At 40.0% G+C, this 134,337-nt stretch overlaps 7 protein-coding genes and 1 long non-coding RNA gene across 13 annotated transcripts; 3 read left to right on the top strand and 5 right to left on the bottom strand.

The window, feature by feature from the left end:
- Positions 1-24,731: 24,731 nt before the first annotated feature.
- LOC121977323 (syntaxin-71-like) lies at positions 24,732-33,804 on the bottom strand. Its single transcript, XM_042529910.1, has 9 exons — positions 33,541-33,804; positions 33,324-33,449; positions 31,146-31,308; positions 28,568-28,653; positions 27,419-27,487; positions 27,306-27,350; positions 27,147-27,209; positions 26,956-27,032; positions 24,732-24,976 (listed from the first exon to the last, which is right to left on the bottom strand). The coding sequence occupies exons 1-9, from the start codon at positions 33,694-33,696 to the stop codon at positions 24,961-24,963; spliced, it is 801 nt and encodes a 266-aa protein (XP_042385844.1). The 5' UTR covers positions 33,697-33,804; the 3' UTR covers positions 24,732-24,960.
- Positions 33,805-34,070: 266 nt separating this feature from the next.
- Positions 34,071-35,201, top strand: LOC121996158 (transcription factor RAX3-like). Its single transcript, XM_042550040.1, has 3 exons — positions 34,071-34,310; positions 34,403-34,532; positions 34,613-35,201. Exons 1-3 carry the CDS (start codon positions 34,175-34,177, stop codon positions 35,037-35,039), a joined length of 693 nt encoding a protein of 230 aa, XP_042405974.1. The 5' UTR covers positions 34,071-34,174; the 3' UTR covers positions 35,040-35,201.
- A 1,422-nt stretch (positions 35,202-36,623) lies between these two features.
- LOC121996078 (probable LRR receptor-like serine/threonine-protein kinase At1g05700) lies at positions 36,624-40,810 on the bottom strand. The gene is made up of 13 exons (XM_042549925.1): positions 40,604-40,810; positions 39,954-40,518; positions 39,411-39,883; positions 39,138-39,279; positions 38,994-39,065; positions 38,841-38,912; positions 38,676-38,756; positions 38,440-38,591; positions 38,107-38,333; positions 37,877-38,003; positions 37,556-37,621; positions 37,271-37,463; positions 36,624-37,173 (listed from the first exon to the last, which is right to left on the bottom strand). Exons 1-13 carry the CDS (start codon positions 40,755-40,757, stop codon positions 36,837-36,839), a joined length of 2,661 nt encoding a protein of 886 aa, XP_042405859.1. The 5' UTR covers positions 40,758-40,810; the 3' UTR covers positions 36,624-36,836.
- A 1,694-nt stretch (positions 40,811-42,504) lies between these two features.
- On the top strand, positions 42,505-47,176 carry LOC121977279 (dehydrogenase/reductase SDR family member on chromosome X-like). 5 transcript variants are annotated; one of them, XR_006110772.1, is made up of 10 exons: positions 42,506-42,754; positions 42,833-42,899; positions 43,486-43,514; positions 43,602-43,810; positions 44,932-45,050; positions 45,215-45,316; positions 45,394-45,469; positions 45,924-46,077; positions 46,169-46,377; positions 46,978-47,176. XR_006110772.1 is itself a non-coding variant. In XM_042529893.1 (9 exons), the coding sequence occupies exons 1-9, from the start codon at positions 42,530-42,532 to the stop codon at positions 46,981-46,983; spliced, it is 987 nt and encodes a 328-aa protein (XP_042385827.1). In that variant the 5' UTR covers positions 42,505-42,529; the 3' UTR covers positions 46,984-47,176. The 5 variants fall into 5 exon arrangements, 4 of the variants coding, with proteins under 4 accessions (XP_042385827.1, XP_042385814.1, XP_042385821.1 ...); XM_042529893.1 differs by lacking the exon at positions 46,169-46,377 and having other exon boundaries at positions 42,505-42,754; XM_042529880.1 differs by lacking the exon at positions 46,978-47,176 and having other exon boundaries at positions 42,505-42,754; positions 45,215-45,281; positions 45,374-45,469; positions 46,169-46,587.
- On the bottom strand, positions 47,176-48,060 carry LOC121977313 (proline-rich protein 3-like). Its single transcript, XM_042529903.1, has 2 exons — positions 47,808-48,060; positions 47,176-47,726 (listed from the first exon to the last, which is right to left on the bottom strand). Exons 1-2 carry the CDS (start codon positions 48,037-48,039, stop codon positions 47,401-47,403), a joined length of 558 nt encoding a protein of 185 aa, XP_042385837.1. The 5' UTR covers positions 48,040-48,060; the 3' UTR covers positions 47,176-47,400.
- A 3,426-nt stretch (positions 48,061-51,486) lies between these two features.
- On the top strand, positions 51,487-52,356 carry LOC122041856 (transcription repressor OFP7-like). Its single transcript, XM_042601710.1, has one exon. It carries the CDS (start codon positions 51,487-51,489, stop codon positions 52,354-52,356), a length of 870 nt encoding a protein of 289 aa, XP_042457644.1.
- Positions 52,357-52,771: 415 nt separating this feature from the next.
- On the bottom strand, positions 52,772-56,313 carry LOC121977263 (epoxide hydrolase 4-like). Of its 2 annotated transcripts, XM_042529858.1 has the most exons (7): positions 56,188-56,313; positions 55,303-56,053; positions 55,139-55,228; positions 54,989-55,056; positions 54,313-54,889; positions 54,117-54,238; positions 52,772-53,161 (listed from the first exon to the last, which is right to left on the bottom strand). In XM_042529858.1, exons 2-5 carry the CDS (start codon positions 55,996-55,998, stop codon positions 54,754-54,756), a joined length of 990 nt encoding a protein of 329 aa, XP_042385792.1. In that variant the 5' UTR covers positions 55,999-56,053; positions 56,188-56,313; the 3' UTR covers positions 52,772-53,161; positions 54,117-54,238; positions 54,313-54,753. The 2 variants fall into 2 exon arrangements, with proteins under 2 accessions (XP_042385792.1, XP_042385787.1); XM_042529853.1 differs by lacking the exon at positions 56,188-56,313 and having other exon boundaries at positions 55,303-56,159.
- Positions 56,314-68,942: 12,629 nt separating this feature from the next.
- On the bottom strand, positions 68,943-90,339 carry LOC121996016. Its single transcript, XR_006115957.1, has 3 exons — positions 90,277-90,339; positions 69,063-69,135; positions 68,943-68,986 (listed from the first exon to the last, which is right to left on the bottom strand). It is a non-coding gene; the product is annotated as an uncharacterized LOC121996016 (long non-coding RNA).
- Between the last annotated feature and the right edge of the window lie 43,998 nt (positions 90,340-134,337).

Here is a 134,337-nt window from a genome sequence, read left to right as displayed (position 1 = left end):
CTATGAAAGGAAGTCACATCCTCCTTGGCTTTAGGTTTGTATCCCAAACCCCTATCGCCATTGGATGGCTCTTGTCTAGCTTTTCCTAGGTTATGCTCATTTTGACCCCTAAGCATGTTTTTCATTCTTGCTAAGGTCTTTTCTAAATGATCAAGTCTTGTCCTCAAGACTTGATTTTCACTCCATAAATTCCTAGATTTTGGTTTTTCATTTAATCTTTGAGCATTTCTATTTTTAGGCTTATATCTAAAATCCTTGGTGTTATTGCCTAAGTTGTTATTTACCTTCCTAACCTTAGGTGTGGTAAATCTAGCATGAGGAGGAATATATTTATCCTTAAGGTTATCATGCCTCCTATTCTCATGATAAATAACATTAAGATGATAAGAGTTATTTCTAGCATGCTTTTTATCATGTGTCAACGGAATGGATTCATTAAATGATACATTGGTTTTTACCTTGGAAGCTCCCTTCTTCTCCCACTTCTTCAAGTGCGCCAATTTCTTGAGCTCTCATCTCCTTGGGAACTTTGTGTGGTAGTGACCCCACTCACCACATGTAAAGCACCTAATGTGCTTCTTCTCCTTCTTCTTCTTCCTACAACTCACATTAGTTTCTAAATTAACTTTAGTGAGTTTAGGGTTTACCTCCTTTACCTTCTTGAGCGAAGGACACCTACTCTTGTAGTGCCCCATCTTACCACACTCAAAACATTTGATGTGGTCCTTTATGCTCTTCTTGGTAGTTGAGGTAGAGGGTTGAGCTTCCAAGATCTCCTCTTCCTCGGATTTCTCTTCTTCCTCTTCACTTGAAGATGTGGACTCTTCCACTTCTTCATCTCTTGAGGATGTGGAAGTTCTCTCCTCTTCCACCTCTTCCTTCTCTTTCTCTTCCTCCTCTTCCTTTTCCTCCTCGAATGTTGACCTCTTGTCAACATCGGATTGGTCCTTTTCTTCTTGGACCAATGAGTCATTCTCCTTGGATTCTTCCACTCCTTGGATTTTTATAGTGTTTTCATGATAGGCAATGATCTTTTTCCAAAGATCACTTGCATTTGTTGTTTCACCTACACTCAACAAAATATTAGAAGGTAGTAAATTATGCAAAATTCTCGTTATCTCCTTGTCCGCCTCCGATTGCTCTCGTTGCTCTTCGGTCCAATGTCGAGGTCGGGGGCGTTTACCCTTCTTGTCCATAGGAGCTTTAAATGGGTCACTCAAGACAACCCATTGGTTCCAATCCATTTGGAACCATGTCTCCAATCGCTTCCTCCAATAATTGAAGTCTTCTTTGTCGTACGGAGGTGGAATTCGGATATCCCATCCGAGCGGTCGTTCGGACTCCATCTTCTTCTTCCTCTAGCTTCTTGCTCTCTTGGCGGTTAGTCCGTAGAAGAGCGACCTCGCTCTGATACCACTTGTTGGGATCGATGTGCCCGCTAGAGGGGGGGGTGAATAGCGTCTCACCCAAATCGATGGCTTCCTACGTATTCGTTAGTTGCACAGCGGAATAATACGAAACTAAATACGAATATGAAAGCTAAAGACAAAGAAAGGAAATGCAAACCAATGCACGTCAATGTAACGTGGTTCGGAGATAACTTGCTCCTACTCCACGGCTGTCCGTAAGTTGGACGATCCCGATCCTTCGGTGGATTAACCCCCGACAAACTCCGGCTACTCAAGCAATTCCTTGTGGGTGGAGAAACCTCACCACAATACCAACCAAGAACACTTGGATACAAGAGAACCTTGAGCACGTTTGGTGACTACTAATTAAGCTTTAACCAAGTCTAATTTCGTCACCTTGGCCGGCCATCCCAAACTCCTTTTTATAGAGCTTGGAGCAAATCAGTAAGCTGATTTGCCCGTTACCAGTCGACTGGTCTTTGCACCAGTCGACTGGTGCCAGCCCAACGACTCTCTACAGTGCACCAGTCGACTGCTAAGTATTGCTACAGTAACGCTACATTACTGCTACAGTAACGCTACAATACTGCTACAGTAACGCTAATTTTAGGATTTTGCCTCGAGTACATTCACTCAGCACTCGTTCTCTCCCGACCAACCTAGACCTAGCCTTCTAGCCTCCTTCATCGGCCTTGCTTCCCTCGGATGCCTCCCCATCCTTCACGTCTTGCCTTCTGGAACTTCCATCGGCCTTGTCATTATTGTTGGGTCTTCCTTTGCCAAGAGGTCGCGCCTCCGGGACTTCATCCATTGTCAAGTCACACTTGGACTTACGTTGCCAAGACTACATACTTGGACTTACACCGCCAAGACTACATACTTGGACTTTCCTCCTTTGCCAAGATCACACTTGGACTTTCCTTATTGTACATGTATATTGCACACTCACAATGCATATCAAATACAATAATAAACCTAACTTAAACCTTTGTCCAAACATCAAAACCTAGAGCACCTAGATTGCTCCAACAATCTCTTGGTGGTCGGCCCCTCTCTCCCTCTCTTCTCCCTTTGCTCTCTTTTCTATTGTGGTGGTGGTGGTCGAATATTACAACGAGGAGAAGCTCTTTTGGGTGGTGTTCATCTTGGAGGATCGTCACCCACACGACGTCCAAGGCGAGGCGAGGAATACGGCAGAAGATCTCAAGGTCATTAGCTTACAAAAAGAAGGTATAACTAGTAATTTTCTTCCGCATCATACTAGTTATTTTCTTTGTAAGAATTCTAAATACAAGAGGCAATTAGATCTAGTTTTTTGAATTTATTTTTCGAGTTTGTGTTTTCTACTTTTTCGAATTTGTGATTCGATTATTCTTTTTGGTTAACCTATAGTTAATTAAGGAAATAAATATTAGCTTTCCTTAAAAGGCGCCTAGGCGGTGGTGGTTGCTCCCATATCCAAGAAGGCTATGTGCCTCGCCATGCAGTCCTAGAAGTCGATTTTAGAAATTAATATTTATGGAATTAATAACTTAGGTAGATTTGAATCAGTAGTGTTAAGTTCCGCTTGTGATTCAAATCTAAACCATTAAGAACGGATAAGTTAAATTTGGAATCAATGATGTTAAGTTCCGTCTACGATTCCAAATTTGACTTCTAAAGAACACAATAGGTTATTTAAGGAAATGTTTGACACTTACACAATTGGTATCAGAGCGAGGCCGCTCTCCGTCGGACTAACCGCCGAGGAAGCAAAGATGACCGGCTTGATAGATCCGCCAAAGTTCGAAGGAGGAAGCTTATGGGACATCACCTTTTGGATGGTGAAGATGAAGAACTTCTTCGAGACAGATTGGGACACAATGATGGTGGTGGAAGAGCCATTTGAAGTCCCTAAAGACAAGAAAGGGAAGAAGCCCCCGACATTGGACGGAGGAGCAAACCACACGATCGGAGGCAAATTCAAAGGTAATATCAATATTAATTGAAATTTTGCCTTCTAACGTGATAAGTCGTGTAGGTGAATACAAGAACACCCACGAGTTGTGGAGCAAGATAAAGAAAATTCTAGGAGAAGAACTTTTGCCTACACATGATGAGATAGAGCCCAAGGAGATGGGCTTAGTAGCTCAAGAAGAGGAGGAGGAGCAACTGGAAGGTGACGAGCACTCAACTTCCGAGGAGAAGGAGGAGAAGGATGAAGAAATGACATCCATTAGTGTGGATGAGGAGACATCCTCAAAGGTTGAGGAAGAATCCAAGACAAGTGAAGAAGAAGTCTTGGAAGTCAACCTAGTGAGTACCTTCACCGAAGCAAAGTCAAAAGATCACATTGTGCGCTTCGGGTGTAATGAAAAGGGGCATTACAAGAGTAGATGTCCAATGGGTAAGAAGAAGGTAAATCCTAAACCTGTTCAAGTTAATTTAAACACTAACAAGGGTTGTAGGAATGAAGAAATCCAAAAAAGGAGAATGCGCATCGTATGCTTCACATGTGGGGAGAAGGGACACTACCACACAAAATGCCCAAAGAAGAGGGAGATCAAGAAGTTTGCGCATTTAAAGAAGTGGGAGAAGAAGAAGAGGAGCTTAAATCAAAGGAGAGCTTCAAGGGTAAGGGAGGTATATCCTAACTTGAAGTTTAATTCAAATTTAAACTCCTCCATGCATGTTAGAAATAATTCTTATTATTTACCCATGCATAACTTTGGATTTAAATATTATGATAGGAATAGGGTAATTGTAGATCAAACCCCTAAGGTACTTTTTCATGAAAAATCTAGAAATAATGGACCTAAGGAGAACCAAGGCATTAATCCCAAGAAGGGGAGACACATGCCTAGAAAAATGGGTAGGTCTAGAAATGTCCATGGTGGACATGTTGACTCTAGGTTTAGGAACCTAGAAAGGGAAAATCAAACTTTGAAGGCAAAGCTTGATAAGTTGGAGAAAATCCTAGAAAGATTCAATGTTGGATCTAAGGGTTTAGGTATGGTGTTGGGTAGTCAAAGACCCAACAATAATAGATCGGGTTTGAGATACCGATCTAGTGTCTCTAATGCTAAGGGAAAGTCTTATGCTAGGGTTGCATATGACTATAGCAAGGAGAAGTCAATAAATGGCAAGGGAAATCCATTTAATGGTAAGAAGAAATTAACCAAGGACAAGGTGTCCAAGGTTAAGAAGGTTAGGTTTGTAGGCCAAGTGTCACCGGAGGTGCACCGATGTGGCCTAGCGATTGTGGATGAGTTACCTAGGGAGGTGACTAAGGTTAAGAGCTCTAGGGGGAGCTCAAAGAGTCAATTTGGGACCCATGACAAATGGATCTCAGGTGGGTACTACTTGGGAGTCTAGAGGAGCCATGGAGTGTGCCAAATGGTTTGAAGACGAACTTGAGTCTCAAACCTAGGGATTTGGCACACATGGTTTGTGTTTCATGCAAGAAATATGATATTTTGGGTCATATAGCATGATAATTGGTTTTGGATGTATAGATGCCATATAAACCAATGCTAGGGATGCATTATGGGTTAGTATGGGCAAATACATCAAGAGGAAGCCAAAATTAGGACTTTAGGTCAAGGTTCAATTGAACCATTTAGCTAGTTTTGGATTTTGTGTCAATCTTGGGATTGGTGATAGATACATTTTGTAATGTATTTTTCCCAAGTAGACAAGGGTACAATAGACCTCCACAAAATTTGGAGATTTTTGGAGGTCTAGGGAATTTCTGGTGCATTTCTGAAGTTGGCCTGAAAAGGCTGATCTTTTTAGAAATAGGGTACCAGTCGATTGGTAACAGTGTTTTTGAGCACAGAATGTCTCTGTAAGCTCATTTTTATGAAGACAATCGACTGGTAATAGTAAATTTTGACCACAGAATGCTTCTGTAAGGTTCTGTCGAAGGGGGCAGTCGACTGGCACTCAGGGGCAGTCGACTGATACCAGCCTGATATTATTTTTCAGTGTTGTTCATGATCGTGTCAACTCGTTTAAATGTATGGGATCCATGGGAGATAAATACATGAGTTTGGGTCAATTTGGATGATAAGTTTTCAACAATTGGGATATTGTTGGAGAACTTTTTGGATGTTAGGCAAAGGGGGAGAAGTAAGGTTTAGTTGGGAAAACTTTAAATGCCTTTGCATAGGGGGAGCCTTGGCATCGTAAGTCCAAGTGTGTAGCTAAGTGTGTAAGTCCAAGTGTGTAGCCTTGGCATCGTAAGTCTATTGTTTTTAGCATGTTTATTTGCTATTTGTTTTCCCTAACTTAAACGTATTGCCAAACACCAAAAAGAGGGAGATTGTTGGAGCAATCCCAATGGTCCGCGGGACCATGTGTTTTGGTGTTTGGGCAAAAGGTTTAAGTTAGGATTACCCTCGTTATTTGATATGTGTATGTGAGTGTGCATGTTTGCAGGATACACATGTGATTTAGCTTGATGGCTTCGGGTCCGGTGAAGGATGGAGCATCCGAAGGACCGTAGACAAGGCAGCAAGGACAAGGGCCGATGGAAGCGACTTCGAGGCATACGCGAAGGATGACATTGTGGACGAGCCGTGAGCTTGGATGCATTCGAGGGACGAGAGCCAAAAGAAGTAGGCTTGAAGGCAAGAGGTCAAAGCTGCAAAGAGGAGTCAAGTGAGTCGTGAGAGTCCGAGTACTGAGAGAAATGTACTCGGGATGGGAACCCTAGGTATAGGGTTGTACCAGTCGACTCGTACTGGGATTAGTCGACTGGTGGTGAGCATAGAAGCTCTCTGTGCCCGAAATGGCTGGGATCAGTCGACTGGTCCTGGGACCAGTCGACTGGTAGATAGCCGTTGGCATGTCATTGGGCTGGCACCAGTCGACTGGTGCAAGGACCAGTCGACTGGTAACGGGCAAATCAACTTACTGATTTCTTCCAAGCTCTATAAGAAGGAGCTTGGGATGACCGGCCAAGGTGACGAAATTAGACTTGGTTAAAGCCTAATTAGTAGTCATTAAGTGCTCAAAGGTTCCCTTGTGTCCAAGTGTTTTTGGTGAGTGTTGTGGTGAGGTTTCTCCACCCACAAGGAGGTTGAGCTAGCTGGAGTTTGCCGGGGACTAATCCACCGAAGGATTGAGGGATCATCCACCTTACGGACACGCCGTGGAGTAGGAGCAAGTTATCTCTGAACCACGTAAATGAACATGTTAGCGGTTTGCATTTCCATTCTTGTATTTGGTGTTTAGCTTTCTATTTGTGTTCATTTGTATTCCGCTGCGCTACCATCGTAGGAAGCAAGGATTTGGAGGCGCCGTCTATTCTGTAAGAGATCGGTGGCCGGCTAGAAGGGGGGTTGGATAGCTAGGTCACCCCCAACTTCTTTTCTTCTCTACAAAAGATTAGTGCACACACGGAAATACAACTAACTAATGAAAACAATAAAGAAAGAATACCAAATCGCTAACAAGCTCGATGTAACGTGGTTCGGAGATTGCTTGCTCCTACTCCACGGCGTGTCCTTGAGGTGGACGAGCCCTTGATCCTTCGGTGGATCAATCCCTGGCAATCTCCGGCTAGAGCTTTCTCCTTCTCGGTGGAGCAAACCTCTCACAAAGGATCTCTTCCTCTTTACAATGATGAACTTAGGTTTAGGAGGAAGAGAGTAGGCTTCGAAGCTTTGGGCAATGACAAGGAGTTATTCAACAAGCATGAGTCACCTCCTTAAAGCCCCAAAGCTTCCTATAAATAAGAGGAGAGAGTTGATCATCATATCAACTCATCTCGGCACCAGTCGACTGTTAAAACATGCAGTCGACTGGTGTTACCGTTGGAGGTAGCCAACGGCTACTTTCCAGCACCAACGGTCATTTACCAGTCGACTGCTAAAACTAGCAGTCGACTGCTAAAACTTGCAGTCGACTGATCTACACCGACCGAACGAACATAACCATTCTGTTCGCGCCCAGTCGACTACGCAGTCGACTGCACCAGTCGACTACGCAGTCGACTGCACCAGTCGACTGCTAAAACATGCAGTCGACTGCTACAGTACTGCTACAGTGACGCTACAGTACTGTTACAGTAAACCCTAAAATTTATGCTTTTACTCTGAGTACAATCTCTCGTGCACTCGTACCCTCACCCTTACGACTCTTTTGACGCTTCCTTTGCAGCTTTAACAGAACCTTCAAGCATACTTTCTTTGGCTCTCGTCCCTCGGATGCATTCAAGCCTGCGGCTCGTCCCCAACGCCATCCTTCGCGTATGCCTCGAAATTACTTCCCTCGGCCCTTGTCCTCGCTGCCTTGTCCACGGTCCCTCGGATGCTTCATCCTTCACCGGACCCGAAGCCATCAACCTGAGTCGCATGTGTATCCTGCGAACCTGCATAACTCAAATACACATATCAGATACAAGGGTGAACCTAACTTAAACTCTTTGACACACACATCAAAACTATGATCGTACCGATCAAAACCTAGGTCGATTGCACCAACAATCTCCCCCTTTTTGATGTGTGGCAATATGTTTAAGTTAGGCATAAATATCAACATGAAAATTAGAAGCAATATGTAAACATGAAGCATAATACCCAAGCTCCCCCTTAACATATGCTCTCAACCAAAATTTTCAAGTTTTTCACATAGTTAGGTTTTTAACTTAAACTTTTGCATTTCTCCCCCTTTGACACCATCAAAAATTGTACCAAACATGTAGACATACTATGGTATCAATGTGGACTTAAAAATACCCAAAACTAGCTCTTGAATGTGCTGGGAAACAGCTACCAGTCGACTGATAACTGTCGCAGTCGACTGACACATACCAAAACCAAATTTCAGCATTCTGAAGCCAACTTCAGAAATGCATAAAAAATTCTAGAAAATTCAAAAAATCATGAAATTTTGAACACATATTTCTTATAATGTTCTTTAACAAGAAAAAATATGTTTCCATGAAAATTCATCATATTTTTAAAGTTTTGATAAAAACTCAAACACTTTAAGAATCAATCAAGTTTGTATCAAATTAAACCTTAGTTTTGAATTCATATGTTTCAAAATAACTACGCACTGTAAATGAAACATAGAATTATTTTCAAAATATTTGAAATGTCCAACTATGATCTATGGGCAAGATGTCCATTAATTAAATATTTGCTTTCCCCATAGTTGGCCTATGATCACTAAAAATTGATACATCACATAACTCATCAAAATGCCATAAGCATAAGTGAATTATTTGTATCATCCTAATATCTCACATTTATGGTTAGAAAATAATGCAAATCATTGTGAGATAGAGGTAACCTCTACTTAGCCCTTTTGATCATGATTTTCTATCAAGGCTAAGTGCTCTCTCTTAAGGTCTCAAGTCAACCATTTTTCAAGGATTTCAATTATAATTATCATAGTTGACTTGATCCAAAATCCTCTAACCCTTGAGGATTGATTTTGGTACCCAATAGAGGTTCTTCTTAATTGGGTTTACCAAATATTCCTTGGGGATCCATTTTCTATCTATGGTCTTGGTTTTTGATTGCCCCCTAGCAAGTAGACAATGGTAGGTCTTTTCATTATTGGGTTCATTGTATCCTAACCCATTTTTCTTAAAACTTGCCCTTTGGCTCCCAATGATCATGTTTAGGGTTTTAGAGCCAATTTTAAATTTTCTAAGGGCATTTGTAAGGTATTCTACCTTTTCCCTTAATTTCTTATTTTCTTCTTCTAAACATGAATCATTTGAATTTGTAGAAGAAACATGTATATCATTATCCTTAATAGTCATGAATTCTAATTTTTCCTTAAGCATGTAAATATCATTTTTCAAGGATTTGTTCTTTCTTTTTGCCTTAAACAAATCATCATTTGTGCTTGAAATAATTTTAATTAAGACATGAGGAGGAAGATTATGTACCTCACTTACCGAGATGTCCGAATCTGATGTTTGACCTCCCCCTTCACTTGAGCTCCCCTCTTCATCTTCACTTGAGCTCTTTCCCTCTTCATTTTCGGATGAGGTGGAGGCTATATCATCAATTCCCATTAGCGCAAAATTGACTACATGGTGCTCTTCTTCCTCCGATGATGATGAAGGATCATCCCATGTTGCTTTTAGGTTTTGAGCCTTCTTCCCTTTTTCTTTTGTCTTCTTCTCCTCCCTCTTCTTCCCTTCCTTCCTCTTCAAGAGAGGACAATCATCTCTTATGTGTCCTTCTCCTTGACAATTATAGCAAATGATCTTCCTTGTCCTACTTTTGCTTCTAGTACTTTTCCTAGCACGAGATTTGTTAGAAGAAAAAGATTTAAATGCCTTTGTCATCTTTCTTACCATATATGTCTCTTGATCGCTATCCATTGAGGCACTTGATTCTTCGGAGTCGGAAGATGGTGTTGATGAAGATTTCTTCTTCTTTCCCTTTCCCTTGTTTGCCACAACGGCTACTCCTCTTGATCTATGAGCTTCTCCATCTAATCCTTCAACTCTTGTTTCATGAAGCTCCATTGTTGAGAAGAGTTCATCTAGAGAGGATTTCTCTAGGTCCTTTGATATGTAGTATGAATCTACAATGGAGCTCCAAGTTGTGGTTCTTGGGAAAGCATTTAGGGCTTTCATCATCATGTCTCGATTTGAAAGTGTCTCACCTACACTTGTTAGCCCATTAATAATTTCCTTAATTCTAGAATGTAAAATTGATACCTTTTCTCCTTTCTCAAGCTTGATATTGTTGAGTTGAGTTCGAAGGAGGTCTCTTTTTGCCAATTTTGCTTCCGATGTCCCTTCATGAAGCTCCACTAGCTTTTCCCACAAGTCTTTGGCACTTGTATAGTTTCCAATTCTTGTTACTTCTTGTTGTGGAAGAACATGTAGTAGGTGATGCATTGCCTTGGAATTTGCTAGATGCTCTTCTTTTTGCCTTTTGATCCATCTTGTTATGTCGATTGTCTCATTGCGTTCATCCTTGGGTTCTTCAAAACCACTTCTCATGATTAACATAATGTCAAAATCGGTATTGAAAAATACCTCTATTTTCTTCTTCCACCATGAGAAGTCCCCTTCGAATTTGGGTGGATGAATATTTGAGCCGGCCATTTTGATGAAATGCTCTTCTCGGCGATTAGTCTGTTGAAGGGCGTCCTCGCTCTGATACCACTTGTAAGAGATCGGTGGCCGGCTAGAAGGGGGGTTGGATAGCTACGTCACCCCCAACTTCTTTTCTTCTCTACAAAAGATTAGTGCACACGCGGAAATACAACTAACTAATGAAAACAATAAAGAAAGAATACCAAATCGCTAACAAGCTCGATGTAACGTGGTTCGGAGATTGCTTGATCCTACTCCACGGCGTGTCCTTGAGGTGGACGAGCCCTTGATCCTTCGGTGGATCAATCCCTGGCAATCTCCGGCTAGAGCTTTCTCCTTCTCGGTGGAGCAAACCTCTCACAAAGGATCTCTTCCTCTTTACAATGATGAACTTAGGTTTAGGAGGAAGAGAGTAGGCTTCGAAGCTTTGGGCAATGACAAGGAGTTATTCAACAAGCATGAGTCACCTCCTTAAAGCCCCAAAGCTTCCTATAAATAAGAGGAGAGAGTTGATCATCATATCAACTCATCTCGGCACCAGTCGACTGCTAAAACATGCAGTCGACTGCTAAAACTTGCAGTCGACTGATCTACACCGACCGAACGAACATAACCATTCTGTTCGCGCCCAATCGACTGCGCAGTCGACTGCACCAGTCGACTGCTAAAACATGCAGTCGACTGCTACAGTACTGCTACAGTGACACTACAGTACTGCTACAGTAAACCCTAAAATTTATGCTTTTACTCTGGGTACAATCTCTCGTGCACTCGTACCCTCACCCTTACGACTCTTTTGACGCTTCCTTTGCAGCTTTAACAGAACCTTCAAGCATACTTTCTTTGGCTCTCGTCCCTCGGATGCATTCAAGCCTGCGGCTCGTCCCCAATGTCATCCTTCGCGTATGCCTCGAAATTACTTCCCTCGGCCCTTGTCCTCGCTGCCTTGTCCACGGTCCCTCGGATGCTTCATCCTTCACCGGACTCGAAGCCATCAACCTGATTCGCATGTGTATCCTGCGAACCTGCACAACTCAAATACAAATATCAGATACAAGGGTGAACCTAACTTAAACTCTTTGACACACACATCAAAACTATGATCGTACCGATCAAAACCTAGGTCGATTGCACCAACATATTCAACCCCCCTTCTAGCCGGCCACAAGATCGTCCTCCAACATAATCTGCCTCAGAAGTATATAATACCCTCCTCGTCTCGTGTGAACTCGGTCTGTTGTCCGGAAACTATCTGGCTGCCAATGAACTACAAATGTTGATCACCAGCCTGGGCCTCTCGGATCCTCGTCCTGATCGACGACTGAGCAACCATGGTAACAAGAATACCCTGCTCTGTATGTCCTTGCTCCTCAAGGTCTAACTCGGAGAAACCCTGAATCAAGTCTGTAACTGAAACTCGGTGGCAAGCCAAAGTCCCTCTGGACTTCCTGCTGAGTGCATCGGCAACCACATTAGCTTTCCCCGGGTGATAGCTAATGATACAATCGTAATCCTTCAGGAACTCCATCCATCTCCTCTGTCGGAGATTAAGCTCCTTCTGAGTAAAAATATATTTGAGACTCTTATGATTAGTGAGAATCTCAAATGTAATGTCGTACAAATGATGCCGCCAAAGCTTCAGAGCAAAGATGATGGCAGCTAACTCCAGATCATGAACTGGGTAGTTCTTCTCATGCTCCTTCAACTGTCGAGAAGCATAGGAGACTACCCTGTCGTGCTGCATCAGAACAGCGCCCAAACCCTGAAGAGACGTGTCGGTGTAGAGCACAAATCTGTCCTCTCCAGAAGGTAAAACCAAAACTGGAGCTGACACTAATCTCCGCTTCAGCTCCTGAAAGCTGGTCTCGCAATCCTCGGACCACGTGAACTTCACGCCTTTCCTGGTAAGGCGGGTCAGCGGCATAACAATACGCGAGAAACCCTTGACGAACCGTCTGTAATATCCTGTTAGTCCCAGAAAACTGCGGATCTCTACAGATTTTGGCTGCTCCTAACTGGTGACAGCCTCGATCTTCTGAGGGTCTACTGAAATACCTCTGCTCGAGACCACATGTCCCAGAAAACCGACTGAGGATAACCAGAATGCACACTTGCTGAACTTCGCGTACAGCTGATGTCGTCGAAGAGTCTCCAAGACTGTGCGAAGATGCTGTGACAACCATGCGACAGCAGCTTCTGAGCCTGAATCGCCGAAATGATCGATATGTCGTCGTCTCTGATGCCAGTGAAATCCCACGAGGGTTGGTTCGGAGGCCGGAATGTGACCACCCTCGTCTGGCAATCAACAGTGGCATGATATGCTGACAAACAGTCCATGCCAAGAATAATATCAAAATCGACCATTTCGAATACTAAGAGATCTACCGTAAGTATCAGGTTGCCAAAATCTAATGGGCAACCTCTGACCTCCTGAGTGACGTCCAAGGTATCACCGGACGGTAGAAAGACAGTCAGTCGCTGCGGTCTGAAAGTGGGTAATCTACCAATCTCTCACATAAAAGTACGAGATATAAAAGAATACGAGCTACCAGTATCTATCAGCATATCAGCAGATAATGCATAAATAGAAATTGTACCACGGAAAACGGATCCATCGGCTCGCTGCGCATCCTCTCTAGTGACCGCATGAATACGCCCAGTCTCTGGTGGAGGAAGAGGTGGTAACGCTACCTGCGACTGCTGCGTCTGGGCAGGAGCCTGCCACTGAGGTGGTGCTGGATACTAGGCCAGAGAAGTTTGAGAGGGTGGCGACTGATACTGTATCGATGGTTGGGACTGCGTCTGATACTGAGCCTGAGGCTGGGGCTGCAGCTGATACTGAGCCTGAGGCTGGGGCTGCAGCTGATACTGCCCCTGGGTCAGATAATGAGGTCCTGGAACGGAGCTCTGGGGTACTATGGGAGTACTGGGGTACTCCTGTCCGAGCATGCCAAATGCAGCTACTGAAGGGGAAGTTGTTCCCTGCTGGTGGTGTGAGGGTGAAAATCTCCGCCCTCCTCGTCGAGCCCCTGACTAACTGTGCTGCCCTCCCTGAGCAGTAATTCCAGGAGCAGTATGCTGAGCCTTCAGCTGGCAATCTCGACTCTGGTGCCCAGGCAGTTTGCAATAAAAGCAAACTGACTGTTCCAGAGAGCAGGCGGTGGTGATGTGATCTCTGGACCCACATCTGAAACAGCGAATGCTGCTGGCGGGTTGTTTCCGGTTCTGCTGTGGAGACCGAAAACGTCCTGAAGAAGACTGCCCTGACTTCTGAGGCCTATGTAATACCCCAGAAGTACCCTGATCTGGCCGACTGCGCCCGTTCTGTTGTTGTGTAGCCTGTGACTGCTAGATCTGTCCAGATGTCTGACCCGGCTGTTTCCTTTTTCTGTCCGGAAACGCTCTCTGCTGAGCTGACTCAATCATGAGGGCTCTGCCCAAAGTTTCCAAATAAGATGCGCAACCAAGACTGGCAAGCCTTACTTGCAAATGTCCATCCAGCCCCTGAATGAACTGCTGTATACGTGAACTGTCCTCAGCAACTAGCTCTGGACAAAATCTGGCCAATCTGTCAAACTCTGCATTATACTCTGTCACTGACCGATTGTTCTGTCGCAAACTCAGGAAATCCTGCCGGCGAGCCATCTGATAAGCTCGTGGAAAGAAGCGGCTCTCAAAAGCCTCTCTGAATCTGACCCAAGTGATGTTCTACTCGTCGATGATGGAACGCTGAGTAAGCCACCAAGTGTCAGCCTCGTCCTGTAAGTGAAAAGCAGCCAGCTCTGCTTTCTCCCACTCGGAGCAAGCCATATAGAAGAAGGTTCGCTCCAGAGTCTCTATCCACGACAGGACCACACTCGGATCAAGGTCTCCTCAGAAGAGTGTAAATCGACTCTTCATCGACTCTGCCAATGCTGGAATCCTGGCTCGTGCCGCGACAATGTCAGTGAGGTGTGTCAGAACGGTTGTAGGAATTGACGGAAACACTGGAGCTGATACTACAGGTGGTACCGCTGGATAGACCGGGGGAGGTACTCCCGGTGCTACTGTATAAACTGGAGCATATGCCGCTGGTGGCACTGCAGGGTCAGCATAGGTGGTCGCAGCTGGATGTACGATAGGTAGTGGTATCGGATGTGGAGCAACCGGTACCGCTGGTGCAGGTGCTACTGGGTATACAGTAGGTACTGGGGGCACAGGTGCCACTGGTGTAGGGTACACAGTAGGTCCAGGTGGCGGTGGTGCCGAGTACGTTGTAAGCTTGGTCGGAGCAGGTGCGGGGTATGCCGGTAGTACCCCTGGTGGTACCGTAAATACGGTAGGAGTGGGTACAGTCGGTACAGCCGAGGTAGGTACATCTAAAGGAGCCATCGGGATCTGAGAGCCCGACACGCCCACAGTATCCTGAGTCTGTCCCTGACTGACAGACTCAACACTAGTAGGCATCTCTGGCAAGTCCAAAGATCCCAAGGCCCTCGTACGTGGCCGTCCAGCACCACGTCTCGCAGCAATACGTGTAGATCTCCTCATATCTGTTAAGTTATATAACAGACATTACTACAAGTATAACAATAATAAAATAAACATCATATCTATTTGTCGTCTGGAGATGTTTCGTCGCTGTCTAGTCCCCTTTTTCCTCGAAATTCCATACAAGAAAATCATCGAAAATCTATATAAATCCGAAACGGAAGTCCGAAACATAAACATAATGGAAATCCGTGCTAATCCGAAATAAATACTCAGTTTAACCCGCAAACTTGGGCTAACCCAAATATCCAGAACACCAAAAGCAGGTATCATAACTTGGCTCTGATACCAAATAAATTATCACGCCCCGGAGGAGTCCCTGTCCGAAGAAATTTCGGCAGCATCTCCCCTGTTTGATGGACAATCTGAAACTTTCTACATCGCCCCCAGGGCCACACATACATCGGCCAACACGGCCGGAACAATAAATAAGCAACAATCACACATCCAACACCCACGCAGTTTAATAGTGAACAACTAAGAAGCAATGATAAGAAGACTCAAAAACAACCCTACTCAACTACACTCATAAAGCACAAAACTGATGTCCTACTCCACTACACTCATAAAGCTCAAATCTGACGATAAAATCAACTTACGTCTTCTGCCGTCTAGGCAGGCGTGTAGTAAAACAAATCCAAATAAGCTCATCGACAGTATCCATAAGGTAAACTAATACAAGTCCAAATAGTGCAATAAGAGACATAACAAAAAGATCAAATAACTCTGGGTCTTCAGGGGACTAGCGACTGGAACTCTCCGGACAGCATCAACCTGAAAATAGCAACGGAGGAGGGTGTGAGTCTAACACTCAATGGGTAACAACTGATATGCATAATAAATAAAATAACAACTAGCACAAATCATGCGTACAATCTCCTGATACAAGAAGGATAAATGCAACAGAACCAAGCAGGAGAAAACTGTACTAACTAGGACCAGGGTATAAGTATAACAGGGTCGTCAGACCGAGAAGTATCAAAATCCTATATGCATGTCAATCATATGCATCCATATAAATGCAGCAAGTAAATGCAGCAAACACAAGCAATAAATGCATCATGCATATGATGCAAATGACATGATCACTCTGACGCCAGTCAGTCATCTCACACACAATGGTGAGACTGAGTGGGTAGAGCTGTGACAACCGTGCACTCTGCCATCACTGCTCCTGATGAGTGACCGAGTGGATGGGATGCTGTCGGAGTACACCTATCCTCCCACCTCAAATCATAAATGGGGGAGCTCAATGCTCTCATCTCCCGGTACACAATGACGGGGAGGGATCTCTGACGTGCTACCACGCTGCGTCACACTACCCATGAGTGGACCAACGGAGCACCGACATAGCCAAACTGACGTGCTACCACGCTGTGTCACGCTACCCATGAGCGGACCAACGGAGCACCGACAGAGATGAAACTGGCGATGTGCTCAACAATAATGGAGCAGACTATCGCACAGCATGTAATCATGCGAATGATGCATGACACTAAGCATGACAAAAATCCTGAATAGCATAGCAATATCCATACATATATAAAATGTGTACCATAGGAAAATGAACCAAATTAAAGGTACACAGATTAGATAAGTTATCAAAAACCCTAGGTCATGAACATAATAAATAACATGGTTGTGTCACTACCTCTATAAGTATGTATAATCAGGTAAATACTAACATGATGTGCATAAAAGTAAACAAACAAGCATGTAACAGATCGGGTAGTGATCAACCGAAGCAAATGAAAAACACAATCATTGCTATTTGTTAAAAACATTACTATGCATATCAAATGACATAAAGTCAAAAGTACCTGCCTCCAATAAGAAAGGATCGTATCCGGTCCAAATCCGACGTCGAGATACTCGTCTCGCGTCAAAGTCCTGTATCAAATATATAGATATATTTTATTTAGCTACAATTCTTATAAATAGATAAATAAAATCTCTAACCCTAAATTAGGGTAAAACTCTAATCATACCGATAGATAAATTCCAAACCTAATCCATATATATAACCAACTTAAACTTAACTAAATTTCTGTACTATTCATTTCTTATCTTTTCCTAGCTCCAATTATGTGTATGCTGTAACAAAAGGAATGACTTCCTCTACACCTTACCTCAATTCACCTCACTGTCGTTTCTTGATCCAAAGTAAGTTTATGCCCAGAGTTGTGGATCACCCACGCACAAAGATGACCGGAGCTGTAATCACTGACCAAGCCTTAAATCTCAACAATTTAACATAAAGAACAGAAATTAGGTCTTCTCTAATCGGATATGTGGCATGCCTTACCTAAATCCAAATACAGGAGGAAAACCTACCTCCAATTCGACCACCGGAAACCCTAAATCAGCACTATCACAGAGGACTTACGTGACTGAATCGGGCAAAGAGGAGAGATGTGCAGGTGAACTTGAGCCCTAGGTCAAATCTACACTGCTCGGAAGGAAGGAGGCGTCGGAAAGGGGCGCTAACGGCCGGCTGTCGTCGCTAGGGCATAGGGAAACAGTAGCGCTAGGGCACAGGGGAGGTCGGCGGCGCCATTGGGACCTCCACAGCGAGGGGCGACGAGTGTCGGTGGTTAGCTAGGGCACAAGCGACTGGTACCGGACCTGGTGGCCTGCGCTCGCCTACGCCGTAGGGCAAAGACGAGAGAAAAGCGAAGGGTGCTCATGTGCCGATGATCAGCGTCGTTGCTTGGCGGAGTGGAAGAGGAAAGGTAGGTGTACGGCAGTAGAGCAGAGATTAGGGCACGAGGGAGGGGAAAAGCTCGGAAGAGGAGAGGATAAGATGGGATGCGTCGGGGGAACGGTGGTTTTGGTAGCACGCTTGTTGGGAGAGAGCAGTTAGGGCACGAGGTGGTTTCGGTGGGGGAAAGAAGAGAGACGCGGGGGGGGGGGGGGGGGGTGGGGGGGAAAGGGAAGAAGGAAATAAAAGAAAAGAAAAAGAAATTAAGAAAATAAACATTTCCTCGCTTAAATGGGTAGCCTAAACAGGCTTTCCCGGACCCCGTTTTTATTCCCGTTAACTCGTCCATACGAGATCCAAAAAATTCCCGAAAGATTTCTAAAAATTCTGGAAAATTCCCTTATTATTATTCATCATTTTTTGGTATTTTACATTCGTTGCTGCAGATCACTTTAGGGTCCACGTCAACAGTGATCCGAGCATCCAAACCAGTCTGAACGCCTAGGAGTGGATAAATGACTTATCGCTTAGCCGTTACAAAGCGGATTGAGGTGACCAGCCGGGGGACCCAGACAGGGTCTGGGTGCCCAGGATCTGCCAAGTTAGAAAACGGTCACTTTGACCAGTGAAACTATAAAAGGAGGCTTGGGGCTTGAGATTCAATTCAACACTTGAATTTAAACTTCCAAATTCTGTTTACTGCTTTTATAGTCTTTTTTTTATACTTAATTGTTGTAAGAGGCTACTCCGCTGAAGGAGATTTTCATTGGAGTCTTCAAAGTCTTAGACTAGTAATCTTCTTTTTATACCAAGTAAATCGGTCTTGTATCTTACTATTCTTTTTATGTTTATTTTGATTAACTTTTGATCAACTAACCTGTGTTTTATTTGCTAAAATGAGAAAGTAAAAGAAAGTTTTAAATTTATTAATAGGGTAATTCAGCCCCACTTGCTAACTAACTAGGACCTATAAGTAGTGTTAGAGCAAGAACTCTTTAGAAGGACTAATCGTCGTCTACAACATAAGAAATGGCCGGAGCTAGTATTCATCCACCGAAGTTTGAGAGAGACTTTGTGATATGGAAGAAAAAGATGGAGGTATTTTTAAAATAGATTTTGAAATATTGTTAATTATTAAATATGATTTTGTAGAACCCAGAGATCAGTATGGAGAGATGAAGAAAGAATAACTCTGGAACAAGAAAGAATAGAGTGACTCTGTGGCAAACGGAAAGACATAATTCTATCTGCTTAGTGTTCTGCCATCTCAAGAGGTCAACTGCATCGAATGCTACACCTCAGCCAAAGAACTTTAGGAGAAATTCTTGGAGCTCCATGAAGTCACCTCAGAAGCAAAGCTAGTGAGAAAGAGCATCCTCAGAAATCAACTAACAAACCTTCGGATGAACAAGGAAGAGAAGGTGACCCAACTCCATACGAAGATCAAGGAACTAATCATCCAACTCAAAAACCTCGGAGAAGCAGTAACAAATTGAGATGCAATCCAATATGTGCTCAACGCTTCCCGAGGACAATGGAGTGGTCAACCTTAGTATATGCATATTACATCTCTAAAGACTTGGAGGTAAGTACTTTAGAAGAACTTTTTTTAACGTTTGAATTACATGAATCTAGATGTGCAGAAGTGACAAAAGAAATGGAGGTAAATCATAACTTGACACTGAGAGCCAATAAGAAGGATGAACTAGAGTCAGACTCATCCCTTAACAAAAATTAAGAAACATATATGGTAAGAAAGTTTCAAAAGTTTTTTAAATCTAACAAATTTAGTGAGATGCAGGCCAAGAAAAATCGAAGGAGCAAAAGAAAGGTTTAATACTACAATTGTCAGAAAGAAAGACACATCAAGGATGACTACCTAAAGCTCAAGAAGGAAAAAGACAAAGAGCCAAGGTGACCCAAGCATAAGAATCTCAAGACTACCTGGGATGAAAGCTCTTCATTAGAATCCAAGATAGAAACTTACTCTGGACTGACACTGATGGCATGCAAGTCACGAAGAATCAAGTATCTTAGAAGTAAGCATCGATGAAAGGGGAGCTAATCAGAAGACAACAACAATGAAGGGGGAGAATCGAGCTTCAGATTTTATATGATAAGTGAGGTATATCTTCTACCTCCTGATCAATTGTATTCAGGCATAAAACCAATGTCTAAGTCTCTATGTAAGCTTAAAACAAAAAATGAACAAATGAAAAAAAAAAAAACTAGAACTAAGAGTAGTTTTAGCTAAAACATGCCCTTTAGAAGAATTCGATAAATTGGAAATTAAAAATGTTAAGTTAAAAGAAAAATTAGAACAATTACAAAAAGGTGATGCATATTCACATGTTTAAAATTATCAAGGATTAAATTGGTATTTCAGATATCAGTCAAATTATAAAAGTATCATAAAAATATATTTTCAAAAAATATCTTGTTAATCCAGTTGGTAGGAACTTTTTTGGGAATCCTCAATTATACTTAGTTTAAATATTTATGCATATTTTAATTTTAACTTGCCTTAATTTTTTGCATGCTAAAATTTCCTGATAGTAAATTTTATCAAATAAATTTCATAAACCTTTTGTTAGAAATTAATTATATTTTAATTTTTCTATAAAAAATAAATAGGTTATTTATCAAAAGAAAAAAATTTTCAGAATTTTTTGACCATTAAATAATTTTTAATAAATTTTTAACAAAAATCATATTTTAAAAATTAAAATATTTCATGAGTTTTTTTTTGTACAAATTTAATATTTTATGATAAAATATTATATTCTCTATTACGGAAATTTTTTTGACCAATTTATTTTGAATTATTTATCAAAAATAATGTTATAGTAATTAAAAATGATCTAGATATTATTTTTGAAAACTTTAATTTTTCCGTGGATAAAAATTAAATTTTACATATTTTGAAAAATTATCGTAACTTTTAGATATCAGATTCTATTTGTATAGCATTTAACTTTGAAAATTTTTATTTTTGATTAAATAATTCATACTGGTCAAAATAACTATTTGTTTGTCATAAAATTATTTTAACTAAACTATTGGTTTTTGTTTGACCACCATGAAACTTTGTAGTATTTTTTTTTTGAAATTTAAAATTTATTTTTAAATTATTTTTTTCCATAAAATCTAGTTGTTCAAATTTTAAAAATTTGGATATTCAAAAAATTATTCTTCAAAAAATTTCCTCAAACTAGTAATTGGTTTAGAAATCCTTAAAAAAAAATTTAAAGATTTTTTTTACATATATACCCATAATTTTTTTATGTGATAAAAAAAAAGAGAATTATGTTTAGGGGGAGATCTATTAAAATTTTCAAATTTGCTTACTTATAATTGCAAAAATTTTGTAATACATTGTACAATCAAAATTTACTTATGTTAGCTTGTTTTTATTACTATAACTTAATTTGAGGTTGATGCAAATTAAAAATGGGGAGATTATAAGTACCTCGGGTAAATTTTGATATGATCAACTGAGTTAAGTTAGGTCATGTTGCATTTGCTTCTTGTGTCTAAGTGTGTATAAACTTAGGAACACAAAAATTCGAGCGGAAGATGCAGCTAACTAAAAGGATGGCACGAGAAGTGAGTCGATGGGCTCGGTGCATCTGAAGGACGAGGTGTTACAGAAGAGTACACCGATGGACGAGAAGGACGTGCGCGGTGCTTCCGATGGACGAGAAGTCAGAGCGGAAAACTACTCGAGGAGAGAAGGTCAGAGTTGGATTCGGGTGCACTCAACTCTAGATGACCGAAGAATCACCCAAGCGATCGGAGACGAAGTCGGACAAAGTCAACTTTGAGTTGACCTTGTCCAAACGCCTGGAGAGGGTCCGAGTGCCCAGACCACCTTGGTGCCAAACAGGCACCTCGTCGCAGAGTCGTTGAAGTGGATCACTTTCGGGTGCACATCAACAGCAATCCGGGCGCCCGAGAGTGGATAAATGACTTATCACTTAGCTGTTGCAAAGCAGATTGAGGCGACCAGCTAGGGACGCTCGGAGGGTCCAGGCGCATGGGATCTGCCACATCTGCAAACGATCAATTTGATATGTGAAACTATAAAAGGAGGCTTGGGGTTCGAGATTCAATACAACATTTCAATTTAAACTTCCAAATTTAGTTTATTGCCTTTATAGTCTTTTTATGTGCTTAATTGTTGTAAGAAGCTACTCCGCAGAAGGAGATTTTCAGTGAAGCTTTCAAAGTCTTGGATCAGTAATTTTTTGATCACAAACCAAATAAATCGATCTTGTCGCTGACTATTCTTTTTTATGTTTATTTTGATTAACATGTTGTCTTTGCTAAAACGAGAAAGCAAAAGAAAGTATTAAATTTCTTAATAGGACAATTCACTTCTCTCTTGTCGGCCAACCGAGACCTACAGAAATTACTAATAAAATTTAAAATTATTTTCAGTGTAAAAGAAAAAAGAATTTAATTTTAGGCTTCACCAAATTAATTGAAAGTTAGTTAGTAAAGGATCTAGATTTTTAATAAAATAGTAAGATAACAAATAATAAAATAATGATATAATCAACAATAAATTATCAAGCAAACCTTGACCCTTACCTAATTTAAGAAGGCCCCCAACTATGATATAACAATAAGGGCGTGTTTGGTTCGGGGTTATCGTTGATAACTAGTTGGTTATCAACGATAATCTTGTTTGGTTTAAGTAATTGGTGATTCCTGGTGATGCAACATCTCGCCACATCAGTAATTAGGGAATAGAACCAGGAATCACAAAACCTTGGAAATCTTAGGTTTTCTACGATTCCAGGGTTATCAATATTTTTTTCCAAAATTACCCTTCGAATCACAAAACCTTGCTCGTCTCGACGCCGCCACAGCTGCGATCGGGAGCGCCATTTCCTTCTTGATCTTCTTTTCCTTCTTCGTCTCCGATTCATATCTTAGACGGATTGTACGCTTAGCTGATTGGTTTCTGTCCTTGCATTGGTTCCTGGAAAGGATTCTTGTTTATTCAATCGGGCGAGTGCGGAGTTGATTTTGATTTGGGGTGTTTTGTTCTTTAGGAAAGATGATGTCGAGATCGTATGCGAACCTTCTGGATTTGGCGTCGGGGAACTTCGCAGCGTTGGGGATGGGCGGGGAGTGGGCGGCGCAGCGGATGCCGCGGGTGATGACGGTTCCGAGGACGCTGGCAGACCTGCAGGAGGAGGAGGAGCGGGCCAGCAGCGTGGCGTTGGACGTGCAGTCGTCGCCCGCATAGGAGCAAATCATCATCATGGCGAACCAGTTGCCGGTGCGCGCCCGGCGGCGGCCGGATGGACGCGGGTGGTCCTTCGGGTGGGATGATGACTCGCTGCTGCTCCAGCTCAAGGACGGGCTATCGGAGGACATGGAGGTTCTCTATGTCGGCTCGCTGAGGGTCGATGTGAAGGCACACGAGCAGGAAGACGTCGCGCAGACGCTGCTTGAGCAATTCAAGTGCGTGCCTGTGTTCGAGCCGCCGGATCTCCATGACCAGTTCTACCAAGGCTTCTGTAAGGCCAACATCTGGCCGCTTTTCCACTACATGCTCCCCTTCTCCGCCGACCACAGCGGCGCCGGTGGCCGCCGGTACCTAATTTTTTTTTAATATATTTTCGGATTTTATTTTGAGTGATATAATATCATAGTGAGAGTTAATATTTTTCCTTATTATCTTAGATTTTATATAAATGCTTAATATTAAGAAAATAAAAGATTTTGAACGAAATCTAATCGATCTAAATGTATAACATTGATAATAAATGCATACAGACGGTAAAACAAAATAATAATAATAATCATATAATTAAATCTGGGGTAATATAGTAAATATCAAGTTAGATTATACCATTACCTAGTTGAACCAAATAAGGTTAAGATTATATTTTATTCTCCCATAAGTTATGTGATTACCTGATAATCACATAACCAAAATTATACATGATAATTTGAACCAAACGCACCCTTATTATTTGTCTCCCAAGTACCCACAGTTCAATTCTTAAGTACTGTATATTTATTAAAAATTTCCCTTCAAATAAGACATACAATTATATGATGCTAGGCTTTTGGATCATCAGCCATATGTACTTTTCGATTTATCTAAAATTATCCAACCTGATTAATTATTTAAAAAAAATAATTTAAGAAGACATTTAAAGAATTTGGATATATATATATATATATATATATATATATATATATATATATATATATATATAGTCTTGATCTCCTGCGTGACGCGCACAGTGCGTGACTGTGTACATCGCACAGGAGATCAAGCTTTGTTTTTTTTTTAATTTTTTATTTTAAATTAAAAAAATTAACATTTCCTTATATAAATTTCTAATACATTAATATATCCCCTCAACATATTACAATACTCAATAAATACTTAAATTAATTTTATTTTATTTTTTTTTAAAAACCAAACACTATAATCTAATTGAGAAACCTGAACCCCAGAGGTAAAATCTAAACAACAAAATAATTTTGATACTATAACCCAAAGTCTGAATCCTAGAGATAAAATCTAAAAAAAAAACTTTGATACTATAACTCAAAGCCTGAACCCTAAATAGTTTTGATACTATAACTCAAAGCCTAAACCCTATAGGTAAAATCTAAAAAAAATAACTTTAATACTATAACCCAAAGTCTGAACCTTAAAAATAAAATTTTTAAAAAATATTTTAATTACTTTTTTTAATTCAAAAATTAAAAACAAATAAAAAAAATTAAAACCAGTTGAATTCTGCGCGTGCACAGTCACACACTGTACGAACGCGCAAGATATCAACTATATATATATAAAAGGTGTGCAATTATTATTTTTTTAAACTGTGTTTAGTATTTAGGATATAAGATTTAATGTCTAGGATATAATATTTATGGTACCTAATTATTTTTAGGTTTGAAATTTAAAATTTGAAATATAATATTTAAAGTTAATATTTAAAAAAATAAAAAAATATATACTAAAAAAAGCAAGGGTTGAGATGCCTGGACACATGTCACATACAGAAGCGTACTATAAATATAATAATTACACACTCAGTCAGCAGGAAATGCAATGTAGCTCAGTTTTTTTGTAGCAATACAACAAAAGTGCAATAAATTCGAGATAAAAAATATTAGAAAGAAGAAGCAACGCAACCAAGCAACGCAATACGCGAACACAAACATTTTCCTCCATGAAGAAATACAAATGCGCAATCAGATGGGAGATTGATAGTCTCATATGCATCTCATTTCTTTAGAACGCTGCATAGGAAAAGAACAAATTAGTTAGGCTTCCAAGCAGGAGCTAAATCACATGATTCTTAAGAAAGCTCATGATTATCATGAGATGAGAAAGGGCAAACCAAGCAGGAGCTAAATCATTTATCCTGTTTCCTATTCCTGGATTGCATGTAACTGTGATTCTTAAGGCATCTATAGCAATTAATAGCAATAAAACTTTGATTCCTCCCAACTCCAATCATATCCCTAACCTACACTTCTAGCAGATACCAGCAACATACAATGGCAGTGTTGATGCTTGTACTCTACTGCGCAATAACAAATTCCATAGGAGCATTTCGATGTCTGAATATTACAATTGCAAATGGACTGAAAAAAAAGTTCGAAAAACCACAATGTAATAAGTTATTAGTAAATAGAGAAACAGACCATTAACACAAGCTACTTTTTAACTTGATCCCAAGTTTGGGGAATCAGAGAGCTAATCTTTAGAGACAAATAAACCAACATAAGGTTTATTGTTTCAACCAATTCACATGGCCGAATAGTCTACCAGTATTGCATATCACTTAAGGTTGGCACCAATACAGACCCTTTGATTTAATTACAGTATTCACGTCCAATTGTCTAATTACTTAGTTTTATCTTCTTGTGAGCCATGCTAAAAAATGTTGAGTGAATAAGGATTGATATGGTGCAGTGAGTAAGGTAGGGCTTCTGAAATTAGGATCGGAGTCCAGAAAGCTAGTTAATATGGTAGTCAAAATCAAGGAGACAACATTCAGATGCACACGGTCGCATGACTCAATCGAGCGATCTAGCCAATCAGACCTTTCGACCGATCGGACCGGACTCCGAGTCCTCAATGAAGTCAAGTCGAGTCCCCAAAGAGGTTGAGCCGAGTCTTAAAAGAGGCCGAACCGAGTCCTCAAAGAGGCTGAGTTCTCAAGGTGATCTACATCCCTAAGCCAAGCCAAGCAGATCCCCTCCAAGTGCAAGGTCCGATCGGACGATGGAGGAGACATAGCCGGCCTATCATCCCAGTACATTAATGGCTCGCCAGCTCAATATTCCTTTTTGACGTTTTACGTAACCATCGTCGGGGAATCAGGGGAATATTCCCTGTGCAAGTTGTACACCAGAAGCTTTTATCTTGCAAGGCGCAAGAATTGTAGGCCTATTTCAAGAAAGGTGTCAGAATGTCATAATGGCTGGCCATATTTTAGTAATGCATCGAGATTCGTACGAGGAAAAGTAACACTTATCCATCTACAAGCATAGGTACGCGAGGCATCGTGATAGGTACGCGAGGCATCACTATCACAGTTCATTGTTTGTAGTTAATGTTCTTCGTCTTCTCCACCATCGTTTGCCTTTGCCTGACTTGAGCATCTAAGTGTTTACGCTCTGACCCCTTCCTGACCCTTTGTTTTTTGCTACTAGTTCTTTCCCTTGGTACGCAAATTCGCTCGCAACACCATGCCACACCTATCTAAAGTCTTTTTTGGTCACCAGCGAAGACACCTATCCAACGCACCATCCTCCCCGATTCCAGACAGGATCAAGGATCTAGGATCATTTATCAAAATGACAACTCTTCTTTTCCAAGGGATCATTTTATCAAATTTCTTCAAGCCAAACTAAATTTAATGAGAAAAATAGATTATAAGGATGAAAATTTTCTATACAGCATACAAGAAAGTTCATAAGTTCAAATTATCCAAATGATCAAATTTTAAATTCTAGTTTTTATACTTCGAGATATTACACTTTCTATGTAAAATTGTACCTTTTCATCTTCTATTTTGATTGGAAAAGTTTGTGTCACTTTGGTTTGGCATAATTCCATTTCTGATATTAAAAAAACCCCACAATATGCACAACCATAGTATTGCTTACATCAATTAATTTATTTTTGAAACCAGATTCAAGATGGAAACTAAATTAGACAACCGACCATAAATATGACTGTCAAACTGCAGATTAGAAGTGGAACTTACTTGTACAGATACGCAGCAATACCAAGAATAATACACAGCAAGATTATATCAATGCAAAAGTTGCGACTGGATCTAAGCTGAAAAATGAAAAAACCACAATTATTTGTTAGAAATTCTTAGCTACAGGTTGTGGAATAAAAATCTCTTGTGAAGTATAGATAATGTTTATTCAAACTAGAATTAGAAGGAACCTGATTAACAGTCTGCTTAAGCCTGACATTGGTATTCTTCAAGTCAGAAGTAGCCTTGTCCACCTAGGGTCCAATCTCACCAGTAAATCAACCAAAACCCAAATATCTCATTTTTTTTTAATGAAAAGGAAAAAATGCATTTGAAGAAAAAAAAACAACCTTCGCGTCAATTTCATCCATCAAAGGTACTTGCCTGTCCAATTCCTGTTAATACAATACAATCAGTATAAAGCTTTTTTTTTTCTTTTTGAATAGTCAGAATAAAAACTCACTTCATTCATGTCGTGTGCCATGTTTTTAAGTGTATCCAGTCCTTCAGATATAACATCCAAACCTTGATCCTGAAAAATAGATCTCCTGTCATCCCATGAATCTGAAGCAATAATTATTATAATAAAACCACCACTGACTAAGAGAAAACTAGTAGTATAGTTTGTAATCTCACCAAAATCATCGCGGCACCTGATAGATAATTAATTAGCAAATACAACATAACTGAGGACCAAAATTTAAAAAAATCAAGATGCTCATACAAGGGATTACAATAGAAATTTGTACAATATCCTGAACTAGTTCAATATCGTACCAGTTGCTATTGAAAGTGCATGAAATTAATTTGGAAACAAAAGAAATTTATTTTTCTTGAAAAACACAGTTCATTTTACACAGATTCAAGGAAGTGACACAAAAAACGTATGACAAACAGAGTAGAGTGTAATTCTCAATCTATAAGCATTGCAATAAAATGAAATGTACTAATGAGATAAAATACTAATACTACACAGGTAAGAAGACTCAGCAAACAACAAAAGAAGGAATGAAATGCCAAATAAAATAGCAAACCACATACATTTCAGGACACCACGGCTTGTGTCCAATTTTTTATACTAAATGTTCAGTCGCTGAGAAGATATTTGGCTCATCAACAAGAACTAATTGACCATGTCTGAACAAAAACACACATCTACCTTGTGTTCCTGACGGCACACACCGATACCCATATTCTTTATTGAGGAATAATTCTCTGAACATCTTAAAACGATCCAAAATATCCAGGATGGATAAAACATCTAAAGATGAAAGTTTGCAGTTTGAAGGAGAAGATGATGGCAGTTTAAAGAACAAGCAATCTAAGTTGCATATGATATCTATAGCCTGTTTTCCAGGTGAGAACACATGTTCGCCTAAGAAAACTTCTATATGGGTGACACAAACTAACCTATTTAATAAACTAAAGAAATTATTCATGGAAGAAAATAGTAGCACCAATAATCATGAGAATAAGCCATCACTGGCAAAGCTTAGCAATTTGAACCACACAAAAAAGGACTAGATGTCAGCTGCCACCCTTATCATTCACTTCCACATGCACACAAATATTTCCAAATATAAAGGAAGAAGAGAAATGAAAGATGAATCACTTGTTTCATTTTGCGCATCTCATACTCTTGCCTATATTGGTTTGACTCTTCAGTCTGCTGAAAGTACTCACTGTCGAATCTTCCATCTGGATCAAATTAAATACATGATATGGTCATGATTAATTTTACAAGAAAAGCAGCAATGATAAATCTTGATGCGAGAACTATTCAAATAACATGCATTTCATTGTAAAAAATGAAAGTAGTTGAAAGGATTTCCATCTCCAGAGGCATACAATCAAAGCAAGTAGAAAATAGAAATAATTAACTCAATGACTGTGCTTATCTACTTCTCGGTTTGTCCCTTTTTGGTTAAATTCATTTGAACAGGTTATAGCAAACATATTGAACAATAAATTTCTTTCGCACTGGTGAATGAGAATACTACTTTGGAGGACAATCATGCATGTGTGGATATATCAGTATACTTGGCAGTACGTTAAGCTACAGGTTATTAATTTAACTTGAGCTCAACAATACATCAAAATTTGATAGGAATATAATGTAAAACACTCTTTTTGTAATTTTTTGAATCTCTGAAACCTTATTAGAAGTAGCATATAGACCATGTAGGTGCAGCCATCAATCAAAAGTGCATTTTACAGAAATGGAGTAGTTGTGAATTCCTAGAACCATGAAGATGCCCAGTAGAAAATGAAACATCTTGGAACATTGATAAACTAGCATGCACTACAGCAAACCTTCATGTTCTACCAAGTGGCATAAAACACCAAACTAGCAAATTTTATGAGATTTTTAATAAGTAGCCTAGTTCTCATACAATAAATACAAGTCAAACTGGAGAATATACCAAACACATCCTTATGAAATCCAATTACAGAACTATGTCAAAGTCATGGTAAACAATGTCTGCAAAACTATCCAATTGAATGGAATGAAACCAAAGAAAATTACATTTCCCATTTCATAGGTTGAATTGAACAAGGTTTCATATACTAAATGCAGAGAAGGCAATTTCATGTTAATCCCTTTAGTTGAATCAAAACCAAACGGATAAGGTATGCTAGTTGAATTTTCATCAAGAAATCAATCAATCAACTTGTCTATTATGAATGAGAAAGGTTGGTTCCAATGAAAAATTCATAGCTAATTAGAAAAGATCTCCAACCAGAATTCCTGCCATGGGCATGACAATTTGGAAATTCTACTTTCTTTCTTCAACGACCTCTACTAGAATCCAAAGAAAAAGGGTGTGCTTTCAAACCCACAAATTAATATGAATTGGAAATGCATTATTGAGGTCACTTAGCAGTCAGCAGTAAAGTAATACTTGTTATTTGGCTAACTTCAATGGCGGAGCCGGCCCAAGTGATCCACTCGGACTGTGGGCCATGTGCACCGTGCAGACGTTGTCACCCCAGGCTAGCCTCCTCTTTCCGACGCTTTTTTTCCTTCCTCTCACATAAATCTCCTTCTCATCCCCATTGGACCCCTGGGCTATAGCTCGGGTAGCCATAAACATGGCTCTGCCCTTGGCTAACTTGAACACAATGTTCTAAATGGCGGTTGAGGCAACCGCCTAGGCGCCGCCTAGTCGGGAGGCAAACCTCAACCGCACCGCCTTCAACGACATCGCCTTGTGTTTAGACTGCGGTAAAGTGTTTCTGATTTGGACTCGGGTGACTCGTCCGGACGCGTCACCGGACTCGGGCGACGTGACACGTATGGAAGCGTCACCAGGCTCGGCCGACGGGTCTGGACTCCTCATCAGGCTCTGGCGACAAGTCTAGACTCATCGCTAGGCTTGGGCGACGGGTCCAGACTAGTCGCCGGGCTTAGGCAATGTGTCTAGACCCGACGACGCATCCAATGCCAAAACATTGAAGTCATTCGCCGAATAGAATAGTTTTTTTTTGAACTTAAGATTTAATCGAAACATTATATTAATAATTTTAATCATGATTGAGATAATTTAAATAGGCTTAATTAAAACTCAATAAAATTATCCTAGCAATTTAATATATATATTTAAAAAAATATTAGTATTTATTTTTTAAAAAAAATATTTAGATTAATTTTTTTTATTTGTAGTCAATATATTTTATAGTATTTTTTTTTATTTTTGATCTTTTAAATAATTTTTTATCAACTAGTTAATATATTATTGAATTATGTATAAAAATAGTAAACAAAATTCAAACTATCTAGGTAGCCGCGGCGATAGCCGACCACTAACTGCACGGCCACTGCCTACTGCCATTTCCAACATTGCTTGAAAGTCATGGCAATCTCAGTATTGAACAGTGATTTCTACCGGCTTGAATTGGTTAAGACTAGAACCAAAAAACAAAGTAGAACACTTTCCGTGATTACATGAAGGAGCTCATAAATTGTAAACTACCTCATTCTAGAAAATGCTTCTCTGAGTTGTATGGCCTAGAAAAAAAGAAGCATAAATGCAAACACAAACAAATTTGAACTCTCCACTGATAATTTAGTATTAGAATGGTTAAATGCACATCCACAGTTTAGATCAGATCAACAATCTCTAATTTAACACCTTTCATAGATTATTCTTATAACAATCTAATAAATGCACACAATGTGATCTTGATACCTGAAGTAGAGTCAAATCTAATATCTGTGCGAGAACCAGAAGCTGTCCAGCCACCAGCTTTTGCACCATTCGTGCTCCCATCTGGAATTGACTGAATCCTGTCCGGTAGAGCTGATACCAAGTCGCTCCGTGTAGCAATTTCTTCCTTTGAGAGCCCTTTTACCTAGACCAGAAAATAGTCAAAACACCAAATTCAACAACAATAAAAAAATAATCATCTATTTCATGATTATGTCCATACAGATTAATGGTTGTGCATAACAGTTACAATCATGAAAGACAAAAATTTTGCCAAACTTTAAGAAAGCCAACACCAATGTGCAAATAATGCATTGGTATTGTATGGAAAGACAAGTTGTGATTAAAACATTGGGCCATGTAGTTTAATCATTATTAACTGTAAAAATATGGTGATTTACCTTCTTGAAAGGAAAAATAAAAAAAGAAATAAGAATTTCAATTATGGCCTCATCAAAAATTTTATACAGGACATATGTCCATATCAAAATTTGGCATCTAATATTTACCACTTATGAGCCACATGCTTCTTCATATCATTGGAATTTCTGAAAATAAATAACTCAAATTAAATTACCCATCTCAACCTACAAAAATAGTTTCTCGCTAATTATTTAAACATGCCTTTTTTTTACAGTTTATGAATAGTTTCCAATAGAAATATCATGAAAATATATAGTTTATAGTCTACTAGGATATATGATTTAGATAACATTCGGATGTGTGTGTGTCTCCAACACAATATGTATAAATTACATGTCTTGTTTATCAGTTTCAACACTAATATTTCATAGAACACAAAACACAATGATTCTATATAAGTTTATATCAACAAGTAATATTTCATAAAATAAGCCATAGAACATAGAACACACATTGATTCTATATAAGTTTAGATCAACACATAATATCTCATAAAGGCATAGAACATAAATCACATCATCATTCATCAAACTGTCTTTGCCCCAACTATTTAAGTTTGGCTACATGAATCTTATCCCTACATTGAATTCTATGCAAGGTAATATCACTAACAGTATTAAAATCTATCAAATCATATTTTATTACATTGATTAATATTTTCTTTAGTCTCCCTCTATTTTTTTGTATCTTATACTGAAATAGATATAATTTATAATTATATATTCTATTGGTTGTCATTGAACATGTTCATACCACTTTAACCTATTTTCTCTCATTTTACATTTTATAGAAAATACACCAAATTGCTCTTGAATAATAGAAATACATGGATTGGATGCAAGCAATGATCCTATTATATATAAATTTCTGTAATTTTAAAGAATGCTATTTGGATATATTCATGATAATAAGTATTTTCAAAAAAATATCAGTGAGACAAATTGTGAGACATTCATATAGTTAAATGTCTAAATTCTCTTATAGTGTCCCCATCGGCATAATTACACCCACTGGTTAAGGAAAATTGAGTCCCTAATTCAAGCACTTTCAAGTTTCAACTAAAGATACAACCATTTTATGCATAATACATATCATCACAGCAATTAACCCAAAATACAATTTGAACATCTAGAATCTTCCGGAAAAAGTAAAAAATAAAAATATACATTCATACGTTTAGACAACCATTTAGATCCTTGTCACTCCATTTCAAATTTTTGGCAAATTGTTTATGAAACTATTACATGTGATCGATTAAGTTGATGTCAGACTCAAAGTATAAGTGGTAGGTGTCCAAAACGAGCATGAAATGATAGATGAAGAATACGAAAATATTTAGTTCATCCAAACACATCTTGGAAAAAATAATTGGAAACATAATCCTGCAGTGAGACAACCTTTTCCTGTGTAGCTTAACAGGTCCATTTTCTACTGCATTTATCTTGTAATGTGCTATTGCCCAGTGACAAAGAATTTATTTTTTTAACATAATTTCCACCTATGAACATCTTGAATAACTATATCTTTTGAACAACAACAGCAAAAACAGAGTTCCAATGACTATTTGTAATCTGGTGGCGAAATCTACAAAGGGCTATACGGAGCTTTACTAACTGATTCTTATATATGAACAGTCAAACATGTCAATCATGCCAGACTGTCGATTACCTCAAATGATACGACATAAACCACAAGATATGCCAAAGACAAAAAACAGAGAAATTGAATGTTTCAGACCTTCTTCACGGCCAACCTCTGCAGTTTCGGGACCTCCTCCAACAACCGCGCCTTTGTTCGGCGGATCTCGGCATTCAACGCCACAACTGCCGCCCGATTCTTCTCGTTGGAGGCTGCTTCCGCTTTCTGCGCCGTGCGACCGCCAGATCAACCTCTACGGAACAAACCCTAGAAAAATGCCAGAGAAGAAGAAAAAGGAGGAAGGAACGGAAGATACCTGGAGGGCGGACTCGATGTCCGACTCGACGGACGCGTAAAGGCGGGCGAAGGCGTCGTCGCCGGAAACATTATCGGCGTTGAGCTTGTCGACGTCGTACTTCTCGTACTTCTTGCAGATTACGTCGACTCGCGTAAGGATATCGATGACGCTCATCCTTGATCCCTGGTCGTCCTACCCCTCTCCCCCTTCCCCGCCACCAAATCTAGCTGTTCTCCGACCCCGATGCCTAGAAATCGAGATGCGACCGGGGTGGAGAACAAACAAAATCACCGAGTAAATAAAATTAAAAACAGTAGTAATAATAATAATAATAATAATAATAATAATAATAATAATAATATACACTTGTAGAATTTTACGTAGAAAGTCCCCCACTTTCGAAAATTAATAAGAAAGTGTTTCCAACCCCCTCAATCTCCTGAATTGTACTCTGTAGTCCTCTTCAACGCGTGTTGTGTCGGTCGCCGATTCAATCGGACGGTCCATAATTTCTCACGGGAAGAGCAAGCTCCCTATCATAAGAACAACTTTTTCTTCCTTTTTAAAGACGACGCAGAGAAAGGCATCCTCCATTGCTCCTCTGCTCGCTCTGCTATTCTTCCTTCATCCATTTGCAGCTCTTCACTGTTCAATGGGGAGAGCTCCGTGCTGCGATAAAGCCAACGTGAAGCGGGGGCCCTGGTCGCCGGAGGAAGACGCCGCCCTCAGGAGCTACATCGAGAAGAACGGCACCGGCGGCAACTGGATCGCTTTGCCCCCGAAAGCAGGTCATCACTGTTCCATCTCAGTCAATATCACATGTACCACTTTCTGTCCTCCGTCGATCTTTTCACTATTTCGGTCCCTGCCAATAATGCAGGCCTCAAGCGGTGCGGTAAGAGCTGCCGATTAAGGTGGCTCAATTACCTCCGCCCTGACATCAAGCATGGCGGCTTCACGGAGGAGGAGGACAACATCATTTGCACTCTCTATGATCGTCTCGGAAGCAGGTTCGATCGATTCATTTGCGGTTGATTCAGCTAAGAATTTGATCTCGAGGTTGGCGATCCCTGATTCGCAAAACCATTAGGTGGTCCGTGATCGCTTCCCAGCTGGTTGGAAGAACGGACAACGATGTGAAGAACTACTGGAACACCAAGCTCAAGAAGAAGCTGCTCGTGGCGAGGGCAAACTCCAGCTCCACCCCTCCTCCGGTCCTCTCCCCGCCCATCAAAACAGGGGCTCTTGGCGGCGCCGAGTTCAGCTTCGCCAATGTCAAACCTCTTCAACCCAGCTACGGGTTGCTCCCTCAGCAGTATCCCCAGACGCCACTCCCCGAGAGGAGTTTCATCGAGCAAATGGTCTCCCCGCCTGTGAACGAGCTGTTCCTATCAGTGCTTGGACTGGGAGACGCCGGCGCCTTATTCCTCGGCGGCTATGGCTTCGGCTATCAGGAGAGCGATCCAATTCCCGGCGACACGACAACACTGTATCAGGGCCTCACTTTCTCGTCATGATGGGCGCAACTGTAACAAGTTCCATTACCCATGAACGTGAAAGAACTGACAACAAAGTAGAGGACCAGAAATCCTTGTAATTAGCAATGTAGTTTCTGTTCTAATTCCCTTTTGTCTTTCCATCCTCGCGTAGCAAAATGGATTGGTTGGTGCGCAGTGGAATGAATCACCAAAAAAAAAAAAAAACTTATCAACTAATGCTTTGATCAGTCATTTTTTGTCTTGTGCATTGGAATGGTGTGGAGACTTCTTAGTACAGACATGGTCAGTAAGGGCATGTCTCTTTTAGTTTGCCTGCAGCTGACATAGCGCTCAGAGGCCATGAGAAATGCATGGATGGTGGAATGGCAGTTTCAAAGCTGAAGCACAGGAAGGTAGCTAGCCATCAGCCCTTTCTCACTGCATCAAGATTCCCCATCACAAGGTTTTGACTCTTTAGCCAATTCCAGACTGACATTTCAGCCCTCCTAATCCACTTGCTACTTTATATATTTAGTGCCCCACGGGGTTATCTCGGCTGGTAAAGGCGTGAAAGTTTGCCACTAAGAACATGGGTTCGAGTCCGTAGGGCAACGGGGATTTATTCCCTATCCCTGTGCAAAAAAGTCTCGGCCCACTGCGTACTTGCCATCGAGCTACCGTGATTTACCTCCCTCGTGATGACCCTAGGCAGGGTGCGACGGAGGCCCTGAGGGCGAGGATTTCGCCTTTTGCCACTTTATATATTTAGCCATTAATTGTTCAGATAGGCCTATTGCGAAGCTTTTGTTTATTATGCTTCTCTCTCTCTGCCTGTCTCATAAGGTTGTTGCCTCTGTGATTGGGACAGACGAGCGTATCTGCTTCCAGGGAAGGGGCTCTTCTCTTTGCAGTTCTAAGGCTGCAGACTTTCTTGTCCTTAATAATTAAAGTGTTGGCGACGGCCAGTACAGGAATCATGTATCGGGGAAGACGATTAAATAAACGTCTCTTTTCTTTAAATCATCAAAGAAGGATTAAATATTTTCTATTAATTTGAAAGCATTTAAAAAAATGAAACATAGATAAAATATATGACAATTTTAGTTAAAATTAATCATATAAAGTTTAAAAAATATATATCAGGACCATTTTATTAAATTGAATCTAAAGAAACTACACTGTTCGCCTATATTTGAAAATGACTAAATAATTAAAAAATAAGCTTATAATAATTTTGATTAAAATGGTTACGTGAACATAATCTTTTAAAGTAACTAAACTACTTAAAATAATTTTGTAGTATTGTTAGTCAAAATTATTATATTATTTTTTCTGATCACTTCCAACAATATCTACCTAACTATGATTCTATGCATCTGTTTGATGAAAATTATTATATAAATTTTCTTGAGTACACGTATTAGGCTGGTTGAACGATTAAGCAAGTATGTAAATGTATTATGACTAGATAAGCCTAACAACCTTTTAATATTAGTTTAATGTTAATTATTGGACTATGAGTACTCTTTTCTTAGAAAATTATAGATGCTTACATTTCCATATGAACTGGTTGAACTATGATTTCCAAAAACATGCTATAATCTCTTCTTCTTCTTCTTCTTGTTATATTTTTGTAATTGAATCTAATGGAGAAAAGTCAAAAGTCTTAACTTTTGCTAAAATCAGTGACGAAACATGAGGCAATTCATCCACTACTGATCAAAAGGTTTCCTACCATAGCAAATTGGATAACTTTATCATTCAGATGAACACAAACTTCTTGACAACTCCCTCTACGAGTCCCAAATATTTAGTTTGAGAATCTTGGTTGCACCATCAATCTCTCTCTCCCCTCTCCAATTCAATGCTTTCTTGCAGCTGATCCACTATTTCAGCCATTTCAGGCCTCCTGCTGCCTGGTGATGATGCTGTGCACCTCATTGCAAGGTCAACGACCTTCCACACTGAGTTGGGCTCATAATCTCCATTTTGCAGCTTTTCATCAATGAAATCATCAATCTTTCCTGTGAGAATCCTCTCCGACAGCCATTTAGATATGTGACCCCTTCCTGGATCTGGAATCACTGGAGGTTGGCCAGTGACCAATTCCTGGAGAACCACTCCAAAACTATAAACATCGATCTTCTCATCGAGCCGTAGACTACTTTGGTACCTGCAAAATATTAAGACGGCAGTCGACATGAGTTGTTGGATTTAGTTTCTAGTCTCAGGATTTATAACAATTCCATGAATTGGAGAAAATGGCATACAGTGGATCAATGTATCCGGGTGTGCCGACCACCTTCGATGCGAAACCATCTGTGTCATACTCATTGCAGAAGGTCTTTGAAAGCCCAAAGTCAGCTATTTTAGTCTCTAAACTTTCACCCAAGAGAATGTTGCTGCTCTTCACATCCCCGTGAATTATCGGTTTCTCGCATCCCCTGTGTAGATAGTCCAGTCCTGTATGATGACGATCAAGGTTTGTAGCTGGTGTCGATACCATGAAGTAGAATGATATACATAAAACTGATTCTTGATGTTTAGGTTGAAACCTTGTGCAGCTTGGTGTGCAATGTGGAGCCTCTCTGCCCATGTTAACCCAGGGGAATGTGCTTTACCTTCAATTTGACAGAAGATAGAAATCTTTATCGATATAGACAATGATACAAAGATCTAGCTGAATTGAGTTCATATATATGCTGAAGTTTCAACCTTCTGTGCAAGGTGCTAATTGTTCTGATATCATGTCAAAAGTTTGATAGGATGATCCTTCATTCTAAATGATCAATATAGATGTATAATACTAACTAAAAGTCTGTTTTATTTGAATTAGGCATCTGTGTTTTCAAATTGCATGGCTTAGAATTGCAAACCTCTCAAATTTTCCTGAAGGCTTCCAAGAGGCATGTATTCATAGACAAGAGCAAGGTAACTGCCATCCTTGCAGTATCCAACCAAAGAAACCAGATTCTTGTGGTGAATTCTTGTTAAATTTCTGGCCTGCCATAAAGTGCAAAAAACCATTATTCTTAAGAACTTGGGTCGAACTTGATTCTGAAAATAGTTAGTTGTCGACTGGACTGATAGAATTTTAGCTGCATACCTCAGCCAGGAACTCCCTGTCACTTTGCGGGGACAACTGCGACTGCAGCTTGATCGCGACTTGAGTGCCATCTTCGAGTTCTCCATGGTAGATGATTCCAAACCCGCCTTTACCAATCGACCTTACAAAATTGTTTGTTATCTTTACTATCTGTGCATAGGTGAACAAGTGAACATCCACTTGCATTTGAATGACTGCACTTTCTTCAGCACTAACTGCAGCCAAATCTTCAATTCGCCGACAACATTGATGCTTTAGTGTTAACTCGATCAAGAATATCGCAAACCCTTGTTCTACAGAAGGAAAAAAGAAAGAAAGAAAGAAAAGAAATACCTCTTTCATTCCTTCTCATTCTCCATGCAATTAGGACCACCAGTAGAAGTAGGATAACTACTGCTGGACTAACTGTAGAAATTAGAATTACATTGGTGTTCTTGTTCTTGTCACTGGCTTCTACAGGCTCAGAGTTTGTATAACTGTCAAACCTTTATTAGGAAATGGAGATAATGATATTGCTTTCAAGAAACATAACTAAATCAAAAAAATGGAGGAGGAAAAGAGAAGTTTACAGAAGTGTCAATGTCCCATTATTCATCTTTTGTAAGATGGAAACTGGGACAGCTCCAGTAATATTGTTCCCTCTCAAATCACTGGCACCAAAGACAGAAATGAGGTTGAATTATAGTCATCTTTATAGTTCACATTCTGAAATATAAGGTTATCATAGAACTTACAGGAATGTTAGCAAAGTTAAATTTCCCAAACTGTCAGGTATAACTCCTGTCAAATTGTTGAATGACAAATCCCTGCAGCAAGTAAAAGAGACACCATCAATTCCAAGTTCCTATTGCTTGTACTATGACTATATATGTTAAATTAGAACTTACAAGCTCCTGATTTCAGATAATGATGCAAATGAGGTCGATATTCCTCCTGCCAATCTACTTGAACTCAAGTTTCTGCAAAATGCTTGATCTCGTAAGATCTTTTTGATGGAAACCGATACACACAGACACCTTCAGATAACTTACATAGAAGTGATTCTTGGAGGATCAAGTGTGTGATGGCTACAAGTCAAGCCGTCCCAAGCATATCTCCTTGGAACACAGGGATCACCAGTCCAGCTCCCCCTTTTAACTTGGTACTCTACTTTGATTGCAGTAATGGCATCAACTACAATGGTTAAATCGTTCCCCAAACATTATTTCAATATTTCTAGTGATGAAACCAGATTTAAAAACTTTATCATATGCAAGAATCTGCTATTTTTTCCTCTAAAAGATGAAAAAAAATGATTGAATTACCATCATTAGCATTGGTTGTATCTTCAATCTGCATGGGAGAGTAGACCTCCACCGCGTTGATCAACGGGGGGAGGCTGGAATTCCCCGTCGCAGTGAGACGGAAGTTGTAGCTGGCTTGGTCCTCCATGGGGAAGACGCTATAGACGGCGTCGGACATGAGGTACGGCGGCTCGTAGGGGCCGTACCAAAGTTCGCCGTTCATGAAGATGTTGAACTGCCTCGATCGGTTGATCGCGAGCTCCGCGAAGTGGAGGTTGGCGAAGAACTTGTTAGTGCCTTCCAAGTAGTCCCAAGAGAACCGCATCTCCCTGTCGAAGAACCTCGCCGGCGTGAACGCCGTCTGCATTACCGCCGTCGGCGCCTCGAATTCGTCCTGTTCGAAGTTTTCGACCGTGAAGTTGGTGGATATATTCCTCCACCGAGGATCCGGAGGAGTTGGTTGCCAGATGCGATCGTACTTGTCCTTTGGATATCTGCCGAACCAAATTCTGTTGGATTTTGCAGCAAAATTGATATCTGAAAGAGTGATTATCTACTAGTCACCTCACTGCCTCGTTGTCGAGCGATCCGTAGTTGCTGCGGAAGCAGAGGACTAGAGATTGGCTGACATTCGCGAAGCTGTAAATGCTGCTCTTCAACGGCCGCAGCTCGATCGCCGACACGAAGGGCGTTCCTTGGCCGGTGTTTATCAAACATGCGGAGACTACGCTCGCCGCGGCGACTGTGATGACCTCGTGACTGTACACTTCCGAGGCATTGGTGACGTTCACCGTCCGCCAGTGGTTGACCTCCAACTGCAGATCGAACGACAGAGGACTAGCGACGCTGGCGCTGTTCCGGCCGTCGTAGTTCCCGTAGTAGAAGATCGCCCTGACGAGGTACTTGGCGTGCTGCGAAGCAGGCAAGGAGTAGCAGTTCCGTTCGTCGTCGGGGAAGCTTCTCAGGTTGAGTAGCTGCGCGCTGAGACGGAGGGAGTTTACGTGGGTGGCGGAGACATTGTAGTCGGTTCCCCTGTCGATGAATCGGTCATCGGAGACGTATAGGATTTGGGTGGTAGGATCGGAGTAGCTGTGGTTGCTGGAGATGCCGCAGTCGATGCTAATGAATCCTGAGATCGATCGAATGACCAAGAATTGAGAGGAGAAGACAGATAAAAAATTAAGATAAAATAATTAAAACATCATTTGTAGCACCGTCAGTGCTCGGAGGCTGTCCATGAACGCAGAGCATGAGAACAGAAGCGAACAGAAGCACAAAGCAACACGATCTGCTTGTCATCTTCCTCCCCTGAATTTGCCTTCCTTCCATGAATCCTAGTTCTTGATATGTTAATTGAGAAATTGACATTCGAATAAGGATGTCAGGAAGAGAATTTCATCAACAAAAAACTAGCATGGTTGACCTGAACTCAGTCGTACTTTCCGTGTTCATTTTTAATAGAGAAGACGTAGGCTTTGAATGACTAAAAAATGAATGTTCATCGGCTGACTTGCGGAATGAGAATTGGTTGTTGAAACGTAAGTATAGGTTTTGAAATATTACCAAAATCAGCAGATGTAATTCTGAATTTTTTTTAGATCTTTACGGTTAAAATAAGCAGATGTATCTAATCATGTCCGAAGATGGAAAATTGGGATGTGAATGTCTGGTAGACTCTCCTCCACCTTGTAAGATTGATGGCGTTAATGTCGAGTCAAGGAAGGGGTCTTCAATGTTGATCCTCCGATGTTCAAGTTAATCGTCGGCGATGATATAAAAGGCGGGGCAATAATAATGAATACTGTAGTGCAAAATAGTGTATATCGTGTATCTCTGTCGATGTTTGCACCCCCTTTATATAGAACTCCCATAGTGCGCGCACACGCTTCCCTATGTGAGCATGCTTCTCGAATTTTTCCCTGAAAAAATTTATCACTAAAGTGTCTCTGACACAGTATCTTAACAAGCCGAACATATCTCTAATGTGATAGTGGAAACTTCTATCATACGATCTTTCTGTCAACCATGCGTGGTGTCAGCGATGCTAACTCTCAAAACGATATCGAGAAATAATACAGTGGGTTCGTTGCTGGGCCGAGCGGGTTAACCGCTCGGGTGGAACTCCGTTGCGCCTGTGCCGTGTCTACTCGGCCAGAACTCCGTTAAGCCTATGTCGCGTCCGCTCAGCCAGAAAACACTTCATTGAGCGTCGGTCGTTTGACACTTTCCTGAGTCAAAGGTGGGGTCGGATCGGAGCCTTCGCCTCCTGGTCGAGGGGCCTGATCGTTCGACCGGCCAATGCAATTATCCTCTGTTTGATCATATGATATCTAAACGTTGATCGTCTTGATTCTGATCATCCTCATGACAACCGACCCCTATCGGATGAACCGCTCTTTATCATCTCATCAGTATCTATAGAACTTGCCCCACGAGGTTATCTGGAGCGGTTAGTGCGTAGAAGCTTGCCACTTGAGAACGTGGGTTCGAACCGCGGAGTAGTCAGGGCGTAATTCCTTGGTCCCTGTACACCTCTTCCCACTGCGCACTAACTTCTCCAGTTACCGTGATTTACCTTCCTCATGAAGACCTTAGGCGTGGTGCGACGGAAGTACTAGGACGAACGATATCACCTTTTACCACATCAGAATCTATAGAACTTAACATGAAATATATATATACATCAATTTATTTAAAGGGAGCCACCACTTTCCGATTATCAATTTATTTAAAGGAGCGACCACTTTCCTTAATCGGTTTGTGCGCCAAGGCTTCGTTGATCGTCGAACAAAGCTTCACAGAAGTTGCTAGGAAGCATCCTTTTCCAACTGCACGAACAGAACTGTAAAACCAAAGGGTCGTCTTCTTCTTCTTCACGCGTACGCGTCAGCGTTTCAATTTGAGCGAGTCATCTGTTTGGACTTGGCCCATTGCAAGAAAATAACAATAAAAAAATTATGTTGTTTTTTTAGCTATCTATAAATTTATTTAGAATTTATCCGTTTATTATTATTATTTTTAACAGATAAACAGAAGAAAATGTCGATTATTTATTTATTTATTTTTTGCTTAATCAAAACGGTCCCTTCTGTTATCGGCGAAAGCCATTGATCGATTCAGAGAGGGAGGGAGGGAGGGAGATGGATTGGGAGGCGGCGAAGATGATGTGCTCGTTGCAGTTCTGGAGGATGGCCGTGTATTGGACGCTTGCCCTTGTCTATTCCCGCTTGTATCTGCTCTTGCTCCCTTACCTCTCCAACCGCTTCCCTTCCTTGTTCCGCCCGCCGCCGCCGCCCTTTTCTCGCCGCCGCTTCAGTCCAGGACATCAGTGCCCCGTTCGGAGGCCCATCTGCGTGGTCACCGGGGTAAGCCCTAGCCGCTCGCTTTTGCCTCTTGACCCCTTCTGTAACTCTGAGGGTTTGTTCACCGCTTGTTGTTGGCAGGCCACTTCTGGATTGGGCAAGGCTGCTGCCAGAGCTCTGGCAGCTGAAGGCTACCATGTTCTTCTCGGTAAGAAGATGCGATGATCGATATTTTTTTAACAGTTATTTGACATCAACTCTTGCTCTCAAATTTTCATTTTTATTTATGAACAAAATTCAAATGTTCATTTGATGCGTTGCATTTAGTTCTTAGTACAACGCCGTCTAGGGGAACTTGTTCTTTAGTTGCATTTGATATATATTTTTCTTTCCGTGAGGTGAACCATTAAGGAAATGTGATAGTTATCTTCTTTGAGATATTTGATTAAAGTTATGTTTTTTTTGTGATGTCTTGATGAGTTGTTGGTCCATATCAAATTTTGCTTACAAATGTATTTGAATAAAATTTAGATGTTCAAGACACGTTGAATTAGTTCCCAGTACGACACCCACTCTGCCAGTCGGCCAAGTAAACTGGTTGTTTATTTTATGTCCTTCCTTGAAGAACTGACAAACTTTCATGCGACACTTTAGGGAATTTGTTCTTAGCTGCATCTGATGTTGTCTCCATTAAGTAAACCACTGCAGAATCTTTTCACATGCACTACATTTATGCTTCATCATAGAATATTAATGAACTAACAATCTGTTCATTTTATTTACACGATCAAAAGCTTCACGTTCTCCTCAGGCACTAAATAAGGTATATCTTACAGTTCGAGCATCAATGGTATATATCTCCTTTTATACTTTGCAAAATTATGTTGTGTTTTTGCTGCATCTTGTACAGGCTGTTTGGGAGATTAAGAAACATGATCCTAATGCCTATGTAGAAGCATTTCAACTCGACATTTCATCTATGCATTCGATTATGAAGTTTGAGTGTAATTTAAAACAGTGGCTGCAAGATGCTAATCTTCATCCTTCAGTACAACTTCTCATAAACAATGCTGGAATATTAGCAAAATCTTCCCGTGTTACTGCAGATGGATTTGATGAGTAATCTCTTTGTTCTTTCTTACAAATTTCTTTTATATTAGCTTTTGCAGGACTGCAGTTTATCATTTCAAACATTTCCCGATCCCTTCACTTACTTTAAGAATTCTTGCCCTTTTTATTGCATGGCAAATTATGTCTGTTTCTCTATGAAATCTTGTGTATATCTTACAATTTTTGTTTTGGATAAGAAAATAAAACGGCATGACTGTTATATTAATCAGATTGTGTGAGTAGTGATAGAGGATTTTTGAGTTCAAGTCAGTCTGAATATGGTCTGATCCAGAAATTCTAACAGAAGTAGCTGCTCTTCAATAAAACTTCATTAGTCACCTTTGAGATTAGTAGTTGTGCCCTTGACTGCTTGCGCCAATTCTTTGTTCGTAGGAAAGATTTATTTCACAAGGAATGCTGTACTTGATGTCCATTCATTTTGAATCATAAATGTTTCTGAAATAATCTGAAAAATGTGCTGCTCTGCTGGTGATCAGAAAAAGAGATGTGACTAAACTTCCAGTGTCAGAAAGAATAGTAGTGAACCCTCCCATTTTGGTTTCTAGTAAATTCTTGAGTTCAATTTAAACACCCTTAGTTCTGATTTAGTCGTGTTCTATGAAAACTCATGTCATGCAAACTTGATTTGCCTTCCATAGAGAGCCTTTCCAATAAGATAAGGTTTCTTCTTGGAGTTTCATGCAACAGTACAGGGTAAACAAGTGTAAAATGATGCATGTTTCTTTATTTTTGCATTCAGATTGCTGAGTGAATTCAAACGATGGATCTGTATTAACAGAAAGATCTGAATCATCAAGCAGTGCAATACTAGAATTTGGGTACAATATTTCAATTTAGAAGAGAGCTTTCTGATCCTACTTGAGATAATTCTCTGCCTACTTTTTATGTGATAGTAGGATGGATCTCTGATCCACATAGTGTCTTGACATATTAGCTAATTTGTGTTCACCTGTGTCTTATATCTGGGCATTCTTACTTCTTAAAAAAGTTAACATACAGTCATGATTCAACTGTTGAAATTGCTCGAACCGATTATCTCTGAAAGGCATTTTTTTTTGTTCCTGTTCTGATAGTAGGATTTATGTTTTGATTTTTGATTTTTATTGCAGGATGATAGAAACAAACTACCTCGGTGCATTCTTTCTGACCAATATTCTGTTACCACTGCTGAAAAATAGCCCAGTACCTTCAAGGATAGTCAATGTGACATCATTTACTCATAGATGTGGTGAGCTTAAAACAAGAACTCACCATAATCATTGTTATTAAAGAAGACACCATGTTTCTAGGTTTTTTTTATTGATTAAGTAAATTTCTTTGTTCCATTTATGCGAACATTACATATTAATGTGTTATATTCTAATAATCTGTGCTGCTTATCTCTGACCATAGTTTCTCATGTTGATCAAAACAAGGGAATCCTAGCAAGAGAAAACTTCCATGTCTTTTCTTCAAAGAAGTATTGTTTTGCCCAAATCTATGAATATTCTAAATGTAAGTTCACCATTGTGAAATATGAATAATTACTCCAATTTCTTTTCTGATACACAGTTTGTATGCCTTCATAACAGTTTGTACACTGCTATTCTCATACGAGCTCCATCGCCAACTATATGCAATGGATTCAGCTTCAGTTGTCTCCGTCATGTATGTAACCATTCTCTAAGGATAAGATGAAATATTGCTTGATTTTTGTTGCTAATTAAAGCTATCTTCTTTTTTTCTTTAAATAAATTCAAAACCCTTTTTACTTATCTACTATAAGTGACCAAATTAAATAACAAGATGTATCCATTCTTTGTATTGACACCACAACAATCATATTATGTCATTCTTCTGAACTTATGGCATCCTATTTTCTGTTTAAGCTATTTAATTATCATATTCCAAGATTAAACTACACTTATTTTGCCCTTGTGAAAGTTAATAGTTTGAGTGTGAAAGGAGGAAACCATTTACATACCTTTGTATATTGTGCAATGCTTTAGCTTGTCATGGTGCTCCATGGTTTGAACAGTTCATTTGTAAGATCATATCATAGATATTGATTGTATAACTTGAAAAATGAAGAATTTATCTCTCTTTCCTTCTCATTTATTAGGGCTGCTGATCCTGGATTCGTTGAGACAAACATAATGCGAGAACTTCCCCCATCCTTACGAAAGCTGGCTTTTATGGTTCTGGGATTCCTTCATCTGCTACAATCACCTGAAATTGGAGTTGGTTCTATCATTGATGCAGCTTTGGCATCACCGGTAAGTCTCATTGATGTAGTAACAGTTAATCCGTTGGTTCCTACCCAGCCAATAAACTAGAATTTATTATTTTCATCATGCTTTTTTTTAGGAAGCATCAGGGAAATATTTCTATGGGGCAAAAGGCAGGACAATTAAGTCCTCTCCCGTTTCCTATGATGCAAAACTTTCAAAGGAACTATGGTTATGCTCATATGAGCTGTTGCAAGAATGCAAGTCAAGAATAGTGAACCTATCAAAGCTTGATTAGCTCCCTAGTCATCCGATTGGGGACGAGTGAAGACTTTTTTTGGTGCCAAAGTTTTTCATGCTGAGCTTTAGCCTACTCTGGTGGAATTTATATGTAACTCATTTTGGTCACTTCATAAAAAATCTATTTTACAAAAAACTTTGTCTCTTGTTGCTAACTTCCTGCCTCTTCTCCGCCAGCCAGCTGGATGGTGGCAGTAAACTTCATATTGATTCTTATTTGTGCAACCAAGACTAAAATGCATGTTATATTTTTTTTTCCGAGGTAAATGTCTCTCTTATGTGCTAGTCACTATTCCAAAGGTTAGTAGTCGTCCGTGATTTACTTCTTCCGTGTTAACCTTAGGACGGATTGACAGGGGCGCTGGGGGCGAGCGTATTCATCTTTTGTCACAATGTTATATTTTTTTCTCTTATTTGGATTGTGATCAGATTGAACATATTTTTTTTGCTTTGGTAGTTCTCCTAGTCGCGATGCTATATCTTATCTTTTTGTCTTTATGTTGCCCTGTCTCTGGTCTTGCTATAAATCCTTTTGGTGTTTATTCAACTCTAATTTCTGTTTGAAGTAGCTTAAGTTACACGTGAAGTTCTATTGGAGTGATAGCTTGTTTGTCTCCTCATTTACGTTATGTAAATCTCTTTTTTCAGATATGATAGCTGGTGCAATTTCAGTTCCCACTTAGTTCATTTATCTGTGTATTCTGGAGGAGACATCTGCATCAAAATATATTCAACAAGACAGTACAAATGTTCAAGTAAATATCAGCCTGGCTTGTTTCTAAGTTGACTCAAAAGAGAAAGTGCTCCCGAATACTTCCATTATTTATTATAATTCAATGATTCATCACTTTTGTTTCCTTCATTAAATCAATAAGAGCCTCTTCAATCTTGTAGAATTCTACCCATGCAACTAAATCTTCAGCATGCCACTAAAAGTTCGGTTTAATCTCATGAAACTAACAACTGAAACCACAGTTATCTCTACCCATGCAACAACCCCCTTAATCTAACCAAGTCATTAACTAGCTGCTGATCTTCAGAACCAACTCTACTGCTTACGAGCTCCATTGTTCAATAGCGACAGGCAGTGGATTTGGAAGGGCCGAGCTCGATAAAGCCGCCACTGTAGAGGACGATTCCATCACTCAACTTCTTCTCGAAGATGAGTGGGATCCCTCGACTGCTATCTCTCGTCCCTCTCCTTGGCTCTTTGTATTGCTGCGGAACCGTGCACGTCCTCACCGGCGACGACACCACGAATACCCGGCAGTAGCGAGCCAGGTACTTGGATCTCAGCTGCGTCTGCAGGTAGAAGTAGCCTTGCCGGTCGGTGACTCCCCTGACATTGACCACGCTGCTCGTCACACCACCATTGCACCTCAGAAGAACCACCACACCTGTGCAAGATTCGATATAAATTCGACAGTTAACGAGTGAAATTTGTTAAAATTAAGAAATTAGATGTAAAAAAAATTCACCTCGAAGAGGAGCAGCGTCCAGTGACGGCACATAGCCAGGGAGATAGCATCTGCAGTAGACGACCCCCTCGGCTGCCATGGTGAAGTTCGATGACACTGGCAGCTGTGCTGGAGGACGAGCCGGCGCTGCTGTGGCATTCGCATTCGTAGGGCAGAGAGCAATGCTGAGGATCAAGAACTCCAGTACAAGGCAAAGTTGACGACCAAGTATGGATGAAATAACACTAGCCATGGTATACTACCAAGTATAATCTCTCTTTCTAACTCTCAGTTCTTATATAATTCAATTGCACCTGAACTACCACCCTATTTATAGCAGCTGCTTGCTGGATTTCTTGAGAGAGGAAGAAGAGTGAAATATAGAGATTAAAAATTATAGCTAGCCAGCGAGAAGCTGGCCATGCACGCAAATCCTGATTGGATCAAGCATCGTAAAACGATGGGGCGCAGATTTAATTGCTGCATCTTGAATTGAACCACGCACATGAACAAGTTGATGGTTTGCATTTGAGTCAACCCTCGATCGCTGTAATATTAGTTTTATTATGAAGGCAGGCTATTTATCTTTATGTTTAGCGTCGACTTCCAAGTGTGACGGGAGAAGTCGCCGTTTCCCTCCATGGCTGCAGTTGGGGTCCTGCAAAAGGAACTCTGCTTGAGCATCGTAAACAATAACATGGAGAGTTGACGAATTACTTCATAGTAGTGTGTGATTCAGTGGAGATCGGATGATGAACCGATTTTTTTTATGGCTCTGGACAAGTCATTGTAGGTAGATCGGATAAAGAGTTGCCTCTAGTCGGATGCTTCCTTATCGGGTCGGTAATTAACTGGGTCGGCAAGTGATCAAACTGCTTTTGGATCCAGCAAACTAGGAGTTGTCCGTTGTTGGTTTGGGATGAAGAAGGAGGACCACCTAAGAATGTCAATTCAGATAGATTAGATCGGATTAGGTCAGGTTAAGTTTTTTTTTAAACCTAATCTAAACCTTATCCGAACTCAAGTTCAACCCAAAACTCCTAAATCTAAACTCGATCAACCCGAATCCGACCCAGATATCCGAAAATCCGATTCAAAACGATTTTTTTTACTATTTTCCCTATAATTCTTCACTTTTATCTTAATATTTCATCATTATCATATGATGCGGTAGTAAGGAGGGGTCCTACCCCGCAGAGGGTAGTTGCCACGGTGAAGGTCAAAGTCAAGGCGGTTAACGCTCAATTATCATCGGCTGGTCGGGCGGAGATGCCCCGACCGGGAGAAAAGGATGCCCGATCCAATCCCGCCTCTGACTCGGACGTGCGCCGAACACCCGACGCTCAATGAAGTAAGGGATGTCGGACGGAGAAGAAAACGATGTGCAGAAGCTGGTCCGAGCGGAGTAGGACTTGGCATTGGCGTAGCAGAACTTCGGCCGAGTGGCTATCTAGTTCGGTGAGGTGGTAGGACTCGACATTGGCAGAGCAGAACTTCGGTCGAGCGGCTACCCAGTTCGACCAAGCGGCAGGACTCGACATTGGCACATTGGATCTCCGGCTGAGCGGATGAGACATAAGGAACAGCGAGGGGACCTGCCGAGCGGCCAACTCACTCGGCCTAGCAGCATACTCTCTATGGTATCCAGTGATATCCTTTTAGGAGTTAGTGCCGCTAACACCGGGCATGGACAATTAGAAGATCGTACGGCGGAAGCTTCCATTGTCACTTCAGAGATATACTCTGCCTGTTAAGGTACTGTGTCAGGGACACTTTACCGACAAGTCTTTTAAGGAAAAACTTGAGGCAGCGTGCCCGCCTTGGGGAGCGTGCACGCGCACTACAGGAGCTCTATATAAAGGGGGTCCAAGCCTCGGCAGAGGTACGCAATACATGCGATATTCACTGTTTGCGCTACAGTCTTCTTATTGCTCCATCTTATACTTCATCGCCGGTGATTGACTTGAGCATCGGAGGACCAATACCGGGGACCCCTTCCCTGACTCGACACTGACGTCATCTTTGTTGCAGATCGGAGCGGAGTCCACAGAAGGTCAGCATGAGCGCCACATCCCTGACTTTTTATCTTTTCGACTTTCGGACAGGATCATCATACAAATATGATATTAATATACATAAAAACATCTTAATTTTCAAAATAAAATTCAATTTAACCCAAAAAAAACTCTCTAACCCTTATATTTATTTAGGTCAACCCGGGTTAATCCTAACCTGACCCAACCTAATCCGAAAAGTTTTAACCCTCCAACCCGAACTCGACCCGAATCCGAAAATGTCCAATCTGAATCTGATTTTTTTTCGAGTTGACTCGGGTTGGGTCATCGAGTCGGGTTTATTTTTGACACCCCTAGGACCACCGAAGGTACATCTAGCCCATACGAAGATCAATGGAAAGATGACTATTAAATAGGGCTGTAAATGAACCAAGCGTTCGTGAATAAGCTTAGTGTTCGGCTTGGTAAAAGCTTGTTTATGTTCGTTCAATATACACAAGATTAATTAAATAAACAAGCCTGAACAGCTCGTTAAACTAAACAAACAAGCTTGAACACATATGTGTTCAGCTCTTTAACGTTCGTGAACAATATTCACGAACCATATTCATTAATAAAACTCTTTTCAATATGCTAAATAAATAATAAAATAAAATAAACAAATAAGTTTAAATTATCAAGTTCAATAACCAATCAAACAATCAAACAATCAAAAAAGCTTGAATTGAGAGCTCGATAACATCTAAACAAATCAAGCTTGAATCAAGCGTATGCCAAGCTCAAGTCAAGTTTCAAACAAACTCAAGCTTATAAAAAATAAACCAAGCTAAACTTGAACAATCATTTCGAAAGTTTAGTTCATTTTAAGTTCGGCTCGGCTCGACTCGATTACCCTATCAAATAAGTTTGAAAACCCTAAAACTCGACTTGGCTCAACTAGTTTACAATCCTACTATCAAAATCCAATTTGGATCTTTCTCACTGTTGACTGATAGGACTAGCAAGAAGCCTACAGGTACAAATAAGTGTATAATTGATTCTCTGAAAACTTTTAAAACTGGAATAGATTAGCTATCAAAGCAATGCAAATATTCTCTGCTCGGATCTAGCCGATCATGACTCTGATCAGACTTGATACTTAGAAGCGATAAATATATTGGACCACCATGGCCATGCCTATGGGCTATAGCTGTTCACAAAGAGATGAACAGTTGTTGACTCCCAATTTAGATTTTGTTTGTCTGCTAACAGAAATGGGCCATCGTGCAAGACAAAGGCGTAGCAACAGGGTTCTTGGCCAAACGAGAAGGCATCTGCCTGCTTCTCCATTAGCAGCCACCACCTACAAGAAGAACACATCAAAATCCAAATTAAAAACAATTAATGCTTAGTTTGCAAAGAGAGCCGTTGTTACATTGCTCGGTCCGATTTCAAATATGTTTCAGCTCACCAAACTGAACTTGTAATTGTTCAAATGGGACTCTAGTGGTTGGACTACTTGCTCCCATCGCATGTCGACTTTTGTAAGAGCCTTAAACAATTGCAGGTCACGGGCGGTACAATCCCCATGAGCATGCAGTTCCAGGCACCAATTCCGTTAGATTCTGCTATAAATACCGCATTCTTTCGCTTCTCGTCGTTCATCTTGTTCCAGTCGATAGCAGACGTGATCTCTTACTCTTATGATGGAAAAATCTGTCGATAGAAGTGGCAGCAGCAAGCTAAAACAGCGGTTCGCGCGGATGCTGCTCGGTTCCTCCTGCTCCACCGCTGGCGTCGCCGCCAAATCTCTGACGCCGCAGCTGCCGGAGACCGAGGTCGACGCCGGATGGAACCAACGGTGCAAGCTCGACCAGCAGTACTGGTCCTTTCCAGCTAATGGACGGCGGTGCCGCCGCCGCATAGCTCCGGTCGTGCAGGTCTCCAAAAACTGTGGCGGGCTCCGGTCCGTCGAAGCTTCCGAGCCGTTGCTCCCCTTGATCGGTACGGAGGAGGAGGAGGAGAGGAAGTGGAAGCCGGATGGAGGTATGAAGCAGAGGAGCAAGGTAGATTTGGATCCGAGAATGAAAAGAAGAAGCTTCCCCTGTCTTTCTTCGTCGGACTACGAGCTCGATCTCTTCGGCAGCGACGATGAGGAGGAATCGAGAACTACTTTGTTCTCGTCCAAGAGCTTCTCCTCCGATTCCTCCGAGTTCTACCGCCACACCAACAGCAAGAACAAGAACAAAAACAAAAATACACAGAGCATGAAGTCCACACAACTCCCGCCACGAAGGCACGCGACGCGGTCGACGTGGAAGGGCCTCCGGCCGTTGGTCTCCGTCTCACCGGCGAAGGGCAACTATCCAGCAGGGTTCGCGGTGGTCAAGCAGTCCACCGACCCTTACGGCGACTTCAGAAGCTCCATGGTGGAGATGATCGTGGAGCGCGAAATGAACAGGGCTCGGGACCTGGAGCGGCTCCTCCACTCGTACCTCAAGTTGAACTCCGACAGGCACCACCGGGCGATCCTCCAGGCGTTCGAGGACATTTGCGAAGCCATGTTTGGCAAATAGATCGAAAAACTAGTGCAAGGTCGATCGCAGACGGAATTGAATCTTTCCTTGCATTTCATCTCAGTTCTCACTGGCAATTTTTACCAGAAGCTCCTCCAAATCCAATTCATCTCATCGAGAAGAAGTTCTTCGCAGTCTTCAAATTGCCAAACTTTCCCTTAAAAAAAAAATAGAAGATGGTTTTAAAGCAGCATTATATTTAAATATAAAAAGTTGAAGAAGAAATGAAGCAAAAAACCAAAAAATTATGGCCAGGAGGAACATTGCATCAATTGCTAATTGTTTACGAAAAACAACCATGAAGAATCCGCACCGTGCATTGCTGCCATTCCAAATCTACAATTCATCCATCTACAACACAGAATCAAGTATCTAAGCTCTAGCTCAGAAGGATAAAAGACAAGTATTGCCAAAATTGAAGAAATGACCAACCAAAATTTGCCTTTAATTTGACGAACTATAATTTAATAAGCTAATACAAAACCAAGTATCGCAACATCTTGTGATACAAGATTTGGCTAAATAATCCAAGAAAAATGGATAAACAACATCAGAAGTAACCTTTCGAACAACTTCGACCAACATAAGACTGATGCTCAGAAATGAACTGTGACATTATATTGAGAAATGAATGCATGGGAAAACAATTGAATATTTGGATCATCTGTCTATCTGATGTCTCACAAGTTTTGCAATTTATCCTCCTTCCATAATCAAAGCTAACTTCGTCTAATGGTATTGGTATTTTTTTGACCAAAGTACCGCTTCAATCTGCTTGTCAACTGTCATACATCCTCATTGCCAGCTGATATAAATTGAAGATGCAAGTGATATCAGTATAGTAAATATCTGATTAGTTTGGCCAGATATTAATGTAAGAATTTTTTATAGAAACTGAGTTCATAGCAAGTTAAGACTCCATGAATTCTCCACATTAATAACTTTCTGGGTTTTCTGTTATGCAAAATTAACAGAAAATCACCAACAATAGCAGCATTATAATTAAAAAAAGATCATTTTTTCTAACATCTCGATGGTGTTACTTAAAAGATAACTCTGACATCTAAAACATAAATAAGACACCTATAGAATACAAATACAGAAAGAATGCATTGCCATGGGATAATATATTTTTAAATTTTGTCTCAAGAGTAGGGCTAACAGTAAGATTGTAAACCAAACACTTACATAAGAAACTCCATTATGCTAATACCATCTCAAATTCCATTGGAATACTAATCCACATATTTATCCCGAACTCATGCTCAAGGGCATCCATGCTTGTCGCATGATCTCAAAATTGCCTCAGACTGCAACTTGGCCAAATCAATCAGATTGTGAAAGATATAACCTATTTACACGAGACTCAAAAAACATATGCCAACCTGATTACGTGAGAACATCAGTATTTACCTAGATCCATTTCTTATTATTTTGCTTCTTCTTGAAGTCTCTTTACTAGCTACACTTATAAAAATCTTAGCTTTAGGTGATTCCTATGTGGAAATTCTATTTCCCCCCTAGTATTTACTAGTTAATCGAATATTTTCCCTTCTATAATGGAGATAGTTACATGATGTTCTAGGGCCCTAGGCTAATGGTTATCTTGCAGTAAAATGTGGGTTTCAAGTGAAGCAATTAAGATAACATCCCTCATCAGAGCAGATGAAGCCAACTCCTATTACAGAGTTGCTTCAGTTAGATAAGCAAATTTCATAAAGATGGGAATGCAACCATGACAAGAATGGTTCGGAGTATACCTTCCGACAGCCACCCACAACCCCTGCGCGAAATCGCGAGCATCGACGTCATCAACGCGGAAGCCGTGACACTGTGCATCGGCAGCATCGTTTCCACACAGAAGCTCGCCTCGACAGGAGACCTTAACAATCCGAAAGAAACTAAGCTCGCGCAAAGATGAGAAAGAAAGGAAGAGAGAACACACGTTGCGGGCACCTGAAGAAGCGGAGCGCCGCAGAGGGCCGCCTCTGCTTCGGGACGGACCGAAGAAGGGAAGGCCGCGCCGATCCGGCCCTCGAGGCGGCGCCCCGGAGGGAAGGCGAGAGGAGGATCGACCTGGCGGCCGCGATCATGACGCGCTTCGGCCTGCAGGGGTTGGCGCACGCGACGATTTTAGGGCTCGTAGTCGAATTGAACCAACTAACGAACCGCAAAATAAAACCACGCACGTCGGACTCGAACTTCATTGGACCTCAAATCTTGACTTTGACCAACTTAGTTTTAATAACAAATATCATAAAAGAAGAAATCGAAAGAGATAAAAATTATATCCTTAATAACATTCCAAAACTTTCGATTATTCTCACAATTTAGAGACAATACAAACAATAATAATGTGGTTCACAAACATGTAATTGAATCATGAGGATTATGCAGTCAGTTCTTGGCGTCTTCAGAATTGACGAGTTCAAGGAATTTCTTTAGGTGGAGATTGTAAACACACGGCCTCTCGACGTGAACAAGATGCCCTGCGTTCTCTATGATTTCCACAGTAGCCTTCTCGCCCAGTTGTCTGCATTGCATTGTCCAAAAGCGAAGGAGAAAAAAAAACACGTTAAAAAGAAGTAGATGCATGTAGTAATTGCTTCCTGATTATAACTGATTATCTCACTCTTTCATCTTCTTGGCAAGCTCTAAGTTAAATATGTTGTCATTCTCTCCCCACAATAACAGGATTCTCTGTCAAGCAATTCAGAAGAATGTTTGTCAAAAACTAAATTGTGTTAATTTCAACTTGTGTGTGTTAAGTAAACTAATTAACCTGATCCAAAGTGGGCACTTTGGCGTCTTGGTTGCTGATCACCAAACCTTCCAGTAGCTCTGCTCTCTCCTTCCTGTTGCTGAACATGATCTGTTCACGGATGAACAATTTTAGATCGCTATTTTGTAAAATATATGGATTAAATTGGAATAAGAATTAAGAACCTCCAGGAAATCCCTGTAGAGGAAGTCGGGGAACCAGAGCTTCTTGTGCATGGAGATGGAGAGGAGGGCCTTGAGTCCCTTGATGGACTCCGGCATTAGGAGCTCCGACGAGGAGGCGAAGCCGAGCTGGTCCAGCGTGGCCTTGCCGATCGAGTCCGTCATGGCGAAGACGGAGCCGGAGACGACCAGCGACGTCACCAGCGACGGCCACCGCTCCGCCATCTTGAACGCCACCATCCCGCCGTAGCTGAACCCCACTGCGGTGCACCGCTCGACGCCGAGCCTGCTCAGCGCCGCGGCGAGGCACTCGGCCTGGAAGCCCGGGGAGCGGTCGGCGGAGGCGGTGGTGGAGCCGCCGAAGAAGAAGAGGTCGGGCACGTACACGTCGTACTGGCTCGTCAATGCCCCGAACTGGAACTGCCACGTCACGATCCCCTCAGTGGCGAAGCCGTGCACCAGGACCACCGCCGGCTTCTCACTGGCGGAGGTGGCGGCGTTGGCCGGGGCGGCGGGGAAGGCCGTCTTGGTTATTGCTGCTGCTTCCGGTACCACCGCCTTCTTGTTGGTGGCCTTGTGCTTGGGAACCCACATGCACATGACGGTGCCGGGCTCGATCTCGATAGCTTGCTGCCGGAGGCCCGCCCGGTGAACCAGCCAGTGGAGGAGCGGCTTCTGTGCCTCGACCCAGTTAACCATTTTCGATTCTGGAACCGATTCCCCACTGGCACTCTACTCCTCGCTCAATCTAAATCTGGCAATCGGAATGGAGTTTATATAGGAAATTTTTGATTTTTTAAAAAGCAAATTGAAGAAGAACACAGAAACCAAATCAATGGCAACATCTCGTATCTTTTTTAGATTTGCTAGTTAAAACAAGAAACTAACAGAACTATTTGACTCGGCGATCATCTGTATATGCGTTCATGTTGCTCAACCACTTCACCTATACATTAAATCCGGACTGCTATAGGACACGGTTTAATTTTGTTTTTCTTTGATTCTCCCTGCAGAGTTGTTGGAATTTGGCCTCCAAACTAAACCATAAAAGGTTAGTCCACCAAGTTAAGGAACCGGTCGAGCTGATCATGATTACGCATGCACTTTCTTTTGTTTCACGATATGAAAAGACATTTTCAGCATGCCTGCATGATTGACTTCAATGCCAACTTTCTTCATGACCGTACTTCTTTCGACAATAATTTTCTCGGGACAATCTAATGGATAGTGCATGAGATATTTTAATCATAAAATTTAGAGTTTGAATTTTAGTATAATCAAGATAAATATTTTCTTCATGTGTTAGTGACTATTTCAAAGATTAGTAGTCATCCTTAATTTACCTCCTCCGCGTTGACCCTGTGACAGGTAGGGTTATAAACGAGCCGAGTCGAGCCGAGCTTTAGGGTGTTCAAGCTTGTTTGATAAGATAACCGAGCCGAGCCGAACTTAAAATGAACCAAGCTTTTGAAATGAGTGTTCAAGCTTGCCTTGGTTTATTTTTTATGAGCTTGAGCTTGTTTGAAGCTTGGCTTCAGTTTGGTTCGTTTAGATGTTATCAAGCTCTCAATTCAAGCTTGACTTGAGCTTGGCTTGGGCTTGGTTCGAGCTTGGCTTGAGCTTGGTTCGTTTAGATGTTATCAAGCTCTTAATTTAAGCTTGTTTGATTGTTTGAAACTTTTAATTGTTTGATTGGTTATTAAGATTGATAATTTAAATTTATTTATTTTATTTTATTATTTATTTAGCATATTGAAAGAATTTTATTAATAAATATGGTTCGTGAACATTGTTCACGAACGTTGTTCACGAACGTTAACGAACTGAACACATATGTGTTCAAGTTTGTTTGTTTAGCTTAACGAGCTGTTCAAGCTTGTTTGTTTAATTAATCTTATGTATATTAAACGAACATAAATAAGTTCTTACCAAGCCGAACACCAAGCTTGTTCACGAATGCTTGGGTCACCCTGCTTCCTTCAACAATCACATCAAAGGTCAATATATGTTTTCTTCTCATCAAATACAACACTTTTAACTACTTATGCACGTGACAAAGGCATACATGAGGTGAGGTCCGACTTCGCTCCTAGGTAGGTTAAATAAGAGTGAAAGTTAAAATGGATCTAGACTAATCAACTCTTTCAGCTCGGTCTATATTAACACTAGGGAATCGGCTCGACCGACTCCTCTGGTTCAATTTATCATAATACTTTGAACTCGGTTCACCCGACTTCTCCGACTCGGTCTACTCCAACACTAAGGACTTGGCTCGGCCGACTCCTCTGGCTCGACTCACCTGAATTTCCTTGGATGAAGTTCACATATTACACGGCTCATTGAGTCGTTGCTTCCGGAAGACATAGATAACATAGTCGTTTCTCTCTCGAAAGGTGTGGGCAACGTAACCTTTTATCTTGAAGATGTGTGATACGGGGAGTATCGGAAACTTCCACGTAAGCCAGGGATGTCAATATTCTTGTTGATAGGGAGGTCGAACTCCGGAGGGGTCGACTTGATTGGTCCCAATCGGGTTGCCTAAGATAGGAAGAGTGGCCAAGTCCAACTGGGATATCCGAGATGACTCTCTGGTCACCCCTGAGCGGATTCACCACTAGGACAAAACTTTGCTTGGTTTCTCTAAAACCTCTCTCCAAATCTCTACTCGTCTAGATGCTCAGTTAGCACCAATACTGTCCATCAAGTTGCTTGTATCCCATCGCTCTACTCAGATACTTCTAGGGGCTCAACTTCCTAGACTCCAGGGGTTCAGCTTCCCATACTGCACTCCTTTCAGTTAGCTCAGATTTTGCTGATATGTTCCCTAGACTCCAAGGGCTCTATTCTCCTCGACTCTAAGGGTTCTACTCCCCTAACTCTAAGGGCTCTACTCTCTCGACTCCAATAGCTCGGCTCCCTCGACTCCTTAAACATGAACATATCATCTCCCCTGACTCAGCGCTCCATTCAGTCAGATCAAATTGTCTGCTCTAGGGGCTTTGCTCTCCCAGTTTACTATTATAGGATTGTAGAAGACGAAAGAGGGAGTAGTGAATCTCGATCATTATAAAATCTTTCCATTTTTGTAAAACCAAATCAAACTAGAGTAGCAACGGAATGAAATTAAAATAGAGACAAGTACACGATTGGTTTTACTTAGTTCGTAGTCCAATCGCTTCAGATGAACAATCTAATAAAGTTCTTCTGATGAAGCATAATCTTAAAAATGAAGTGTAAAGTAACAAGCTACTAACACTTTTAAATGAATGCAATAAATTAAATATACCAACAACAAGGATTAAAGATGAAGCGTAGTTGTTGGATAACCTTCCAGCGTTGTAGTAGTAGAGTTTGCACAAGCAAAAGTAGCATGATCAAGATGAAGCAATGAGTGAATTGATTGTTCTCAATTGATTGTTCTAAAATCGTTGTGTCAAAACTAATGGTCGACCATCCTTTTATAGCCTAGTCAGACCTGATCAAGATCCACTGATCTCAGGATCAGTCTTTGACTTGACGTTGATCGATCGACTGATCCCACAGTTCGATAGACTAATCCCACTATTCGGTCTAACGATCCTGCTTGAATCGGCCTGGCTTCAAGTCCAGGTTCTGCTGCTCGGATAAGTCTTCATTCGGTCTACTGATCACATCATTCGTTTGACCGATCCTATTGACCTCGCTGGCTTATCTAACCTGGTCAACCCGGTCCAATTATGTCGATCCCTATCCTCAGTTTGGTCGACTGAATCTGAGGTTCGGTTGACTAGTCCCTTAGTTGAACCTGATCTGTTCGCTGAAAATCTGATTTGTTTACTCAAAGGTTCAGTCAACCGATCCAGAGGTTCGGTCGACCGATCAAGGCCGAAACCTCAACCTACAAAATGTTAGTTTCTTCTAAAATAGAGTTTAGAAAATAGGCAAATAACATGTGAAGTAAAATCAGTTTTAACAATCTTCGGACTGCCCGATCCTGACTTTGAGTTTCATTGAAACTCTAGGTCGGACCGACGCCTACTATTCCCTCTTCAAGGAACGCGTCCTCACCTACTCCTCTCAGGAGAGTTTACATTTTGCTAGATCGGTCCTCCAGACCATCTGGACTTTTGCTCAGTGTTCGAGACTTCAGGTCTTCATACTGAATGTCCGCTCCACGACTCTTCCAGACTTCCACTTGGTCCGGGACCACCAGGATTTTCACCCTGGAGTCCCCGACTCCAGCATTTCGCCCAAAGTGCTCGACCCGCCGAGACATCGCCAGTCCCCCAGACCAGGACTTCATTGACCTAGGGTTACTATCCCCTAGGACCTAGGGTTACCTCCCCTAGGGTTTTCCACCTGCCTAGAATCTACTAGGGCTTTTGCTTAATAACACTTAGGACTTTCCTGCAAGCTCATTCACATTTGTTAGACAACAAGTAATCTTAACTTTGAGCTCTTTGCCATAATCAAAACACAGGTCCGATCGTCTGATGCTCTCTACACCAACATATACATCAATTTTTCTCATCCATATGGAGTCAAATTCAAAAAATGATGCATATGTGCCCAATCATTGAAAAATAATCCTTACGCCTCCAAAACTAATGATAATCTAATCTTTATCTCTGATACCAATTGTGTGAATTGTGATACATCAATAATGAACTAAAGAATGCATCTACAATAGGATCTAGCCATCATCAATCTCTAAAGTAATAATGAAACTGAAACAATAGCTAACGAAGAGCTGACCCAAATCCATCACAAGGCTATTGCTTCTTACTTATCACTGGAGATCCTACAAGTACAGTGGAAGTCTTCCATAGGATTGAGCCAGCAACCCAAGGTCCTTCTTAATGGGGAAGAAGAAGCAAGAGGAAGACAAGAAGACTCAACGTGCCCTAATTGAATCAATCTCTTCCTTTACATACCCGACCCAATCTATGGGGACTATCCACCACTATTCTCTTGTGAAGAGTATGGCTACTGAAAGATCCGAATGGAGTACCACCTTAAAACGTAGGTGGAAATGTGGATAATCATCCAGACGGAGCTCTCGTCCCCTACGACAAATGGGACGCACCAACCTGTAAGAAGATTGAAGCTAATGTTAAATCCACTCAAACTTTCCAATATGGCTTAACCAAAGAAGAGTTGAATTGGGTCAACCCCTTCAACAGCGCCAAAGAGTTATGGGAAAAGCTAATCAAGCTGCATGAGGGTACTTCCGATATAAAGGTAAGCAAAAGAGAACTAATTTTAAACAAATTATATAATGTAAAAAATGCAGGAGGGTGAGATGGTGAGCCAACTACATGCACGTGTCCAAAACCTTCTCAACGGTCTCCATGCAATTGGTCAGAAGCTGAAAAATCACGATGTTATAAGGTATGCCCTTAACCCTTTTCCGAGGAACACTTTGTGGACATCCATGGTAGATCCTTATAAAGTTTCTAAGGATCTCTCTTTAATTGGATTAGATGAATTGTTTTTGGAATTTGAACTTCACGAATATACTAATACACTTTTGGTCAAGAAAGGTATTGCGTTGGTTGCAGGACAAGCAAGACAAAGGAGTCTAGGAAGAAGTACCAAATCGAACACGAGTCTAAAGGTGAATCAAACTTGAAAGAAGATGATGAAATTACCACTGAACTCATGAACCTAGTTTAGAAACTATACCAGAAAAAGAAGTGTTTTAGTAAACTAGAGATTAAGAAAGTGACTCAATCGAATACAAAGCCAAGTCTAAAGTTACCTACTATGGCTACAACGAGAAGGGATACTATAAGCCAGAATGTCCAAACATGAAGTAAGGAAGAAGGAAGGCATTGAATGCAACGTGGTCTGAGTCATTGAAAGAGTCAGGTGAAGAAGAACAAGTCAACCAAGCTTATTGGCACTACTGATACAAGTTCATGTTGCCAAAACTGAATCCGAGTTCGAGACAGAATCAAAAGCTGAGTCCAAGAAAAGCCATGAATCCGTATCCAATTCAAAAAGTTCCCAATCCACTGTAAGTATTTCTTTAATTAGATCACATAATTAAATTTCCTACTTATCTAGAAAGATGGCTAAATCCAACCTCCGGATCAAGTCACTCCAAGAGGAGATCAAAGCCCTTAAGGAAAAGACTAACCCAAGTTCATTAATTGAGAAGATAAAATTGGAACTCCAACTCAAGTCTAACTTGAGGAAGAAAATTCCAATATGAGAACTCAAGTTAAAGAACTTAAGGAAACGTTGGAACATTTCACTTTGAATTCCAAGAACGTTGATCTAATTCTTGGGAAACAAAGAGTCGTATATAACCGATCCGAACTCGGATATAAGGCCAAATGTCGATTCAAATCATACTTATCCTTAGTGAATCGACTAAATAGAAAACTAGTCCAAGCATGAGTCCCTAAATCTAACCTAATTAATCAAGTTGGATCCAATCAATATTGGATCCCTAAGGATCAAATCCATTATCTTGATAGATCTTATCGAGACTATGATCCAGGAGGAGTCAATAATAAGATCATTTCTGTTATTAAATAGACCTGTTTAATACTTGATTTATTGCTTTTCTTATTCATGCTTAGATTATGATAGATAAGGACTTAGACTTGATCGACACTTGACTAGTTAGACCTAGGATTTTAAGAAATAAAATTAAATATTTAATTTCTTTAAAAGACTTTATCTAAAAGTGGTTGTTGCTCTAATATCCAAGAAGGCTTAGTGTCTTACCACAGTCTGGAAGCTAATTATTGAAATGGATATTTAATTGACTAACTGTTAAATCTTAGTCTAACTCAAATGTAAATCACTCCTTAGATTTTAATCTAAATTGAAGATAAAATTAACTATATCACAAAACAGATAAAGTTCCTTGATTGACAACAATCTAGAAAAAGGGTGAGATGAATTTAAGTTTAAAATTAGTTAATTAAAATTTATACCTAATCAAACTTAATCTTTTCAAACATAATTAAAATTTAAATCTAATCAAACTTAATTAAAATTAAAAAAGCATAATTATTAATAAATTTCAAAAACTTAATTATTTATTTTTCAAACTTAATTTTTTTATAAAAAATTTAAACTTAAATTTTTAAAATTTAGATTTTTTTTTGAAATTCAAACTTAAATATTCTAAAACTCAAAACTTAAATATTCTACAAAATTCTGAGATAATATTCTCAAACTTAAAAATCAACTTAAAAAAATTAACTTCATCTCATGTAAACTCATAAGCTTAACATGTTTGATAACTTATAAAGGGTAAGATGAAAAATCAGGAAAATAAATACTTTATATTTTTCATGCTTAGACTCTAGGGTTATAGTCATTAATCAATGCAAATTACTTAAGCTCACTGTCCTCTACAACCTAAACAAATTACTTAAAAAAAAATTCGAGGAGAGAAATATTTTCAAAAATTAAATATTTTCAAAGATTAAGTATTTTCAAAAGTTAAAATGTTTTTCAAAATAATGTTTTATGAGTTAAACTCTTTCATAATCAATTACTTCTTCAAAATTTTAATAGATTTTTTTAAACTATGTATTTAATTAAGTTTTTTACAAGAAAAATCTTTTCAAAGCTAAGTATTTTTAAAGAAATATTTTTCAAAAGCTATGTATTTATCTAAGTATTTTTACAAGATTTTTTTTTAAAACTAAGTAAGAAATCTTTTTCAAAGCTAAGTATTTTTCAAAGGAAATTCTTTTTAAAGCTAAGTATTTAGATAAAGGTTTTTTTAATAAAATTATTTTTAAGTAATTAGTTGAATGATCAGCAAAGAAACTCGTTTTAAAGTTAAATTTTTTAAAAGAAAGTTAAAGTGATAATTTTAAAGGGAGCTTAAAAGTTAAATTTTTGGAAAAAGATAGTTTTTCAAAATTAACTACTATCTTTACAAGTTAAACAATTTTCTCCCTACTTAGTATTCTTTTTGATTTATGTCAAAGAAGAGGAGAAAGACTAAAAGTTAAATCACAAGTTAAGTCACAAATAACTTAATAAGTTTTTTCTCAAAAGATTGAGTGGGAGCATAAGAGGGAGAATTTTTACTTTGTTAAAATTATCAAATTTATGCTCAAATTCTTTACTTATGTTATACTTTACTTAACTATGAATTGTGTTGTCATAATCAAAAAGGGAGAGATTGTTGGTGTAGGAAGACTAGATGATCGAGCATAAGTTTTGATTATGACAAAAGGTTCAAAGTTAAGATTTCTTGTTGTCTATCAAATTAAACTAAGTGTGCAGAAAAGTCCTAAGTGATTTTAGGCAAAGAAAAGTCCTAGTTGAGGCTAGGCAGGTAGAAAGTCCTAGTTACAGTAGGCAACGAAGTCTTGGTCCGGGGGAATGAGCAAAGTTTTGGCGAGTCAAGGACGTTGGACTAAATCCTATAGTCAAGGATGCTAGGTGAAAATCCAAGGGGTTGCGGACACCAGGTGGAAGTCTGGACAAGTCGGGGATTGGACTTCCAGCATGAAGTCCTGATATCTCGGATACTGAGAAAAAGTATAGACGATTTGGAGGATCGGTCTAGAGGATCGGTCTGGGTAATTTCTCCTAAGAGGAGTATGTGAGGATGCGTTCCCCTAAGAGGGAACAGTAGCATCAGTTCGATCCAGAATTTCAATGAAACTCAAAGTCAAGACTGGATAGTCTGAAAGCTGTCAAAACTTATTATACTTTATATATTATTGTTTGTACTAACTTTATTTTACAGGAAAAAGAAGTTGCAGAAAGCTGGTCTAGGCACTCGGAGAGGGTCCGAGCGCCCGGAGAGGGTTCGGGCCCTTAGACAAGCCTCGATGAAGATGCGCCCCTGGGCTGGTGCCTGGCCAAGCACCCAGGCAGTTCGGGTGTCCGGAGGTGCTCCAGGCGCCTGAACGATCAAAATTTCATCGGCATGCTGAGCTGGAGTGCGACGGCTAGCTGACCAACGCCAGTGATTTAGGCACCTAGATGTGGATAAACTTCAGGAATGAAGTTTTGATGAGAGCTCTCCATATCAGCACAATCCAGACACTCGGGAGGGGATCCAGGCGCTCGGACGGGGATATAAAAGGAGGTTTCAATCAACAACTTCAAGACATCAATTCAAAGAAGTTTCTCTCTTGCGCGTTGCTTAGAAAACACTTCTACAATGCCCAAACACTGCTCCGACAACCGAAGGCTTTGTTCTTCAAATTTGTAGATTGTCGGTACATTTAAATTATTGCAATTGTAAATCTCAACTTGTACTCTTTCGAACTGATAGTGATTGCTCATCGAAAGCACTCAACGAGTGTGAGCCTTAGAGTAGGAGTCGTCATAGACTCTGAACCAAGTAAAACTTGGGTATGTTAGCATTGCTTTTATTTTCCTTTATTCCACTATGTTTGTCTCTCAAAAGTTTTTAAACGAACGTGAAAGCCACGAGCACTATTTATTGGATGTAATCTTGAGGGTCCATGTGACCATGTATTTTGATGTTTGGGCAAAGGGTTTAAGTTAGGTTTACCCTTGTATTTGATATGTGTATGTGAGTGTGCATATTTACAGGATACACATATAACTTGGCTTGATGGTTTCGAGTTCGATGAAGGATGGAGCATCCGAGGGACTGTGGACAAGACAGTAAGGACAAGGGTCGAGGGAAGCGACTTCGAGTCATACGCGAAGGTTGATATTGGGTCGAGCTGCGGGCTTAGATGCATCCGAGAGACGAGAGCCAAAGGAAGTAGGCTTGAAAGCAAGAGGTCAAAGCCGCAAAGAAGAGTCTAGTGAGTTATGAGAGTCCGAGTGCGAGAGAAATGTGCTCGGAAAGGGAAACCCTAGGTTTAGAGTTTTACTAATCTACTGGTACTGAGATCAGTCGATTGGGGCAGAGCACAGAGAGTTTTTGTTCCCGAACGGTAAGGATCAGTCGATTGGTGCAAAGACCAGTCGACTAGTAAAGAACTGTTGGAGTACCGTTGGGCTGACACCAGTCGACTGGTGCAAGGGCCAGTCGACTGTTAACGATAAACAACAAGGTTATTTCTTCCCAAATTCTATAAGATGAAGTTTAGGATGGCTGACCAAGGTGACGAAATTAATGGTGGTTAACCCTAATTAGTAGTCACTAAATGCTCAAGGTTTTCTTTATCTCCAAGAGGTCTTGGTTGGAGTTGTGGTGAGGTTTCTCCACCCACAAGGAGATTTGAGATAGTCTGAGTTTGCCGGAGGCTAATCCACTGGAGGATTGAGGGATCGTCTACCTTACGGATAGCCGTGGAGTAGGAGCCCTATCTCCGAACTATGTTAAAGGAAAAGTGTTAGCGGTTTACTTTCTTGTTTCTTGTCTTTAAATTAGCCTTCTATTTGTTGTTGTTTGTATTCCGCTGTGCTAACAACAAAAACAGCTTTTCGCAGAGTGCAAATTCTCTTTCCGCAGCGCGCATTGCATGCTGCACAATTAAAAGTTGTTAAAAGTCCTAAATTATTGACAGCGTACTTTGTGCGCTGCGGAAAGTATTATCCTCAGCGCACAAAGCACGCTACAAATAGTAGTTTCCACGGCGTGCTTTGCGCGCTGCGGATAATATTATCCGTAGCGCGCAAAGCACGCCGCGGAAAGTATTTTTATGCATTAAGGATAATAATTTGCAGCTTATAAATGTACGCTATTGATAGTCTTAACTATATTAAAAAAATATTAATTTGATGAAAATAATAAACCAAAATTTTACAATAAATTTCGTGCAAATAAATCCACAAAATTAACAAAAGTCATAGTTTTTCATTATACCAAAAAAATTTAAAGATCTTAAACAAGATACAAAATCTCTATCAAACTAGTTATTACATAACAACAATTAAACTTACAATCCACACAAATTAGTATATTATGTATCAATCACACAATACTATAAATTTCGATAACCATGCAACAATGCTTCCTATTGCATCATCAAGAAACTGCATTTCATCATTTGGTCGAATTAGGTCCACCTTTTCCACCAAAACTTTATCAACCCAAACTTTCCAACATGATCCACCAAGAATAACGTGATGCACTTTTGTATTTGGATCTGTGGATGCAATTCGACCTTCTGCAACAACTAATTCATCAGCAGACCAATGAAGTAGCTTACATTTAGTATTAGCACATATATTTCCACGACTCGCATTTCTCGAATTTGACTGTAAATAAACAATACAAAGTTATTAATTCAATCATATATATTTTTGTAACAATTTTGTGATTCAGAAATACATAATTTTATGATAATCACCTAAAAAACATGACCAAAATCACCACTTTTTTTGGCACCAATATTAATATCGCTATTGCTACCAAATTCATTCCCAATATCGCTACAAATACCACCACTAGCAATCTAATTTTATAACCAAATCGTGTCAAACAATGCCATCATGATAATTCAAAAGCATTTAAGTGTACATATCAAACTTATTATATATATTTTTTTTACTTACTAGCCTGTTCTGGATGATTTTGTTGTCTCATACTTTGTAAAAACATAGACCTCATTTCTTGCATTTCTAGTTGATTTTGTTGCCTCATTTCTTGCATTTGTTGTTGAACATTTTGTACTATAGTTTGAAGTTGTTGAACCATTCCATTTTGTTGCACAGAAGCTCCAACTTTCGATGGTGTCACTCCAAAGCTCATTCCACGCACTCTACCCCGAGCTTCATTGCCAAACACAATGCTAATTGCATCATCAGGAATATTAGTTGTGTTTTGAGATTCGGGTGGACTTTCTAATATTTTTTTCTGCAACAAAAAATAACTTTCAATATATTATCATTAATATAATAGATGACTATACTGAACATCAACATATAATGCATGTAAATGAAATCAACATATAATGCACGTAGTTCAATAAAATCACATGTACGTACTTCAACAAAAGATCTAATTGGTTGTTTTAGATAATTATTCTAAGAAATTGGTATAGGCCCAGTAGCACATCTATGTTTATGCAAATGTATGTCCATTTGTGATTGAACAGAATGATTTGCTCATTCAAACTTTAGAGAACTATATCAAGCTAAATGATCAAGTAAAAACAGAAATTCTGGTATTTGTAAATGAAATTTGGATGACTTCAAAATCAAAAGGAAAGAATGACTAAAGTTGGCCAACAACATTCTTAAGCACAAAGAAGTTATAACTTGAGAATTACTTTATGAAGATTTCCTGCATGGAGATTGGAAACACGTGCAAGTTTGGTTAGTGTGGAATGAAGCTCCTTTACATAGTTGGTTAATGAAAGAACCAAAGGAGCCAAAGATTGATAAGCTTCACAAAGTCTGATGAATTTAAGTTTGGTACAATTGGAGCTTCTGTTCAATATAATCCATCTGTTCTCCAAAGGAAACTCCTTGCTTCATTTGATAAGGTCATGATGCAAAGCAGAACAATTAGAGCTATGTATTGTATGGTTTCGTTAGCATTCTTGGCCATATCTTAGATCCAAGTAATAGGCAAGGAGTTATAGAAAAAACAAGATTAGTGGAATACTTGCTTAACATGATAAAAGTCTTTCTACAGAGACATTGGTAAGAGTATAAATGGAGATCTTAAGTATAAATGCTTATGAAAAACCATATTAGTGGAATAAAATTTCAAAGAAATCTAAAATGAATGAACATGCTTACCATTTTCTCTCCAACGGCTTGAGTACCGGGCTCCCCATTTTTTCTCTTGTGACCTTCAATCCAAACTTGCGATCTCGTAATTTTTGTATCCATCGGACTTGTCTTTTCCTTAAATATAAAAATATATACAAAATCATTACAGCATAACTTAAAAGATGCATATATCATTAATTATTACTTAAATTATAATAAATTTAAAATAATTACCATAATGTGAGTCAAATGAGCATAGCCCCTCTGACTCATTGTGTGAATGTGGTCTTGTTTTTCCCTCATTGCTCTAAATCTTGCACTCTTTTCCTAAGATTAGTCAAAATCGCATAATCAAACTCTCCAACATATTAAAACTTAGTAGTCTCTTACCCAACCATAGCATTAGAATAAATTCAGTGCATTCCCATCCAACTCATGGTCTAAGTGAATAAATACTTACTTGAAAGGTAGATGATAATATCCTCTGTACAAACAAATCCCACTGATTTTGGTCAATAAATTCAGGCTTCAACAAACTGAGATCTTGTAAAGCCACTCGACTTGTATTAGCTTCTCATACAAGTATTTGCAATTTGGATTTTCTATCACGCCACAATTTAGCTAACTTTTGAAAAATTATTTTCTTTTCCCAATCCTCAACTTTATAAGTCATCTGTACATTTAATAACACAAAAATATGTCTACATTTTGTTATAAAAATGAAAATGAAAAATTAAGTAACTAAATATATTACCTGAAGACAACTCCACATCCTATCTTTCACTTCTTCATCAATATCACTCCATCCATCTAATGTATATGACACAAATTCCTTTATCATGCAACCTAGGAAAGAAGTGTACTTCACTGAATTATCTCCAATCGGCTGACCAAACTCATTACGCTCCAGCTCTTTGCACTTGTCTTTGCCACTAACCATTTTCAACTTTGACGCATCCCGTCCTTTTTTCTTATCAATTTTCTCATCAGCAATTGGTTCTTTATCATGCAAATCTTCTGATGAATTGGCTGAATTGTTAGAGTCCATTCTCGATAACTTATTAGTTATATTTTCCTGTTAAATAGCGAAAAGAGATATTGAAATGTCTTTAGTAAAATAAACCAAGATTTAAAATAGAATACAATATCACCTGAATTTCAGCTACAGATCCTTTGCCACGTTTTTTAACCATTTTACTCATCCTTTGAAAGCTATGTAATGACCTGGTCAAACATGTAATATGACAAGCAGACAAATATATTGAAACACTAAATAAAGAGTTATGCAATTATTGATAAGAACATGTATCAATCAAAATAAATAACTATAAAATATATAGTTGAAAATGTCCATCATGTCTCAATCACATCAATTCTCTCACACTCATTCCTTGAGTACGGTTCTTTCTCAGTAATGTTAATCTCAAGTTGGGATCATCAAGAGGTGTTGATGACGTCTAAGCATCTTCTTCAAGCACGTTCATGTTATGAATACCTGGAGGCGGCGCTTTTAGCAACACATACCAATTTGATTCATCATTATCCCTAGAATAGAATACTTTCTTTGCTTGTGATGCTAAAATGAAAGGATCACTTTCAAATGTTTTTAGTCCTTGATGTAAGTTGACCAGTGTAAAACCATCTTCAATTTTGATACCAGTTCCAGGATTGGCCCAATCACATCTAAAAACAGGCACTTTAAAAGAATAGTAATCTAGCAAAATAATATCTCGAATAACTCCATAGTATGATAATCTTCCTACTGTATGTGAATTGTCATTAGCATTAGATTGATAAATAGTATCGGCTTCAATTGAAACACCACTATCTTGTGTCAACCTTCCAACATCAATTGTGTGGAACCGATATCCATTTACAATATATCCTGTATAAGATGTAACGTGCTTTCTAGGACCATGTGCTAGCCATTGAATTCGACCTGAAGAGTTAACAGAAACCTGTTTTGATAACCATTCGGCAAATGTTTCCATATGTTTCTTTTGTAACAATGTTTCATTACTTGAGAAATGATGATTTGTTTGTTTAAGCTCGTCAATGTGCATCCTATTTAAAATCATTGAAGGGAGATGTTAGAATACATAAGAAATGTAATAGATCAAGACTAACAATATGAAATTAACTACACTCACTGTAAGTAAGGTTCAACTTCTGCACTATTGAATAATATATATCGATGTGCAACTTGCAACACGTGGTCCTCTAAAATCTTTTCTTTCCCTTTAGAAATTGGGCGACTTTCTAATAATCCATCTTCCAAATCATCATTCCTATTAGAACGAACACCAATACTATAAGCCTTTTTTATATAAGCACTACAAAATATCATTCGTTCTTCTGCGAGGTATCACTCAGCTATGCATCCTTCTGGTCTTGCCCGGTTCTTCACGTACCCTTTTAGTGTTTTCATAAATCTAAATCACAAAGCAAAATTCAAATGAAAGAAGTGTTCTAATAAAATATAAATTATTTTATAATATTAAAATTATCAAAAATAATAATTATTATTTATTACCTTTCAAATGGATACATCCAACGGAATTGGACTGGTCCACACAAACGAGCCTCTCTTGCTAAATGAATTGTTAAGTGAACCGAGATGGTAAAGAAAGCAGGTGGAAAATACCTTTCCAACATGCACAGAATTTCAGCAATATTCTCCTCGAGTTGTTCTAAATGGTTCCGGTCTAATACTCTTTGACATAATTCATTGTAAAATGCACCCAACATAAATATAGCATTACGTGGACCTTTCGGTAGAAGATTTCTCAATGCTACTGATAGCAATTGTTGCATTAGAATATGACAATCATGAGATTTCAGCCCAATAAGATTACGCTCTTCTACAAAAACACAGTTACCAATATTTGAACTATATCCATCGGGTAACTTTATTTTCTTCAACCTAGAGCAAAACACATCCATTTCTTTTCTAGACAATGTGTACGGTGCAGCGGGCAAATGATATTTATTTTCTCCTTTTTCTTGAGGATGTAATTCTTGTCTAATTTTTAAGTGTACCAAATCTTTGCGAGCATTCACACCATCTTTGGATTTTGTCTTCAAGTTTAACAATGTGCCTATGATATTCTCACAAACATTCTTTTCAACATGCATCACATCTAAGTTATGACGTAGCAAGAGGCCCTAAAGGTAAACATCAACATGATTTATAGTTAGTTCAGAATATTAGAACATACTTTAGGAACAAAAAATAACAAATTGTAAAAGCTAATGAATACAGTGAAAAATAACTTACACTCCAATATGGAAAATTGAAAAAAATTGACTTTTTCTTCCACCTTTGAACTGGTTTTTGTACCTCTTTTGAACTCTCCCGTGTCTTCCTCTTTTTCCTCAAAGTGTTGACAGTCTCACCCTTTTTCTTTTTACCCCAGTCATTTTCAATATCTTTCAATGCATTGATAATTTCTAACTCATTCAAAAGTCTAGGTTTCCCTTTACTCTCCTTTTCCCCATTAAACCACTTTTTTTCTGACGAAATGGATGATTAGGAGAAAGAAATCTCCTGTGGCCTAAGTATGCAAACTTTCTACTATATTTAAGCCACATAGAACATGTGTCTTCATCACATATTGGGCAACCAAATTTTCCTTTTGTGGCACATCCAGCTAGATTTCCTTAAACTGGAAAATCATTGATTGTCCACATCAAAATAACCTTCAGGTTGAATATTGACTTGCTAAATGCATCATATGCCTCTACACCTGTGTCCCACAATTCCTTTAAATCCTCCACAAGGGGTTCTAAGTATACATCTATATCATTTCCCGGTTGCTTTGGACCTGGAATCAGTAATGTCAGCATAAGATTTTCCTTTGTCATGCACATCAATGGAGGAAGGTTATAATTGGCCAAAATAACTGGCCAACAACTATATATGGAACTAAGGTCACCAAAAGGATTGAATCCATCTGTCGCAAGACCAAGGCGGAGATTTCTAGGATCTGATGCAAAATCTGGCCACTTATGATCTATTGTATGCCAAGCCACTGAATCAACTGGATGCCGCATCATATGATCTTGACTTTTGTGGTTCGAGTGCCAAATCAACTCTTCAACCTTTTTTTTTGATTTAAACATCCTTTTCAATCTTGGTATCACTGGAAAATATCGTAGGACCTTCTCAGGAACTCCTTTACAAACTTTGGTGGTGACTTTGTCTATCTTCCATCTTGAGGAACCACACTTCGAACATGAGTCCAAATCTTTAAACTCTTTTCTAAATAGACAACAATCATTTGGGCAAGCATGAATTTTCTCGTATCCTAAATCAAATGGTTTTAATAATTTTCTCATTGTGTAAACAGTTTCTGGAAGTGTGTTGTTTTCTGGAAGCATGTCACCTAAGATCTTAAGGAGCTCATTGAAACTATTGTCTGTGTGACCATTAATAGACTTGTAATTATATAGTGTGACGACTGCCGACAACTTTGTATAAGCTGTACCACCAGGAAAGAGAGGTGTTTCTGCATCTTTTAATAAATCATCAAACTCATAATCTTTTGCCCCAGACATAGTGTGTCCAACCATTTCTTCTGGCACCAAAACATCCTTATATAAGTGATATGCCTCTCTACATTCATCCTCTTTTTGAACTCCTTTTGAACTACCTTCATCTTGAGATTGTGAGTTATAAGTTTCCCCATGGAAGACCCAAGTAGTGTAAGTAGGATCAAACCCCTTAATAATTAAGTGGTCGTACACTTGGTCAAATTTCATATACTTTTTATTTTTACAACGCTTGCAAGGACATAAGATTACTTCACGTGTTTTTGCATAGTTCCTAGCTTGTGCAATAAATTTTTTTACCCCTTCTTCATACTTGGGTATAAGCCTTGAAGGCAGATGCATCCATTCCTTATCCATCTCGTGAATAAACCTTTTTCATTTATATGAAATAACTATGAGATTTTATCAAAATATATGTATAAGAAAACACCACATAATAAATAAAAAACTTAAATATAAAAAATTGATTCCTACATCATAATATTTTAAACAAATAAATATCATGTGTTGATCCGGTGGTAAGAGCCCGGGACCCCCTAACGAGGGGTCAACGCCACGTGGAGGTCAAATGGCCAAATAGCCTGCCGGAGAAGGGTGAGCCGACCGGACTTGGAAGAAATGGATAAGGCCGATCGGCCGCCCAATGGACATTCAGTAGTAAAAGGTGCCCTGACCGGGCTGGGGTTCCGACGCTCAATGAAATAATGTCTCAGAGCCGAGAGGAAGTCACTCGCCTGGAAGCCTCCCCGGCATCTCAGCACAAGCGACAGGCGAGATGTAAGTGGCGTGCCGTCCGGCCGGCGCAGGGGATGAAGGCCGTCCGGACGATGTGCTCCATCCGGCCGGCCGGACGTACGTCGCGGCCGGCGGTAAAGGAGAACAGGAACATCTCCTGATAGCCGTCAAGTCACATGACTAAGCCATACTCCTAGTCTGACAACGGAGTGTCTTGTTGTCCCATCGAAGGCGCGATGGGACTGTTGAAGTATGACGTCAGGTAAGTTTTCTGACAGGCACACACCGAGGCATGGGCTGCGGATACGCACGTGCCTCGATAGGCGTGTAGGAGCTTTTTCATCGCCTTATATAAAGAACCGTAGACTTTGCCGGAGGTACGCATTCTACAAGTTTGGGAGCTCCTTTTTCCACTACTTACCTGACTTGAGCGTCGGAGGGTCGCCGCCGGGAACCCCTTCCCGACCCGACTTCTGTGCAGGATCACCGGAGCTTCGGAGGCCTGTGCCATCAACTAGGAGAGCGCCACGTGCCCAGCGTCCCTTGGTTCGGCGATTCGGACAGGGTCAATTTGGCGCCGTCTGTGGGAACGCTCCTGCATCCGATCGGAAGCAATGGATGAAGCTGGACGACCACACATGGTGATGCTCTCCGTGGAGAAACCCGATGCTCTGATAGAGGCAAGAGTAGCTAGGCTCGTGGAGCAACAGGAGCAGAAGGCTCAAGTAAAAGGATAACGCAGCAGGCAGCCTCCACCTCTGGGGGGGGCCGAGCGGCCATAGAGGACCGACCGGGAAGTTTCACGATCCTCTTGGCCTTGATAAATTTCGACGAGTACATTGTATCCACCTCACTCCACGGGTATTCGGGAGTTGAGAAATTGTGTTAGATCTTATGCTGATCGGCAGGGTAGTTTTTCAGATATAATTTCTTTCGGGCATAGAATTCATCGTAATTTTTCGAAAGAAGGCCCGTGCCGTTCGGCCGGGCGTATATCATTGGAGCCAAGCGTTCGATAATGAAGGTCCCGAGCTGTCCGGCCGGAGGCATAGTATCCGAGCCAAAGGCTCGACAACGAAGGCCCCGAGCCGTCCGGCTAGGAGTACAGTATCTGAGCCCAGCGCTCGACAAAGAAGACCCCGAGCCGTTCGACCGGGAGTATGTTATCCAAGCCAAGCGCTCGACGAAGAAGACCCCGAGCCGTTCGGCAGGGAGTACGTTATCCGAGCTGGGTGAAAGGTGCACTGATGCAACTCATTTTTGTGTGTATATGCTAGTCGCCTATGTCCTTGTAATGCAGGAAGCAAAATTAATTCAAAGGATGGCCAATGGGTTTTCCGAGCGGCTGTACTAAAGTTAGCCTTGGGAAGGCCGTCGAGCTCCGACGTTAAATATCGAGAGACGAGCCGGCGTCTATAAACGTCCGAGCGGAAGACCGTCGAGCTCCGATGTTAAATATCGAGAGACGAGCCGGCGTCTATAAACGTCCGAGCGGAAGACCATCGAGCTCCGACGTTAAATATCGAGAGACGAGCCGGCGTCTATAAACGTCCGAGCGGAAGACCGTCGAGCTCCGAAGTTAAAAATCGAGAGACAAGCCGGCGTCTATAAATGTCCGAGCGGAAGACCGTCGAGCTCCGACGTTAAATATCGAGAGACGAGCCGGCGTCTATAAATGTCCGAGCGGAAGACTGTCGAGCTCCGACGTTAAATATCGAGAGACGAGCCGGCGTCTATAAATGTCCGAGCGGAAGACCGTCGAGCTCCGACGTTAAATATCGAGACGAGCCGGCGTCTATAAACGTCCGAGCGGAAGACCGTCGAGCCCGACGTTAAATATCGAGAGGCGAGCGGGCGTCTATAAACGTCCGAGCGGAAGACCGCCGAGCTCCGACGTTAAATATAGAGAGACGAGCGGCGTCTATAAACGTCCGAGCGAAGACCGCCGAGCTCGACGTTAAATATCGAGACGAGCCGGCGTCTATAAACGTCCGAAGCGGAAGACCGCCGAGCTCGACGTTAAATATCGAGAGACGAGCCGGCGTCTATAAATGTCCGAGCGGAAGACCGTCGAGCTCCGACGTTAAATATCGAGAGACGAGCCGGCGTCTATAAATGTCCGAGCGGAAGACCGTCGAGCTCCGACGTTAAATATCGAGAGACGAGCCGACGTCTATAAACGTCCGAGCGGAAGACCGTCGAGCTCCGACGTTAAATATCGAGAGACGAGCCGGCGTCTATAAACGTCCGAACGGAAGACCGTCGAGCTCCGACGTTAAATATCGAGAGACGAGCCGGCGCCTATAAATGTCCGAGCGGATAGCCAGTCACATGATGCAATCAACGATAGCCTGGTTATACGGCTGAGCGGCTCGCTTATAAAAAATGTACGGAAAAACCCTTTGGGGGTAAGGCACAAAGACAAAGTGGGTCAGTGGAAGTTAGGGATATTAGCATGTAAATGCTGAGCGTTTACGTTCGAAAGCCTAGCAGCTGCGCGGTCGCATGATAGATGTCATTAAGACGATCGAATTGAGCCGGACAGAAGCGTGCCGGACAGAAGCGTGGTGCCGAGCGGAAAGGATATAAAGAACACTTTGGCGTGACGACGGAAAAATGCCTTGCTAAAACAGAAGTGAAAGGAGTAGAAGGTCATCTATTACTCATTAGGTAAATCAAATAAGTCATTACAGAGATAAGTTGGGCCGAACGGAGGAATACAAAAAAGTTCATAAAAACGCTCCTCACACATCAAAATCAAAAAGAGCGTCGGGGATGACGTCCATCACGCTCGCGAGGTCCTCGGGGGGGATGGTCAGCTCGGCAGGCAGGTGGCCTTTGGTCTTCAGATAGCCCACCGCCGCCTTGATCGCCTCCTCGAAAGTGAGGGATATCTTGTCGGTAAACTTCTCTCCGAAGTCTTCCGAGCGGAGGAACGCCTTCCTCCCTTCTTCGGAGCGAGCCGACTCCCCTCTTTATATTCTTTGAGCGCGGCGTGGGCAACGTCGCTGGCGGCCTGAAGATCCTTCAAATCTCCATCAAATCTTTGGAGATCGGCCGAGCGGCTCTCCTTCTCGGTGGCTAGCAGGGCGTCCAAATCTTTGATGCGTTGTTCCAGCCCCCTGATCTCCACCTTCATGTGGTCCATATCATTGATGGCCTGTTGCTTCCGAGTGGTCGCCGTTTTGATCTCCTTATCTTGTTGCTTGATCATCGTTTCAAGCCGAACGACCTTGCTCGCCAGATCGGAAGCCCTTTTCCGTTCGGCATCCAGTAGTTTTTTGGCCTTCTCCAGAGCGGCCGTCGACGGCCCGGCACCCCCCGCAGCTTTTTGTTTTTTCAACTCGTCCTCCAGTTCGGCCAATCGATCGCTAATGGCAATCTGCTCCACCCAGTTCTGCTAGTAAATGGGGACAGGTTAAAAACATAATTTAAATACGTAAACAAAGAAACAGAGCATACCCCGATGGCCTGTTGTAGATTGCTGTCGCCGAGCTGCCCGGGAGTCATCTTGGCTATTCGACGCCGAGCGTCCACCCAAGCTTGGGCCAGAGGGCCTATCAAGGTAATCTGGTGCTCGGGGACCACAGGCCGATCAGCAACAGCCATGTACGCCTCCGAAGGAAGGCGCAGAACGGTTTTAATTAAGTTTTGGCCGCTCGGCTCGCTCTGGGAAGCGTCGGCCTTACCGGACGGCCCACCGGTGGACGAGGAGGGAAGCTCGCCCAAGCGCCTGATACGGCGCAAAGTTCTTGAAGGGCTGGACGGCGGCACCTCGGAGCTGGCCCTCGGAGAACCATGAGGAGTCGGAGTACTCTCGAGGGAAACTGTCCCGGACAGCACCGGTGCATCCGCGCCCCGCTCGGGCTGTGGCTCATCAAGTGTAGTCGAGGCAGATGCGGATTCCGGTCGCCGGCGTTTCCGAGCGCGTAGCGGCACGTCATCCGCCGAACGACCCTTCACCTCGGCTTCGGTAGGAGGTACTATGTCGCCCGTGGCCTCATCGTGAGAGGCAGGGGCGTCTGAGGCTTCGGGGACAGTTGGTGTCCCCTCACCTTCTTCGCCGGCCGGATCAGTTGGAGCAAGGCCCCGTTCGGCGGCCTCCTTGTTCGTCACCGCCTCAATCAGAGCGGCCTTCAATTTGAGCTTCTCGGTAGCTTTGGCGTGCCACATGACTTCAGCTGCAGGAGCAAAAAATAAATCAGTTAGAACAAAACAAACGGGAAGATAAGGAAACTTACTCATGCTGCAGGGAAGATCGGCTGTGGTAGAGGACAAGCCGAATATGTGCATTACTCCCGGGAGGAGTAGCTTGTCAATATGATAGCGCTGGCCAACTAGCCGTTCGGCTGCATGAAGGTAGGCCGCGTCACCTCTAAATTTGTCGAGCTCCGGTTGCGATGGCATCGCCGTCTGCCACTTGGTGCGAAAGGTTGGCCGCTCGGAAAAACGTATATAGAAAAAGTGCTCCTTCTAATGTTTGTTGGAGCTCGACATATTATCAAAAAGGACGAAGCCTATCCTAGACTGGAAAACAAAGGTGCCCCACTCGGCTTGCTTGGGATAAAAAAAGTAGTGGAAAATTTTTGGTTCTAAGGGGATGCCGTTCAGTTTGAATAAAACTATCACTCCGCTCAACAGCCTAATAGAGTTGGGAACTACCTGGCCGAGCGGAATGCGATAATAATTGCAAACTTCTAAGAAAAACTTGTGGGGTGGAAAACGCAGTCCGGCCAAAAATTGGTCACGGAAGAAAACAACAGTGCCGGGCGGCGGATCGTGAGGCCGATCGGCCGGTGTTGCTAACACTATTTGGTGGTCGATCGGCAGGTCATAGGCTCGAGTGAGGCGCAAGGCGTCCTCCTCGTCGAACCGGCTTTCCATGTTCGAATACCAAAGACCCGGAGCACCGCCGGTCGGCTGTGAGGTGCTAGTCATGGTCGACAGACAAGGATACGGGACCAAAAGGGAAGGTTCAAGCAAGGAATGGAGGAAAACCGACTGAAGGAAACGATTAACAGAAAGGAGAAAACGTTGAGAACGAGAAGGAGGGTCTTACGAGCAAGAAAGATGATCGACGGGGGCCTGGAGGTTGCCGAAGAATTGAGGGGCAAGGTCGCCGGAGAAAAAAACGAGCAGAGGAGCACCGGAGGAAGATGCAGCAACAAGGCGGCGGAAACGGAGTCGCGGGCTTTATATCGCCGCCCGGGAGCTGTTAGTTAGAGCCCTAGAGCCAATCATTTGATGATTGTATGGACTCATGTATATCATATTCTTGTATATTAATAAAGGCATTTGTTTGGTTATTATACTTATTTATATTAGTGCCAAATAGACTAAGTATAATAGCGTCCTTGAGTAGAAGGTTCATACCTATATCAATCGATTAGTTGAATCGATAGTGAGATGATATAGGGAACACTACTCTAAATCATTCCTAGTCGAGTATTAGCATTCAGGGACAATGTTAATACAATAAGACTAGCATGTAGGTCAGCTCGATGACTTGATCTCACAAGTCATAGATATAGAGATATCAAGCTGACACATGGGTATGCATTAGAGAATGTATACTGAATGACCCGCCATGAGAAAGTATCATGGATCGTTATATGAGTGTCATATACTTTCTCATGTGGCTATTAGTATGACTATTAGTCCTTAGACCTGAAGTCACCATGGATCCCTACATAAGGAGTTATGTACTTTAGTTTCGTCAAACGTCACCCGTAACTGGGTGGACTATAAAGGCGATTACTGGGTATATAACGAATTATGTAGAGGGATGTGAGTGATGTAGATGGAATCTATCCCTCCCATATGACGGGAACGACATCGGTATTCTTGATAGAGTGAGACCACTAAGTGCATGGCCATGCCCAAATGAGTCAACATTAGATGTTGAGCTCATTTGATCGAGTGAGTCTACTTGGAGTTCAAGATTTAGATTGATTAGAGGATGACACGGTCTATGCCTCATATTGATCAATCTAGATGTCTAGGATAGAAGGACACTTGTCATTATTTTGTGAGTAGTCACAATTGGTAGTCACAAGGTGATGTCGGATCTCGACATTCTTGTAACTTGGGTAGTAATGATGTGTTGCTAGATACCGCTCATTACTTATGCTCCTAAATGGGTTTAGGGCATTGCCAACGTTACAAGAACCTATAGGGTCACACACTTAGGATAATTAGGTGGAGATTAGGTTCATATGATGAACCAAGAGGATTAGATTCATTTGATGAATCAAATTGGATTAAGAGTAATCCTAATTGGGCTAACTTGAGTTCGACTCAAGTTGATTCATGTGTTAAATGAGTCTAATTTAGATTTTGACTCATTGAATCAATTTAATTTAATGAATTAGATTCATTATATTAAGTTGGCTCGAATCAAATGGTTGGATTAGATCCACCATGGTAGAGATTGAGTCAAGTTTGACTTAACTTGAGAAGGAAGACCAAAGGTCAATTTTGACTTGACCTTTGCCACCTCATTGGTGAGTTGGCATTAGGTGGACCAATAATGATGTTCCACATCATCATGGGTGCCACCTCATGGAAGTGACAAAGCCACTCTCTTAATGGTTTCATATTAATTGCAATTAATGCAATTAATGTGATTTTATGGTTTCATATTAATTGCAATTAATGCAATTAATGTGAATTTTGAAAGTGGCCGGCCACTTGGTTTTTGGGTGAAGAAATTCATTTTTCATTCACTTGTGTGCATCTTCCTCCTTCTCCCTCTCAAGCTCTCCCTCTCCCTCTCCTCCCTTGGCCGAACCACATAGGTGCTAGCACACCTTGGTTTTTGGTCATCTCCATCTAGTGTGTCCGTGTGGATACTTCTAGAGGACCGGCGCTTGACGGTCTTGAGATCCGGCATCATTTGGACGAGCGGGAACGCGAAGGGCATCGCATCAAAGGTATAAATGGTTTATCCTTATGTAGATCTACTGTAGATTAAAGTTTTCAAACTCGTACTCGTATTTTCGTTCGGTTTTACCTTGCACGAGATCCGTGGCTTGGGCGATTCGGGGTTTCCGCGACGCGAAAAGCGGTTTTCGCGGCCCGAAAAACCCAACAGTGGTATCAGAGCCACGTGCAAGGCTTGTACGAGTTTATTTTTATTTTTATGAAAAATAAAACCTTCTGTGATTTTCTGTAAAAATTAGTTTTTTATGATTTTATGGGTAATTTTTCCGTAGAAGCGAAGCACAAGTGTCTCGGCACTTGTAGGCTTCGGCTACCGGAAAGATCTTTCAAAACCGGCTTCGTTTTGCCCCAAATCCTTTTGGGACAGCGAGCTTGGGTGCCATTAGATCGCAAAGGAGCAACTCACGATGGTTAGATCGTGGGTAGGGGTACTGCCCCTAACCCCGTAAGGATTTGCTCCGCGATTGCACTCGAAATCGCTAAAACGAACCCGGAAGATTTTTCCGAACGGCAATGTCTCGACCCAAATCGCTTTGGGACAGCGGTTTTAGGCACTGTTGGATCGCAGAAGGAACCCTCGCGATGGTTAGATCGCGGGTAGCGATGCCCTGGGCCCCGCAAGGGATCCGCTCATGATTGCGCTCAAACCACTAAACGGGACCACGGAAATTTTATTCAGTAAATTGTAAAAATTAATTTTAAAATTATAGAAAATTATGAAAATATATAATTTTGAATTATATATATTAATTTGTGATAGTCATGGCCCAAAGCCCAATATGATTGGTTGTGTTGTATTCATAATACTGCCTGCGTGCTGTTATGTGTTTTGTATTATATTCGCGACCTGCGTGTCGTGCCTTCTCATATTTTCTTGTTGTAAATTAGATTTAGACTCGAATGTAACTCGAGTTTCAAATTGTAATGTACAAATTGGAGCGGTGGAGGGTCCACACGAGACGGAGTTCCGAGGCGGGCACGAGCAACACAAGGTGGTCAAAGGGAGGCGCTTGGAGAAGCTGTTGACCCTAGGTTGACCAATCGATCTTCTCATTGGCTTGAGAAGATCGTAGTAGGGCCATGACTAAATCACAAATAGATTAATTAATTAATTATTATGTATTTGATGCATGTTTAATAATTAATTAATTAATTAGTGCCTTAACGATTAGATTAGATCTAAGTCGTGCACATGATGCACCCTTGCGATTAGATTAGATCTAAGTCGTGCACAAGATGCATTCTTCTCGATTAGATTAGATCTAGATCGAACCAACTCTAAAATGCCTAACCGTGCCGTGATACCTATCACTACCTCGATCACATGTATTGTTGAATCTGCCAAAGCAGAGCAATACATATTATCTTGGTAGGGTACGGAGGGACAATCTTGGTCCCGCCTATCAACGCATGGGTGAATACAAACTCAATTAGATTGAGTATTCATAGTTACTCGGTTGGATCGAGTCAACTATAGGCATTCTTCCAATAGTTGGAAAGATAGGTCAATATCACATCTATATTAACTCTCGGGCGTATTAGCCAAAGCTAACTCGAGTTTTAATATAAATGCGGATATTGATTCTATAAACAAGAGTTGCATAGAGATGTAATTGGTAATCGTTACCTACCGATCATACTAAGCCTTGGGCGATTAGCCAAAGCTAACTCAAGGGTTAGTATGATGTGGATCTTGTCCCACGTAAATTAATTCATTGGGAGCATCATTTAATTAAAAGGCCTAATTAAATGATTTTAAGAATATGATATTTATTTCGCAAATTTTCTGTTGTAGATAACCATGACGCCAAACACGAATTCCTTCTCCTCGTGATCCGTCCCTGAGAAGGACAAGCTCAACGGAGCGAATTTCCGGGACTGCACAGAACTTGAGAATAGTTCTCACCTAGGAGCGTAAGCCGTCCTCGAGCAGCCCATTCCGAGGCTCCTCCCGCCAATGCCCCATGCGGACAAAGATGCTTACAAGAAGCATCAAGACGACGCATTAGATGTCCTGTTTAATGCTCATGACCATGAACTCGAGCTGTAGCAACATGAGTTGATGGGCGCTTTGATATGGTTGAGCATCTTCGCCAACTATATCGTGGACAAAGAGGCATGAGAGATTTGAGATCTCGAAGGCATTGTTTCAGATGGGGCTCCTGAGGTCCTTATGTACTCAAGATGATTGGGTACATAGAGAACCTACAAAGACTGGGGTTCCCACTTGGCCAAGAGCTGGCCACTGACTTGATCTTGCAGTCCTTGCCGGATAGCTATAGTCAATTCGTTCTCAACTATAACATGAACGAGATTGACAAGCCACTGCCCGAGCTACTTAGTATGTTACGAACTGCTGAGATTAACCTTAAGAAGGTTAAGCCCATTCTGATGGTCCAGAAGCATAAGGGCAAAGGCAAGCCCAAAGGCAAAGGAAAGTCCCAAGCCAAGGGCAAAGGCAAGGCAGTGAAGCCTAAAGGAGGGGTCGCCAAGGATGCTACCTGCTTCCACTGCGGTCAGACCGAACACTGGAAGAGGAACTGCAAGGTATACTTGGAAGATCTTAAGAAGAAGCGAAGTGAGACTTCCACTTTAGGTATATATGTTATAGAAGTCAATCTATCTATTTCTACATCATGGGTATTAGATACTGGATGTGCTTCTCACATTTGTACTGATGTGCAGGCGCTGAGAAATAGCAGAGCATTGGCAAAGGGCGAGGTGGACCTACGAGTAGGCAATGGAGCACGGGTTGCTGCTGTTGCTGTAGGAACTTATCAGCTATCTCTGCCCTCTGGGCTTGTACTAGATTTAGATGATTGTTGTTATGTGCCTGCTCTTACTAAGAACATAGTTTCAGTTTCTTGTTTAGACAAGAAAGGGTACTCTTTTATAATAAAAGACAAATGTTGTTCTGTTTATTTGAAAGATATGTTCTATTGTAATGCACCACTAATAAACGGACTCTATATTCTAGACCTTGAGAGCCCTATCTATAACATTAGTACCAAGAGGTTCAAGTCAAATGACATGAACCAAACATACCTCTGGCACTGTCGCTTAGGTCATATAAATGACAAGCGCTTATCCCAGCTCCATAAGGATGGTTTGTTGGACTCATTTGATTTAGAATCATATGAGATATGCGAGTCATGCCTACGAGGCAAGATGACCAAGATTCCCTTTAGTGGGCATAGCGAGAGAGCAACTGATTTGTTAGGACTCATACATAGTGATGTATGTGGCCCTTTTAATGTTGCTGCTAGAGGCGGTTATAGATACTTCATCACATTTACTGATGACTTCAGTAGATATGATTATGTGTACTTGATGACACATAAGTCCGAATCCTTTGAAAAGTTCAAAGAATTCAAGAATGAAGTACAGAACCAGCTTGGCAAGAGTATTAAGGTACTTCGATCAGATCGAGGTGGTGAATACTTAAGCCATGAGTTTCGTGACTACTTAGCTGAGTGTGGGATTTTATCTCAACTCACTCCTCCTGGAACACCACAGTGGAATGGTGTATCCGAAAGGAGGAATCGTACCCTATTAGATATGGTACGATCTATGATGAGTCACACAGATCTTCCGACATATCTATGGGGATATGCTCTAGACACGGCAGCTTTCATACTCAACCGAGTTCCATCAATGGCCGTGATAAAGACATCATATAGGATATGGACCGGGAGATGCCAGTGTCTTTCATGAGGATTTGGGGTTGTGAGGCTTACGCTCGACGTCAAGTCTCGACAAGTTAGGACCCAAACCGACAAGTGTTATTTCATCGGATATCCCAAGGAAACTAAGGATATTATTTCTACATTCCCAATAAGCACAAGGTAGTCAAAGACTGGGGTCTTTCTAGAAAGGGACTTTGTTTCTAGAAAGACTAGTGGGAGCACGTTCGATCTTGAAGAAGTTCAAGATGCGAACAATAGCACTGATGCCTCGATGGAAATTGAACTGGAACCACAAAGTGTTGTGGATGATGTTGTTCCACAAGGAGTTGAGGAACAACAACCAGTTCAAGTAGACATACCTCTTCGCAGGTCTGATAGGGTACGTCGTCAGCCTGAGAGATACTCATTTCTCTTGTCTGACCATGATGACATTGTGCTCATAGAGGATGAGCCTACCACCTATCAAGAAGCTGTGATGAGACCAGATTCTGAGAAATGGCTAGAAGCCATGAGATCCGAGATAGAATCCATGTACACCAACCAAGTATGGACTTTGGTTGATCCACCTGAAGGGGTAAAACCCATTGGGTGCAAGTGGGTCTTTAAGAGAAAGACTGACATGGATGGACTTATCTATAAGGGTCACTTGGTAGCTAAAGGTTTCAAGCAGATTCACTATGATGAAACCTTTTCTCCAGTGGCGATGTTTAAGTCCATTCGGATCATGCTTGCTATTGCAGCCTACCATGACTATGAGATATGGCAGATGGATGTCAAAACCGCGTTTCTGAATGGAAACCTACTCGAGGATGTGTACATGACACAACCTGAGGGTTTTGTAGATCCACAGCATACTAGTAGAGTATGCAAGCTGCATAGGTCCATTTATGGACTAAAGCAAGCTTCTCGGAGCTGGAATCTTCGATTCGATGATGCGATCAAACAGTTTGGTTTCATCAAGAACGAAGATGAGCCTTGTGTCTACAAGAAGGTTGTAGGAGACATAGTTGTCTTCCTCATATTATATGTGGATGACATACTACTCATTGGGAAGGACATCCCTATGCTTCAGTCTGTCAAGACCTGGCTAGGGAGTTGCTTCTCAATGAAGGACTTAGGTGAGGCATCCCGCATTCTAGGGATACAGATCTATAGAGATAGATCTAAGAGATTGCTTGGCCTAAGTCAGAGTACATATATTGACAACGTACTCCTTCGGTTTGCCATGCAGAACTCTAAGAAGGGATTTCTGCCGATGTCACATGGCGTGAGTCTTCAAGACTCAAGGTCCCTCTTCTAGAGAGAGAGAGACCGCATGGATCGATCCCTTATGCCTCAGCCATAGGATCGATCATGTACACCATGCTGTACTGACCGATGTCTCGTATGCTTTGAGCATGACGAGCAGATACTACTCAGATCCGTGAAAGTCATCGATAGCGGTCAAGAATATTCTTAAGTACTTACGAAGGACTAAAGAATATTTCTTGATATATGGAGGCAATGATGAGCTAACCGTAAAGGGTTACAGTGATGCCAGCCAGACCGATCGGGATGATTACCGATCGCAATCGTGGTTCAGATTTTGCATTAATGGTGGTGTCACCGAAGAGTTCAAGCAGGATACGAGTCGATTCTACAATGTAACGAGTATATTGCCGCATCGAGGCAAGAAAGGAGGCTTGATCCGCAAGTTCATCATCGAACTTGGGGTGGTTCCTAGCATCACTGACCAGTTGAGCTATATTGTGACAACAATGGAGCTATAGCACAGCGAAGGAACCTCGCCACACCAGACCAAGCACAGACTACGGCGCTTCCATCTCATTCGAGAGATTATCGATAGAGGAGATGTGAAGATTTACAGAGTACCTACAGAGGCTAACATCGCAGATCCCTTGACCAAGGCTTTGGCACAGAGGAAGCATGATGGTCACACTAGGTCTTTAGGCCTTAGAGCCTATACTGATTGGCACTAGTGCTAGTGGGAGATTGTTAGTTAGAGCCCTAGAGCCAATCATTTGATGATTGTATGGACTCATGTATATCATATTCTTGTATATTAATAAAGGCATTTGTTTGGTTATTATACTTATTTGTATTAGTGCCAAATAGACTAAGTATAATAGCGTCCTTGAGTAGAAGGTTCATACCTATATCAATCGATTAGTTGAATCGATAGTGAGATGATATAGGGAACACTACTCTAAATCATTCCTAGTCGAGTATTAGCATTCAAGGACAATGTTAATACAATAAGACTAGCATGTAGGTCAGCTCGATGACTTGATCTCACAAGTCATAGATATAGAGATATCAAGCTGACACATGGGTATGCATTAGAGAATGTATACTGAATGACCCGCCATGAGAAAGTATCATGGATCGTTATATGAGTGTCATATACTTTCTCATGTGGCTATTAGTATGACTATTAGTCCTTAGACCTGAAGTCACCATGGATCCCTACATAAGGAGTTATGTACTTTAGTTTCGTCAAACGTCACCCGTAACTGGGTGGACTATAAAGGCGATTACTGGGTATGTAACGAATTATGTAGAGGGATGTGAGTGATGTAGATGGAATCTATCCCTCCCATATGACGGGAACGACATCGGTATTCTTGATAGAGTGAGACCACTAAGTGCATGGCCATGCCCAAATGAGTCAACATTAGATGTTGAGCTCATTTGATCGAGTGAGTCTACTTGGAGTTCAAGATTTAGATTGATTAGAGGATGACACGGTCTATGCCTCATATTGATCAATCTAGATGTCTAGGATAGAAGGACACTTGTCATTATTTTGTGAGTAGTCACAATTGGTAGTCACAAGGTGATGTCGGATCTCGACATTCTTGTAACTTGGGTAGTAATGATGTGTTGCTAGATACCGCTCATTACTTATGCTCCTAAATGGGTTTAGGGCATTGCCAACGTTACAAGAACCTATAGGGTCACACACTTAGGATAATTAGGTGGAGATTAGGTTCATATGATGAACCAAGAGGATTAGATTCATTTGATGAATCAAATTGGATTAAGAGTAATCCTAATTGGGCTAACTTGAGTTCGACTCAAGTTGATTCATGTGTTAAATGAGTCTAATTTAGATTTTGACTCATTGAATCAATTTAATTTAATGAATTAGATTCATTATATTAAGTTGGCTCGAATCAAATGGTTGGATTAGATCCACCATGGTAGAGATTGAGTCAAGTTTGACTTGACTTGAGAAGGAAGACCAAAGGTCAATTTTGACTTGACCTTTTGCCACCTCATTGGTGAGTTGGCATTAGGTGGACCAATAATGATGTTCCACATCATCATGGGTGCCACCTCATGGAAGTGACAAAGCCACTCTCTTAATGGTTTCATATTAATTGCAATTAATGCAATTAATGTGATTTTATGGTTTCATATTAATTGCAATTAATGCAATTAATGTGAATTTTGAAATGTGGCCGGCCACTTTGTTTTGGGTGAAAAAATTCATTTTTCATTCACTTGTGTGCATCTTCCTCCTTCTCCCTCTCAAGCTCCCCCTCTCCCTCTCCTCCCTTGGCCGAACCACATAGGTGCTAGCACACCTTGGTTTTTGGTCATTTCCATCTAGTGTGTCCGTGTGGATACTTCTAGAGGACCGGCGCTTGACGGTCTTGAGATCCGGCATCATTTGGACGAGCGGGAACGCGAAGGGCATCGCATCAAAGGTATAAATGGTTTATCCTTATGTAGATCTACTATAGATTAAAGTTTTTCAAACTCGTACTCGTATTTTCGTTCGGTTTTACCTTGCACGAGATCCGTGGCTTGGGCGATTCGGGGTTTTCGCGACGCGAAAAGCGGTTTTCGCGGCCCGAAAAACCCAACAGGAGCAACCTCCACCGTCCGATCCAGGTCGTCGATAACGAGGTCGTCATCCAGCCGTCCATTTCAAACGGCGGCTGTCCCATCGGAAGTGACGCCACCGCCATACTCTGACAAACGCATGATCGCCACGTGTCAGCTGGATACTGGTCGCATTTAAGGAGCTCCCCTTACCGTGCACAGTGCACGTGATGAATAGTAGGGGAGAGCATAGGACATGGAGTCCAAGAGACCACAAGGCACGGACCAGATATCGCCGAACGGGCGAGCATTAGTAGACCTGCCCGAGCGGCCCAATGCAATTATCGTGGTTTTGTCAGATTGGCAGTCCAGTCAGTCGGACTTCGTCTCCTTCGACTAGACTCGAGGGGAAGGCAAGTGATCCGGTGGTAAGAGCCCGGGACCCCCTAACGAGGGGTCAACGCCACGTGGAGGTCAAAATGGCCAAGTAGCCCGCCGGAGAAGGGTGAGCCGACCGGACTTGGAAGAAATGGATAAGGCCGATCGGCCGACCAATGGACATTCGGTAGTAAAAGGCGCCCTGACCGGGCTGGGGTTCCGACGCTCAATGAAACAAGGTCTCAGAGCCGAGAGGAAGTCACTCGCCTGGAAGCCTCCCCGGCATCTCAGCACAAGCGACAGGCGAGATGTAAGGGGCGTGCCGTCCGGCCGCGCGCAGGGGATGAAGGCCGTCCGGACGATGTTCTCCATCCGGCCGGCCGGACGTACGTCCCAGGCGGCGGTAAAGGAGAACAGGAACATCTCCTGATAGCCGTCAAGTCACATGACTAAGCCATACTCCTAGTCTGACAACGGGGTGTCTTGTTGTCCCATCGAAGGCGCGATGGGACTGTTGAAGTATGGCGTCAGGTAAGTTTTCTGACAGGCACACACCGAGGCATGGGCTGCGGATACGCACGCGCCTCGATAGGCGTGTAGGAGCTTTTTCATCGCCTTATATAAAGAACCGTAGACTTTGCCGGAGGTACGCATTCTACAAGCTTGGGAGCTCCTTTTTCCACTACTTACCTGACTTGAGCGTCGGAGGGTCGCCGCCGGAAACCCCTTCCCGGCCCGACTTCTGTGCAGGATCGCCGGAGCTTCGGAGGCCTGTGCCATCGACTAGGAGAGCGCCACGTGCCCAACATCTCTTGGTTCGGCGATTCGGACAGGATCATGTGTCATAGTAGTATTTACTAGCAATGTCAAAGTATTATTCACACACTTTAAAGACTGATAATTTATTTTTTTCTTTTTTAGTTTAATATATTTAATCATTATTTTTGTGTTCATTCATTCTTGTTACACGTATCAATCATTGTCTCTAATGATATACTAGTGTCAAAAGATCAAACAAAATATATCAATGGTGAGAACTAAATAATGTGGATTTCATGTAGAGCAAGGGTGACATAACTAATAGAATTGTATTAATATATGCATGTAACACACAAGATCAGTTAATTCTAATCTAATTAGCATGTTCCAAATCAAGATAAGAAAATGGAAGGTGTTAAATTATACCATCAAGATAAGAAAATGGGAGGTGTTGAATTATACCATGGATAATGTGCTTGTAAATTGAAACTAGTAAAATACTTGATCATTTTATAAAGAAGAAAGGCATGACTCTTGGAGCGCAAATATTGTAAGACAAATCGAAGCATTAAGCAATCCAAACTAAAAAATCTTTTATATAAATCGCTCACAAAAAGAGGATGCGAAATTGTAATTATTAATCCAACTCCTCCACTGCACTCTATAGAATTGATCATCCCTAACCAATTCTGTTAAATCAGAATTAATCTATGTTGTGGGAAGAATTTAAAAGAAAAATAATAATAACAATTTGAGACACTATACTCCAAAATAATTTCTAAGAAAAATAAGAGGAAAGAAAGGAGGAAGTAGCTAACCTTCTCGGCTACCAAAGAAATACATCTCTCTCGATATAAGTCCAAAAAAAAAACTTATACCACTGGTCCGGCAGATCACATAATGTAATTTGTCGACTAATAAAACCCAGAAGATCACATATAAATCTAAAAAGGACAGGCAATGATATTCCAGAAGATCACAAATCAAAAATTTGTCGACTAATAGAAGTGCAATAAATTGCATAGAGATCAGCTGTAGGAAGTATGAAAAGGAATAGTCTAAAATATAAAACCTAAAAGTTTAGCAGGTACATTAGACAGCAGACAAACAGAATCACATAATGCAATTTGCTTGGAGGTGAAACTAAATCCTAGAAACACATCTGATACAGACTAAAACTAGATGTGCATTAAATGTAACTACTAAGTTCTAGCATACATGACCAGAGTGGCATGAAACTCATGAACTGGGACGGGTCCACAATATAAATACGTCAAACAACTGGAATGAGGATCAAAGAAAAAATTTGATAGAACAATGTTGTGCTGGCAATATGAACATGCAAGATTAAAATCTTCAATGTAAGTAGAATGAACACAAAATCGTAAAATATATAAATACACTCGAGCTCTAATTTATGAATAAAACTACTTGCTGTAGAGTGTCGCCCAAATAAGTTTAGGGACATAGAGATTAGGGTTACCTTTGCTTTGAGCTTTTGGCTTGATGTAGAGTGTGGAGTGGCTATCAAAGGGCTTGCTTACTCATGCTGTGGTCCTATGATACGGAGAGATGGAAGGAAGTCTTGCCGCGACTGCGAGTGCGGAGAGGCAGAGTGGAGTCGTGCGACCGGCGATGGTCAGTGCAGAGAGGCGGAGAGGATTCTTACGACTGGTGGCGGTGAGTGCCGAGAGGTAGAGAGGAGTCCGGCGACGGCGACGGCGACGGCGACGGCGACGGCGACGACGACGGTAGTGAAGAGAGGCAGAACTATTGTGGAGAGGTTGCGGCGAAGGCTTCGGCGGCGAAGGCTTCGGGCGATGGATATGCCCTATGCATTTTTTTTATTTAGCAGGATCTTACTCTTTATTTAACCAAGTTAATTACAATAAACGCATAAAACTAATCGCAAGGAGTTGTTGACTTTTTTAACCAAGTTACAAGTTGTTGATTTTTTTAACCAATTAAGTTACGTTTTCGTTTCATGTATTTTTTAAATTTAATTTTGTTTAATATAACTTTATTTTTTATTACTTTTTCTTTATTATTTCCAAACTAATCATTAAATTTTAATCATGTTTTTTTATTTACTACTTTTGCACGCTGTTATTATTATTAACTATTCACAGCATACATTAACATGCATGCCGTTAATAATATATTATTGGCGGCGTGCTTTTAATGCGCGCTGTTAATACCTTTTTTTATTTCAAAGTTCATACTATTAATAGCGCACATCAACATGCACGTCGTTAATAATACTATTAACGGCATGCTTTTAATGTACGCTGTTAATAGCGCGCTGCGAAAAGTGATTTTTGTTGTAGCTCCAACCCCCTTCTAGCTAGCCATCCGATCCTCAATATTATTCACCCCCTTTAGCGCAACGATCTTATAATTGGTATCAGAGTCCGGATTGACAGAAGGTATAACCATTGACTGTGTACAAGAGCTATGGCCTAATTGAGCTATGTGAGTAGAATATTAACCTCGAACAAATGAAGTGGGGGCTCCAATGTCCGGATCAAGAGGATCAGACACCAGGCAGAAAGTCCTAGTTGCGGCTAGGCAAGGAAGTCCTAGTAGGTCGGGTGGACCGTGGGACGGGAAGATCTAGTCGGTTGAGGATCGGACATGGGAAGCTTTTGGTCTTTTGTTTGAAGGAGAGATTGTTAGGTTGCAAGATTGCAAATAAAGTCTCACATTGAAAATACATGGGAAAGATCATGAGTTTATAAGTGAAAGATATCTCCATTGATATAAGACCTTTTAGGTAGAGTCCAAAAATAAAACCATTAGAAGTGAGGCCCAAAGTGGACAATATCATGTCATTGTGAAAATATCTAAATTTCTTTTGATCATACTAGATTATTGGATCTACACATTGAATCCACATCCATTTAATCCAAACTCTTTTTATATACAATTAAACATTAGATCACTTAATGAAGGTTTAGTTTCCTTAATTAATGACAATTAGTTGTATGTGTTAATCATGTGTAAGCCTACCTTATGAAGATTAAGTCCATCCATATAAACTTTATTGGATTTAGTATATCCGGCCATGTGGATTTAATCCTACACTGCGAGGCCAAGGCAAGGATCGAAACGTAGATCGCCTTCAGCTCCGGGTTCAAGTACAACAGTCCGGTGTAGAGATCCTGAGCTTCGGGTTCAAGTGCAACAGTCCAGTGTGGAGATCTCTGAGATCGATCAAAAGCGTTAAGAATATGAAAAATAATCCAGGGAGGATGAGATCGACAAGTTTCCAGTTCCTGTGACAAAGGTGGTGCCACTTATGACATAGATTTACACTCCATATGTAGACATGCTACAATATTGACATTTTCGGTAATAAATTTGGCTCAGGTAGCATATGTAAGCCTAGCTTGATTATAGTACATTAATCTATAAAGCTTTTATATATCATGATTTCAAATTTCCTTCCAATATCTCAATTCAATGTTGATCCTTGCATCGGTGTAATTAAACTATTAAAGGGAACAAAAGTTTCATCCTTAAGCAGCCACAGTACTGCAGAATTTCTGATATTCTTAACGTGCCATTGGTGCATGCACAACCTTTGCCATACTCGGAAGCATGGACCTTAGCTTGCCATCAGCTCACTCAAAGCATACTAACGATATCGATCGAGGAAGCAAGCACAAGGGGCGACAGAGCACCATAAACTTTCTGTGAGGAAATGTCATCACTTCCGCGGCCTCTGGTCGTGTATCCGCAGTCCATGAAAGCCCAACAAGCTCCCGGCTCACAAGGTTCGTTCACGCCGGTCTACCTTGTGCTGGGGATCATCGGCGCTCTGACACTGGCCGCCTGCTTCGCCGGGCGGGTGGTTGCGCGTCGTTGCCTGCGACCGCGAAGAGATAAAGGGCACGTGGTGGAAGGAGAGATCAAAATGGCCATTCCGACCGTGAACTTGGGCGCCGGTGCCTGAAGGCGACGAAGCATTTGGGTAGCGAACTGCAGGGGTTTGCAGCAGCTGGAACTAGTGGAAGCATAGGAATCATGGTGGTGCCGTTCCTGACCATGCTCCTGGTGCTGTATATGGCTTTTAAACTTTATCATAAGTAGTCTGCTGTATAAATCAAGTTGCTTATTGGTTGGAGCATTTCAATTAACTGCTTTTGAAGAAATTAATCTCTCTACATCGAGCTCCGCCTTTGATAATCTTACGAGCTCAGTGAAAATGAAGAATGGAATGTTGTTTATTATGTTAGTTGTTTCGGTTTGAGATCGCTGTCTGATGAGTAGAGCTATTGTTGTGGAGAAGATTGTAGATGGCACGTTGGTGAGGGAGCCCCCCAAGGTTCCTAAAATACTCACCGAGAGGTTAGAAAGGACACCGAGGTTGGACTCGACATGACGCTCAAATTAATACAGGGACTATAACAGGAGAAGAAGAATTAAAGTAGTTGAATGTCTGGTAATTATGTACGCATACCTGCGCTCACGTGAATAGGTGACGTTTTATAAAATTCAGATGCAATTAGCAATGGATCAATGACGGGATATATTCTATCGTCTAGATTTTCGTCGCTCACATTCTTTACGATGAAATATACAATGCTGTCGCTGATTAACGACAGAATATATATATCGTTGCTTAACATAGCGACGGATTTATATATTTCGTCGCTATATTTCGTAAGCTAATTAGCGACGGATAATATGTCAAATATTCGTAAAGCTATGTATGTATATATACTTAAACTATTACCTCATGTATAATTTGATCTTTTCATAGTTCAAAAGTTATATATCCTGGCAGCATCATATTTTTGTTCATTTAACCGTTTAGAAATAGTTGCACCTATTATTTTATCAATAAACTTGAATATAGAAAACATCTCTGGATCAACTAGTTGACTATCATCGAAATTTTCGAAGACACTTATAGTTTCTGATTTTTATACTATCAGCAAAATAATAAGAGCAGAATGATGTTGCTTCTTCAACCAAATATGTATTACATATTGATCCTTCAACTCTTTCTTTGTTACGAATATTATTCTTTAATTTTCTCAAAAACCTTTCAAATTTGTACATGCATCTATATTACACAAGACCACCTAGTTGTACCTACCTCATAAGGTAAATGAACAGGTAGATATTCCATTAAATAATAAAAATTAGGTGGAGATATGCGCTTAAGCTTATAGAGTATCATTGAAATATCTATTTGAAGCTGAAGCATATCGGATCTCATAATAACCCTTGAAGTCAAATTTCTGAAAAATAGACTTAATTCTGTAAGCGTTTGTCAAACATTGTTAGGAAGGAGGTCATGGAAAGCTATTAGAATTAATCTTTAATTTGCATGAACATGTGACAATAGTGACTCTTCATTCCAAATATTTTAATTTGTTCGTATTCACACATTGAGACATATTCAAGGCATATCCATTAAAAAATTTGATTACTTTCAACCAAGTACATAATGTTTGTTTACATTCTTTAGTCAATGTATAACAAGTCTTCAGATTTTACTAGTTTCATTCTGATACAACTCAAATATGCTTACTAATTCTTTTAATTTCTCACTTGATTTTACTGTATCTTTAGTTTTCCCATGAATATTCATCATAGTATTGAAGATGTCGTCGAAATTTTTTTTCTTAACATGCATCACATTTAAATTATGCTGCAAATGAGTAAATACTTTTAATATGACAGTATGTTTCTTTTTCTCCAACCACACTTGTTCACTTTAACAATATATGTATTTATGTCATCATAATCATCCTAATATATTGGTAGAAATCTCTAACCGTTAATTTCATTAAGAACTTTTTCACCTAACTTCCATATTAGGGAAAGTTTCCTGACCATTTCATTTATTTTAAAATTTTTCTTATTTCCTCTAAATGAGTGATCAACTGATAAAAATTTATGATAATTATCAAACTAGGATATCTTTCCACTACAAGGCAATGAAAATACATCAGACTCCCTCATATAATGTGAACATGCTAACTTGTCAGTCATCCATCCTGACAATATTAAGTATACTGGAAAATTACTAATTGTCTATAACAAAGCAGTATGCATTGTAAAATTTGATTTACTTATAATGCCATAAGTTTTTGACCCTAGATTCCATAAATGATTCAGCTCTACAATCAAACATTGTGAAAAAAATATTTATTTGCCCTTTTGGATTCTGAGGATCTAGAATAAGTAGAGTAAGCTAGAAACATGAATTCGTCTTTTATACACATCCATAGAGGTAAGTTATATGGTGTTAATATAACTGGACAAGATGGATTGATGTCTATAACTTCCAAATGGTTGAAATCCATCTACGGAAAGTCCAAGTCTCACATTACGTGGTTTTATTGCAAAGGAGAAAAATGCTATATCAAAATGTTTCCATGTAGGAGAGTCATAAGGATGACATATTATATCTTCTTCATGTACATGATTTTGATGCCACCTTATGTGACTTGCTGTTGTGGCAGATGCATACAAGTGTTGGAGACTAGCAGTTAATGAGAAATAATACATGACTTTTAAGGGGATATTTTTCTCTTCTTCCCAGGCATATGACTACTCTGCTTATAACGAGAGTGATTACACATTCTGTATTCTATCATGTTGCTATTTTTATTTCAAAAGTTTATACAATTATTAATATAACAATGAATCTTCTCTACTAGCAAACTCAAATCTCTAATTACTTTCTTTGTATTGTAGAAGCTATCAGTCATGTAGTTATCAATGGAGAACAACTTTGATATCAATTGACTCGTGTCATCGTAATACCGTTCAGAGAAATGATGTTCTACTTTTATGTTCAGTAATCTTTTAGTAGCTGATGGTTGAGAATGCACTACAATAAAACTACTAAAAGACAATACTACAAAGATAATAATTTTAGAAAAAGCTGTTATAAATTTGATAAAAAATAATGATTTTGAATAAAACCGTTATCTTTATGGTATTGTAAAATATAAAAGATAACAAGTTTACATTATCCTTTATCTTTGTAGGTTTTTTTTTCAACAACGCAATAGTTAGGACATCGGTTTAATCAACTATTATTAATGAAAATATCATTTTAGTTAAATCACAACATTTGGAACAATGGTGCATAAACCATTATCATTGAGTGAGTTGTGATAATAGACAATGATTTATGACTATTGTCAATGAAATTATAACCATTGTGTTAATCCCATCTCAAAACTCCGCTAGAAATGAGAATAACGACTTTGGCGGTGACGGTCAAAACATCGCAACAAAGTTTTTTTAGCTCAACCTGCAAACTCTTAATCCCCCGCTTCTCGTCAATCCACCATCCTCCTCCCTCTCCCTCCTCCGCTTCGCTAGCGTCCGCTCCTCTTCCTCATCTTATTGTCATCCTCTCCTCCGCCTCACCTCCCCTCTCATTCTCTGCTGTGGAAGAGGAGTTCTAGATGCTCCAACGGCCTCCCCATAGGCCGCTTCCCAAAGGCCGTTATTTCTCGATCAACGCTGACGACAGCTTCCAGGGTGGCCTCGATGCCCCCTACATGGCCACCTTCGAGAGCGAGGTCCTCTACAACGCCAGCGTCTCTGGCACCATCTCCCCCATGTCCTCCCTCCTATTCTTTGAGATCCGTTGTTTGTTTGCTTGGGGCTCCTGCGGCGTGAGTGGGAGAACGAACGAGACCACTCCCCATCAAGCTCCAGAAGGTCTATAGGAGTTATTGGACCCGCCGCAGGTTAGCGGACTCCGCCATCATCGCTGAAGAGCTTTGGTAAGATTAAAGGAAAGAAGAAAAAAAATCCTTTTTGGCTTTACTCTCTTCTTTTTGTTTCTCGATTTTGGTAGATGTCAGACTTTGGATGGTGATTTTTTTTTTCCTTTTAGTGTTTGGGGATTTTGGAAGGTGGCAAGCGATAGACTTTGCTCAGTTCAATCGAAGCACAGTGTCGTTCTTCGATCATGGGAAGCATGAGACGACAATCTCGTGGTTGAACCGCATCAGTTTGAATGCTTCCAAGGCTTGTTCCTCTATATCTTTGTGCAAGAAGAAACCTTTTTAATTTATTATGTTCTGTACAAGATAAGAACTTGAGAGAACTATGAGCCCTTTCTTCTGACTTCCTGATGAACTAGTTATTGTGTTCTTTTCATATGAATAATTTTACTTCCCAGAAATTATTTTAAATATAAATTTCAGGAAAGTTTCTATGCTTTATCAATTATATAGTTTAGAATGTATGATCTTGAAGTTGAGATGTTTCTGTTCCTAGAGATGAAGCATGCTATTATTCCATAACACTTTACTATTTATTTTTTGATTCATTTATATATGTTGGCTAATAGCTACAAATTGAACAATACTAATGGTTTCTTTTCTGCTTTTTTAGTGCCTCAATAATAATGTTTTTTTTTTATAGGAATGGAAGGGATTGATAAAGAGAAAGTACAAAGGATAATTTATGAGATGAGCAAAGGATCGATATATTTTGAGAATGAGAAAAGAAAAGAGACATTCATTAAATAGAAAATTGAAAGCTTGTGTGCGCAACGTGCAAAACTTACAGGGAAGGATATTTCACATTTTCAAATGGTAGGCATTGGTTAGTGAATTATTCTGTGGGCCTTTGTTTGCTTTGATATTTGATTCCTATTTATATTGAGGTTTCTATGCTTAAATTAGATGATACTGTAAACATTGCTATGTTGTCGAGAATGTTTCTCTACACTAAAATGTTCATGCTAACTAATTTACCTACAGATGTTTTGTAGAGTCGCATAAACTTTAACTACAACAAAAATACTAAAAGACAACTCTTTTAGAAGAAATCTTTGTGATTTTCATAAAAAAAATAAAACTATTATCTTTATAGTGTTGTTAAACAAAAAAGATAATGATTTATACTATCCGTTTTCTTTGTTTCAAAACTTGTATCATGTATCACTTCGTCATAAATAGATAGTACATGCTTGACTCCAGAAGCAATGTATTTGTTTCATTATATCTTAATGACAATGTTCAACTTAAACACTTGCATCTAAAAATAAATTGTTATGATATGAATATTATTTTTGAATAGGTTCAACCTATGGAACTTGAGAAGTCTGGTCAAAAGGTGCATACATGCTTCTTTATGCTAAGTGAGTCAAATGTACTGGATTTACAATCTTGTATAATTTTTTTTTTATAAAAAATATCTTACCCTATTTGACTCTCAAATCAGGTTCTTGCCTCATGGTCCAAGTTCAGTAAGGAGAGTGATGGCTCAACTTGCACACGCTAGGAGGAACATGATTGGTGCTGATTGGCACCACCTTGCAAAAGTTTTTCATTTGACCGTCACTGGTGCAACCTTTACAAATTCTGAGTTGTCCTAGGTTCATTGTGTTGATGCTTTTATTGTGTTGATGCAGAAAACATCAGACGATCGAACTTATATTTTGATTATGTTAAAGGGTTCCAAGTAAAAGTTATTTGTTGTCTGACAAGTTTGAATGAAATTACAAGAAAGTTCTAAATGTTCTTAGGTAAAAGTCCTAGCTACAGTTAGACAGGTGGAAAATTCTAGGGGACGGTAACCTTAGGTCCTAGGGAGAGGTAATCCTAAGCGGAAAGTTTTGGCGGATCGAGCGCTTCGGGCAAAATCCTAGAGTCGGAGACTTTAGGATGAAATCCTGGTGGTCGCGGACCGGGTGGAAATCTGGACGGGTCGTGGAACGGACGTCCAGTATAAAGATCGAAAGCCTTGGACGTTGAGCAAAAGTTTAATCGGTCTGGAGGACCGGTCTGACAACATGTAAACTCTCCTGAGAGGAGTAGGTGAGGATGTGTTCTTCTGTGAGGGAACAGTAGGCGTCGGTTCGACCTAGGATTTCCGGAGGTGAAATCCGAAGTCAGAATCGGACAATCCAGAGACTGTCAAAATAATTTATTATTTCATATTTTATTGCGCTAACTCTATTTTGCAGGATATGTTTTGTATTTTGGACTAGCGCATTTTGCAGAGAGAGAAAAGGGTTTAAAAGCCTTGGATGAACAGTTCCCGATGCGCTCTCTATGGAGCTTGGAGGTGCCTCGGGTGCCTTGGTCGAAAGCCTCGCGCAGCAAGGCGCGAAGGCGCCTTTCAAGGAGATGGAAGGCACCTTGAACGCTGGATGGAGGGTGCTCTCCATGGAGCCTAGAGGCACCTTCAAGTGGATAAGCGACGTAGGCAGCGGAGCTTATCGGCACCGCGGAAATGGGGATAGAACCTTGGCTGAAGGCTCCTCCTATGGAGGTTGGAGGCACCCTCAATGGCTTACTTAAGCTTGGTTCGAGCAGAGGCAAAATAACGACAAAAAATTGGTAAGTTTTCTTCTGTGTGCTGCTCAAAAGACATTTCGACAAAGTCATAACATTGTTCCGTCAACCTAAAGCTCCAATTCCAGATTTCTTAGTTGTTGGTATATTTTTACTACACTTAATTAACTGTACTTTAATTTGTAATATTTCGGATTGATAGTGAATTGTCAAAAGTAAACACTCAATGAGTGTGGGCCTTAGAGTAGGAGTCGTCACAGGCTCCGAATCAAGTAAAGTCAACTTGTGTCATTGTTTTCTTTAATTGTTCTTATTCTGTTGCATTTACTCGATTCTTTTAAAACGAATGAGTTAGCCGTGAGCTCTATTGACCCCTCTTCTAGCGCTTTTTGATCCTACAATTGGTATCAGAGCGGGGTCGTTTTGAATCGGTGAAACCACCATTCAAGTATTTTTTTGTGGTATTAATTCTTTTGTTTTATTTAATCGGAGTTGGTATAATTGCCTTATTTTGATGATTTTATCGCAATTGAAAATTCATTTTTCTCGAAGCTGGTGCAACACCACTCGAGCTCGCTTATTTAAAATTATTATCCCGCATTACTAATCCAAGACCAAGTCTTGGAACAAGTTTTCTCATTTTTTTGTCGTGCTAGATTTTTAAATGGCCTACCAAGAGAGATATAGCACTGCACGCCCTCTCCTCTTCACTGGCGGAGACTTTGGTTACTAGAAGAGTCGAATGGAATACCACCTCAAGACGCAAGTCGAGATGTGGATAATCATTCAGACGGGATTTGCTTATCCCACTGAAAATGGAGTTCTCGTCTCGTGCGACAAATGGGATGCATAAATGAGAAAAAGGATTGAGGCCAACGCAAAGGCTACCCAGACTTTACAATGCGAGCTAACAAAAGAAGAGTTGAACTGAGTTGGCCTGTTCTCAAGCGCAAAAGAATTATGGGAAAAGTTGATCGAGCTGCACGAGGGAACTTCCGACACGAAAGTAAGCAAACGTGATTTAATTTTAAATAAACTGTATAATATAAAAATACAGGAGGATGAATCAGCAAGTCAATTTCATGCACGGATTCAAGCCTTCCTCAATGGCCTTCACGCAATTGGACAGAAGGTGGAGAATTGCGACATCATCAGGTATACGCTCAATGCATTTATGAGGAATACCTTGTGGGCATCAATAGTAGATGCTTACAAAGTATCCAAGGACCTTTCTTTAATTAGACTAGACGAGCTTTTTTCTGAATTTGAACTTCATGAATAAACTAATACTACTCGGACCGAGAAAGGTATTACTTTCATTGCAAGAACAAGCAGAATGCGGGAATCAAAAACAAAGCGTAGAACCGAACCCGAGTCTGAAGATGAATCGGACTCAGAAGATGACGACGGTGAAATTACAGCCAAGCTCGTAAAATTGGTACGAAAAATGTGCAAAAGAAGAAGGTGACTCAATTGAACACGAAGGCCAAGTCTGGAGTTACCTGCTACGACTGCAACCAGAAAGGGCACTACAAGCCAGAGTGTTCGAACCAGAAGCAACGAAGAAGGAAGGCCTTGAAAGCAACGTGATCCGAGTCCTCTGAAGATTCTGATGAAGAACACGAGCAAGTAAGTTTCCTTGCTCTACCAGTACAAGCATACGTTGCCGAAACAGAGTCTGAAACAAAAATCGGAGCCGAATCGGAAACAAAATCCGAGAGAAGCCACAGATCCATATCCGTTTCCGAAGGGCCTAATCCCATTGTTAGAATTTCTCAGATATAGGGGTGTAATCGAGCCGAGCCGAGCCGAACTCTTGAATGTTTAAGCTTGACTCGTTTATAATCGAGCCGAGCTCGAGTTTTATTTAACGAATATATTCATGGCTCACGAGCTTATTCGATCTTTTATCGAGCCTAAACGAGCTTAATAAATATAAATCATAAATTTAAATATTCATTAAAAACTAAATTATATATTTAGAGAAAATTATAATATTATTATTAAAATTTATAATTTTATTCTAATAAATAAATTTAATATATTTGTCTATATTTTTCATAAGTAAGTGTAAAATCTATAAATTCAATATCAAAACTATTATTATTTTTATTTAAAAGTTGCTTAATGAGCTTAATGAACGTGTTCACGAGCTAACGAGCCGAATATTGCGAAGCTTGAGCTTGATTTGTTTATCTTAACGAGCCTCATTAAATGAGCTCAAACGAGCTTTTATCGAATCGAGTTTCGAATAGCTCGCGAGCGGCTTAGTTCATTTTCATCCCTACTCAAATAGATAAATTGCATAATTTAGTTAATTATTTCATGCGTAAGTTAGCTAAATCTAACCTCCGAGTCAAATCACTCCAAAAGGAGGTAACAATCCTTAAGGAGGAGACTAACCTAAGTTATTTGACTGAGTCAGTTTAAAATGGAAGTTCAACTCAAGTCCAACAACTTGAGGAAGAAAATTCCAATTTGAAAACTCTAGTTAAAGGACTTAAGGACATGTTGGAACAGTTCACCATGAGTTCCAAGAATCTTGATCTGATTCTAGGAAAACAAAGAGTCGTTTACAACCGATCCGGACTTGGATTTAAGGCTAAACAAAAATACAAATTTTACTTATCACTTGTAAATAGAACAAATAGAAAATTAGTCCAAGCATGGGTCCCCAAGTCAAACTTGATTAATTAAGTTGGACTTGGTTAATATTGGATCCCCAAGGATCAAATCCACTACCTTGATAGACCCTATCGAGGTTATGATCTAGGGGGAGTCGATAGAAAGACCATTTTTATCGATAGATAGATTTGTTTAATGCTTGCTTTACTGCTTTCACTATACATGCTTAGACTATGGTAGATAAATGTTGGGACCTTGACGTCCGCTAGAGGGGGGTGAATAGCGTCTCACCCAAAACGTCACTTCCTATAATGGTTAGTACACACAACGGAATACAAAAATAAATACTAACAAGAGAAAGCAAACCTAACATGTAGATTTAACGTGGTTCGGAGATAAAGCTCCTACTCCACGGTTCTCCGTAAGGTGGACGATCCCTATCCGTCGGTGAATGACTCCCCAGAAAACCTCCGGCTAACTCAAGCTCCTTGTTGGTGGAGAAACCTCGCCACAAACACTTGAATACAAGTACACCGATACACGAGGGTTTGGGAGACTCTAATAGGCTTTAACCAAGTCTATTTCGTCAACTTTGCCCAAGCACTCCGAGCTCTATTAAATAGAGCTCGGGAGGAAAACATCAATTGTTTCCCGCTACTAGTCGACTGTGTTGGTTGCTACTCGGAAAACCTATAGGTTCCACTGTACAAAAATTTTGTACAAAGGTCTGAACCTTTTCCTAGCTACCATGTGTTCTTTTAAATTAAATTTTGGATCGCCTGCGGAACTTAACACGTTTGATCCAAAACTTAATCTATTTGTTCTTTTAGGTTTTGACTTGGATCTCCTGCGGAACTTAACACGTTTGATCCAAGTCTCCTTAAGTTATTAATTCCATTAAATATTAATTTCCATAATTGGTTCCCAGTACTGACGTGGCGAGGCACATGACCTTCTTGGATATGGGAGCAACCACCACCGACTAGACAAAATCTTTTATAGAAAGATAATATTTAATTTCCTAAAATAACTTTAGGTTAACCAAAGAGAACAATCAAATCACAAGGAAAAGAAAAACCAAAAGAACACAACTTCGAAAAACATATTCGAAATTCTAGAACGTAAGCCTCTTGTATTTGGTATTATTTCCATAAATAACTAGCATGATGCGGAAAGAAAAATTACTAGTTATACCTTGTAGAAAAACCTCTTGATCTTCTACCGTATTCCTCTTCTAACCTCGGACGTTGTGTGGGCAATGATCTACCGAGATGAAAAACCACCAACCACCTTCTTCTCCTCCAAGCAAGGTTCGGCCACAAAGGAAAACTTCACCAAGGAGAAAAACCAAAATAGTACTAACCAAGCTCCAAGAGATGCTAGCTTCCTCTCCTTCTTCTTCTTCTTCTCCTAGTAGTATCCGGCCACCACAAGAGCTCCAAGAGAATAGAGATGTTCGGCCACCACAAGAGGAAGAGAGGGAAAGGATCTTGGCCGGCCACACCAAAGAATAAGAGAGGGAGAGAAAACAATAGAGGTTGTCTTGTGAAGGCACCCTCACCCCTTCTTTTATATTCCTTGGCCTAGGCAAATTAGGAAATTTAATTACAATAAAATTTCCTTAATTCCCTTGACATGATTTAATTGAGAAAAATAAAATAATATTTCCCCAATTAATCTCTAATGGCCGGCCACATCAATGGGAAGCAAATTGGACAAGTTTCAATCAACAATTAAAACTTTCCTTATTTGTTTCCGGAAATTTTAAAAATAAAATTTCTCTTCAAAAATCTCTTCATGGTTAATAAAAATAAATTTCCATAATTTTAATTTTACAACATGTGAATAATTTTTAAAGAGAAAATAAAATATCTCACCAATCTACAAATAAGGAAAGAGATCTAATCTCTTTCTTTAATCTTTTGTAAATTTTACAAGAGAGATAATTTAATTCAAATTCTCTTTAATAAATTATTTCTTCCACATAATAAAAATTAAAATTAAAATTCTTTTTAATTTATTTTGGCCGGCCCTACTAGCTTGGGTTCAAGCTAGGGCCGACCACCCAATCTTATACCTAGGCCCTAGCTTGTTCCCAAGCTAGCTTGGCCGACCCCTACAAGTGGGTATGAAGGTGGGTATAGGTGGGTATAGAACTCTATAAATAAGAGGCTACGATAGGGACCGAGAGGAGGAATTGGCTTTGGTCTCCGATAAAAAGCATCCCGTGTTCGCTCGAACACACAACTTAATTTTATCAATGATAATTCATTCCACTAGAGAACTATCATTGAGCTACCGCACCAATCCCAAATTACATTTTTGGGCTCCTTCTTATTATGAGTGTGTTAGTCTCCCTGTGTTTAAGATATCGAATGTCCACTAATTAAGTGAGTTACTGACAACTTATTTAATTAATATCTAAGTCCAAGAGTAGTACCACTCAACCTTATTATCATGTCGGACTAAGTCCACCTGCAGGGTTTAACATGACAATCTTTATGAGCTCCTCTTGAGGACATTATCAACCTAGTATCTCTAGGACACAGTTTCCTTCTATAATCAACAACACACACTATAAGTGATACCATTTCCCAACTTATTGAGTTTATTGATTCATCGAACTAAATCTCACCCATTGATAAATTAAAGAAATAAATATCAAACATATGTGCTTGTTATTATATTAGGATTAAGAGCACACACTTCCATAATAACTGAGGTCTTTGTTCCTTTATAAAGTCAGTATAAAAGAAACGACCTCTAATGGTCCTACTCAATACACTCTGAGTGTACTAGTGTAATTATATAGTCAAGATAAACTAATACCTAATTATACTACGACCTTCTAATGGTTTGTTCCTTTCCATTTTAGTCGTGAGCTACTGTTTATAATTTATAAGGTACTGATAACATCATCTTCTGTATGTGACACCACATACTATGTTATCTACAATATAAATTAAATGAACAACTACAAACAAATGTAGACAATTTGACCAAATGTGATTCTTTATTCATAATGAATGTTTACAAAGCTTAGACTTTCAAGATACACTCCAACAATCTCCCACTTATACTAATGACTAAGTGCCATATCTTCTACCATACATCCGATTCCCATTCCTCCACATGCCGATCGAAAGCTTTACGGAAGGGCCTTAGTGAAAGGATCGCCCAGGTTATCCGTGATGCAATCTTGGCGATGACAACTTCTCCTCGCTCACGATATCTCGTATCGGGTACTTAGCCTATATGTTTACTTGCCTTATGAGCTCGTGGTTCCTTCGAGTTTGCAACTGCACCGCTATTATCACAATAAATTGTGATGATTTTTGGCAAACCAGGAATCACATCTAAGTCCATTAGAAAGTTGCTGAGCCACACTGCTTCTTTAGCTGCCTCAGAGGCTGCTACATACTCAGCTTCTATGGTTGAGTCCGAAACGCATTTTTGCTTAACACTCCTCCATGAAATGGCTCCACCTCCTAAAGTAAACACATAGCCTGATGTAGACTTACTGTTATCCCTATCTGATTGGAAATCTGAATCCGTGTAACCCACAGGGAGCAGATCGTCTGCTTGGTAAACTAGCATATAATCTCTAGTCCTTCTCAGGTACTTTAATATATGCTTTACCGCAGTCCAGGGTTACTCTGATATCTGTTGACCATGCCCACGGCAAAACAGATATCAGGTCTCGTACATAGCATTGCATACATTAGGCTTCCTACAGCCGAAGCATAAGGAACTGCTTTCATGTCCTCTATCTCTTTCGATGTCTTTGGAGATATCTCTTTAGATAGAGCTACTCCATGTCTAAAAGGTAAGAAACCTTTCTTGGAATCCTGCATGCTAAAACGAGCAAGGATTGTATCTATATATGAAGCTTGGGATAGACACAACATTCTTTTCTTACGATCCCTTATAACTTTGATCCCAAGAATGTGTGCACAATCTCCTAAGTCCTTCATATCAAATTATTTGGACAACCATACCCTTACGTTTGATAATACCTTGACATTGTTGCCAATTAACAAAATATCATCTACGTATAGTACAAGAAATACCACCACGTTTCCGTTACACTTCTTATATACACAAGACTCATCCGGACTTTGAATAAATCCATATGACTGGATTACTTCATTAAACTGGATGTTCCAAGATCTTGAAGCTTGCTTTAATCCATAAATGGACCGATTGAGCTTGCACACTAGACGCTCTTTGCCTTTTTCAATAAATCCTTCTGGTTGCTTCATATGGATGTTCTCTTCAAGACTTCCATTAAGGAAAGCTGTCTTGACATCCATTTGCCAAATCTCATAATCCATATGAGCAGCAATGGATAAGAGTATCCGGATAGACTTAAGCATGGCTACCGGTGAAAAGGTTTCCTCATAATCGATTCCCTCTTTCTGAGTGTACCCTTTCGCTACAAGCCTAGCTTTGAAGGTTTCGACCTTCCCGTCTGTCCCTCTTTTCCTTTTGTAGATCTACTTGCATCCAACGGCTTTTACACCATCAGGTGGTTCTACAAGCTCCCAGACCTTATTAGAGTACATAGACTCTATTTCAGAATTCATTGCCTTTTGCCAAGATGCTGCATCTATATCTTGGAGTGCTTCGTCATATGTTCGTGGATCAGGTTCATGTTTACCCGGGATCAAGTCCGAAGACTCTCCCAAAAACATGAATCTTTCAGGCTGCCTTACAACCCTCCCACTACGACGAGGCACTGTCTGTGGTTGTGTATCTTGTGTGACACGTGTTGCAGTCTCTTGTGGTACTTCATCTTGTACTATTGGTACTGAAGTAGACATGTCCTCTCTAAGTTCTTCTAAAACAACTTTACTACTGGGCTTGTGATCCATTATATAGTCTTCTTCTAAAAACTGGGCATTGGTGCTAACAATGACCTTCTGGTCATTAGGACTATAAAATAAACCACCTTTCGTTCCTTTGAGATATCCTACAAACACGCGAACTTCTGTACGAGATTCTAACTTATCAACATCTGGTTTCAGCACATGTGCTGGACTACCCCAAATCCGAATATGTCTTAGACTGGGTTTTCTCCCATTCCATAATTCTATGGGAGTAGAAGAAACTGATTTAGAAGGTACTAAGTTTAGAACGTATACTGCTGTTTCCAGAGCATATCCCCAAAATGAATTTAGTAATTCTGAATAACTCATCATCGATCTAACCATCTCCATAAGAGTCATATTCCTTCGTTCTGCTACACCATTCTGTTGGGGTGTTCCAGGTGCAGACAATTATCCCAGCCTCCGATAAGTAATTCCTAAACTCTCCTAAGAGGTATTCGCCACCACGATCAGATCGTAGTGTTTTGATACTTTTACCTAATCGTTTTTCCACATCAGCCTTGTATTCTTTGAACTTATCAAAGCACTCGGACTTGCGGCGCATTAGGTAAATATATCCGTATCTTGAATAATCATCTATGAAAGAGACAAAATATTCAAAACCTCCTCTTGCCTGGACAGACATAGGACCACACAAATCAGAGTGAACCAATTCTAACACTTCTTTGGCTCTATACCCCTTGGCCTTAAAAGGCCTCTTGGTCATTTTACCTTCCAAGCAAGATTCACAAGTTGGAAAATTTTCCAACTCTAATGAACCCAAAAGTCCATCGGCTATAAGCCTCTGAATCCTACTTAAGTTAATATGACCAAGCCTTAGATGCCAAAGATATGCTTGGTTCATTACTAAAGGTTCTTTTCTCTTATTTGAGTTAGAAGATGAATTATAAATTTCCATGTTTTGCTTTGTGGAAGAAATTGGATTTAAAGTATACAAATTGCCAACTAATGCACCAGAACAGATAATCACTTTATTTCTTTTAATAACTACATCGTTACTGAAAGAAACTGAATATCCATCTAAAAACAGTTTAGAAACTGAAATTAAATTCTTTCTAAAACTGGGTACATAAAGACAATTTCTTAAAACCAAATTTTTATTTCTACTAAAAGATAAGTAGACGTCTCCCACTGCAACAGCTGCCACCTTAGTAGCATTGCCCATGTAGACGGTAATCTCCCCTTCAGATAGTCGTCGGGTTTCCTGGAACACCTGCAAGGAATTGCAGACATGATCAGTGGCTCCTGTATCTACACACCAGGTGCTGGTAGATAACACCGCTAAACATGTTTCAACAACTAGAGCATGAGATATACCTTTGTTTTGGTTCTTACGAGGACAGTCCGCCTTCCAATGTCCTGCTGCTTGCAGATGAAGCACTTGCCCTTCGCTTTAAATCCCGTACTCTGAGATTTATTCACTTTCTTTGTTGAACCGACTTGTTTCTTCTTCTTCTTTCCTCTCGGTTTAGAAGTAGAACCATTTTCAACATAGTGAATTTGAGAATTGTGACGAAATAATCCTTCTGCTGCTTGAAGTTCTGTCAGTAGTTCCCTCAATGCATATTATAGTTCAGGCGGAACTGCTCAAAACTTCTAGGTAGCGTTTGGAGGATCATATCGATCTGGGTTTCCCCATCAATTTCTCCTCCAAGGATCTGTATCTCGTTCAGATAAGCCATCATCTTTAGGATATGATCCCTTACAGGAGTACCCTCTTGCATGGTGGCTGTCATTATCTTTCTCATAGCTTCTTGTCTAGAAGCCCTATCCTGATGACCAAAGAGTTCCTTGAGATTGTTCATAATATCATAAGCTGTTGGTAAATCTTGATGCTGATGTTGCAATACATTTGACATTGAAGCCAAAATGTAACACCGCGCCATCTCATCTGCCTTTACCCATCTCTTATGATATTCAATCTCCTCTTGGGTAGATTCACCAGTGGGTGCATCAGGACAAGGTTCAGTCAGTACAAATTCATAGCTTTCAGCAGTCAGAACAATGTCCAGGTTCCTTTTCCAATCTATGTAATTAGGTCCAGTAAGTCTATTTTGTTGAAGTATGATGGACAGTGGGTTGAAAGTCATCCTAAGAATCACAAATAACTTTTGGTCAGAACTCTAAATTTAGAATAATATTGATTCCTCAAACAATACTATTTTAAATTAACCAACACCTCATAACACCGTGAATTTTGTATGCCACGTTAGTGTGGACGTATACAAATTCAACATTTGTAAAAGGAGGGTTTTAACCCATTAACTTTATTATCTTGTCAACCTAGCTTTTTGACAAATAAAATTAATAGTTGGTATTATTTGGTCACACAAATAATAGTAGTGACTCCGTTGGGGAGGATACTATTAGATGTGTCTAAGTGTATACCATTACTTGACACTAAGTCCATTAATAAGATTATGCCCCTTCCGTTGGGGAAGATCACACGCTCTTAATTAATTTCCTATAGTCATCCAAAAATGGAAGTCTGTTCTAGTGATCCACAAACAAGCTCATCCGTTATGGAGGAAGGCACTCAGAGCCAACGCGCAAGCTTGTTTGTATCACTTACAAACCAGTAATGGAGACCATGGGATTTATTTAAAATCCCTCTCCCACTTAGTTATTTATAAACGAGGAATTTTAACTATGCTAGCCTACTAAACTTGTAAACTAACATGCACACACAGCACAATATAAAAGCAATAAATAGAAATTTTAATTTTCAACTATTATGGCTTTTATCTCTAGTTGTTCTCCGTGTGTTGTCATCCCAAGCTGCTGCCATATTTGGCCACCGCCACCGGGTCTAGCTGTCGCATTCATCTTGCCCTTAGTTCCGCTGCGCCTCTGGTTCCTAGAAGGTTCCACACTTTGCAAGATTCGATCCGCGACATAAATAGAATTTTACATTTTTGATCCTATATTCTATAAAAGGAATGTACATGTATCTAGATCAAAAATAAAATCCTAATAAAACTAAATACAGCTCCTGCTGTATTTTAATACAATCATGCACACACATATAAATGCCCTTGACATGTCCAAGGGTCCAATCACACACATAATAACTAAAAGCCATAATAGTTGGATCCTGCATCCACAAAGTTAGCACATCCTACTATTAACCTGCCTAAATTATGTATGACATGTGCATAATTAAACTAAATACCAAATACACAGAGGTAAAACCCTAGCTCAGATACCAATTGTTGGTTGCTACTCGGAAAACCTATAGGTTCCATTGTACAAAAATTTTGTACAAAGGTCTGAACCTTTTCCTAGCTACCATGTGTTCTTTTAAATTAAATTTTGGATCACCTGCGGAACTTAACACGTTTGATCCAAAACTTAATCTATTTGTTCTTTTAGGTTTTGACTTGGATCTCCTGCGGAACTTAACACGTTTGATCCAAGTCTCCTTAAGTTATTAATTCCATTAAATATTAATTTCCATAATTGGTTCCCAGTACTGACGTGGCGAGGCACATGACCTTCTTGGATATGGCAGCAACCACCACCGACTAGACAAACCTTTTATAGAAAGATAATATTTAATTTCCTAAAATAACTTTAGGTTAACCAAAGAGAACAATCAAATCACAAGGAAAAGAAAAACCAAAAGAACACAACTTCGAAAAACATATTCGAAATTCTAGAACGTAAGCCTCTTGTATTTGGTATTATTTCCATAAATAACTAGCATGATGCGGAAAGAAAAATTACTAGTTATACCTTGTAGAAAAACCTCTTGATCTTCTACCGTATTCCTCTTCTAACCTCGGACGTTGTGTGGGCAATGATCTACCGAGATGAAAAACCACCAACCACCTTCTTCTCCTCCAAGCAAGGTTCGGCCACAAAGGAAAACTTCACCAAGGAGAAAAACCAAAATAGTACTAACCAAGCTCCAAGAGATGCTAGCTTCCTCTCCTTCTTCTTCTTCTTCTTCTCCTAGTAGTATCCGGCCACCACAAGAGCTCCAAGAGAATAGAGATGTTCGGCCACCACAAGAGGAAGAGAGGGAAAGGATCTTGGCCGGCCACACCAAAGAATAAGAGAGGGAGAGAAAACAATAGAGGTTCTCACTTGTGAAGGCACCCTCACCCCTTCTTTTATATTCCTTGGCCTAGGCAAATTAGGAAATTTAATTACAATAAAATTTCCTTAATTCCCTTGACATGATTTAATTGAGAAAAATAAAATAATATTTCCCCAATTAATCTCTAATGGCCGGCCACATCAATGGGAAGCAAATTGGACAAGTTTCAATCAACAATTAAAACTTTCCTTATTTGTTTCCGGAAATTTTAAAAATAAAATTTCTCTTCAAAAATCTCTTCATGGTTAATAAAAATAAATTTCCATAATTTTAATTTTACAACATGTGAATAATTTTTAAAGAGAAAATAAAATATCTCACCAATCTACAAATAAGGAAAGAGATCTAATCTCTTTCTTTAATCTTTTGTAAATTTTACAAGAGAGATAATTTAATTCAAATTCTCTTTAATAAATTATTTCTTCCACATAATAAAAAATTAAAATTAAAATTCTTTTTAATTTATTTTGGCCGGCCCTACTAGCTTGGGTTCAAGCTAGGGCCGACCACCCAATCTTATACCTAGGCCAGCCCTAGCTTGTTCCCAAGCTAGCTTGGCCGACCCCTATTGGGTGGGTATAGAAGGTGGGTATAGGTGGGTATAGAACTCTATAAATAAGAGGCTACGATAGGGACCGAGAGGAGGAATTGGCTTTGGTCTCCCGATAAAATTAAGCATCCCGTGTTCGCCCCGAACACACAACTTAATTTTATCAATGATAATTCATTCCACTAGAGAACTATCATTGAGCTACCGCACCAATCCCAAATTACATTTTTGGGCTCCTTCTTATTATGAGTGTGTTAGTCTCCCTGTGTTTAAGATATCGAATGTCCACTAATTAAGTGAGTTACTGACAACTTATTTAATTAATATCTAAGTCCAAGAGTAGTACCACTCAACCTTATTATCATGTCGGACTAAGTCCACCTGCAGGGTTTAACATGACAATCTTTATGAGCTCCTCTTGAGGACATTATCAACCTAGTATCTCTAGGACACAGTTTCCTTCTATAATCAACAACACACACTATAAGTGATACCATTTCCCAACTTATTGAGTTTATTGATTCATCGAACTAAATCTCACCCATTGATAAATTAAAGAAATAAATATCAAACATATGTGCTTGTTATTATATTAGGATTAAGAGCACACACTTCCATAATAACTGAGGTCTTTGTTCCTTTATAAAGTCAGTATAAAAGAAACGACCTCTAATGGTCCTACTCAATACACTCTGAGTGTACTAGTGTAATTATATAGTCAAGATAAACTAATACCTAATTATACTACGACCTTCTAATGGTTTGTTCCTTTCCATTTTAGTCGTGAGCTACTGTTTATAATTTATAAGGTACTGATAACATCATCTTCTGTATGTGACACCACATACTATGTTATCTACAATATAAATTAAATGAACAATTACAAACAAATGTAGATAATTTGACCAAATGTAGACAATTTGACCAAATGTGATTCTTTATTCATAATGAATGTTTACAAAGCTTAGACTTTCAGTATACACTCCAACAGACTGATACAACCACCCGCTACTAGTCGACTGGTACAACCACCAGTCGACTGGTCCTAAGTGAAATTCAACCGTTACAAGCCAACGGTCGACTACCAGTCGACTGCTACAGTAATTGCTATAATACCGGTTGACTGTTATAGTGTCCATTTGACTGCTACAGTGTCGGTTACCTGCTACAGTGTCGAACGACTATTTTCGCAACCATCGGGCATAGAAACACTTTGTGCCCTACCCCAGTCAACTGGTCAAACCCTAACCCTAGGATTTGACCCCCCGAGTACATTCACTTAGCACTCGTCCTCGCCCGACTAACCTAGACCTAGCCTTCTAGTCTCCTCCATCAGCTTCGCGCCCCTCGAATGTCTCCCCATCCTTCACGTCTTGCCTTCTGGAGCTTCCTTCGGTCTTGTTCTTGTTGTCGGGTCTGTCTTTGCCAAGAGGCTCCTCACCTCCGAGACTTCATCCATTGCCAAGTCACACTTGGACTTACGTTGCCAAGACTACATGCTTAGACTTACACCGCCAAGACTCATCCTTGGACTTTCCTCCTTTGCCAAGATTACACTTGGACTTTCCTTGTTGTACCTATATCCTATACACTCACAATGCATATCAAATACAACAATAAAGCTAACTTAAACCTTTGCCCAAATATCAAAACCTAGGGCACCTAGATTGCTCCAACAATAAGGATCTAGGCTTGATTCACACTTGACAAGTTAGACCGAGGAGTTTCAGAAAGGAAATTAAATATCCAATTTCTTTGAAAAACTTTGTCTAGAAGTGGTGGATGATCTTATACCTAAGAAGGTCTAGTGCCTCGCCACAGGCTGGAAGCCAATTATTGAAATAAATATTTAATTGACTAACTGTAAAACCTTAGTCTAACTCAAATGTGAATCAATTCCTTATATGCTAATCCAAAGATTAAATTAATCATCTCACAAAACTATTAAGGTTTCCTGATTAAAAATCTAGAAAAGGGTGAGATGGATCTAGGTTTAAAGTAATTAACCAAACACAAATTAATTAAAATTAATTCAATTAAGTTAACTTAGTTAATTTTAAAATCTTAATTTCAAAATCATAATTATTTACAAAATCATAATTATTTATAAAATTATAATTAATTTCAAAATCTTACTTAATTTTATAATTAATTTCAAAATCATAATTAATTTCAAAATCGTAATTAATCTCAAAATTAATTTTAAAATCATAATAAATTTTAAAAATCTTAATTATTTGATTATTTAATTTTTAAATCATAATTAATTTTTAAATTATTAATTCTTAGATGTTCAAAATCTTAATTATTTTTAAAAAACTAATTAATTTTCAAATCATAATTAATATGTAAGTTTATAATTAATTTTCAATATATTTTCAAAATCTTCAAAATTTTAATTATTGTCAAATGTTTAAATCTAATTAAACTCATATTTTAAAATTTAAAATTCAAACTCATTGAAAATTCAAATTTATATTTTAAAATCTCAATTTCAATATTTTTAAATATTGATAAAATTAAAATAAACTTAACTCCGTCTCACACAAATTCATAAGTTTTACATGTTTAATAACTTAGAAAGGGTGAGATGGAACATCAGGAAAATAAAAAACTACCTTGGAAAATTAAAAAAATAGATAATTTCTTTTATTTTATACATGCTTGGACTCTAGGATCCTCAAAATATTTTTAAGGCATTAAAGTGGGGGGAGTGAAGGGAGTCTTTCTTTTATCTTATACATGCTTGGACTCTAGGATCCTCAAATATTTTTTTAAGGTATTAAACTAGGGGAAGTGAAAGGAGTCAAGTTAAGTTAATTTTTTTGTTTTGAAAAGTTTTCAAAATTTCAAAGTTAAACTTTTCTTTTTGTTCTTTAAAAAGTTAAATTTTTTTTAAAAGGAAATTTAATTTTCCTGCTCAACTATTTTTTTAAATAAGCGTTAAATATTTTTTGAAAAAGTAAGTTTAAATATTTTTGTATCTAGAAAAATAAGTTTTTTTTTAAAAAAAAGGTACTTGACTAAGTTTCTTATCAAAATTATTTTTAAGCTAAATACTTAACTAAGTTTTTTATCAATTTTTTAAACTAAACTTAACTAAAATTTTTATGAAAATCCTTTTTAATCTAAATACTTAACCGACCTTTTATCAATATCTTTTTAAAGTTAAGTACTTAACTAAGTTTTGATCAAATTTTTTGAAACTAAGCTTTTATCAAAATATTTTTTTAAGCTATGTACTTAACTAAGTTATTTATCAAATTTTTTAAAAAGCTAAGTACTTAACTAAGTTTTGATAAAACTAAGTATTTGATAAAGTTTCTTTTTAAAAGAATTAATCTGCTTAGCTAAGTATTTTTACAAGAAATTCTTTTTAAAGTTAAATGTTTTATCAAAATATTTTTCAAACCTAAGTGTTTATCAAAATCCTGTTAGAGCTAAGTTTTTCTTTAACTCTTTTTCAAAAAGTAATTATTTTCAAAGCTTAAGTTCAGCTAAGTTTTTGTTGAAAAAATTAAGTATTTTCAAAGCATTTCTAATTTAGCTAGATGTTTTTCAAAGTAATTATTTTCAAAAGCTAAGCTTAGCTAAGTGTTTTTTATTTTCAAAAGCTAAGTCATTTTCAACTCTTAAAAATTAACTAAGTTTCTTTTTGCTATCTTTCAGGGGGAGCTTAAAGTTAAATAGAGTAATTTTTTTTTACTATCTTTACATGTTAAACAACCTTCTCTCTACTTATTTTATTTTTGATATATATCAAAGGGGGAGAGAAAAGTTAAAGTTAAGTGAGATATAATTGTTATGAAAGGGGGAGCATAAAGTTCTTTTTTTTACAAATTATTATATTTATGCTCATGCTAAAATTTTTTAAATTATCATTATATTTTACTTAACTTTGAATCAGGTTGCCATAATCAAAAAGGGGAAGATTGTTAGTGCGGGAAGCACCAGATGATCAAACCTATGTTTTGATTATGTCAAAGGATTCAAAATTAAGGTTATTTGTTATCTGACAAGTTTGAATAAGATTATAGGAAAGTCCTAAGTGTTCTTAGGTAAAAGTCCTAGTTGCGGTTAGGCAGGTGTAAAACCCTAGCGGACAGTAACCTTAGGTCCTAGGGGGAGGTAATCTTAGGTAGAAAATCTTGGCGGATCGAGCGCTTCGGGCAAAATCCTAGAGTCAGGGACTCTAGGATGAAATCCTGGTGGTCGCGGACCGGGTGGAAGTCTGGACGGACGTGGAGCGGACGCCCAACATGAAGACCGGAAGCCTCGGGCGCTGAGTAAAAGTCTAGTCAGTCTGGAGGACCGGTCTGACAACATGTAAACTTTCTTGAGAGGAGTAGGTGAGGACGCGTTCCCCGGTGAGGGAACAGTAGGCGTCGGTTCGACCTAGGATTTCCGGAGGTGAAATCCGAAGTCAGAACCGTACAGTCCAGAGACTGTCAAAATAACTTATTATTTCATATTTTATTGCGCTAACTCTATTTTGCAGGATATGTTTTGTATTTTGGACTAACGCATTTTGCAGAGAGAGAAAAGGGTTTAAAAGCCTTGGATGAACAGTTCCCGAGGCGCCCTCTATGGAGCTTGGAGGTGCCTCGGGTGCCTTGGTTGAAAGCCTTGCGCAGCAAGGCGCGAAGGTGCCTTTCAAGGAGATGGAAGGCGCCTTGAACGCTGGATGGAGGGCGCCCTCTATGGAGCTTGGAGGCACCTTTGGGTGGATAAGCAGCGTAGGCACTGGAGCTTATCGACACCACAGAAATGGGGATAGAACCTTGGCTGAAGGCTCCTCCTATGGAGGTTGGAGGCACCCTCAATGGCTTACTTAAGCCTAGTTCGAGCAGAGGCAAAATAACGACAAAAAATTGGCAAGTTTTCTTCTGTGTGCTACTCAAAAGATATTCCGGCAAAGTCATAACATTGTTCCGACAACCTAAAGCTCAAATTCCAGATTTCTTAGTTGTTGGTATATTTTTACTACATTTAATTAACTATACTTTAATTTGTAATATTTCGGATTGATAGTGAATTGCCCAAAGTAAACACTCAACGAGTGTGAATTTTGAAATAGGAGTCGTCACAAGCTCCGAACCAAGTGAAACTAACTCGTGTCATTGTTTTCTTTAATTGTTCTTATTCCGTTGTATTTACTCGATTATTTTAAAACAAACGAATTAACCATGAGCACTATTCACCTTCCAAATTAACCATGAGCATTATTCACCCTTCTCCCCTCCTTTTCTTTTCGATCCTGCACATTGTTTATATGATCTCAATTAGTGGCCTCTAATTTTGAAGCTAGTAGATTCTGTCAAGTACTCTAAGTTGCTTAAGAAATATTTGTTTCATTAAGTACTATGTATCCATGCATGTCCACCAAAGATGTTTGATTACAAATTGGCTTGTTGGTTCACATAAAAAAAAATTAAGCCTTTATGATATTCAAATAAATAAAATAACCGAGTTAAATCAAATCTAAAATGAATCAAGCTATTGAAATCATTATTTAAACTTTATTTGGTTCCTTGTATGAGTTTTAGTTTGGTTCAAATTTATCTTGAGGTTGATTTATTTTGATATTATTGAACTTTTAATTCAAGATTATTTGATTATTTAAAAATTTTATATTTTAAACTTATTTAATTGACTATTAAACTTAATAACATAAATTTATTTATTCATTTATAAAGTTTCTTAATTTATTAAGCATAAATTAACAGGTTGATCAAAATTAGTGAGGACTAAATTTAAGAATATTGTTCACAAATAATATTCAAGAACATTATTTACTAACATTAATGAATTCAACATGATATTTAAATTTATTTATTTTATTTAATGAATTATTTAAATTTATTTATTTAATTAGTTTAATATATATTAAATTAATATAAATAAACTAAATACCAAACTAACTCATTTCATTTACTATCTTAAATTTAAATTTTCCATTGAAAAAGTAAGGAAAATAGAATATTTAGTTGTCAACTGCCTTGTACGTAAAAAAAAAAATGATAATCCTAGTTAACTTTATTGATTATCTCTAGGATGATTGATAAAAATTTTCCATAGGTTATCAGGATAAATTGAAAAATATATACAACGGCCAACTCAATATTTTTTAATTGTGTTTTCTATTTAATTTTTTTTTTTTACAAATATATTGTAATTGAAGTTCGAATTATGAATATCTAAATCATAAATCATGCCTCGGGACAACTGCCCTTTACGCAAGACCATGCTATAATTGGCAACGGCGAGAAATTCCCACTAAGGCATGCGATATTATCTAGGCATGCATGCATGCATGTATGTGTTCTTCTGACTTTCTGAGATTATGCATAATCATTTATCTCCATCCGAATAAAACAAGAGTAAATTTTACTGGTTAGAATCTGGTCAATTAGAAATCTCTATCTCTCAATTAAAATGTATACATGGACATGTATATAATTAATGTGACCATATGAAATTACTAAAATACCCATACATATACATGCATGCATATATTCTAGCTGGCCAAATTCTGACCATTTAACAATACCCATAAAACAAACGGCTGGCAGAGACTTAAAGAAGGATTAAAGTGGTTGTAAGTTGAAACTAACGTCTGGTCGGGAACTAGTTCCAAAAACTTCTAAATAAACAGAGATTCCAATTTGATTGAGTCGTCGAACCACAAGCAATCAGAAGATTTACAGAAATGATCATATTCACAGACGAGAGAACAAAAATCTGATAATCTTTTCCTTGAGCCAAGCCATGCCTGATCTTTGGATAGGTTTGCAATTCTTTTTCATGTGCTCCTATTAGCAGATGAAACTGCCAGATGATCTGATTGAATTCCTGTGCAGGTATCAGTCATCAGATCATGCTGGCAGCTTCATCTACTTATGGTGCACCTTCTGTTTTGTACATGAGCAATCAACCAGCAGCGCTGCAACCGAAGAAAACTTAAAGGAAGAACAGACGTTATTGACACGCAGAATGAAGATTAGAGAATTCTTGAAGAGAAGCTAAAGGTCTGAGATACAAGAAGCATCGAGAGACATAGCACTTTAAATATTTTGGGGCTGTCATGCCAATTTCAAAGCTTGCAGGGAGGAAGAGAGAGGGAATAAATTTAGAGGGTGGTCCAGGGACAAGGGAAATTGAAGGCCATGCCCGGGCCACATCACACCCAGTGCATGCGACCACCCCACAAGTGAAACAGTAGAGAAGAGGGTAAAAAAAAAAAAAAAATTGTTGAATAAGTGAATGGAGAAGAAATGGAAGAGGAAAGAAGTTCTATTGTGAATAGGACTTTAGTTCTATATTAGAAGTTTCAAAGTATTTTTTGTTGGTTTATATTGATTCACATATATTAAGGATATAAATAAATACATGGGGAGAGACTCTCTCTTACATGTGGGTGCGCAGGAGGTGCAAATCCAAGGTCCGGATTGCACTGAACCAAGTTGACTCGTGTGTGAGCGCGACCTGTGCACATGAATGATACCAAAACGATGCGGAAACGCTTCTTTTCAAATAACTTAGATAATGTACCAAAGAGAAAGTACAGGACTAAATTACAAGAAAAGGAAAAGCTTGCTTAAAAAGACTTAAAGACTTACAAAGCTTAAATACTTCTCAGAGTAGAACTTGTACCGGAACTCGGTGTGTGTTCTGCAATGAGCTACTTAGGGGTTTATATAGAAAAGAGAAGGAGAAGGATAGAGATGAGCTGAGTGCGCATATGGGCCTCATCATCACTCACGAGTATCCTTATCTTCGTCCTCTTTCTTATCCCTTTACAACACATCCTACAAGCTTTACAGCTAAGGCTATAACGGCTATACAAGTTTTACAGCTAAGGCTATAAAGGCTAGATTGTTTGGACGGCTCCCCGAGGCTCAGTCCATTCGAATCTGTCTTTATTTATTAAAGCCTGATCTTCTTTGGATTCTCTGGGCTCACCACGCTCCATTATTTCATGGTGGAGTGTCCACCATGTTTTGTATGGTGTTCTGTAGTTGCAGAAAAGTATTGAATAAAGATGTCTTTACAGCTGTAACGCTGGGTAAGGCATCTTTAAAATAAAGTCCTTTTGAGTGCTCGCCTCGGATGCTGAAATATGCTTCTTTGATATCATGGATAAGCTTGAGCTCGAGGATATTGTGGATGAGCTGATCTGCAACGGTCTTTTCAATGTCGGTGAGGTGTCTTCTAGCATCCTCTTCATGGGTAGTGCATACCCATGGGCCGCGGCTACAGGAGACCTCTTTATATTGAGCCAGAAAGTGATAAGGTTCTCCAGATATGAAGCTACTTTGATGCTGGGCTTGGCCTGAAGCTGTTGGATTGCTTCCTCCCATTGCTGAATAATTAACTCGTCTTCGTTTGACAGGGTCCATGGGCCTGAAATAAAAGAAACCAAACGAGAGAGAGTGTCAGCTAAGGTATTGTCTTTACCTTCTATGTGTTGGAAGGTAACAGGAATGCCCAGTCCAGTAATAAAGTCTGTAAAGGCTATCCAACAGACTCTTGAGGGCTTATTCTGTGCAGATTTATTAAAGAAGCTTATGATGGCTTGGCAGTCAGTTCGAATGAGAAGCTCCTCTTTGTCAAGATAATAAATCTTAAAACTATTCATGCAATTCATAATAGCATGAATTTCTGCATCAATGGTGGATTTGAGTGGAGAAAATTTTCCGCTGGCATAAGCACTGATTAATTCTGCGGATTTTGGATCATACTTCTGAGGTTTCCATTTCAGAACTCCTCCCCAACCTTCCATGCATCCATCTGATTCAATAATGATGTAGCAATTCGCAGGAGGTATTGCTAAATCTGGAAGGTCTTTAATTATTGACTTTATTCTATCTACCAGAGCCCAATCCTGAGTATTCATCCGCTTTTCCCCATTAGGAGACGTCTGTTGGTGCAACATCCCTCAGGTCAAGGTTGACCTGGTTGACCAAGCTAAGTCTTGGTTTGAGTTTAGATGTTTGACAATAAGATGTTAATTGAAGAAGAGTCAAGTAGGTCAAGGTTGACCGAATACTTGACTGGGAAGTCCTAACTGGGATGTTAGGCAGATGGAAAACCCTAGTGAGTGAAGCTAGGTGAAAGTCCTGGTGAGTGAAGCCAGGTGAAAGACCTAGTGAGTGAAGCTAGGCAGATGGAAAACCCTAGTGAGTGAAGCTAGGTGAAAGTCCTGGTGAGTGAAGCCAGGTGAAAAACCCTAGTGAGTGAAGCTAGGTGAAAGTCCTGGTGAGTGAAGCCAGGTGAAAGACCTAGTGAGTGAAGCTAGGCAGATGGAAAACCCTAGTGAGTGAAGCTAGGTGAAAGTCCTGGTGAGTGAAGCCAGGCAAGGGAAAATCCAGATGGATCAAGGATGATCGGACATCTGGTGTTGGGAAGTCCAAGTAGGTCAAAGGATTGACTGGATACTTGGCACGAGGAAATACAGATAGGTCAAAGGGATTGACCAGACATCTGAATAGAAAAGTCCAAGTAGGTCAAGGGAGTGACCAGATACTTGGCATGACGAGAAAAGTCCAAGTGGGTCAAAGGAATTGACCGGACACTTGGTGGGAAGTCCTGGCAGGTCAAGGGAGTGACCAGATGCTAGGCATGATGTACCAACAGGTCAAGGATGACCGGATGTTGGTTTGGGAGTCTTGGAACTTGGCTTTGGGCAAAAACCAAGTGCTGGATCGATCAGGGGATCAATCCAGGAGCTGGATCGATCAGTGGATCGATCCAGGCTTTTCCCAGCGAACAGAAAGCCTCTGGATCGATCCGTGGATCGATCCAGATGTCCCAATCGATCAGTGGATCGATTGGGACGCGGCTGCTTCGCGCGATAAGCGCTGGATCGATCCAGGCATTTTTCCTAGAGCACAGAGGCGCTCTGGATCGATCCGTGGATCGATCCAAAGCCTCCCCGATCGATTGGGAACATTTGAATCGATCGGGTTCCGACCGTTGGCGTCGATTTAAGCTGCAGGCGTGCGATGGCTGCGGCATCTCTTCTCCGATTCACTCCAGATCTTTCGCCAACTTCTCCACAGCGCTCTCAAAGATCAGATCGCCAGTTCTTGAAGGATCTTGGAAGCTTTCCAAGTCAAGAGGCGGATCAAAGACAAGAAGAGAAGCTAGGGTTAGGGTTTTCTGTACTCATTGTAAGCTTTGCGCTTGTATTTAGTTTCCCTTTCCTTTCTTCTTGTACTGAGAGTCTTGTAGGGCTTCTCCGCCCTCGGTAGTTACCGAAAAGGAGTGTTTTCATAGTGGAGGGTGCGTGCGTGGTGTGGATCCTTGGACTAGTCACCTCTTGTGAGGTGGATACCAAGTAAACCAACCTTGTTAGCGTTGTGTGTTTGTTTCTGTTATTTTCCGCTGCATATCCTTGAAGAAACAAGCCACGCCGAGCGACGAGCACGCGACGAGCTATTCACCCCCCCCTCTAGCTACTTTTGGTCCTAACAAGTGGTATCAGAGCAAAGTTGCTCTTCACCGGAATCATCGCCGGAAGGGTCAAGCATATCAAAAAGGCTAGAGGGTGAAGAAGTTGGAGCAAATTCTTCAAGTTCAAGACTTTATCAAGCTCAACTTCAAGATGCAATTCCAAGATGGGCTTGGATTTGACACAAGGGTGGCTCCACCATACACTTCTACGAGTTTCGATTCTTGGAAATCAAGAATCGAAAATTTTCTTATGATGGAGATAGAGCAATGGTTTGCTCTAATGGAAGGCTTCAAGGCTCCAAGAAATTCAAAGGGCAAAGTTCTAAAGAAAAGCAAATGGAGCCCGGAGCAAGTCCAAAGGTGCGAGGCAAATGACAAAGTGACCAAGCTTTTGGTCAATTTATTGCCAAGCACCATCCTTTGCAAAATTGGAGAGTTTGAAGATGCAAAGGAGCTATGGAGCAAATTGGCCAAGCTTCATGAAGAGATCCCCTCCACTGTACAAGATCATGAAGAATCCAGAGAGGGTGACTCTTTGGAGCAAGACCAAGAGGAGGACTCCGAGGTTGAGAGATGCTCAATCTCCGAAGAAGAGGAAATCCAAGAAGCTTCATCCTCAAGGGAATGCAACGAAGGGAACAAGGAGGAAGCATACTCCTTGTTTCATGTTCAAGATGATGAAGCCTCCACCTCTAGGATTGAGGGGGAGCAATCCTTGGTGACGCCGGATCAAGAAGAAGGAGAAGCTTCTACATCCGGGTCAAGTGAAGAAGAAGAAGATGGTGCCACCTCCGAAATTCAAGAAATAGTAAATGGAGGAGCAAGTGCCATCCCTACACAAGAAGGTATAAATGTTTCAATTAAAAATAAAAATCATATAATATGTTTTGAGTGTAGGGAAAGTGGGCACTACAAGAGCAAGTGCCCTAAATTGGCTAAGAAGAAGGGCCAAGTGGCACAAAGAGGCAAGGTGAAGCCCAAGGAGACCATCCCCGGAACAAAAAGGAGCAAGGAGCACATTGTGTGCTTTTCTTGCAACCAAAAAGGGCATTACCGAAGTCAATGCCCCAAGGGGAAGAAGATGGTCAAGGCTCAAGGAGGCATTAGTCAAGGGGGAGCCTCCAAGGTAAAGAAGAAGGTAACATTTATTGAGCCTACCCCTTTACATTATGGTAAAAAGCATGATAGTTCTAACTTTTATCATTTTAATGCGATTTACCATAAGAATAGGAAGCATGAGGGCTTTAAGGAAAAGCATGTGGCCCTACATGCCAAAACTACTACACCTAAGGCTAGGAATGTAGGTAAAAGTCTAGGCAAGAACTCTAAGGATTGTAGCTACAAGTCTAGAAACAAAAATGCTCATGAACTTAATGGAAAAACAAAAACTAAGGACTTAGTGATGGAAAATCAAGTCTTGAGGTCAAGACTTGATAAAATGGAAAAGACCCTAAAAAGGATGGAAAATATCCTATTAGGGCAAAAAGAGCATAACCTAGGTTTAGGGGTACAAAAGCCATCCAATGGCCATAGAGGTTTGGGATACAAACCAAAGGCTAAGAAGGATGTGCCCTCTTACCATAGAGTTCCATATAGTTATGGAACAAACCCTAGGTCTAGTGGTCAAGTCAAAAATACTAGGGAAGTCATCCCTAAGAGTATTTTTGCAATAAATGTGACTAAGGCTTCTAAGAAGTCTAAGAAAGTCACAAACAAGGTCACAAGGGAGGCTATCCCTAGAGTTGACCTAGAAAGTGTGACCAAGGCCTCAAGAAGCCAAACAAGGTCACTAGGAAGGTATCTAGGGAAGTTATCCCTAGTGAGTACCTAGAGCATCCAAGGAGCACCAATAGGTGTTGGGTTCCTAGGAGCATTTTCTCTACCCCATAAATGGGTTAGAGAGTGTCAACTCCGATTAGAAGGGTAGTTAACCCAACTTTGAGGAAATTGACACTCAAGGAGCATTTTCAAGGTTTTTGTTAACCTTTGAAAATGAAATGGAATTATTATTTACTCCTTGAAAGAGTAAAATGTGCCTAATGGTGGAAGAATTGATTTTAGTCTTAAATGGCACATATTGGGAAATTCATAAGAACTACCAAGTTGGGATTCTGGTATGTTCTTAGGAAATTTAAGGCAATCCGGGCCTTAATTTAAAAGTGCTACTCTTGTGGAAAAATGAAATATGCCAACATTTGAGGATATGCTTACTTTCAATTGGCATAAATTAATCAAGAGAATTAGAAATGCCCATTTAGGTTTTGGCACTCTCTTGAAGCACTTTGGGCAATCTAGGGTTTAAGTTTTAGGATTAGCTAAGATTAACGATACTTAGGTAGGTAATCTAGGTATATTTTATTTATGCTAAACCTTGCCATGATTGTTTGCTCATAATATGCCATGACATCATATTTTATCTTATTTGTATTTTGCATTCATGACTTATCATGAAAAATACAAAAATACCATGTCATGCCATACATACATCATGTAGTTATAGGAATCTTTCTTTTGAAAGCTATTTTATTTTGATGTATGCCATAACATTATCATGCATTAGTTTATTTCCTTGTAATTAAGGACAAATGGCATTTAACAACAATTATTGACAAGTGACATCCTAGGTGGATGTCTAATATCTCTAGAATGCCTAGATAGATATGCATGATCCCTAGATTAGGGCAAAATCAAAATCTCACATCTCACAAGGACTATAAGGTGACTTGTACGTGTTTTAGTGTACATTAGATACAAGTGAGATATTAGGAAGATGAACAAAACTCAAGATGTTGATTTAGTGCATTCTTTTGAGTTTTAAGTTTCATCAAAACACATAGTTATGTGTTTTCCCATCATTGGGAAAGCTAATGTACAAGTCATGTGCATTATGCCCAAGGAACATGATGGGATATTGGTTTTAAAAAATGTTTTTAAATGTTTTTGGAAAACCTTGGTGAAGGCTGTCTTTTGATAGTAATCACCATTGAATAGTTAGACACAAACTTGAAGAAAACACTAAAGTTTTTGCAAGTTTTCAAGTTTGTGTCAATCTTTGAAAATATGATGTATTTTCATAGAAAACTATTTTTCCATGATTAAGTATGCCCTAAGTAATGTCTACACAAAATTTCATGATTTTTGGATTTTTGTAGAATTTTCTAGGGGTTTCTGAAGTTGGCTGAATTTGAAATTCAGCAACTATCAGAGGCTCCGATCGATCCGTGGATCGATTGGAGTTCCTGAATCGATCCGTGGATCGATTCAGAAGGCAACTCTTGCGAGCAGAAGCTCGCTGGATCGATCATCCGATCGATCCACACATCCTGAATCGATCAGTGGATCGATTCAAATAGGTTGAATCGATTGGAACCCAACTCCAATCGATCCAGGATGCTGATTTTGGCTGGGAAGGTCTGATTTCAGCACTCTAAACCTAATTGAGTCTATGTAACCATTCCAAACCCCTAAAAATACATTTGTATATATAAAACGGGTGTTTTCGTGTGGAAAACAAGGATGGATTGGTTAAGGAAGGCTAAGTTGAAGTTTAGGTTGAGATTTGTTTCAAATTTTGAATATTTGAACCTCAAAACTTCTAAATTTGGGTTTCCTAAAGGTTTAGGGATTCCAAGTCATTGTTGGTGCAATGACAGAAGTTACCACCATGTCTTTAGGGGGAGGGACTCTTTAAAGACATGAAAATTATTTTTCATGAACCTTGGAAGGTGGTTAACCTTCTTTAAAGAAAATGCTCATGTATGAGCTTTTGAACTTGAAATGGGGAGTGGATATCCTCATTATTTCAAGTGGGAACTCACGTGGTTAGAAAATGCTCAAGGTTGAGTATTTGTCTACAATGAGGGAGAAGGTACGGATAAATGAAGGGTATGAGACCTTCTTTATCGTGTTGATCACAACGAGTGATGTTGTGAACAACGATGCGCAACTCTTCAGGGGGAGAGTCTTTCAACAATGGATTTGTTGAAGTATACCCGAAATTGAGGTATGGGTTGGTGTGTGCCTAAAGATGGGTTGAGTGTGCCCTACAGGGGAGTTTGATGTGTGCCAATAGGGGGAGAATGAAAAGACTAGTGAAAGGGAGTAAGTTAGGCTTTCATTATCTAAGAGGGAGTTTGCCCTCTCAGGGGGAGAATGAAGAGCTTAACTTATGTTTTCATTACCTAGTGGCATGAAGAATGAGGCTATGGGATTAGCCTAACTTACATGTGGTATTGTAAGTGTTATTGTGGTATTGTCAAACATCAAAAAGGGGGAGATTGTTGGTGCAACATCCCTCAGGTCAAGGTTGACCTGGTTGACCAAGCTAAGTCTTGGTTTGAGTTTAGATGTTTGACAATAAGATGTTAATTGAAGAAGAGTCAAGTAGGTCAAGGTTGACTGGGAAGTCCTAACTGGGATGTTAGGCAGATGGAAAACCCTAGTGAGTGAAGCTAGGTGAAAGTCCTGGTGAGTGAAGCCAGGTGAAAGACCTAGTGAGTGAAGCTAGGCAGATGGAAAACCCTAGTGAGTGAAGCTAGGTGAAAGTCCTGGTGAGTGAAGCCAGGTGAAAAACCCTAGTGAGTGAAGCTAGGTGAAAGTCCTGGTGAGTGAAGCCAGGTGAAAAACCCTAGTGAGTGAAGCTAGGTGAAAGTCCTGGTGAGTGAAGCCAGGTGAAAGACCTAGTGAGTGAAGCTAGGCAGATGGAAAACCCTAGTGAGTGAAGCTAGGTGAAAGTCCTGGTGAGTGAAGCCAGGCAAGGGAAAATCCAGATGGATCAAGGATGATCGGACATCTGGTGTTGGGAAGTCCAAGTAGGTCAAAGGATTGACTGGATACTTGGCACGAGGAAATACAGATAGGTCAAAGGGATTGACCAGACATCTGAATAGAAAAGTCCAAGTAGGTCAAGGGAGTGACCAGATACTTGGCATGACGAGAAAAGTCCAAGTGGGTCAAAGGAATTGACCGGACACTTGGTGGGAAGTCCTGGCAGGTCAAGGGAGTGACCAGATGCTAGGCATGATGTACCAACAGGTCAAGGATGACCGGATGTTGGTTTGGGAGTCTTGGAACTTGGCTTTGGGCAAAAACCAAGTGCTGGATCGATCAGGGGATCAATTCAGGAGCCGGATCGATCAGTGGATCGATCCGAGCTTTTCCAAATCAGAAGCTCGGATCGATCCGTGGATCGATTCAGATGTCCCAATCGATCGGTGGATCGATTGACCAGTCGCGATAAGCGCCGGATCGATCCGTGGATCGATCCGCATTTTCCTACGCACGAGAGCGCCGGATCGATCCGTGGATCGATCCAAAGCCTCCCGATCGATTGGGAACATTTGAATCGATCGGGTTCCGTGGCGTCGATTTAAGCCGCAGGCGATGCTGCATCTCTTCTCCGATTCACTCCGGATCTTTCGCCAACTTCTCCACAGCGCTCAAAGATCGCCCGTTCTTGAAGGATCTTGGAAGCTTTCCAAGTCAAGAGGCGGATCAAAGACAAGAAGAGAAGCTAGGGTTAGGGTTTTCTGTACTCATTGTAAGCTTTGCGCTTGTATTTAGTTTCCCTTTCCTTTCTTCTTGTACTGAGAGTCTTGTAGGGCTTCTCCGCCCTCGGTAGTTACCGAAAAGGAGTGTTTTCATAGTGGAGGGTGCGTGCGTGGTGTGGATCCTTGGACTAGTCACCTCTTGTGAGGTGGATACCAAGTAAACCAACCTTGTTAGCGTTGTGTGTTTGTTTCTGTTATTTTTCGCTGCATATCCTTGAAGAAACAAGCCACGCCGAGCGACGAGCACGCGACGAGCTATTCACCCCCTCTAGCTACTTTTGGTCCTAACAACGTCTTTGAATATAAAGGGCCAAGAATTTTTCCCAGATTGGGAATATAGGAACGAGCATAATTTAAGATCCCAAGCCATGATCTTAGTCCCCTGGTAGTCTGTAATTCTTCATTATTGAAATTGGCTACCTTTGAAATAATATGGGATTGGAGTTTGATCTTTGAATTTCCAATAGTAGCTCCCAAAAATTCAATAGTAGGGCTGCCAATTTTCATTTTTGTTGGGCTTAGTATCAACCCATTCTTCTTGCAGATATTAAGAAGAACCTTCAAGTGCTCTCTATGCTGCTCCTCAGTTTCTGAATATACAAGAATATCATCAATGTAGACGGCTATAAAATTTTCAGTACCTTTGAAACAGCTGTCCATTTTTCGCTGGAAAACCGCAGGAGCATTTTTAAGTCCGAATGGCATTACAAGCCACTCAAAAAGCCCATCAGGCACCCAAAAAGCAGTCCATGGTATAGAATCAGGATCCATGGCCACTTGATGGAATCCACTTTTGAGGTCAAACTTTGAAAATATTTTGCTTCTCCCTACTCTGTGTATAATTGTATTGATACCTGGGAGACTGTACTGGTCTTTATGGGTATTATCATTTAACCTCTTGTAGTTGAAAACCATTCTTTCTTTACCTTTGGATTCCTTCCCTGTCTTAGGGTCCATCGTAGTACCTGAATAGACAATAATCGCAGTTGTTCTATGACGACTGTTACTTGGTCTAATTACCTTTAGATCCATTAACATTTTGATATGCTTTCTAAAGGAGTCCTGCATTTGGGGAGTGACGTGCTTGAGAGGTCTGTCTTCAATAATTAAATCTGGATTTTTAATCTCAAGCTTACAGGTCACTAAATTTGATTTCCAGTACTTCATTGGATTATCCCCAATATAGCCTGTATCCGTTAACTCTGAAATCATGTCTTGGAGGTGCTGTCCAGGTTGCCATATGCATACTTGCTCCTGAATCTGATTATACTCTTCTTCGTCTAACTCCAGTTCTTCAATCATAGGAGCTGCAGGAACAACTTGTTGAGTTTGAATGGTTGTAACATTTTTATAGAATGTTACCTCGTTTCCTTCAATTCGAACTCCTCCATGCATGGCTCGGATGAAGTTACATCCAAGAATCATTGTGATATTTCCTCCCAATGTTAACGGAAAAGCATAAGTATAGGGTACTCTGAACTGATGTTCCCCTATCTTCATATTTCCATATTTTAACTTCTTATTGGCAGTCGTCTTGGAGTTTATTCCACTGAAATTCACAACAAAGGTGTTATCTTCAATAGCTTGAGGAGGTATTGATACCTGATCAATGCAGCACGTAGTGGCTCCAGTGTCCAGAATGGCATTTACTTTGAAGTTTTCTACTCCTGGAATAATAAGTTCTACAACCAAGTTAAAGAGACCATTTGTTTTTGATCTTGGTTGTTTTGCTTCTTCTATGGAGAATACCTTTTCTCTGCCTGAGTCAATAAGAACATTTACTTCTTCTTCTTCAATTTCTTCCTCAGGATTAATAAACTCTTTATCTTCCAATCTTCTCAATAAATCTTTGTTCTCCAATTCTAGGCGATCAATTTTGAAGTGAAGCTCTTCATTTTCAGTGCAAACTTCTAGTGTGTTGGGACTATTGATCCGTATTAGCTCTTCCTTTTCAGCAGCAAATTCTTTCCTCAGTGTTTCTATCTGAATTTCTGCCAATAATTTTGTGCTTGCTAATTCTTGCTTCAATCGCTCAATCTCAGCCGTTGACCATGCAATGTAATTCTGTTGTTCTTGGAGTAATGTATTTGGAGAAAAAGGGATTGGAACTGACCTTTCTACCGGTATGCTCATGTCAAAGTAGTTCCTTGTACACATTCCGCATGAAGTTATATGACAAGTACTACAATGCATACGGTGTTTCTTCATTGTTTCCCTTTTGCAGCATGTACACCTCTGGTAAGGAGAAGATATTTCTCCATTAATCTCCCATATATGATTACAATCATGCTGAGCTTTTGGTATTTTCACCATCGGTTGCCACCCTCCTATTTTTCCTATCATGTAGGAGTTTGTTTGTTCCATAAATACAAACAGAAATTCTTGTTTAAGAATAGAATTAACCTGGTGGTCTTCCCCTTCTGATATGCTGAATATAGCGTCAGAGATATCATCCCCTTCCTGTACCGATAGTATTTCATAATCATCAGGGATTTCTAATCCCTCAAATAGGGCTACCCTCTTTGTGTTCTTGAACTCCTTAGGACAATCACGTGCAAAATGGCCTTCTTCTCCACAGAGAAAACACTTACACTTCTTGTTTCTGAGTAAATGTTTCTTCTTTTCTACCCTTGCATGTGTCTGATGAGGTTTGCCTTTGTAAGTTGTTGACTTTCTAAGGCCATATTTCTTCTTTGGGTCCTTGTAATATCCGGGAATGGGCATTTGATCACAGAAGGTTAGATCCTTTAAAGATCTGCTGAAAGCTGCCTTCTTGCATTCTTCTTCCAGATATTTATAAGTAAATATAACTCTTGGATGAACACCCATAGTATTACCCTGATATTTTTCTTCAAAAGCTGCCTTTATTCGGCGACCCAGTTCTCCAGGAAGTTTAAGCCAGAATTTTTCAGATAACTCTGGTCCCGTAAATAATCTTCCTGTCTTGGAGGCAAGATGCATATAGTCAGTAAGAAATGGAATAAGGTCTTTTACCTGTTGACAGTTTAGTCTTTCCAAATCTCTATATGCCCTATCCTGCATGTCAGTTGATCCCTGAAATGGATCTTCAAGTAGAAATACCCTTCTTATCTGGGAAATAATATTCTGCGTACCATTTCTCCCATCGCTGGAATTGATTAACTCCTGGTATTCATTAGGATAAGCCATCCGCCATTGTATCCAGGTTAATCTTTCAGTCTCTCCTAGTAAATTCTCAATATAGTCCGCCTTGTCTTGTGTATCTGTAAAATTTTGCAAGGCTACAACATTTTTAGTAATTGCTTCCCACCTTAGAAAAACATCTTCTATTTTATGGAGCTGAGGTGGAAGTGTAAGAATTGCCCCTGTTTGCTGATGAGCTGAAGGTAGATTCCACCATTCATTCTGATCATTGTGCTTGAATTTTGTCTTTGCTGCAGGTGGAACTGCAATACTTACAGGCTCTTCTTTGGGAGCTCGATTAGGTGGATATCCAACAGGATTCATGGTGGTGTCAGCAGGTGGTCTGTATGCGGATTCTGCCTGTGAATAAATTTGTTCTTGCAGCTGCTTTAATTGTGGATAATCAGAAACCCACTCAGTAACTGAACTGCTACTTCCCGCAGCTACTATTTCTTCCCCACCACCTTTTGCGAAGGGATTGATAAATTCCTCATTTGAAGATGAATGATGCAATTGTTCTGAATCCTGCAAAGCTAAATATTGCAAGTAATCAAGATACTCATCATCATCTGAATCATTGTGTACCTCAGTAAACATGCATAAAAATTGTCCTGAAGTTGAGGACTGTTGTGAAGAGGATTGTATTGCATCAAGTTCTGCTTGTAATTCTCTTCTATACTCTCTTGATGTTCGTATGCATTTGCGTGTGATAGCAATACTTCTTTCCATTGATGGCGGTGCATCAATTAGAGTTAAGTATGCTTCCTCTTCATAGTATTTTTGCTGCTCAATTGCATATTGTCTAGCTTGCTTTTGTAAAGCTAACAATTGTTCTTCAGAAAGGGGTTGATAACCTGAAACACGTTTGACTGGTGCTTCTTCTTGAATAACCTCTTTTCCTTTCTGTGTTTTATCCTTGGATCTGGTAGCTACATATTCCTCAAAATCCGCAATAAATCCAGGTTTTGTGCTAAACTTTGCAAAATCCTCTTCATCACTGCAACAATTTTGACAACCTTGGCAAAAAGGATTAGCTTTAGTGCTAGAACAAACCTGAGATACTTGATTTGTTGATCCAAAACCAAATGCCCCTCGTTCTGTTGAACTTAATAGCTCTACTTCCCTTACTTCTGGTGTAATAATTTGCTCAATAATCAGTTGAGCAATGCATTCCTGTTTGTTCAAAAATATGTCATCATTAGTTGTATTGAAAGCCATAATCTTAACTTCGCCTCGATAGTCTGAGTCAATTACGCCTCCCATGATAATAATGCCCCTCATTGCTGCACTGGATCTGGGAGCTATTCTTGCATATGTGTTTTGTGGAATTTGGATGCAAATACCTGTTTGCAATAAAGATCTACCAAGAGCAGGTATTTCTTGAGCATGAGTGATAGAAATGTCATACCCTGCAGATCCTGATGTTCGTCTTACAGGAAGCTGTGCAAGCAAATGTATTCTTTTGACAATTAATTCAGGACCTCTTTCTTCTTCCACAATAACTGCAATTGTATGGCTTGTCAGCTCTTCTTCATCTGATTGTATCTCCTCATCTTTTGAGTTAAATTTTGGGAGAGATGATGAAGTTGCTGCTTGATATTGGTCAAACTGTAAAGAAACACTGCCATCAAGCATATTTCTTGTATTGACCTCCGTTGGTTGCATTGGTATGTTGACAGTTGACTGCCTGATGATCCAGTTATGTCCTAAGACATCTCTGGTATTGTAACTTCTTCCGGGAAGTGCCCTTACTCCATGGCTTGCTAAATAATCAACTACATTCTGTATTTCATATGCAAAACCAACATTAGGAGTATTAGACAGTCTGCCTACCAGTCCTCGAGTTATGAGCAGGTTGGCTTCTCCGTTTCGCCAGTTCTCATATCCTCTTGCGAGTATTGATACCTGTATATTTCTGTAGAAATCAGAAATTGTTAACATAGTATCAGGTATCACGTATACCAATTGACTTCCGTGTGTCATGTCAATTTCCATTGTTGCAAAGATGGCTTGATCTCCCTGCCATCTATTATCTCTAAAAACCACTAGTGCCAAAGTGCCTTCTTCTTGTCGGTGAAGGATTTGAATTCTTACTTGAATTACCCCCATATGGAGAAATCACATACCACTTCTTTGAAGTTGATTAAAGCTTTCCAGTTGAATAAAGGCTCTATCAACTTGGTTGCTTGTAACTAAAACAGCTTCTTCAGATCGATGAACATATACTCTATGATGTGCGTCATCCCTTCTTGAGTGGTATAGAACTTCTGCTGGAACAATTGATGCTCTCTCTTGCATAGAGAGTCGAAGTTGCGTCTGTGGGTCAAGTTGCTGTTCCAGAGCATTGTTATAACTTCCCCCAGTTACTCTTCTTGCTACTCACTGTATGGCTCTTTGTGCATTATATCTTCGCCTTTGACCTTGTCTATATTCTCGCACTTGGTCTTCAAACAGTGACGCCCCTTCTGTTCTTGTGATTGTTGTAACAGGAGGGTTTCTGCTTTGAGTAGCCATTACTTCTTTGTAGTTTTTGCCTGTTCCTCCTTTAAAATTTGAAAAGGATCAGTAAAAACTCTAAGTCTTCCTTTTGATTCTTTTGGTTTCTCGTGAATAGAAATTGCTTGAATTCTTTCGGAGAGATTTTTGATGATTTCGTCAGGAAGAGTTTGCTGTGCTGGAGCTTCCTTTGCTTCAAGTTTCTTTACTCTTTCTTCTAGAGACTCAAGCTTCTCTAGAATGGTAACCAAGAGTTGGATCTGCGTATTAGCTTGTTTAATAAGGATATTATTACTGCTAATACCTCCCTTGTAGTCAGCAGGTTTGCAAAAGCCGACTGCAGGTGATTCAATGCCTTCAGTAGCTTGGAGTGCTTCCTTATATGAATTTGTAGCCTTTGTATTAATATAACTCATGAAAACACCCAGCCTTCAACTTTTTGTAGAAGGGTTTCAACCCTGTCTACCTTTTGCTTCAGTTCTTCAGATAACTGTAAAGCTTGCTGTTCAACCTGTTTAGGTCTTTCAGTTATCTTAATAATAAGATCTTCCAACTGCCTCTTAGTTAGTGGTTTATTCTCCAACACTTCCTTAGTGAGATTTAGCAAAGCCTCACTTAATCTAAGGTTTTCACCTTTTAATTCCTCTATTTGTTCCTGTATCTGTTTAAAGTTCTTAAGATGAACTCTACAGGAAAGACAAACTCGATCGTATATAACCGAGATGTTATGAGCTAATTCTCTTTGAGTAGGCTGACTCTCTCTTTCTGCTAAGTCAAGGTATTCTAGGTTCGAGGTATGGGATTTAGTATACCATTCCTGTATGTGTTCTTCCCAACGTCTGGACATAGACACAATTATAATTGTACCCTCTAATTCTATTTTTCTTCAAACTTATGGCTTACAGCTTAGAGGGTCCTAAAAGCTTTCTTGCTCACACAGGTGTGCCCTTGGATTTACCTCGGCATCCCTTGCCTTTGTTACCAAGTTAGGACCTGTTCTTTTGCAATCCACTCGTCGTTCCCCGGTTGCCTTATTACCATAAATTCTTAGTAAAATAAATTTATTGGACACAATTAATCAGACACTATATCAGTTCATGTTTTCGCTATAACTGATCAACAGTTGCAATTCGCTAGACATGCCCTCGGGGTTCGCTATAACTGATCAACAGTTGCAATTCGCTAATCCGAATTTTAAAGAAAGATGTCTTTTATTGTTTTAAGAACAACATATAAAGGAACTTTCTACCATATACCCATCCTCTCCCCTTCGAATACCCTGAGTAGGGTTTACTCAGCCATAAGAACTTAGCTCTGATACCAAAACTATGTTTGTGTGTAACTTATTGATTTTTGGTGGGCTTTGCCATGCACCTCCATGTTTCATCACAGGCAGAGCAGTGTTTTTTCTTTCAGCAGGGAAAGGCTGC

Source organism: Zingiber officinale, chromosome 1B (assembly GCF_018446385.1).
Source record: "Zingiber officinale cultivar Zhangliang chromosome 1B, Zo_v1.1, whole genome shotgun sequence".
Classification (NCBI taxonomy): domain Eukaryota; kingdom Viridiplantae; phylum Streptophyta; class Magnoliopsida; order Zingiberales; family Zingiberaceae; genus Zingiber; species Zingiber officinale.
Note: the sequence above shows the minus strand (reverse complement) of the source record. Positions and strands in the feature narration are given on the sequence as shown.

Bases quoted from the DNA above. Each gene is read 5' to 3' on its own strand.
- LOC121977263 (XM_042529858.1), bottom strand. From the start codon at position 55,998: ATGGTTAACTGGGTCGAGGCACAGAAGCCGCTCCTCCACTGGCTGGTT. The intron at 55,229-55,302 runs GTTCTTAATTCT...ATCCGTGAACAG, and splicing joins TCTACAGGGATTTCCTGGAG to ATCATGTTCAGCAACAGGAA. The intron at 54,890-54,988 runs GTGAGATAATCA...AATGCAATGCAG, and splicing joins CTTGCCAAGAAGATGAAAGA to ACAACTGGGCGAGAAGGCTA.
- LOC122041856 (XM_042601710.1), top strand. From the start codon at position 51,487: ATGGAAAAATCTGTCGATAGAAGTGGCAGCAGCAAGCTAAAACAGCGG.
- LOC121996158 (XM_042550040.1), top strand. From the start codon at position 34,175: ATGGGGAGAGCTCCGTGCTGCGATAAAGCCAACGTGAAGCGGGGGCCC. The intron at 34,311-34,402 runs GTCATCACTGTT...CCAATAATGCAG, and splicing joins CGCTTTGCCCCCGAAAGCAG to GCCTCAAGCGGTGCGGTAAG. The intron at 34,533-34,612 runs GTTCGATCGATT...CAAAACCATTAG, and splicing joins TATGATCGTCTCGGAAGCAG to GTGGTCCGTGATCGCTTCCC.
- LOC121977313 (XM_042529903.1), bottom strand. From the start codon at position 48,039: ATGGCTAGTGTTATTTCATCCATACTTGGTCGTCAACTTTGCCTTGTA. The intron at 47,727-47,807 runs GTGAATTTTTTT...AATCTTGCACAG, and splicing joins GGACGCTGCTCCTCTTCGAG to GTGTGGTGGTTCTTCTGAGG.
- LOC121977323 (XM_042529910.1), bottom strand. From the start codon at position 33,696: ATGAGCGTCATCGATATCCTTACGCGAGTCGACGTAATCTGCAAGAAG. The intron at 28,654-31,145 runs GTATCAAGATCA...AATTTGATCCAG, and splicing joins TAGATTTGACTCTACTTCAG to ATGGAAGATTCGACAGTGAG. The intron at 27,488-28,567 runs GTGATTCATCTT...TCTATTTTTCAG, and splicing joins AGATGCGCAAAATGAAACAA to GATCAAGGTTTGGATGTTAT.
- LOC121977279 (XM_042529869.1), top strand. From the start codon at position 42,530: ATGGATTGGGAGGCGGCGAAGATGATGTGCTCGTTGCAGTTCTGGAGG. The intron at 42,900-43,485 runs GTAAGAAGATGC...CACGATCAAAAG, and splicing joins AGGCTACCATGTTCTTCTCG to CTTCACGTTCTCCTCAGGCA. The intron at 45,317-45,393 runs GTAAGTTCACCA...CCTTCATAACAG, and splicing joins AATCTATGAATATTCTAAAT to TTTGTACACTGCTATTCTCA.
- LOC121996078 (XM_042549925.1), bottom strand. From the start codon at position 40,757: ATGTCAATTTCTCAATTAACATATCAAGAACTAGGATTCATGGAAGGA. The intron at 38,913-38,993 runs GTAAGTTCTAAT...TACTTGCTGCAG, and splicing joins TTATCTGAAATCAGGAGCTT to GGATTTGTCATTCAACAATT. The intron at 37,174-37,270 runs GTATGCCATTTT...AATATTTTGCAG, and splicing joins CCCGGATACATTGATCCACT to GTACCAAAGTAGTCTACGGC.